Raw genomic sequence first — 144,179 nt, 5'->3', positions numbered from 1 at the left:
TTGTTTTCTGAACTCGGGCATGGACCTGGTTGATTGTCCTTCCTGGTCTTCAACGGATGAGTCCATGGCTCTTTTATATGGATATGTTGGTTGATCTTGCTGATCTTCAACGGAGAGTCCATCTAGATTTTTATAAGTGAATATATTTCCAGGAACTATGAGCTAGGAACTATTGAAAAGGCCCCTGAGTGGATAGGTGGTGAGCGTTCTGGTTGCCAATGATGCTATAGGTACACCGATGAAGGAATGATTGAAAATTAGAACTCAACCTAGATATTTTGGAGGATTATGATCAGTGATACTATGGTTTCATTAAAAGATTGTTTTAAAGACAGCTGAATCTGTGAAAAAACATACAATTTCATATTGGGTGTGTAAGTGGTGTGACTATCTTGAAGTTTGCTTGAAGTGCCGGCTAGGGGACCTGGGAACTCTTTTCCCTAGTACCCGGGGCAAAACATAACCAATTTCCTAAATGGATCCTATCACTATAGTGGTTGGGCGGTTGGCTAACCCATGGGATTGTAGGCTGGACTGATGGATCCCTAAAATGAGATTCAATTATGTTATGTTACGATAGATGAAGTAAATCCCTAATAGTCTTTGTTCTATGGAAAAGAATCAATGGCTATGCCTCTTGATGAGGAAAAAAGTGTTTGTCTCTATGATCCAAGTGCAAGTCTCTTCCTTGATCTGACCATGTGACTTACGAATTCAGTCGGATCAGTTTGGTTAGTTAAGCTCTTGACTATGTTAGAATAAAAATATCCTGGAGGAATCGCCCGTGCTTTCTGGGAGAGGGAAGTTTTTCCGGGTTCAGTTTTGGAAGAACCGAGGGATCAGTCTCTTATCTGGATATCCGTGGGGCGAGGCCCCGAGTGAGAGGCTCTGCCCTGTGCTCGCAAGAAGTGCTACTTTTGCTGCTAGCACCCTCGAATTTGTTGCACGGAGGGGGCACGGATCTTTCAGTACACATTCAACTTTTGGAATTTTGAACTATTATATGTCTAGATTCTTGAAAAACAGAATCTTGGAGTACATTCTAAACGGGAAAAGGATTTCCCATAAAAATGACCAAAAAATGCTTAGTTGGATAAATGTGAATACTTATGACTAACCTATCCCTAGATTCCCTGGGAAAGGAATTTGGAATCCTTGAGAGGATCAAGGATCCAAAAAGTGAACAGAAATTTAGATTTAACGTAATCGAAAAAAGTTACCTTTAACTAAGCCAAGTAATTGGCGGAGATTTAGAAAAGTTCTGTCAGTATTGAAAGTAGAGTAACTATACTTTGAACCTGAATGAATGGATGCGATATGATGTGAATGGATGTGATTGGATATGGAATGATGTGAATGGATGCGATATGATGTGAATGGATGTGATATGATGTGAATGGATGTGGAATGGATGTGATATGATGTGAATGGATGTGATATGATGTGAATGGATGTAAATGGATGTGATATGATGTGAATGGATGTGGAATGATGTGAATGGATGTAGGATGATGTGAATGGATGTGATTGGATATGGACGATGTGAATGGATGTGATTGGATATGGAATGATGTGAATGGATGTGGAATGATGCGATGTGAATTGATGTAGAAGAATGTGGAATAATAAGAAATGACGTGGAATAATGGGAGTTTGTTGGAAACTGTATTTGTATATTAAATCTATTTTTAAAGATTATTTTATGTCAAGAATGCTGGGGAAGCATTTTGACTATCTTGTCGAATAAGGTCGTAAGGATCTAAATGAAAAGGTTGCAGGAGAGTCAATGAAGGACGTCTCACGTAGCAAGGTTGGCCGAGGTCTTGACTAGCCTCGGTTCGATTACAATGGTGAGCTTCTGATACGGTGGATGAGGGACCAAGGAAGCGGCCTATGAGTGAAGCGCTAGGTGACCTGCGAAGGAACCTAGAGGGTGTTGACCATACAGTGCTCTGGGTCGCCCAGGATACTCATGCGTGCGTCGAGGAAGAAAATGAGTTGGAGTTTTTTTCTGAACACCGGCATGGATCTGGTTGATTGGCCTTGCTAGTCTTCAACGAAGGAGTTCATGGCTCTTTTACATGGATCTTGTTGTTTGATCTAGATGATCTTCAACGGAGAGTCCATATAGATTTTATGTGATTATATTCCTAGGTACTATGGGCTAGGGACTATTGAAAAGGCCCCCGTGTGAGCAGTGGGGTGAGCGTTCTAGTTGCCAATGATGCCATAGATACGCCGAGGAAGAAATGATTGGAAATTGGAGTGGAAAATGAAGTTCTAAGGATGCTGATGGGAAACACTATGGTTTCATTCCAACTCTGTTTTAAAGACAACTGAATCTGTGAAAAAGGCAATTTCATATTGGGTGCGTAAGTGGTGATGATCTAGAGCCCTCAACAAACAACAATGATGCCCTGCTGGTAGTGATTGTTGACTCCATGTCTGTTGATAGTGATGAACGATGGGATGACTATGCTCTTTAAAGCCCTTTTACTTTTTTTAAATTTTCTCAATAATTTGTGTGGGGTACGCATCCTGGATTCTGACTCCAAAATGATATGTATTTCTTCTTAGTTTTTATTATTATCATGGATGCTATTCAAGGGGCTAATGTAACGAGCTCCCATGGCCTCTGAGTTGAGTCTAAAGACCATGTTTTGGGTATGGATCTCTGAATCAAGTGCATTTGCCTTTGAGCCATGCCTACTATTGTGATGAGCCTCTGAGCCATGCAAATTGGACCTCTGATCATGCTTAGCTTTGAACCTCTAAGTCCGATGTAGAACATGCCATGTTCTGGCTTTATTTATTCTGCTATCCTCTCCATTCAACATTTTTTTCTCTGTACTCTAGAATCTTTTATATGAGACTAGTCACTGCCTCAATTGAGGTAAGACCTTCTCTCTGCATATTAGTTTTTGGGATTACACACTGTCTGTTTATAGGTAAGACATTCCCATAGCATTGTATCCATGTTTCATGTCATGGCTTCAGCCACCCATGACCTGAAGGGGGGGTATAATAGATATTAACATATTATTCCTCTTGGCGTATTTTGACTTTAGCTAGCTAAGTAGTGATGTTAGCCATGGTGCTATCTCCTATGATTTAGGCAGCCTTTAATACGGCTTAGTCAAGCTTATAAATGGCTCTTGTACTTTCCTGTTATATAATTGATCAATCACTTTTTCACCGTGCAATCACCGCCTCACTTTTGTTATCCTCTTCTTTTCTTCCTTTCTCTACACGCATAGTTGCCACGGATTCCTTTCATCCTCCATAGCTCAATCCTCCAAGTGTAGTGGTCTTGACTGATTCCAACACGGACAACACATAAGTGAGGGTGTATGTATATCCTTTAGTGACTCTGCACTACTTGTGCATGCTTTTGGTTCATTGTAGATGGTCGCGAGTAAAATAGGTAATTGACCTAGACTATCTAGAAAGATTCCCTTCCATATATTGAAAATATATATATCTTTTTTGAGTATTGGACATAAATTTACAATTCAATTCTCACAAAAGACTAAAATTCACTTAAATTTTAAATAACTAAAAGTAAATCAAAGCACTACCTTCAAAATATATCAAATTTTTTGTACTTGAATCATCTATAAAATAGCTATGTTTATATAATACTTAATTTTTTATTATTACGCAAATAGCAGCTTCTAAAGAAATAAAAGTTTGTGTGATGATGTGGCATGTTTAAGATTTAAAATACTTAAAAATACAAGGCAAGCTAGATTTGAAGGGAAGTACAGAGGGAAGTATAGCCCAGAGATGGTAAGCGAGGCTCATGTGATAGGGAAAAACGAAAGAGAAACAAAAGCACTCCAAGCACTAGTCTATTGGTACTTGTAGATGTGGATATTTTAGTTTATGACTTTACTCTTATAGAAGTAGGTTACTTATGAAAGTCTACAATATCAATTCTCAAGCGAAAAATTCCTTCTTTAAATGTTGGGGAGCATCCAAACACTTCATCACCAAATGTGCCACTTACACGCCAACGAAGTAGTGGAGTTCTTCCTTGAGGAGTTCACTTAGAGGAGGGAAATGTACTTGTGGATAGTGAGGAGGAGTACACATCATCAACTTCCTCAAGGGATGAGACTGCCACTAGTGATAGTGGAGGACTCAACACTAGTGAAAAATAAGTAGTGTGGGAGCTGCACTGAGCATAGTATTGTTTTTTATTGACATTCTAATCGTTAATGTAAGAATCTAAATTATGGCATGAATTTGTAATTTTATTTGAGAAGTCTACTTTTTAAGTAACATTTTGTAAAAAAATCTATTTTTTTGAGTTTATTTATCATTTTGTATCATGTAAAATTTCTACATAGTGCCCAAAATTTTGTCATTTTTTGGACATGCTTTACTCATGAGTACAACGTTTTCAAAAAAACCCTTAAAAAGAGCTTTTTTGGAAGGAATCTTTGAAAGATACCAAATGTTTCGTTTTTGAAAAAATATTACATATTTTACTCACAAACATGTTTTGTGAGACCAATGCACACTTTCGTAATTAAAGTGTAAGCTTGTTGAAGATGTAGGTGTGTGCATTATTGATGCATGTCGGTGGTTCTTGTTAACCTTGAGTTTACATATCCCCCTCTTGGTTCTAGGTCCGTCCTCCAACCTAGGTAATGGATGTTGGTTTGGCAAGGCTTGAGAGGTTTGTGATGGGGCAAAGGTACAAAACATGTGGATTGTTGAGGTAAGTCAGTGGTGGCAGTCGAAGTTGAGGGTACAAATGTCGGTCCAATGCATGTGATTAAGTCAAAACAAAAAGTTTTTGCATGCGAGGTTTGAAGTATGGTGCAAAGTGTTTGCATGTCAGTGTAAACTGCGTGGGTGGTGTAGAACTTTGAGAGAAATTTACATGATACGCTTCTCTTATGCTTGCCCATTTGGCACAAGTGACTTTAATTTGACTCTTATGCATGTCTCTCTAGCACACGTGACTTAGGCAATGACGTATAATTAGAAAACTTGAGTACAATGAGTAAAAGAGAAATGATAGCGTGCCATAATGTTTTGGGCTTTGCTTGACATGACAAGACAAATTTTTAACCCTTTTGCCATATTTTTTTATGTAAGGTAAGTCATTAGATTTTATCATGTGGTGCCACAACTTCTCTTTGGTAGAGTTATTATGTTCTTCATCATGTCTTCTTCCTAAAGTGACATTGGCAAAGTTGACTAGTTAGTCACCTACTATCCTCTTGGTTTGAGCATGAGTTTTTGTTTTCCCTCAAAATGAAGATGTCAATCCTTTTGTTTGATTTTTTGTGGATTTTATTTGCATTTAACTGTCCAAGATGGTGACAGGATGTGCATCTTATATTTGTGAGAGCTGTTGCTTTTGAGGTTGGATCAAATTGTATCCTTCCATCACCAACTTCAGTTACGTACTTCATTCTTGGGGAAAGCCCAAAACACACCGCTCAAACTAGAGAGAACTAGCCAAGAGGGAAGAGTGTTTTACCTTTCACTTGTTGTGGGGTTTACCCACCATCTCGTGAAGCAGAGGCAACCCACCATGTGTTGGCAGCTAGCAATTGTTGAAAGTTGAAACCCACTCTGCGTGTCACCTAGGAGTCACCCTTGTTGAGTTTCGGAGCCTCAAGAGCGGTGAGACCATGAAAATCTCTTAAGATATGAATCCTCCCTCACACTCTCTCTCTCTCTCACACACACTTATAGGCAAGCTAAATAAGGGAAAGAGGGAAAGTGGTTCACTCACACACACTCACACATATTAAGTAATAGCATGCACACAAGGAGGAAAGGGGGCAAGAGAGCTTGGGAGTTATAAGTTTGGGCATCCATACCTAATAACTAACTGGGTACCCACTTATTATCTAACCTTATTTAGGATAGTCTAAGCACACTGGGTGGATTTTTGGCTCTTTCACTTGGCTTGGTCATCCCTTGAGTACATAATTAAGCAAAATTATGTGGGAAATACAATGATTGGAATAAGTTATTAATTCTCACTTGGGCAGATAACACATAAATCAAGGATCTTTTAGGTAGTGCCCATCTGATTCATATACATACATACTTTAGTGACTCTGCACTGCTTGTGCGTTTTCCTACTCATGCAGAATGCATCATGTAAAGTAATGTCCTACTTTTATGAAAAATGAAAATGTATCATGAAGTGCAAGAAACTTAATGAGGGCCCATGTGCTGTTGGTAATAATGAGGTCTCTATATTAGGTGTTTGGTGTGTGAGTGAGGTATGTTTGCACAAGTTGGGATAGTCAAAAAGCAAAGGAAAGTTTTTTGCCCAAAGGTGAAGCAGCTTCACACCATTTTATTTCTTGATACAGAAGTACTCCTCTAGGATCTATTGTCTTAAAAGACCATGAAAGCTATTAGAAACCAAGCACAAAATGTTTATCATAGTTAATAACTAGTTGTTTCCTTTTGCTATTGGTGGATGAGGAAGGAGATGCTTTGCACGCACACACACACACACACACAAAGTCACACACTCATATCGATCTCAGAGAGTGAGAGAGATAAGATGTGATAGTTAGAAGTACTCAATATAATGGTTAAGAAATGAGTGGAGTACAAGGTATTTGTAGTCCTAAGACTGACGTGCCCAACACACCAAAGTCTGTTCACACGGGAAAAAACCCCTATTAGCATAGGATAAAAAGTTCTCGTGTGAGTAAGACTATTTACACCAATGAGTAAGACTATTCACACCAGGACTTCCTAGAGGTTAAAGGCTAACAAACCCCCTGAAGTGAATGGTGTGAATGTGTATAGGGTGTAGCATACTTTTAGTAAACCTATCCACCACATTGGCCTGTGTAGACACATAAGTCAATGATATCTCTCTTGTACGGAACCTTTCCCTGACATAATGATAATGCACCTCAATGTGCTATGTCCATGCATGAAAAACTAGATTCTACGTGACTGCTAATGCACTTTGATTTGTTAGTGAAAATGGTGGTAGCAGATGGCTGTCTAATACCAAGATTTGCCAATAGACGGTAGATCCGTACACACTCCACACTAACTATGAATGCTACCCAGTACTCAACCTCACACAACTAGAAGTGGTCATTGTTAGCTGCTTCTTGCTGAGTCATGAAATGCATGAACTGCGAAGAAGGAAACAGTTACCCAAGTGTCATAACATCCTACCCACTCACTATTAGTGTAGGCGATAACGCATAAAGAAGACACATTGCTATAAAACAATGCAAAGTCTAGAGTGCCTTGAAGGTAACGAAAGACACGCTTCATTGCTTGCCAATGCCAAGTGCTAGGCCAATACATAAATCTGCTCAACTGTGACACTGCATATTGAATATCAAGACAGGTAGAGCATAAATGTAGAAGGCATCCCACAACTTGCTGATAAGGGGCAACATCAAAAGATTCTCTAAGATATCATGATGCCTACCTCAATTGGTATATGTAGGATACCCAATAATAATGCAACAATCCCATATCTATAACATCAAATGCATTTTGTAAAAATTTGCTCCTCATCAGGCCTAGCCACAAGAAAATCAACCCAATTAACATCATCAGGCCTAGCCATTTGCTCCTCATCAGGCCTAGCCAACGAGAAAATCAACCCAATTAACATCCTCTAATGAATCAAAAGGAGAAAGTGGCTCCTCATTTAATGGGGAAGCAACAAGAGAAGTATCAATAAAATGAGATGCATGTTGAGAGGCGATGCATGTCTACCTTGACATAAGTGTAAGCAACTTGCTGTTGTCAGTGGGTGGAGAACTCTTTGTGAGTCATAATGAGGAATCACATTATAAAGATCCTTAATAATAGGAGATCTTGTGAAAGAGGGAAAAAACCGCCTACCAACTTAACCATTAAGGACTAGAACAAGGCAAAGAAGGAAGCAAGGGAGGGTACTCAACACCCTCAACAAAAGGTGGTGCTCGCGAATTTAGTGTTGAAGTCCGAATCGAAGAAAAGGCAGGCTGGCTCGCACAATTTGTAAGTTTTCTCTTTGCTATTTTTCACTAAGTTTACTTCATGCGTCGTCGTGATTTTCATATCTCATGTATGTTGAAATTTGTTGTAGGAAAGGGTAACAGGTGACCCCCCAACGTCTAGGGAGAATAGGTACCACAAGCACCACAACGAAGCGGACACTTGGGAGTGGCTCAAAAGCCATGGAGTCAAGGAAACAAATAGGGGCTAATCTTTGCCAATTGGCTAATTTTTGGGATTTTTTCACAAAAACATTCACCCAAATTTTGGCTGTTTGGAAGGGTTTTAGAACATATTCTCCCAAATTTGGACATTTTAAGGTGGTTTTGAAAACATTCCCCCCATTTTGTATAATTTAAGATTTATATAGGAGGAAAAATTGCTAACGCACTTGCACTTCTATATTCATGGAGGCATCTTATTTTTTACCCCTGCATGGAGTGGTCACTGAAACAAATATCCAACGAGCTTGGTAGGGTGGTTGTAGGATCAAGGTGTCGAGTTTTGTCCACTCAGGCATCCTCTAAACAATAAAAAAATAGGCATTTGTTCACCTTTAGTCGCCAATCTCTCCTACCTAACAAATGAATTTCCTTTCGAGTTATTTTGTTAGAACATCACATGCAAAGTTGGGAATATAGTTACATAATCTGATTAAGCATTAGATAGTCAAAAGCCCTCATTTCCTTAGGTACAAAGTCAACGTATACACCCTATCCCAAATTTGGAATGATTCCATAAAATGCTAATATCTTTTACATATAAACTCATATGATATTTCCACTTTGGACCTTAGATCATCACATAATATAGAACTTAACCTTATCTTTTGAAAAAAATTTGAGCTATTTGTATATTTTCTTTAAATATTTTAAGGTCTTTAAAATGTTATAATATATGCCACTTTTTGCACCCATAATAACTACCACTTAAAATGCTCTTAGAGCGAAAGGTTTAAAGAAAACGTTTGTGTGCTCGGAAAACCTTAGAGCAAGAGGTTTTTTTTTTTTGAAAAAAACCTTGTAGAAAGGTAGGTTTCCAAAACCTTAGTAAAGAGGGGTTTTTTTTCTTTTAAAAAAACTTTGGAAAAAAAACTAAGGTTTTTTTTAACCTTTGGAAGAAAATACGTTTTTTTCTTCTTCTCTGAAGAAAACGTTGAGCTGCGTCGCCGGCTTGCGTTTCGAAGCTCGCGTTGATGGGCGCCGCTATTTGCCGAGCTCTGTTGCTACAGAGATGGTGTTGCAGGCTTGCTGATGTTGGACGGTCCGCTACAGTCAGTAGAGCGACGGACGGCGACGGCAGCAACAACGGACGGACGTAGCGACAACTTGTTGCGTTTTTTTCAAGAAAAAAACACGATGCGTTGAACTACTCGTTGATGCGCCGGCTGCGATGCTGCTGGTTGATTGTTGTGTTGCGATGATGCGCTGCAAATGCTGCTTGCCAAACTGTCTAAGCAAAGACAAGCTTGTTGGCCTTGCTTGAAGTGTTTTAGCCGTCTGACGGACGGTAATAGAACCTAATGACGGAAGGCAACGAACGGAACGTCGACGAAACTACAGAATGGACGGACGGACGAAAAGAAACGCACGGCTGCGTTTTTTTTTAATGACTTGCTTCCTCCTCCTTTTGCTGTGGACACAGCTTAGAAGCTCACTCCCCTGCCTGCTCCCTATCTCTTCTTCACCGCTCCAACGCTTCAAAGAGAATCACCGATGAAAAACATAGACGGAAAAAAATGCATGGATGGAACTTACGACGTTTTTTCTTTTTCCTCTTCCTCCTCTTCTTCTCCTTCTTTCCAATGATGGTTGTCTTCCAAGCTTCAAGAACTTGTTGATGATAACAGAATCTCCTCTTTGATGATACTCTTTTGTTGCCTTCTTTCTTTACGCCTTTTTGCTTCTCACCTTCTTCTACCACCGTCCTTCTTGATGAGGATGTGAATGGCTTATGATAGTGAGAGAGAAAGAAAAGGGGATTGAAGGGGAACTTAGCCTTTGCAAGGCTCTAATACCATGTCAAAATAATGGGGAGTATGCACAACGAAAGCAAATTATAGTTGATGGCAAGATAGAGCAACATATATGAGAGAGAGCAAGAACACAAGATGTACAGAAAGCTTCTATATTACCTTCTATTTTAGCCACTCCAAAGTTGGCTTAACCTTCACCCTCATGTGTTGGTTGTGTTGTGTTACAAAAAGTGAAGCCTCCTGCCCTTTATATAGGGTTCACCAAGGGCTAGGGTTGGGCCAACCCTAGATCCCTTTTCCACCCACATGCCCACTTTATTTGGGGTGTGTTCACACCTACATGACCTCTTTCTCTCACCTTTTATATCATATATTTCAACATCTGTTCCGAGGGAAGTGTTCCATCTTTCCCCCACACAGGTCTTCAAAATGATCCACAAACCTGTCAAAAACATCAGATAAATTATGCTTTAAATTCTAAATCTCCTGCCATACAGCATCAGGGGATTCACTCTGCTTGTAATGCTGCACCAGAGCCACTTTATGGTGGCTAACCCTGGTTTGGCTAGGCTCTCCATGTCTGCAACCACCTTTTAGCATCTCCTTTTAACAGCATAGTCATTAAAGTCAATTTATCTTCATCTCTCTCCTTACCAAAGGTAAAGACTATCAATTCCATCCCTTCCAAGAACTCCTCTGGATCTTCACCTAGCATGACCATGGAACACAGGATAAGTCACCATGGTAACCATTTCCACTACTAAAAACTTTCAGACCTACAAACAGACTGAAGGGTGCTTTCAAAGTCCTCCTTTGTGGAGGCACCAAAACAATGATGTGTCAAGGGAGTCTTGCCTCTATAGCTCGTCTAAACACACCACCATCAGGAGGATACTAGCAACCAATACCACAAAACCAGCAAGAACACCAATTTAAACTAGGCATACCTATTTCAACCTTCAGTATTTTGGATCATCATCCAGGATAGAAAAAGTCCTTTTTAATCAACAAGCTCTATGGGTTCCTCACACTCTCAAGATGACAGTAGACTCTAGCACTTCTTTGTCTGATCATATGCCTCTGAAATAGGGTTAGCATATAATTGGTTGGGAAGAGGCTGAATTAAATAAGTTTCCCACAAGGAAACTAAGAGTAAACAACCTACTTCTCAAGGATGAACTGTTTGTTAGACAGATTGAAGAAGCAATAGAGAGACTTAAAATGAGAGGAATCTCCTAGGGCTCCTAGAGGCATTTTGCTAATGCAATGCAGGGCATAATTAGAAGGGTTGAGAAATTGAGAGCTAAGGAAAAAAGACAGGAAAGAAAGAGATGGAGTGAACTTTTGGAAAGCCTTCAGAAAAAGAGACAAATAGGGAAACTCGTAGATGAGGAAACTGCCTGTGGTATTTTAAGTGTCAAGCAGGCTTGAAGAGTGAAGATGAAAAATGTATTAGGAGAGAGGATAGTAGATATAAATGAAAAACTTTTAATAAGAAGAGGAAGCATGATAGATATCTTTTCATAATGGCTAAGGTGAAGAACTACAAAGAAGTAATGGGAAGGGCATTGGATGAGAATGGGCAAGGTGTAGAAGGAATTATCTTGATTTGCTAAAAAATGGGTAGAACTCTTGGGCTTCACTCTCAATATGAAAGAGGCTTACTCAGACGGAAGGTTCCAAGTTGAGAGAAAACTATTAGGACTAGTTAACAATCGAGTGGATCTTGACAAGGCCAAGTGACTTGAGAGAGATATTAAAGCTGAAGAATGCTGGTTTGGTCTTCAAAAGTTGGGGAGAGAGAAATCACCTGGGTGGGATGGATTGCCAGTGGAATTCTTCATTGCTTTTTGGCTATCACTAAAGGAATTAGTGTGGAAAATCTACAGAGAGGCCTTCACTTGAGGCAGCTTAGGTAAGGACTTGAAAGAGGGGTTGGTGAAACTCATTCCTAAACAAGCAGCCTATGACAGGTTTAATCATTGGAGACCCATTACCTTGATGGACTATTATATATAAAGTCATGGCCAAAATTATTGCTATAAGGACTACCCCTATCCTCCAAGAAGTCATCTCTAAGAGGAAATATGGCTTCATAAAAGATAGTTCAATCTATGATAACATTTATGCTGGTGTACTGGGGAGAGATTTAGCCTTGAGAACACATCAAAAGTGCATTTTATTACAACTTGATCTTGAGAAGGCTTAAAATAGGGCGCATTGGTCATTTGTGGGGCCATGGTGATGGAAAAATTGGGAATTGGTGTTAGGATGGCCACATGCATATATACCCTCACTTTGGGAGGACATTCCAAGTTGATGTTGAATGGGAGGGTGGTGGGAGGTTTTGAGGTGAACAAGCAATAAGATAGGGTTGTCCCCTTTCTCCCCTATTATTTTCTATTGCTTCGCATCCTTTGATAGTGGCATTGGAACATGCTTATGCTGAAGGGAGGGTAACTAGACTGAAGCTAAGCAATGGTAAGCAGCTGATTATACAATTCTTTGCAGATGACTCTCTACTCTTTTTGAAAGCTAATAATGGCAATGTGAGATATGCTTTATGCATTATTTAGGATTTTGCAGATGCCTCTAAGTCCAAATGCAATATACATAAGTCTAAATAATAAGTCTTTCTAAGGATAATGACTTTAATCTAGAAAGATGGGGTTGTGAAGTTATTAGGAGGGGATAGATTGTTAGACATCTTGGGGTTCCTTTTGGGGTTGAAGTAACTAACAAACAATGACTGACTAGGCCCTGGTTAGATTTTGCTTGAAGCTTAAAAAATGGGAACACATCAGAATCCCATTTCATGACAAGGTGGCCATATGTAATTGTTTTACAGGTATATATTTTATCATATTTTTTATGAATTAATAATTGAAAAAAAATATGCTTGACTTATTGTGTGCAGGAATCGGCTTAATGGAATGTGCAAATGTGCACAAGATTATTATATGTGAAAATGTGCACAAAGTTATTTTATGTAACAAGGCCCACTAGCAATTATATTTGGGCATAGAGTTATTTTATGTAACAAGGCCCACTAGCAATTATATTTGGCCAAAGGTTTTTATATATACAAACCTTAGGGATTTTGATATGATGCACATAAATTTCTACAACCTAACCTTGGGATTAGTCAAATTATATCCCTTTGCAGCTAGCTAGACTAGGTTCTATATAAGTGCTTATGTAAAGCAATACCCCAAAAGTGGGAAAAGTAAGCCCAATTTGTACGCTCATCTATTCATAACTTCTTGGACTATTTTTATGAATTAAAATTCTCTAAATACTGAAGTCGTGGAAGTGGAGCTACACACTTGAGGGGGGAGATTGCACCCAATATGGTTTATTGTGTGGTATTCTCTATCCATTACTTTTGATGGTGATGTTATTCTAAATCTTTTGCCTTGTGTTATGCTAAGTTATTTAATTATCAATTTCAATTCAAGTCTTTATTTCAATTATGATGTAATTTGTGAGATTTTTAATTAATTCTTCAAAAAGTACAAAAGGGTCCCGTAACAGTGGTATCAGAGCTTTGGTTTAATTTAATATTCTTGAAACAGTCAAGGACTTGTGGACAAAGAGGTGAAAGAGACAAAGGAACATGTGATTTTGGTAAATTTTTAATTTAATTTGAAGAAGAACACGTTTATGGATTTATGTTTATGTATGGTTGAAAGAAGGCTTGTCTTTAACCATTGGACAACAAATCCCCATCAATCTATTGCCCAAAGGGTAAATCTAGGTGAAAAACCATTAGTGGGTTTCCCAAAACCATAAAACCACCTTCCTCAACACTAATCCTCTTCATAATCCATCCATACGGATTGAATCAGCAAGGGAAGGAGCATAGAGGGCCATAGCAAGATTACTAAGCCAATGGAAGTCTGTGATTTCTATAATGGACGATCTGGAGAGTTTTTGGCTTTCAATTTTCTCTTCTTCAATTACAAATAAGTGAAGCTCATTATGGGAAATTAAAACCCAAATTTTATTTTAAATTTTTTATCTCCTCTCCCTCCTATTCATTAGTGGGTAATTCATCTCCCTCTCTCCCTTGCGCTAACCATCGACAAACGACGATCGCATAGCAACAGCGGGCGGCAGCGTTAATTCTCCTCCTTCCATAGTAGCGCTGCGCAGATTTTTCTAAGAGGGGAGTTATTTTTTTAAATTACAAAGCTTATTAAAGCTTTGTGAATAAAGCTTTATAACTTTTTTTAAAAAAAGCTTTATAATACAAAGAGAGAGAGAGAGAGAGAGAGAGATACACACACCTCTCCTCCTTGTGGCGTATCCCGATATTACCTTGAAGCAATAAAAAGAATTTATTTATAAGTTAAAAGCTTTAAAAGATTATAAAGCCTACCCTTAACATTCTAGGAGATTCAAAGAAGAAGAAGAGCCCTTATTTTTATTTTTGTTTAAAGAGAGAAAAATTTTAGAAGAAGCTTTCTTTTCTTTGGAAGCCTCTTGCCATAAAAATTTTTGGCATTAAGAAAATTTTGACTTTCTCAAAATTTTTAGGGGACGGAATCAAGCCAATCATTTCGGGACAACGAATTTAAAGGCTAAATTCTCCATTTTTATTTATTTGAAATGGCTACTTTACCCATACCACCCACGGTACAAGAACAAATATTAGCACTTCAAGAACAAATTGCTAGTGAACGAGAAGTGCGACGCAATTAGAGCGTCAACTCAAACATGCCAAACGCAAACGTGATTCTTCCAATTCTTTTGACTCAGATAAGGAAGAAAGTGATCATGTTAGACGCACTATTAAAGCTACCTTGTGTGCTCAAAATTCTCGAAAAGACTCACGAATCAGTCGAAAGGTGTCCACTTTTCAAACTTATGATGGTAAGAAGGATGCTCAAGTTCTTATTGCATGGATTAGCCAACTAGATGATTATTTCTCTCGCGACGAAAAGTTCTCAGGAAATGATAAAATTAAATGTGCTTGTAATCACTTGATCGAAAATGCTACCTTATGGTGGTGGAATGTGATCAAACAAGGTGAACATAAACCTTCAACATGGAAAAAGTTCCAAAAACTCTTAAAGAAACATTTCCTACCATCCTAAGACTCGACAACGATGGTCTACATTCAGACAACTTAACAAAGAAAATATATCAACTTATGTGGACAGGTTTTGGCAAACTTTATTACAAATACAGGTAATCGAGAAGGTTCACACCAAGGATCAAAGAAGAAAGTTCATAGCAGGTTTGAAACCTACAATTCAATCTGAGGTAAATATGTTCCGACCACATTCTCTTAGCTCAGCTATTTCTTTAGCTTTGAGGTATGAAAAGAAAAATGATTTTTCTAAGAAAATAATGACTCCCCAAACCTCGGCATCAACATCTTTGAACCCTAAAACCTCTCCAAAATTATTTGACACATCTCTTAATGACCATAACACAGGTATTAACACTAAGATAGATGATTCACAAAAGACTAATAAACATGATTCAAATAAGTGTTATAGGTGTAACGAGCTTGGACACATCACATCTGTAAGATCCCTGTTCCCACCAAGCAACAGATTCGGAATACTAGCAGCGAAAGTAGCACTTCTCGCGCGCGACAGGGGTCCCACATTCGGGGCCTCGCCCACGGATATCCGGACAAAAGACTAATCCGTCGGTTTTTCCAAAACCGAACCCGGAAAAACTTCCCTTGTTCAGAAAGCACAGGCAATTCCACCAGGATAACTTTTTACTCTAACGTAGTCAAGATCATTTCTGATCGAGCTGATCCAATTACATCTATAAGATACTTGGTCAGATCAAGGAAGAAACTTGCACTTGGATCATTGGGATCAACGCTTTTTTCCCCTTTCAAGAGGCACAGCCGTTGATTCCTATCCATAGAACAGTTACTGTCCGGTATTTATTTTATCTATCGTAAAAACAAAAGTTGAGTCTCGATTTACGGATCCATCAGTCCAGCCTAACCCCATCCGATCCCATGGGTTAGCCAACCGCCCAACCACTGTAGTGATGGGATCCAGTTAAGAATTTGGTTAGGTTTTGTCCCGGGTACCAAGGAAAAGAGTTCCAAGGCCCCCTAGCCGGGGATGTTCATGCAAAAATAAAATTAGTCACACCACTCACACACCCAATATGAAATTGCCTTTTCACAGATTCAACCAGTTTAAAACAATCCTTTAATAAAACCATAGTATCACTGATCACCATCTTCCAATTTATCCAGTTGATTCTTAATTTTTCCATCATTCCTTCATCAGAGTATCTATGGCATCATTGGCAACTAGGACGCTCACCACCTGTCCACTCAGGGGCCGTTTCCTAGCTCCTAGCCCATAATACTCGGCAATATAATCACTTATCAAGATGGACTCTCGTTGAAGATCAGCAAGATCAACCAACAGATCCATATAAAGAGCCATGGACTCATCCATTGAAGACCAGCAAGGTCAATCAACCAGATCCATGCCCGATTTCAGAAAACAACTCCTACTCTTGTTCCAATATCTTCCTCGATGCACGCGTGGGTATCCTAGGCGACCCAGAGCAGCCCGAGCACCGTAATATGATTTTGCATTAAAACGGGGTTTGGAAGTTCTCTATTCAAAATCTGAATATTCTCTCTCTAGAATATTTTCTCTCTCTAGGTTAAAACAGCCACAAACAAGATCTCTTATATTTCAGAAAAGGAATTGATTACAGGGGAATATGCTAGACATCAAAAAGGGTTGGGGGAGGAATCTTACATTCTACCCCACTTAAAAAATGCGAGATGTCCTCATCTCGCAAACTGGGATGATTTCGCAAGATGCACGAATATGAGACTTAGAGAAAAATTTTAATCAAGATTAACCACCAAGAAAAGTCTTAAAGAAAGCAAGATAAGAACAAGATTTAAACTTTATTCATTCTCGGAACTTATACAGTAAAGATAGAAGAACTCTTTACACTTCCATAAGCCCGTCCATCATATGGTCACAAAAGCAGCACTCACAAGCTGCACAAGTATAGGGTAACTCATCTATGGGAACGATTCTGCTGGTTATTGCCGCACCTATCTCAGTGGTATGAGGTGATCTAACAAAAGGACCTCTGAGAGGCAAGCCAAAAACGGGATAAAGGCATATCTTCTCATGAGGAAGAAAACACGCCAGTAAGAAGACCCGCTCAGAAAACCCAAGATGCCTTGATCTCATGATGCAGTAGTATCGTGGACCCAAATCCAAAGCTTCAATAACCATGGCCAAGCGGACATTGTTACGAAAGTGCTGCTTACCCCAGGGTGTTACCCTAGTTATGTTTTGATAGGTCCGCCATTTGGTCTGAGCTACAGAAGTTCCTAGGTGAGGAAAAAGTGAGCGCTCATACTGTTCTATAAAGTCTTTCTTCACAGACTCTCTTGCGTCTTGAAGGTGAGAAATCATCAGGGATAAAACTAATTCCTGTTGCCAAGCCATGAAGGAGATTAAGAAAGAAAGGAGATTGATGAGAGTAAGATTACTGTGAGCGACAAGTAAAAGTTACGACTTATATAGAGGAAGGAGCTAGCGTAACCTAGAAGCCAACGGTAACTTGCCACTGAAGTTTTACCGTCTTTCCATGATTTGTGTTTGACACATTTTTCTATAGAAGGTATTAAGAATTTTGAGATGAGGAGATAAAAGAAGCTTGTAGGCTAAGTCACCTACTTTCATTGAATTCAGATATAAGGGTCACAATATCTGGGGGATAACTTCTTATACTCCCCAAGAGATAAAGAACTTCTTTTGGACCGTACTCGAATGAAAACCAAAACCTTGGTATCCAAAACACCGATTCTCACTTTTGAACTCATTGTTCTAAATCTTTAAAACAGGTGGGCCTCCTGAGAAGTATTCTAGGGAAAGGGTCTTCCTTTTTTAAACAGAAACTTTCTTTTATTTTAGAGAGGAAATAATTATAAGATCAGAAAGGAAGATTCTTACTCCTGTATACCTCAAAGGTTGGGGAGGAATCTTACATTCTACCCCACTTAAAAAGTGCGAGATGTCCTCATCTCGCAAGGTAGAGGACAGCTCTTTTTCTTAAGATCCAATTTTATTCTGGGGTTCCTTATATTCTGGTCAACCCAACAGAACACTGGGATAAATATCCCTTATATAGATCTCATCATTAAATAACAATTCATTCAGATCATATCATTCATATCTTTAACATGATAATGGTCCATTAGACCAAAAAGTTTCCTTCGGAACATTCCTCCACAGAAATTTCAGTCAAGCAAGTTCTCAATTTGACATCCCTTAACTTGATCTACCGGTCAAGTATTAACAATAGTAGCAATCTGACAGCACAACCCACTAATCTCATAGTGATTTGCTGAATTCGTTATCATCATTCTAGTTATGAATATCATCACAGGGACTCGTCCCATTCCCCCTCATTGTGGTTTCATTATATTTCAACTAATTTTTAAAAATCATCATTTTTCAATCAGAATTTTCAATCAGAATCCAAATCAATTCATCAATTCTCAAACAGAATTAAAAATCATATCAATCACATTCGAAATCATCATCTGGATAGCATTAACGCTTATAATTTCAAGTCTTAGATTTACTCGTATATACTGTCAGTAAAGAGCTGCAGTATACTCTCGGTATATACGGGTAGTCACGGCCCTTGGAATTATAAGGTAAATACTATCATGTCTAGGCCTCAAGCAAGTCAGGGATTCTATATAATTGCGGTACTTCCATCTGAAGATCCAATTACCAAAATTACGAATTTCAGTTTGAATATCAAATTGTATGAATTATCTCACACAATTATAACCTTTTTGTGTTTCTTGATAAATTTTTGACATATTTGTCTTCTCAGTTGATCTTTATTAACCAAATGCTCTGATACCAACTGTAAGATCCCTGTTCCCACCGAGCAACAGATTCGGGATACTAGCAGCGGAAGTAGCACTTCTCGCGCGGGACAGGGGTCCCACATTCGGGGCCTCGCCCACGGATATCCGGACAAAAGACTAATCCGCCGGTTTTTCCAAAACCGAACCCGGAAAAACTTCCCTTGTCCGGAAAGCACAGGCGATTCCACCAGGATAACTTTTTACTCTAACGTAGTCAAGATCATTTCTGATCGAGCTGATCCAATTACATCTATAAGATACTTGGTCAGATCAAGGAAGAAACTTGCACTTGGATCATTGGGATCAACGCTTTTTTCCCCTTTCAAGAGGCACAGCCGTTGATTCCTATCCCTAGAACAGTTACTATCCGGGATTTATTTTATCTATCGTAAAAACAAAAGTTGAGTCTCGATTTACGGATCCATCAGTCCAGCCTACCCCATCCGATCCCATGGGTTAGCCAATCGCCCAACCACTGTAGTGATGGGATCTAGTTAAGAATTTGGTTAGGTTTTGTCCCGGGTACCAAGGAAAAGAGTTCCAAGGCCCCCTAGCCGGATGTTCATGCAAAAATAAAATTAGTCACACCACTCACACACCCAATATGAAATTGCCTTTTCACAGATTCAACCCGTTTAAAACAATCCTTTAATAAAACCATAGTATCACTGATCTCACCATCTTCCAATTTATCCAGTTGATTCTTAATTTTTCCATCATTCCTTCATCAGAGTATCTATGGCATCATTGGCAACTAGGACGCTCACCACCTGTCCACTCAGGGGCCGTTTCCTAGCTCCTAGCCCATAATACTCGGCAATATAATCACTTATCAAGATGGACTCTCGTTGAAGATCAGCAAGATCAACCAACAGATCCATATAAAGAGCCATGGACTCATCCATTGAAGACCAGCAAGGTCAATCAACCAGATCCATGCCCGATTTCAGAAAACAACTCCTACTCTTGTTCCAATATCTTCCTCGATGCACGCGTGGGTATCCTAGGCGACCCAGAGCAGCCCGAGCACCGTATGGTCAGCACCCTCTAGGATCCTTCGCAGGTGACCTAGCGCTTCACTCATAGGCCGCTTCCTTGGCCCCTCATCCACCGTACCGGAAGCTCACCATTTTAATCGCACCGAGGATGGTCAAGACCTCGGCCGACCTTGCTACGCGAGACGTCCTTCATTGACTCTCCGTCAGCAGTTGCAACCTTTTCAGTTAGGTCTCCACGACCTTAATCACAAGACGGTCAAAATGCTCCCCCAGCATTCTTGACATAAAACAGTCATTTACAAACAGCATTTACAAACAGTTTACAATACAATTTCTATTTTAACTTTCATTTTTCCACATTATCCCTCATCAATCTACATTACTTATTCCATATTCCATTTATATGTATACTCATCCCATCACATCATTTTCCATCTCATCACTTCAGATTCCTTCACATCACATCTCATATATTCACATCCATACATCCACATCTACATCCATACATCTATTTTCACATCCACATCTACATGCACATTCATGCATCCACATCCATACATCCGCATCTACATGCACATTCACATCCATACATCCACATCTATATGCGTACATTCACATCTACATGCATACATCTACATCTCTATGCATACATCCACATCCACATTCACATTCACCTCCATACATCTACATCTACATGCATACATCCACCTCCACATTCACACCCACATCTATACATCTACATCTACATGCATACATCCACCTCCACATCTACATCCACATCTACATCTACATGCGTACATCCACCTCCACATCCACATCTACATCTATACATCTACATCTACATGCATACATCCACATCTCCATTCACATCTACATCTACATGCATCCATCCACCTCCACATCCACATCTGCATCTATACATCTACATCTACATGCATACATCCACATCTCCATTCACATCCTCATCTATACATCTGCCTCTACATGCATACATCCACATCTCCATGCATACATCCACCTCCACATTCACACTCACATCCATACATCTACATCTACATGCAAATATCCACATCTCCATGCATAATAAAATTCTTTTAATTAATCTAGGATGATAGTTCCTAGAATATGGTAGGAAGTCCTCTTTTTATGTTTTGAATGAAATTATTTTATGCGTAATTTCTATAAAAATTTTGCCATAGCTCCGCTACTATGACTGATAAATCTCAATTTTTTCTAAGGGATAAGGCTTATCATTAAGGAAATAATTAGAATGGTCTCTAATTGGATCATCAATCTATAATGGATTGAATCATCGATATACATAAACTAAAAGCATAGAAAAAAGCCATTAATTTGACCTCAAGCATAGCTTAATCTTGGATTAAGGAAAAGCTTTATGAAAAGCTTCGTTTGGATTGAGAATGGGTCATAAGTATGACCATTTCTTAAGTGAGAGAGAGAAATAAAACCATTAGAATTAAACATAAATAGAAATTTATGTAATTCTTTACTATCATTAATTAATTAACTTCAATAGCATTTCAAAAACCATACCAATTAAGCTCTTCAAGCTTGAGAGGGGTTGAGAAGAGAGAAACATTGAGAAATTATAGAAAAGATCAAAATTCACCATACTTACCTTACAATTTGCTTGATTCTTTATTCACGGTAGAGGCCCCCAACCAATCAATTGGTTTAGTATATTGATGGAGCCACCAATGGGAATTGAAGAAAGAGAGAAGTGTCAAAAACTAGTGAATTATTAAAGAATTCACATTTCTTGCTTAGGTGAAGTAGAGTAACAAAGCATAAGACACTATATTTTTTTTCAACAAGGGAAGGCTTCTATTTTTTTCAACAAGGGAAGGCTTTTATTTATAGGAAAAATTGAGCTCCTAACCAAACAAACTGATTCTAGAATTTTCCAAGTCAGTTTGGTTAAATTTGGACTAGATTTGGATCTAGTTTGGTTACTTTTTGATTCGATTTGGTTCCATTTTGATTTGGTTAGGTTCAAGAGAGATGAGAGATAAAAATATCACATTACTTTTGAGTTTAAAACTCATTCAAGCATGTGAAATATGCACCTCCTTTAAAGAACTCCCCTTCCTTACATATGTGTCAAAATTTTATTGCTCATAGTTTTTTTACTAATAAACCTTCTACATTTTCAACTCTTCATCTTATGTGAAATATGCACCTTCTTTAAAGAACTCCCCTTCCTTACATATGTGTCAAAATTTTATTGCTCATAGTTTTTTACTAATAAACCTTGTACATTTTCAACTCTTCATCTTATGTGAAATATGCACCTTCTTTAAAGAACTTTCCTTCCTTACATATGTGTCAAAATTTTATTGCTCATAGTTTTTTTACTAATAAACCTTGTACATTTTCAACTCTTCATCTTATGTGAAATATGCACCTTCTTTAAAGAACTCTCCTTCCTTACATATGTGTCAAAATTTTATTGCTCATAGTTTTTTACTAATAAACCTTGTACATTTTCAACTCTTCATCTTATGTGAGCATTTACTCATTTTTGGGTATCTTATTTTACAAATTGGATTTATCTCCTCCCTACACATGGATTGATGCTATTGGCCCATAGGAACCTTAATTGGACCATAATCCAAAAATTTCTGAAAATCTAGACCCTTAGACTAAGGTTCTTTATACCTATTTCCAATTAATTCCAATTGCACATTGGAAAATTCTTTTTTAATTTCTGTTTCAGGGGAACTTATTTTAATAAGATGAGATATTTTTCTATCCAAAAATATTTAAAATCTAAATATTCTCTCTCTAGAATATTTTCTCTCTCTAGGTTAAAACAGCCACAAACAAGATCTCTTATATTTCAGAAAAGGAATTGATTACAGGGGAATATGCTAGACATCAAAAAGGGTTGGGGGAGGAATCTTACATTCTGCCCCACTTAAAAAATGCGAGATGTCCTCATCTCGCAAACTGGGATGATTTCGCAAGATGCACGAATATGAGACTTAGAGAAAAATTTTAATCAAGATTAACCACCAAGAAAAGTCTTAAAGAAAGCAAGATAAGAACAAGATTTAAACTTTATTCATTCTCGGAACTTATACAGTAAAGATAGAAGAACTCTTTACACTTCCATAAGCTCGTCCATCATATGGTCACAAAAGCAGCACTCACAAGCTGCACAAGTATAGGGTAACTCATCTATGGGAACGATTCTGCTGGTTATTGCCGCACCTATCTCAGTGGTATGAGGTGATCTAACAAAAGGACCTCTGAGAGGCAAGCCAAAAACGGGATAAAGGCATATCTTCTCATGAGGAAGAAAACACGCCAGTAAGAAGACCCGCTCAGAAAACCCAAGATGCCTTGATCTCATGATGTAGTAGTATCGTGGACCCAAACCCAAAGCTTCAATAACCATGGCCAAGCGGACATTGTTACGAAAGTGCTGCTTACCCCAGGGTGTTACCCTAGTTATGTTTTGATAGGTCCGCCATTTGGTCTGAGCTACAGAAGTTCCTAGGTGAGGAAAAAGTGAGCGCTCATACTGTTCTATAAAGTCTTTCTTCACAGACTCTCTTGCGTCTTGAAGGTGAGAAATCATCAGGGATAAAACTAATTCCTATTGCCAAGCCATGAAGGAGATTAAGAAAGAAAGGAGATTGATGAGAGTAAGATTACTGTGAGCGACAAGTAAAAGTTACGACTTATATAAAGGAAGGAGCTAGCGTAACCTAGAAGCCAACGGTAACTTGCCACTGAAGTTTTACCGTCTTTCCATGATTTGTGTTTGACACATTTTTCTATAGAAGGTATTAAGAATTTTGAGATGAGGAGATAAAAGAAGCTTGTAGGCTAAGTCACCTACTTTCATTGAATTCAGATATAAGGGTCACAATATCTGGGGGATAACTTCTTATACTCCCCAAGAGATAAAGAACTTCTTTTGGACCGTACTCGAATGAAAACCAAAACCTTAGTATCCAAAACACCGATTCTCACTTTTGAACTCATTGTTCTAAATCTTTAAAACAGGTGGGCCTTCTGAGAAGTATTCTAGGGAAAGGGTCTTCCTTTTTTAAACAGAAACTTTCTTTTATTTTAGAGAGGAAATAATTATAAGATCAGAAAGGAAGATTCTTACTCCTGTATAGCTCGAAGGTTGGGGAGGAATCTTACATTCTACCCCACTTAAAAAGTGCGAGATGTCCTCATCTCGCAAGGTAGAGGACAGCTCTTTTTCTTAAGATCCAATTTTATTCTGGGGTTCCTTATATTCTGGTCAACCCAACAGAACACTGGGATAAATATCCCTTATATAGATCTCATCATTAAATAACAATTCACTCAGATCATATCATTCATATCTTTAACATGATAATGGTCCATTAGACCGAAAAGTTTCCTTCGGAACATTCCTCCACAGAAATTTCAGTCAAGCAAGTTCTCAATTTGACATCCCTTAACTTGATCTACCGGTCAAGTATTAACAGTAGTAGCAATCTGACAGCACAACCCACTAATCTCATAGTGATTTGCTGAATTCGTTATCATCATTCTAGTTATGAATATCATCACAGGGACTCGTCCCATTCCCCCTCATTGTGGTTTCATTATATTTCAACTAATTTTTAAAAATCATCATTTTTCAATCAGAATTTTCAATCAGAATCCAAATCAATTCATCAATTCTCAAACAGAATTAAAAATCATATCAATCACATTCGAAATCATCATCTGGATAGCATTAACGCTTATAATTTCAAGTCTTAGATTTACTCGTATATACTGTCACTAAAGAGCTGCAGTATACTCTCGGTATATACGAGTAGTCACGGCCCTTGGAATTATAAGGTAAATACTATCATGTCTAGGCCTCAAGCAAGTCAGGGATTCTATATAATTGCGGTACTTCCATCTGAAGATCCAATTACCAAAATTACAAATTTCAGTTTGAATATCAAATTGTATGAATTATCTCACACAATTATAACCTTTTTGTGTTTCTTGATAAATTTTTGACATATTTGTCTTCTCAGTTGATCTTTATTAACCAAATGCTCTGATACCAACTGTAAGATCCCTGTTCCCACCGAGCAACAGATTCGGGATACTAGCAGCGGAAGTAGCACTTCTCGCGCGGGACAGGGGTCCCACATTCGGGGCCTCGCCCACGGATATCCGGACAAAAGACTAATCCGCCGGTTTTTCCAAAACCGAACCCGGAAAAACTTCCCTTGTCCGGAAAGCACAGGCGATTCCACTAGGATAACTTTTTACTCTAACGTAGTCAAGATCATTTCTGATCGAGCTGATCCAATTACATCTATAAGATACTTGGTCAGATCAAGGAAGAAACTTGCACTTGGATCATTGGGATCAACGCTTTTTTCCCCTTTCAAGAGGCACAGCCGTTGATTCCTATCCCTAGAACAGTTACTATCCGGGATTTATTTTATCTATCGTAAAAACAAAAGTTGAGTCTCGATTTACGGATCCATCAGTCCAGCCTACCCCATCCGATCCCATGGGTTAGCCAATCGCCCAACCACTGTAGTGATGGGATCTAGTTAAGAATTTGGTTAGGTTTTGTCCCGGGTACCAAGGAAAAGAGTTCCAAGGCCCCCTAGCCGGATGTTCATGCAAAAATAAAATTAGTCACACCACTCACACACCCAATATGAAATTGCCTTTTCACAGATTCAACCCGTTTAAAACAATCCTTTAATAAAACCATAGTATCACTGATCTCACCATCTTCCAATTTATCCAGTTGATTCTTAATTTTTCCATCATTCCTTCATCAGAGTATCTATGGCATCATTGGCAACTAGGACGCTCACCACCTGTCCACTCAGGGGCCGTTTCCTAGCTCCTAGCCCATAATACTCGGCAATATAATCACTTATCAAGATGGACTCTCGTTGAAGATCAGCAAGATCAACCAACAGATCCATATAAAGAGCCATGGACTCATCCATTGAAGACCAGCAAGGTCAATCAACCAGATCCATGCCCGATTTCAGAAAACAACTCCTACTCTTGTTCCAATATCTTCCTCGATGCACGCGTGGGTATCCTAGGCGACCCAGAGCAGCCCGAGCACCGTATGGTCAGCACCCTCTAGGATCCTTCGCAGGTGACCTAGCGCTTCACTCATAGGCCGCTTCCTTGGCCCCTCATCCACCGTACCGGAAGCTCACCATTTTAATCGCACCGAGGATGGTCAAGACCTCGGCCGACCTTGCTACGCGAGACGTCCTTCATTGACTCTCCGTCAGCAGTTGCAACTTTTTCAGTTAGGTCTCCACGACCTTAATCACAAGACGGTCAAAATGCTCCCCCAGCATTCTTGACATAAAACAGTCATTTACAAACAGCATTTACAAACAGTTTACAATACAATTTCTATTTTAACTTTCATTTTTCCACATTATCCCTCATCAATCTACATTACTTATTCCATATTCCATTTATATGTATACTCATCCCATCACATCATTTTCCATCTCATCACTTCAGATTCCTTCACATCACATCTCATATATTCACATCCATACATCCACATCTACATCCATACATCTATTTTCACATCCACATCTACATGCACATTCATGCATCCACATCCATACATCCGCATCTACATGCACATTCACATCCATACATCCACATCTATATGCGTACATTCACATCTACATGCATACATCTACATCTCTATGCATACATCCACATCCACATTCACATTCACCTCCATACATCTACATCTACATGCATACATCCACCTCCACATTCACACCCACATCTATACATCTACATCTACATGCATACATCCACCTCCACATCTACATCCACATCTACATCTACATGCGTACATCCACCTCCACATCCACATCTACATCTATACATCTACATCTACATGCATACATCCACATCTCCATTCACATCTACATCTACATGCATCCATCCACCTCCACATCCACATCTGCATCTATACATCTACATCTACATGCATACATCCACATCTCCATTCACATCCTCATCTATACATCTACCTCTACATGCATACATCCACATCTCCATGCATACATCCACCTCCACATTCACACTCACATCCATACATCTACATCTACATGCAAATATCCACATCTCCATGCATAATAAAATTCTTTTAATTAATCTAGGATGATAGTTCCTAAAATATGGTAGGAAGTCCTCTTTTTATGTTTTGAATGAAATTATTTTATGCGTAATTTCTATAAAAATTTTGCCATAGCTCCGCTACTATGACTGATAAATCTCAATTTTTTCTAAGGGATAAGGCTTATCATTAAGGAAATAATTAGAATGGTCTCTAATTGGATCATCAATCTATAATGGATTGAATCATCGATATACATAAACTAAAAGCATAGAAAAAAGCCATTAATTTGGCCTCAAGCATAGCTTAATCTTGGATTAAGGAAAAGCTTTATGAAAAGCTTCGTTTGGATTGAGAATGGGTCATAAGTATGACCATTTCTTAAGTGAGAGAGAGAAATAAAACCATTAGAATTAAACATAAATAGAAATTTATGTAATTCTTTACTATCATTAATTAATTAACTTCAATAGCATTTCAAAAACCATACCAATTAAGCTCTTCAAGCTTGAGAGGGGTTGAGAAGAGAGAAACATTGAGAAATTATAGAAAAGATCAAAATTCACCATACTTACCTTACAATTTGCTTGATTCTTTATTCACGGTAGAGGCCCCCAACCAATCAATTGGTTTAGTATATTGATGGAGCCACCAATGGGAATTGAAGAAAGAGAGAAGTGTCAAAAACTAGTGAATTATTAAAGAATTCACATTTCTTGCTTAGGTGAAGTAGAGTAACAAAGCATAAGACACTATATTTTTTTTCAACAAGGGAAGGCTTCTATTTTTTTCAACAAGGAAAGGCTTTTATTTATAGGAAAAATTGAGCTCCTAACCAAACAAACTGATTCTAGAATTTTCCAAGTCAGTTTGGTTAAATTTGGACTAGATTTGGATCTAGTTTGGTTACTTTTTGATTCGATTTGGTTCCATTTTGATTTGGTTTGGTTCAAGAGAGATGAGAGATAAAAATATCACATTATTTTTGAGTTTAAAACTCATTCAAGCATGTGAAATATGCACCTCCTTTAAAGAACTCCCCTTCCTTACATATGTGTCAAAATTTTATTGCTCATAGTTTTTTTACTAATAAACCTTGTACATTTTCAACTCTTCATCTTATGTGAAATATGCACCTTCTTTAAAGAACTCCCCTTCCTTACATATGTGTCAAAATTTTATTGCTCATAGTTTTTTACTAATAAACCTTATACATTTTCAACTCTTCATCTTATGTGAAATATGCACCTTCTTTAAAGAACTCTCCTTCCTTACATATGTGTCAAAATTTTATTGCTCATAGTTTTTTTACTAATAAACCTTGTACATTTTCAACTCTTCATCTTATGTGAAATATGCACCTTCTTTAAAGAACTCTCCTTCCTTACATATGTGTCAAAATTTTATTGCTCATAGTTTTTTACTAATAAACCTTGTACATTTTCAACTCTTCATCTTATGTGAGCATTTACTCATTTTTGGGTATCTTATTTTACAAATTGGATTTATCTCCTCCCTACACATGGATTGATGCTATTGGCCCATAGGAACCTTAATTGGACCATAATCCAAAAATTTCTGAAAATCTAGACCCTTAGACTAAGGTTCTTTATACCTATTTCCAATTAATTCCAATTGCACATTGGAAAATTCTTTTTGAATTTCTGTTTCAGGGAAACTTATTTTAATAAGATGAGATATTTTTCTATCCAAAAATATTCAAAATCTGAATATTCTCTCTCTAGAATATTTTCTCTCTCTAGGTTAAAACAGCCACAAACAAGATCTCTTATATTTCAGAAAAGGAATTGATTACAGGGGAATATGCTAGACATCAAAAAGGGTTGGGGGAGGAATCTTACATTCTGCCCCACTTAAAAAATGCGAGATGTCCTCATCTCGCAAACTGGGATGATTTCGCAAGATGCACGAATATGAGACTTAGAGAAAAATTTTAATCAAGATTAACCACCAAGAAAAGTCTTAAAGAAAGCAAGATAAGAACAAGATTTAAACTTTATTCATTCTCGGAACTTATACAGTAAAGATAGAAGAACTCTTTACACTTCCATAAGCCCGTCCATCATATGGTCACACAAAAGCAGCACTCACAAGGTGCACAAGTATAGGGTAACTCATCTATGGGAACGATTCTGCTGGTTATTGTCGCACCTATCTCAGTGGTATGAGGTGATCTAACAAAAGGACCTCTGAGAGGCAAGCCAAAAACGGGATAAAGGCATATCTTCTCATGAGAAAGAAAACACGCCAGTAAGAAGACCCGCTCAGAAAACCCAAGATGCCTTGATCTCATGATGCAGTAGTATCGTGGACCCAAACCCAAAGCTTCAATAACCATGGCCAAGCGGACATTGTTACGAAAGTGCTGCTTACCCCAGGGTGTTACCCTAGTTATGTTTTGATAGGTCCGCCATTTGGTCTGAGCTACAGAAGTTCCTAGGTGAGGAAAAAGTGAGCGCTCATACTGTTGTATAAAGTCTTTCTTCACAGACTCTCTTGCGTCTTGAAGGTGAGAAATCATCAGGGATAAAACTAATTCCTGTTGCCAAGCCATGAAGCCTCCTGAGAAGTATTCTAGGGAAAGGGTCTTCCTTTTTTAAACAGAAACTTTCTTTTATTTTAGAGAGGAAATAATTATAAGATCAGAAAGGAAGATTCTTACTCCTGTATACCTCGAAGGTTGGGGAGGAATCTTACATTCTACCCCACTTAAAAAGTGCGAGATGTCCTCATCTCGCAAGGTAGAGGACAGCTCTTTTTCTTAAGATCCAATTTTATTCTGGGGTTCCTTATATTCTGGTCAACCCAACAGAACACTGGGATAAATATCCCTTATATAGATCTCATCATTAAATAACAATTCATTCAGATCATATCATTCATATCTTTAACATGATAATGGTCCATTAGACCGAAAAGTTTCCTTCGGAACATTCCTCCACAGAAATTTCAGTCAAGCAAGTTCTCAATTTGACATCCCTTAACTTGATCTACCGGTCAAGTATTAACAGTAGTAGCAATCTGACAGCACAACCCACTAATCTCATAGTGATTTGCTGAATTCGTTATCATCATTCTAGTTATGAATATCATCACAGGGACTCGTCCCATTCCCCCTCATTGTGGTTTCATTATATTTCAACTAATTTTTAAAAATCATCATTTTTCAATCAAAATTTTCAATCAGAATCCAAATCAATTCATCAATTCTCAAACAGAATTAAAAATCATATCAATCACATTCGAAATCATCATCTGGATAGCATTAACGCTTATAATTTCAAGTCTTACATTTACTCGTATATACTGTCAGTAAAGAGCTGCAGTATACTCTCGATATATATGGGTAGTCACGGCCCTTGGAATTATAAGGTAAATACTATCATGTCTAGGCCTCAAGCAAGTCAGGGATTCTATATAATTGCGGTACTTCCATCTGAAGACCCAATTACCAAAATTACGAATTTCAGTTTGAATATCAAATTGTATGAATTATCTCACACAATTATAACCTTTTTGTGTTTCTTGATAAATTTTTGACATATTTGTCTTCTCAGTTAATCTTTATTAACCAAATGCTCTGATACCAACTGTAAGATCCATGTTCCCACCGAGCAACAGATTCGGGATACTAGCAGCGGAAGTAGCACTTCTCGCGCGGGACAGGGGTCCCACATTCGGGGCCTCGCCCACGGATATCCGGACAAAAGACTAATCCGCCGGTTTTTCCAAAACCAAACCCGGAAAAACTTCCCTTGTCCGGAAAGCACAGGCCATTCCACCAGGATAACTTTTTACTCTAACGTAGTCAAGATCATTTCTGATCGAGTTGATCCAATTACATCTATAAGATACTTGGTCAGATCAAGGAAGAAACTTGCACTTGGATCATTGGGATCAACGCTTTTTTTCCCTTTCAAGAGGCACAGCCGTTGATTCCTATCCATAGAACAGTTACTGTCCGAGATTTATTTTATCTATCGTAAAAACAAAAGTTGAGTCTCGATTTACGGATCCATCAGTCCAGCCTAACCCCATCCGATCCCATGGGTTAGCCAACCGCCCAACCACTGTAGTGATGGGATCTAGTTAAGAATTTGGTTAGGTTTTGTCCCGGGTACCAAGGAAAAGAGTTCCAAGGCCCCCTAGCCGGATGTTCATGCAAAAATAAAATTAGTCACACCACTCACACACCCAATATGAAATTGCCTTTTCACAGATTCAACCAGTTTAAAACAATCCTTTAATAAAACCATAGTATCACTAATCACCATCTTCCAATTTATCCAGTTAATTCTTAATTTTTCCATCATTCCTTCATCAGAGTATCTATGGCATCATTGGCAACTAGGACGCTCACCACCTGTCCACTCAGGGGTCGTTTCCTAGCTCCTAGCCCATAATACTCGGCAATATAATCACTTATCAAGATGGACTCTCGTTGAAGATCAGCAAGATCAACCAACAGATCCATATAAAGAGCCATGGACTCATCCATTGAAGACCAGCAAGGCCAATCAACCAGATCCATGCCCGATTTCAGAAAACAACTCCTACTCTTGTTCCAATATCTTCCTCGATGCACGCGTGGGTATCCTAGGCGACCTAGAGCAGCCCGAGCACCGTATGGTCAGCACCCTCTACTAGGATCCTTCGTCGCATGTGACCTAGCGCTTCACTCATAGGCCGCTTCCTTGGCCCCTCATCCACCGTACCGGAAGCTCACCATTTTAATCGCACCGAGGCTGGTCAAGACCTCGGCCGACCTTGCTACGCGAGACGTCCTTCATTGACTCTCCGTCAGCAGTTGTAACTTTTTCAGTTAGGTCTCCACGACCTTAATCACAAGACGGTCAAAATGCTCCCCCAGCATTCTTGACATAAAACAGTCATTTACAAACAGCATTTACAAACAGTTTACAATACAATTTCTATTTTAACTTTCATTTTTCCACATTATCCCTCATCAATCTACATTACTTATTCCATATTCCATTTATATGTATACTCATCCCATCACATCATTTTCCATCTCATCACTTCAGATTCCTTCACATCACATCTCATATATTCACATCCATACATCCACATCTACATCCACACACCTATTTTCACATCCACATCTACATGCACATTCATGCATCCACATCCATACATCCGCATGTACATGCACATTCACATCCATACATCCACATCTATATGCGTACATTCACATCTACATCTCTATGCATACATCCACATCCACATTCACATTCACCTCCATACATCTACATCTACATGCATACATCCACCTCCACATTCACACCCACATCTATATATCTACATCTACATGCATACATCCACCTCCACATCTACATCCACATCTACATCTACATGCATACATCCACCTCCACATCCACATCTACATCTATACATCTACATCTACATGCATACATCCACATCTCCATTCACATCTACATCTATACATCTACATCTACATGCATCCATCCACCTCCACATCCACATCTACATCTACATGCATACATCCACATCTCCATTCACATCCTCATCTATACATCTACCTCTACATGCATACATCCACATCTCCATGCATACATCCACCTCCACATTCACACTCACATCCATACATCTACATCTACATGCAAATATCCACATCTCCATGCATAATAAAATTCTTTTAATTAATCTAGGATGATAGTTCCTAAAATATGGTAGGAAGTCCTCTTTTTATGCTTTGAATGAAATTATTTTATGCGTAATTTCTATAAAAATTTTGCCATAGCTCCGCTACTATGACTGATAAATCTCAATTTTTTCTAAGGGATAAGGCTTATCATTAAGGAAATAATTAGAATGGTCTCTAATTGGATCATCAATCTATAATGGATTGAATCATCGATATACATAAACTAAAAGCATAGAAAAAAGCCATTAATTTGGCCTCAAGCATAGCTTAATCTTGGATTAAGGAAAAGCTTTATGAAAAGCTTCGTTTGGATTGAGAATGGGTCATGAGTATGACCATTTCTTAAGTGAGAGAGAGAAAAAAAACCATTAGAATTAAACATAAATGGAAATTTATGTAATTCTTTACTATCATTAATTAATTAACTTCAATAGCATTTCAAAAACCATACCAATTAAGCTTCTCAAGCTTGAGAGGGGTTGAGAAGAGAGAAACATTGAGAAATTATAGAAAAGATCAAAGTTCACCATACTTACCTTACAATTTGCTTGATTCTTTATTCACGGTAGAGGCCCCCAACCAATCAATTGGTTTAGTATATTGATGGAGCCACCAATGGGAATTGAAGAAAGAGAGGTGTCAAAAACTAGTGAATTATTAAAGAATTCACATTTCTTGGCTTAGGTGAACTAGAGTAACAAAGCATAAGACACTATATTTTTTTTCAACAAGGGAAGGCTTCTATTTTTTTCAACAAGGAAAGGCTTCTATTTATAGGAAAAATTGAGCTCCTAACCAAACAAACTGATTCTAGAATTTTCCAAGTCAATTTGGTTAAATTTGGACTAGATTTGGACCTAGTTTGGTTACTTTTTGATTCGATTTGGTTCCATTTTGATTTGGTTTGGTTCAAGAGAGATGAGAGATAAAAATATCACATTATTTTTGAGTTTAAAAGTCATTCGAGCATGTGAAATATGCACCTCCTTTAAAGAACTCCCCTTCCTTACATATGTGTCAAAATTTTATTGCTCATAGTTTTTTTACTAATAAACCTTGTACATTTTCAACTCTTCATCTTATGTGAAATATGCACCTTCTTTAAAGAACTCCCCTTCCTTACATATGTGTCAAAATTTTATTGCTCATAGTTTTTTACTAATAAACCTTGTACATTTTCAACTCTTCATCTTATGTGAAATATGCACCTTCTTTAAAGAACTCTCCTTCCTTACATATGTGTCAAAATTTTATTGCTCATAGTTTTTTTACTAATAAACCTTGTACATTTTCAACTCTTCATCTTATGTGAAATATGCACCTTCTTTAAAGAACTCTCCTTCCTTACATATGTGTCAAAATTTTATTGCTCATAGTTTTTTACTAATAAACCTTGTACATTTTCAACTCTTCATCTTATGTGAGCATTTACTCATTTTTGGGTATCTTCTTTTACAAATTGGATTTATCTCCTCCCTACACATGGATTGATGCTGTTGGCCCATAGGAACCTTAATTGGACCATAATCCAAAAATTTCTGAAAATCTAGACCCTTAGACTAAGGTTCTTTATACCTATTTCCAATTAATTCCAATTGCACATTGGAAAATTCTTTTTGAATTTCTGTTTCAGGGAAACTTATTTTAATAAGATGAGATATTTTTCTATCCAAAAATATTCAAAATCTGAATATTCTCTCTCTAGAATATTTTCTCTCTCTAGGTTAAAACAGCCACAAACAAGATCTCTTATATTTCAGAAAAGGAATTGATTACAGGGGAATATGCTAGACATCAAAAAGGGTTGGGGGAGGAATCTTACATTCTACCCCACTTAAAAAATGCGAGATGTCCTCATCTCGCAAACTGGGATGATTTCGCAAGATGCACGAATATGAGACTTAGAGAAAAATTTTAATCAAGATTAACCACCAAGAAAAGTCTTAAAGAAAGCAAGATAAGAACAAGATTTAAACTTTATTCATTCTCAGAACTTATACAGTAAAGATAGAAGAACTCTTTACACTTCCATAAGCCCGTCCATCATATGGTCACAAAAGCAGCACTCACAAGCTGCACAAGTATAGGGTAACTCATCTATGGGAACGATTCTGCTGGTTATTGCCGCACCTATCTCAGTGGTATGAGGTGATCTAACAAAAGGACCTCTGAGAGGCAAGCCAAAAACGGGATAAAGGCATATCTTCTCATGAGGAAGAAAACACGCCAGTAAGAAGACCCGCTCAGAAAACCCAAGATGCCTTGATCTCATGATGCAGTAGTATCGTGGACCCAAACCCAAAGCTTCAATAACCATGGCCAAGCGGACATTGTTACGAAAGTGCTGCTGACCCCAGGGTGTTACCCTAGTTATGTTTTGATAGGTCCGCCATTTGGTCTGAGCTACAGAAGTTCCTAGGTGAGGAAAAAGTGAGTGCTCATACTGTTCTATAAAGTCTTTCTTCACAGACTCTCTTGCGTCTTGAAGGTGAGAAATCATCAGGGATAAAACTAATTCCTGTTGCCAAGCCATGAAGGAGATTAAGAAAGAAAGGAGATTGATGGGAGTAAGATTACTGTGAGCGACAAGTAAAAGTTACGACTTATATAAAGGAAGGAGCTAGCGTAACCTAGAAGCCAACGGTATAAAAGAAGCTTGTAGGCTAAGTCACCTACTTTCATTGAATTCAGATATAAGGGTCACAATATCTGGGGGATAACTTCTTATACTCCCCAAGAGATAAAGAACTTCTTTTGGGCCGTACTCGAATGAAAACCAAAACCTTGGTATCCAAAACACCGATTCTCACTTCTGAACTCATTGTTCTAAATCTTTAAAACAGGTGGGCCTCCTGAGAAGTATTCTAGGGAAAGGGTCTTCCTTTTTTAAATAGAAACTTTCTTTTATTTTAGAGAGAAAATAATTATAAGATCAAAAAGGAAGATTCTTACTCCTGTATACCTCGAAGGTTGGGGAGGAATCTTACATTCTACCCCACTTAAATGCGAGATGTCCTCATCTCGCAAGGTAGAGGACAGCTCTTTTTCTTAAGATCCAATTTTATTCTGGGGTTCCTTATATTCTGGTCAACCCAACAGAATACTGGGATAAATATCCCTTATATAGATCTCATCATTAAATAACAATTCATTCAGATCATATCATTCATATCTTTAACATGATAATGGTCCATTAGACCGAAAAGTTTCCTTCGGAACATTCCTCCACAGAAATTTCAGTCAAGCAAGTTCTCAATTTGACATCCCTTAACTTGATCTACCGGTCAAGTATTAACAGTAGTAGCAATCTGACAGCACAACCCACTAATCTCATAGTGATTTGCTGAATTCGTTATCATCATTCTAGTTATGAATATCATCACAGGGACTCGTCCCATTCCCCCTCATTGTGGTTTCATTATATTTCAACTAATTTTTAAAAATCATCATTTTTCAATCAGAATTTTCAATCAGAATCCAAATCAATTCATCAATTCTCAAACAGAATTAAAAATCATATCAATCACATTCGAAATCATCATCTGGATAGCATTAACGCTTATAATTTCAAGTCTTAGATTTACTTGTATATACTGTCATTAAAGAGCTGCAGTATACTCTCGGTATATACGGGTAGTCACGGCCCTTGGAATTATAAGGTAAATACTATCATGTCTAGGCCTCAAGCAAGTCAGGGATTCTATATAATTGCGGTACTTCCATCTGAAGATCCAATTACCAAAATTACGAATTTCAGTTTGAATATCAAATTGTATGAATTATCTCACACAATTATAACCTTTTTGTGTTTCTTGATAAATTTTTGACATATTTGTCTTCTCAGTTGATCTTTATTAACCAAATGCTCTGATACCAACTGTAAGATCCCTGTTCCCACCGAGCGGGATACTAGCAACGGAAGTAGCACTTCTCGCGCGGGACAGGGGTCCCACATTCGGGGCCTCGCCCACCATGGATATCCGGACAAAAGACTAATCCGCCGGTTTTTCCAAAACCGAACCCGGAAAAACTTCCCTTGTCCGGAAAGCACAGGCGATTCCACCAGGATAACTTTTTACTCTAACGTAGTCAAGATCATTTCTGATCGAGCTGATCCAATTACATCTATAAGATACTTGGTCAGATCAAGGAAGAAACTTGCACTTGGATCATTGGGATCAACGCTTTTTTCCCCTTTCAAGAGGCACAGCCGTTGATTCCTATCCCTAGAACAGTTACTATCCGGGATTTATTTTATCTATCGTAAAAACAAAAGTTGAGTCTCGATTTACGGATCCATCAGTCCAGCCTACCCCATCCGATCCCATGGGTTAGCCAATCGCCCAACCACTGTAGTGATGGGATCTAGTTAAGAATTTGGTTAGGTTTTGTCCCGGGTACCAAGGAAAAGAGTTCCAAGGCCCCCTAGCCGGATGTTCATGCAAAAATAAAATTAGTCACACCACTCACACGCCCAATATGAAATTGCCTTTTCACAGATTCAACCAGTTTAAAACAATCCTTTAATAAAACCATAGTATCACTGATCTCACCATCTTCCAATTTATCCAGTTGATTCTTAATTTTTCCATCATTCCTTCATCAGAGTATCTATGGCATCATTGGCAACTAGGACGCTCACCACCTGTCCACTCAGGGGCCGTTTCCTAGCTCCTAGCCCATAATACTCGGCAATATAATCACTTATCAAGATGGACTCTCGTTGAAGATCAGCAAGATCAACCAACAGATCCATATAAAGAGCCATGGACTCATCCATTGAAGACCAGCAAGGTCAATCAACCAGATCCATGCCCGATTTCAGAAAACAACTCCTACTCTTGTTCCAATATCTTCCTCGATGCACGCGTGGGTATCCTAGGCGACCCAGAGCAGCCCGAGCACCGTATGGTCAGCACCCTCTAGGATCCTTCGCAGGTGACCTAGCGCTTCACTCATAGGCCGCTTCCTTGGCCCCTCATCCACCGTACCGGAAGCTCACCATTTTAATCGCACCGAGGATGGTCAAGACCTCGGCCGACCTTGCTACGCGAGACGTCCTTCATTGACTCTCCGTCAGCAGTTGCAACCTTTTCAGTTAGGTCTCCACGACCTTAATCACAAGACGGTCAAAATGCTCCCCCAGCATTCTTGACATAAAACAGTCATTTACAAACAGCATTTACAAACAGTTTACAATACAATTTCTATTTTAACTTTCATTTTTCCACATTATCCCTCATCAATCTACATTACTTATTCCATATTCCATTTATATGTATACTCATCCCATCACATCATTTTCCATCTCATCACTTCAGATTCCTTCACATCACATCTCATATATTCACATCCATACATCCACATCTACATCCATACATCTATTTTCACATCCACATCTACATGCACATTCATGCATCCACATCCATACATCCGCATCTACATGCACATTCACATCCATACATCCACATCTATATGCGTACATTCACATCTACATGCATACATCTACATCTCTATGCATACATCCACATCCACATTCACATTCACCTCCATACATCTACATCTACATGCATACATCCACCTCCACATTCACACCCACATCTATACATCTACATCTACATGCATACATCCACCTCCACATCTACATCCACATCTACATCTACATGCGTACATCCACCTCCACATCCACATCTACATCTATACATCTACATCTACATGCATACATCCACATCTCCATTCACATCTACATCTACATGCATCCATCCACCTCCACATCCACATCTGCATCTATACATCTACATCTACATGCATACATCCACATCTCCATTCACATCCTCATCTATACATCTGCCTCTACATGCATACATCCACATCTCCATGCATACATCCACCTCCACATTCACACTCACATCCATACATCTACATCTACATGCAAATATCCACATCTCCATGCATAATAAAATTCTTTTAATTAATCTAGGATGATAGTTCCTAGAATATGGTAGGAAGTCCTCTTTTTATGTTTTGAATGAAATTATTTTATGCGTAATTTCTATAAAAATTTTGCCATAGCTCCGCTACTATGACTGATAAATCTCAATTTTTTCTAAGGGATAAGGCTTATCATTAAGGAAATAATTAGAATGGTCTCTAATTGGATCATCAATCTATAATGGATTGAATCATCGATATACATAAACTAAAAGCATAGAAAAAAGCCATTAATTTGACCTCAAGCATAGCTTAATCTTGGATTAAGGAAAAGCTTTATGAAAAGCTTCGTTTGGATTGAGAATGGGTCATAAGTATGACCATTTCTTAAGTGAGAGAGAGAAATAAAACCATTAGAATTAAACATAAATAGAAATTTATGTAATTCTTTACTATCATTAATTAATTAACTTCAATAGCATTTCAAAAACCATACCAATTAAGCTCTTCAAGCTTGAGAGGGGTTGAGAAGAGAGAAACATTGAGAAATTATAGAAAAGATCAAAATTCACCATACTTACCTTACAATTTGCTTGATTCTTTATTCACGGTAGAGGCCCCCAACCAATCAATTGGTTTAGTATATTGATGGAGCCACCAATGGGAATTGAAGAAAGAGAGAAGTGTCAAAAACTAGTGAATTATTAAAGAATTCACATTTCTTGCTTAGGTGAAGTAGAGTAACAAAGCATAAGACACTATATTTTTTTTCAACAAGGGAAGGCTTCTATTTTTTTCAACAAGGGAAGGCTTTTATTTATAGGAAAAATTGAGCTCCTAACCAAACAAACTGATTCTAGAATTTTCCAAGTCAGTTTGGTTAAATTTGGACTAGATTTGGATCTAGTTTGGTTACTTTTTGATTCGATTTGGTTCCATTTTGATTTGGTTAGGTTCAAGAGAGATGAGAGATAAAAATATCACATTACTTTTGAGTTTAAAACTCATTCAAGCATGTGAAATATGCACCTCCTTTAAAGAACTCCCCTTCCTTACATATGTGTCAAAATTTTATTGCTCATAGTTTTTTTACTAATAAACCTTCTACATTTTCAACTCTTCATCTTATGTGAAATATGCACCTTCTTTAAAGAACTCCCCTTCCTTACATATGTGTCAAAATTTTATTGCTCATAGTTTTTTACTAATAAACCTTGTACATTTTCAACTCTTCATCTTATGTGAAATATGCACCTTCTTTAAAGAACTTTCCTTCCTTACATATGTGTCAAAATTTTATTGCTCATAGTTTTTTTACTAATAAACCTTGTACATTTTCAACTCTTCATCTTATGTGAAATATGCACCTTCTTTAAAGAACTCTCCTTCCTTACATATGTGTCAAAATTTTATTGCTCATAGTTTTTTACTAATAAACCTTGTACATTTTCAACTCTTCATCTTATGTGAGCATTTACTCATTTTTGGGTATCTTATTTTACAAATTGGATTTATCTCCTCCCTACACATGGATTGATGCTATTGGCCCATAGGAACCTTAATTGGACCATAATCCAAAAATTTCTGAAAATCTAGACCCTTAGACTAAGGTTCTTTATACCTATTTCCAATTAATTCCAATTGCACATTGGAAAATTCTTTTTTAATTTCTGTTTCAGGGGAACTTATTTTAATAAGATGAGATATTTTTCTATCCAAAAATATTTAAAATCTAAATATTCTCTCTCTAGAATATTTTCTCTCTCTAGGTTAAAACAGCCACAAACAAGATCTCTTATATTTCAGAAAAGGAATTGATTACAGGGGAATATGCTAGACATCAAAAAGGGTTGGGGGAGGAATCTTACATTCTGCCCCACTTAAAAAATGCGAGATGTCCTCATCTCGCAAAATGCTCCCCCAGCATTCTTGACCTAAAACAGTCATTTACAAACAGCATTTACAAACAGTTTACAATATAATTTCTATTTTAACTTTCATTTTTCCACATTATCCCTCATCAATCTACATTACTTATTCCATATTCCATTTATGTATACTCATCCCATCACATCATTTTCCATCTCATCACTTCAGATTCCTTCACATCACATCTCATATATTCACATCCATACATCCACATCTACATCCATACATCTATTTTCACATCCACATCTACATGCACATTCATGCATCCACATCCATACATCCGCATCTACATGCACATTCACATCCATACATCCACATCTATATGCGTACATTCACATCTACATCTCTATGCATACATCCACATCCACATTCACATTCACCTCCATACATCTACATCTACATGCATACATCCACCTCCACATTCACACCCACATCTATACATCTACATCTACATGCATACATCCACCTCCACATCTACATCCACATCTACATCTACATGCATACATCCACCTCCACATCCACATCTACATCTATACATCTACATCTACATGCATACATCCACATCTCCATTCACATCTACATCTATACATCTACATCTACATGCATCCATCCACCTCCACATCCACATCTACATCTACATGCATACATCCACATCTCCATTCACATCCTCATCTATACATCTATCTCTACATGCATACATCCACATCTCCATGCATACATCCACCTCCACATTCACACTCACATCCATACATCTACATCTACATGCAAATATCCACATCTCCATGCATAATAAAATTCTTTTAATTAATCTAGGATGATAGTTCCTAGAATATGGTAGGAAGTCCTCTTTTTATGCTTTGAATGAAATTATTTTATGCGTAATTTCTATAAAAATTTTGCCATAGCTCCGCTACTATGACTGATAAATCTCAATTTTTTCTAAGGGATAAGGCTTATCATTAAGGAAATAATTAGAATGGTCTCTAATTGGATCATCAATCTATAATGGATTGAATCATCGATATACATAAACTAAAAGCATAGAAAAAAGCCATTAATTTGGCCTCAAGCATAGCTTAATCTTGGATTAAGAAAAAGCTTTATGAAAAGCTTCGTTTGGATTGAGAATGGGTCATGAGTATGACCATTTCTTAAGTGAGAGAGAGAAATAAAACCATTAGAATTAAACATAAATGGAAATTTATGTAATTCTTTACTATCATTAATTAATTAACTTCGATAGCATTTCAAAAACCATACCAATTAAGCTTCTCAAGCTTGAGAGGGGTTGAGAAGGGAGAAACATTGAGAAATTATAGAAAAGATCAAAATTCACCATACTTACCTTACAATTTGCTTGATTCTTTATTCACGGTAGAGGCCCCCAACCAATCAATTGGTTTAGTATGTTGATGGAGCCACCAATGGGAATTGAAGAAAGAGAGAAGTGTCAAAAACTAGTGAATTATTAAAGAATTCACTATTCTTGGCTTAGGTGAAGTAGAGTAACAAAGCATAAGACACTATATTTTTTTCAACAAGGGAAGGCTTCTATTTATAGGAAAAATTGAGCTCCTAACCAAACAAACTGATTCTAGAATTTTCCAAGTCAGTTTGGTTGAATTTGGACTAGATTTGGACCTAGTTTGGTTACTTTTTGATTCGATTTGGTTCCATTTTGATTTGGTTTGGTTCAAGAGAGATGAGAGATAAAAATATCACATTACTTTTGAGTTTAAAACTCATTCAAGCATGTGAAATATGCACCTCCTTTAAAGAACTCCCCTTCCTTACATATGTGTCAAAATTTTATTGCTCATAGTTTTTTTACTAATAAACCTTGTACATTTTCAACTCTTCATCTTATGTGAAATATGCACCTTCTTTAAAGAACTCCCCTTCCTTACATATGTGTCAAAATTTTATTGCTCATAGTTTTTTACTAATAAACCTTGTACATTTTCAACTCTTCATCTTATGTGAAATATGCACCTTCTTTAAAGAACTCTCCTTCCTTACATATGTGTCAAAATTTTATTGCTCATAGTTTTTTTACTAATAAACCTTGTACATTTTCAACTCTTCATCTTATGTGAAATATGCACCTTCTTTAAAGAACTCTCCTTCCTTACATATGTGTCAAAATTTTATTGCTCATAGTTTTTTACTAATAAACCTTGTACATTTTCAACTCTTCATCTTATGTGAGCATTTACTCATTTTTGGGTATCTTCTTTTACAAATTGGATTTATCTCCTCTCTACACATGGATTGATGCTATTGGCCCATAGGAACCTTAATTGGACCATAATCCAAAAATTTCTGAAAATCTAGACCCTTAGACTAAGGTTCTTTATACCTATTTCTAATTAATTCCAATTGCACATTGGAAAATTCTTTTTGAATTTCTGTTTCAGGGGAACTTATTTTAATAAGATGAGATATTTTTCTATCCAAAAATATTCAAAATCTAAATATTCTCTCTCTAGAATATTTTCTCTCTCTAGGTTAAAACAGCCACAAACAAGATCTCTTATATTTCAGAAAAGGAATTGATTACAGGGGAATATGCTAGACATCAAAAAGGGTTGGGGGAGGAATCTTACAACATCAAATTGTCCACGGAAGTCAAAGTTTATTTCATTAGGACTCAATATGATCGATGAAGATGAAGAAGAAGAATACCACGACGACTACTTAGACTCTTGAGGTAACATATTTATTTTTTTTGATTATTTAACACTTTTTGGTAAACTCAAGGAGAGTTTTTATGCATCAATTTAAGTAGAACTTCTTGAAGGAACTGGCCTTCCATCTTGAGTTATACTCTATGAATTTTTCACTATGTATTAGACTTGAGGTATGGGACACACGATTAATCCTGTGTGAAGGATTCCGCTGCATACTTACCTCTACATCTATGTGGGATAATTTTTGGTGGTATGAGACACTAGAATTTATTACACATAGAAGTCCTTGATATAATGTATTTTGTTAGGGAGCATACTTGAATTTATATAGTATATGACAATTGATCTCCTTTGCTCACATAAACAAACAAGCATCTGAGGTCAGTTGCTTATCCAAGCAGGAGGGATATTACATAATGTCCATCCTTTAGTTGTATACGGGGACACCCGGACACTAGTGTGCCATCCTAGTAAATTGGTATCGTGGGTAATACTTATTACCTAGTGGTATTAGCATAGCTTGAGACCATGCTTGACGGGGGTATGTTGTTAAAGTGTAACAAGTAGTGCCATGCTTGACAACTGTACTATGGTCAAGTGAAACAAGTGGACTATGCTTGACAACTGCACAACACGGTCGAAGTGAAACAAGTGGTTTATGCAGCTGATATGCCATGCTCATTGGAATGTAACAAGTGGTAACTCACACCATGCTAGATGATGTGTACATAATGATAGTCTCATTATAATGAAACATGTGGTGTATATATGCTGTGTTTGTGCCTATCAATGTATCATATTGGGATTAATTGTACACTAGGCAATTAATTGGGATATGTTTATAGAAATAGGTGATGAGCAATGTGTGTGTCGCACATAAGAAATCTTGTCTATATCATATTATTTTATACTATTATTTATGATTTGATGATCGGTGCAAGGATCACTAATTTAGGTGTCGCATGAGATTTTTGTTGTTGTAGCATTTTCTTTTACACAATTGAGGACAATTGCTTCCTCAAACAGGAGGATTGTTATAGGTATATATTTTATCATATTTTTTATGAATTAATAATCGAAGAAAAATATGCTTGATTTATTGTGTGCAGGAATTGGCTTAATGGAATGTGCAAATGTGCACAAGATTATTCTATGTGAAAATGTGCATAAAGTTATTTTATGTAACAAGACCCACTAGCAATTATATTTGGACAAAGGTTTTTATATGTACAAACCTTAGGGATTTTGATATGATTAAAAATATGTAAAGTAATACCCCAAAAGTGGGAAAAGCAAGCCCAATTTGTACACTCATCTATTCTTAGCAACTTGGGATATTTTTATGAATAAAAATTCTCTAAATACTCAAGTCGTGGAAGTGGAGCTACACACCTAAGGGGGGAGATTGCACCCAATCTGGTTTACTGTGTGGTATACTTTTGATGGTGATGTTATTCTAATTCTTTTGCCTTGTGTTATGCTAAGTTGTTTAATTATCAATTTCAATTCAAGTCTTTTGTCTCAATTATGATGTAATTTATGAGATTTTTAATTAATTCTTCAAGAAGTACAAAAGGGTCTTGTGACAGTAATACTGTGCTGAATGCTTACATTATGTTTTTATGTGCTGTGTTGGAATTTGGGAAGTGTTACTAGTAGAAAATTGTGAAGCCCATAAGAGACTTTCTATGGAGAAATGGAAGTTCTAGTAAAAAGGTTTCAGCCTGGCTTACATGAGACAGATTAAGCTTACCAAAGGCTGAAGGAGGCATTAGTATTTTGCATCTTCCTTCTCAGATTATAGCAAGGATGGCTTTACTTCTCCCCAAGTGTCTTCAACAAAAGGAGGTATGGACTAAGATGTTGAAGGAGCTAGTCGATGACTCCTATATTTACTTTGAGGGTAGATGGCAAGGACTAGGATGGAAGCATAAACTCTTTTCTTATGCCCCTCTTAAGATTACAGGCTCCCCCTTTTGTAGGATGCTTTGTAGCAAATGGAAAGAGACTTTGGGGCTGATGGCTTGGGATGGATGTTATAGAAACTCTCTCTTAAGCCTAAGGATTTGGTGGACCCATAAATTCAACCCTCCCTTAGCTCTTCAAGATCCCAGAATAGCTAAGAACCTAAATAACAAAGGGCTAAGGTGGCTGTCTAGCTGCTGGGATGTGACCTCAGTGGGGTGGAAGCATCCTGAACAGCTACTACAAGAAGAATTTGGAGTGTCTCCTAGGAAAGGGTAGTTCATTAGATAGGTGATGGAGGAGGTACAAAAGGGTTGGGCTTCCACAGATTTTGATGAACCCTGTTGGATAAAAGATTGGGTCTGATATATAATGGTATAAAGCTAAACAAAGGGACAACAAAGGACTTGTATAAGGAATTAAGAAAAAGCAGAGTGTGGTTATAGTGTTTATTGAGACTGGTTCTTGTGAAATTGAAAAAATGACTTGAAGAGCTTTGTTGGGATAATCTTGTTGAGGATCCCTTTGTTATCTCTTTGTTTCTTGGTGTTCTCTCTTTCTGTTTGAACCCTATATCTCAGGGTTGTTGAGACTGGCTCAATTATCATCTATATGTATGCTGAAGGTTTCCTATAGTTTTGATTGAAGAGTTGTTTATGCTCTAGTATATGCTGGTTGATTTGAGATTGTCAAGAGAATTCATGTGTGAGTGAGGATCTGAGGTTTGCTAAATCATGTCTGAGTTATAAAGCTCTATTATGAGTCAGCAGTATCTGCCTAAGTCAGCCAGAGTTAGCTATGTATTTGGGGTAGTCAGCTTTCTGTTGATGCTATGAAAGAAGAGATTTTGTCTGGTTTGAAGTCTGTGAAGTCTGGGCTGACAATCAGAGAATAGTTAGATATTAGTAGGATAGGTTGTGGGCTGACAATCAGAGAATAGTTAGATATAAGTAGGATAGGTTGTGGGCTGGATAGTGGTCTAGGTTAACTAGGTGTCAGATGAGGATCAATAGGAGTCAGTTGAGGGTATACAAGGGTAGATATGATTTTTGTGGGTTGAAGGGAAAAGTTTTGGGTTTTGGTCTGACTGTCAGATTTTCAGTCATTTAGTAGTAGCAGTAGCCAAGGAAGGAGTTCCAGACAGTCACCTATTTGTCAGCCTTAAGTTTGTGGAGTTAAGTGCTGGTGGGATTTGAGATTTTTAAGGGATTGGAGGTGTCAGCAAACATTGGGGTGGTGAGATCTGACTCAAGGATGAGTCAACTAAGGTAGCTAAGTCAGATTTAAGTCAGCATAAAGTCAGGAGGGGGGAGTTGATAGGTTCAGTGAAGTTCTGAGGCAAGTATTTGAAGTTTGCTGATACTGAAGGATCTTTTTTTGGAGCTTGGCAGACATATATCTGACTGGGGTCAGCCAGTCATCCGATTCAGTTTATAACTGGCTGACTGGGGTCAGCCAGTTATCCGATTCAGTTTATAGTCCAAAGTTGATCAGCTGAGTGTGCTGGAGTGTTTTTGGTCAGCTGGTGGTTAGAAAAGGTCAATTGAGGAAGTAGGAGTAAAGATCATAGGTTGGATTTGACATGGGAGGACAAATGGAGGAGTCAGTTGGTGGTTAGAAAAGGTCAATTGAGGAAGTAGGAGTAAAGATCATAGGTTGGATCTGACATGGGAGGACAAATGGAGGAGTCAGCTGAATTAGTTTGAGCGATTTTGAGAGATTTTTTTCTCAGCTAAAGGATAGGGGACATCAGCTAAGTGGATTGCGGGTCCTCACCTTCAAACACAGCCAAGAATGGTTGAGCAAAACATTGGATCTACCCAAGTTCTAACATAATTGCAACACCTAGAGGTCCTAGGGCACCACAACTTCCTACAAGACCCTCTATCTCCTGCACCCTCTGCTCTGGATAGATCCAAGCTTCCTCAATCGATTCTCACCTCATGTTCTTCCCAAACAAAACAACCACAAACAAGCTTCCATAGAGCTCTCTCTCAACCAATTCTCCCTCTTCTCTATTCTCCTTGGCTTTTTTGCTCTCTTCATTCAACCTCGCTATCTCTCGAGATGTTATGATTTTCAATAACTGCTCTCCTCGTCCACTCACGCTTGAAAGAGCTCTTTGTTCATTTAGCTAGGGCTGAAAACAGCTAGTTCTATTTCTAAAGGTTCTAACCATACTCTACGGGCTTATTCTTATTCCTAGGGTTTAGGCGAGCATATATATTGGGTGCAATGGTCTTGACACAAAAAAACATATCAACGACCTCCAACATCGCCTTTAGGCAAGTATAGTACCGGACCAATAACATTAGCTATCGCACTCAACGCAAGCCTTAACCAAGGACTATCTCCACCCAAACAAGGCAAAAACTCTCACAATATATTTAATGAAATGCAAAACAACATTTTGGTGCCCGATATATATTTTAGATATGCTACGTTTCCTCCGCTCAAAAATTATCAAGCGGCAGATGATAACAGCCTTGCGAGCACAAGCTGACTCGGGCGAGGAGGAGGAGGAAGAAGAACTAGACGATGCTTTAGAGCGGGAATTCCAGCGCGCGCAATCCCCGCCCTCGCCAACGCCGCTTCCTCTTCCGCCCCCCCGCCCCTTTCCTCATCCTGATGCTCTCCCTCTTCCTCAACCGTCGTCGGCTTCACTCACGTTCTCCTTTCCCGGTTGGGGAGTGGAGATCTATCGAGACTCCAAGCGGCGGAAGCCTTCCGTCATCAGGCATGGGTTGCAGGACTGTCATCATCATCAGCAGCAGGAGGAGGAGAAGGAGGAGGAAGGGCGAAAGCTTGCATGGCGCCACGCCGACGATCCTGGAATCGGCAATTCGATTTACAAAATGCCCGATGAAATCATCACCAACGTGCTGAAGAGGCTTGGGATTAGAGATCTTTGCTCTGCTGTACGAACGTGCAATTGGTGGCAACACATAGGCTCGCAAGACGAAATATGGCAACGGTTTGATTCGAAAGATAACAGCAAGGAAGCTGCCGTCTCATTGCCCAAGTTGCCTAAGTATGTTGCAATGTTCTTTCTTTTTCTCTAGCCAAGGGTTCATTTGGCTGTGGATGTCCAAGTTCTATCACGTGTCCTGTCTGTAGGATATCTCATTCACCCATCTCCCCTGTGTGTGCGTTGCACGCGCTTGTGTTTGTTTGTGTGTGTTATGCCTGCTTTCTTTAAAGACCCTTAGATTTTCTAGTTAAAGTGCCCAATTCTTCCCTATCATTGACTGCCTCCCTTCCTCATAGTTATGCCTCTTCCTCCTTGTAGGCTCACAAGCTCAGGCCTTTGCATTCCTGATTGCTAGCCTTTGAGAATATATCAGTGAGCATGTTGGGAAATTTATTTTGTTCTTATTTGTATGGTATATCGTATCTCATCTTAGATGTCAATGGCCACAGGTGGGGAATTGTTAAGAATGATGCTTTATCAGCTCGAGTGCAAAGGAGGGCTTTAGCTAGTCATGGATATCTTTGGAAAGGATTTGCGCACTTAAGATCTGCTTTGCGTGCGTGGTGGGATAATGGAAGACCTGATGAGCCATATAGCTCTAGATCAATCGGTGGCCTTATACATAAGATGACTATGCACGATTGGACTGTTCTGTATGAATTTTTGGGAGTGGCTTTTGCTGAAAGGGCAGATTGTTTAGCAGTCTTGTTGTTGAGGGAGGTTGAGAAACAAGCTGACAAGAACGATCAGCAATTATGCCCTTTCCGTTGCAATCATCAGGCTCGTACAAATGAAGAAGAGCTGGTTTCTAGCAGTAGTGATTTCATAGATTTTTCAAACAAAGTACCACCAAGCTTTCTAACATCTGAAGAAGATCAAGAATCGGATGAAAGCTTGGTTGGAAGAAGTTTGTGGGGGATTGTCTACTTGTTGTGGAAGCGTTACAAGCATTGGCTTATGCTTGTTTTTGAACATTGCCCAGGGCTCAATCATGAGGTTATGGTAGAAAAAGCTCGGTGAGTGACCAGACCTCAAGCAACAAGATTTTAATTTCAACAGTAATTTGTTTTTCCTCTGTTTTACCCTTTATTGCCTTTTGAGTGAAGTTGACGTAAATTCTATGTGACAGAACAACAGCTTGGACCACAACTCCAACCTTGTATGAGAAAGGGGTTATCTGCTTCAGGTGTTTTTTTGCCCCATCAAAAGTTTCAGCTTAATTGTCCTGTGCTGAAGCCTAACTTTGTGGTAGTTTTCATTGACACCTTAGCCTTTTATGTTCTCTACATGTTCAGAGAGGCTACTTGCTAGGTTATTTGGCAGCTGTGCCAGCTGTCTTGGGTCCCAATGTAACATGTCTAGGCATGAGATCATGGTCACCATGAAACTTGTTTCGGTGGCTTTGCAACTCATTTCACGTTTCAGTGTTGAAACGTTTCATTTGCACATTGAAACCATATCGTTTCATGTGGGGAAAAAGGTTGTGATTTTGTGTGCTTTTTGGCTTTTATAATTCTTTCTCTTTCCTTCTTTCATCCTATTTGTTCTTTTCTCTTCTCTTTTGTATGTCTTCTTTGTTTACTGATGATAAATGCTAATATCATCTTATAATTATTGGCCAGTACCTTCACATTTTATGTATATGATCATTTCAGTCCAACATTTCATTGTCCATCTTCTTGGTGTTGAAACATTTTGTTCCAAAATAAATCGTTTCAGCATCGTTCGTTTCGATAGTGAAACGTTTCACGGTGACCTTGCATGAGATCTCTCTTCCATATGCATTACCTGTGTAAGATCTGACTCGCAATTTTGACCTTGACAGCCCACAAGCCCAACGAATAGCACTGTGAGAATCTCATTGACAATCACCATAACACTAAGAAGATGAACATCGAAGTTCAAAGCAAGCTACTAGTCCCTGTATGCACAAGCCTAAAGGGTCAAAGAGGGCTGCCCATATGGGTTGCATCTGCGGGAGGGTTTGTCTTTGGTGCATAAGTGTAAAGTCCTTCCCAAGATCTATCCTAATCACAGTTGAAATCATGGTTAGTACCAAATCATATCATGAGGTAGTAGGCTAGCTCACCTTTGAACCACGACTGGTATCCACCAATCTCCCCGCCGGAGCCAAGGCTAGGACTCCTGCACAATCTCATAGACCCATGTCTAACTCCGGCGTCCCATACCACTGAATCGTGCTCAAAGGCCTTCGATACGCCAACCTATGTACTCACCATGGGCATGTCATGAGCATGTTTGCTCTCTTGGTCCAAGCCAAACCTTCAATGGTGCATCTTCACAATTGTGCTCATAATAACCAAGGCTCTCACTTATATAGTGATGACTACATAAATAGCTAATATGCTATAAAAACCCATTAAGCTTGTTTTATCAATCTATAAATCCTAGCCAAGTATGTGCCTCCTAATGCCTAATCTTAGGCCCCCCAACCCATTAGGTCTCTTGTCCAAGTACATAACATACTTCCCCTCTTCAAGCATTAACTCTTAAACGAAATTAGGGAAGTGCTTACTTAAACTTAGTTGCTGACTCCCAAGTTGAGTCTTCCTCTGCCTTATATCATTTTATATTTAGGGATCCTAAGTTCTTTTTCTGTCATGTGCTAGACATGTGCAGGATTGATCCCAAGGACTAATCCTAAAGGACAACAAGATAAAGAATTAGGCTAGAACCAGATTAGGAGCATGGGTTGCTATTTTTGGCAAGGGAATGACTGGTGGTGGACAAGGGGTGTGTTGGCTAGGGCATGAAGGAGTAGAAGACCTGTCGGTTGCAGCAAGAATAGATGGTTTTGTCCAAGACCTGGTCGACCAGCAATCAGCCAGTCCACTAGCTTATTCCAAGGCCTATAAAAGACAAAGTTGCTCATCGTTTTGAGGCATTTTGTGATCGTTCCCTACAGGAGGCCTACATATCGGAAGACAATATACACATATTTAGAACACTTAACTAAAGTTAACAATGGAAACAACATTAGCAATATAAATACTGGAAATACCAAAATACACATGACACTAGTACTAGGGCCGGAAAGGGCCGGTCCCCCCCTCGATACATTTGTATTTCTTGTACAAGTGTCACGGGCCAAAATAGGCAAGATTTCTCCACACAGGAAGTGAATACAACTCAAACAAATTGGTTCAAGTCAATGAAGATGTGTTGGTCGGAGAAGTCTCGAATCACATGCACATTTCCACCTTCACTGGGTGCACACCTGCCTTTCACTGGTCTTCCGGGACCGTGCACCAGCAGGCATGCCCGTACTAACATAGGCCAAGGGGTACACCGCGGAGGGAATATGTATGGCCCGGTTCTCCTCAATAAGCTTTGCTCCCAAATTCCCTAGTGTGTCTAACCTTCACTGGCTCTCAGAAGCTTTGAGGGCGCGGTTAGTACCACCACACAGGGAAATACTAACCACACCAGGAAAACTTCCTGAGCATGGTCAGCATAAACATGCTTTGTTCCTGGTACAACAAGTACAATCTGGTACAGCAGGTACACTTTGGTACAGCTAGTACAATTCAAGCATTGCAGGTACAATTTAGGTAATGTAGAAAGTACTATTCAGTAAGTACAGGGTACAGTAGGTACTATTCAATAAGTACAGCAGGTACTATTTAGCAAGTACAGCCCAGTTCAACAAGTACAGTCTAGATTCAGCACACGTGTGAAATTCAACAGCCAATTCAGGGCCAAGCGATAGAGAAAATGTAGAAATTCAGCCCATGGAGAGCAGGCGATGGAGAGAATGCAAAAATTTTGCCCAAGGAGAAGCAGGCGATGAAAAGAATGTAGCCAGTCTTCTCACACGTGGAAAAATTAGTAATTTTTCTTGTGCAAAAGTTATCCAAAGGTTTTAAGGGTTACACAATATTAAAGATTATTTAAAATGCTCATGGGCATCCTACAAAGATAATGTCTAGTCGCTAATTTAAATGTGTGTGAACACATTGTCTTATAAATATTAAAGTTAGCCATAACTTATAAATTTTACATTTAAAAAAGAGAAAAATGGTAATACTTACCACCTGTTCACACGCCACACCAACGAGTCAGCAAACAGCACTCCACGGTACAGTGGGGGCATCTCCGTCTAGTGTACTGGCACGGCATAACAGGCAAACAAGTCATGCAAAAACAAATTTATGCATGCAAACATAAATGCATGTGCACATGTAATGGACGAAATCTCCCTTTCATGAAACTTGTACAAAAAGTTCCTGTCGGGCACAAAAGTGACGTGATAGAAATATAAATATATGTCTTGGTCTTCTTATGGAGTGACAATCCCATACGTAAGACGCCATCCTGGCCATACACGGGTGGCACCAAGAGGCTCTCGTCCATACAACACGAAGCAGGTCACATACGGTGGGCACGAAACTGGTTCCCATCCATGTGATGCAGTACTGGTCACACACGGGTGGCACTAATCTGGCTTCCGTCCATGTGACACGAAAAGACTGGCCCTTTTACATGGGACACTAGCTTGGTTCTGTCACCAGCCTGGACATTTCCCAATACGAAAGGGGTCTGGTGGACTCCAGGATGTTTAAATATTTGGAAAGGACAAGCTTTGGGAATGGGGGATCATCCTAGAATACAAAGGACCATACTCCTAAAATTTAGGAGAGTTGCTATTTTTGGCCTAACTCCGATGGAACTTCTGTTCACGTCATTATATCTGGAATTGAGCAAAAACCAAGAGTTGGCAAAGTGCCTATGACAGAATGTCTACTAGTTGGGATATTTTTAGAGGTAAAGATTATGGGAGAACCCATCTCTTAGATTGGGACATGTGGCAAGAAAATGGATCAAAGTGAGACAAGTGGCCTCACACTTGTCACTTCAGCTTTTGTGTGGCTCTCCACTTGTCATCATAGCCTTCTCTTTCCATTTTCACTCATGGGAGCCCCAAATCTATAAATTGGAGCCCCCTCTCTCTCTTCATTAATAGAGGCTCTCTTGCTGCACACTAGCCTCTACCACCGTTACAGGCTGCCCTAATGATGGCTACTCTCTCTCTCTTGAAGGCTGCCCATGAAGAATACTGGTTGTTGGGGACTGTTTTGGAGGCTTCCATCGCGAAGAAATATTGAAGGCAAGGATATTTAATCATTTATTATGATTTCTAGCCATTGTACTTGTTGTACCAGTCCTTGTACCTATTGTACCAGCCACTGTACTAGCTGTATTAATCCTTGTACTTATTGTACTTGTTGTACCAGCCATTGTACTTAGTGTACCAGCATTTGTACTTATTGTACCTGTTGCACTAGCCATTGTACCGACTGTACCAACCACTGTACCTGCTGTACTGGTTGAATGGAGCGTCGTACTTGTTGTACCAGCTCGATTGCATGAAGACTCATGGTTTTTGGGGAAGAATCAGTACCCACACGGAGGTATATAGATTGTATTATTGGCTCGGCATTTCTACAGCCTATGTTCCGGCTTGGTTGCCTCGTGTTGGGCTGTGTTATGGCATTTGTATATGGATAATCTAGCATCTCCCGTGGGGAAAGTAAGGCCCTCAAAGCATCAGTCCTCTTAGTGGTGCTGGCCGACTGTATGTGGACAAGTCGTGGACCTTCTTGGTGTGGGCCGACACCCCTATGAGCTGGCCGACTGGTGATTACAGTTGTGGGCACTTCTGGAGTCGTGTCGGCTGCCTACAGCAGCAAGCCGATTGCTGTTTGGGGGCCATATCAAATGGCCCCACAACCCCTTGTCATCTTGTATCATATTCGAGATCTTCTTTGTGTATATAGAGCAGAGTTACACGCCTCTATCTCTCTCTCTCTCTCTCTCTTGTGCTGTTTTTTTGCATTGTGTTTGCTGTCGTGTTCCCAGATTTGGTCATCATCTCCGCTGCGTATTCTGACATGGTATCAGAGCCATAGGCTCTTGATAGTTCTTGGGATTTGTGTGAGCAAGAGGGGGATTGTTGTGTTGCTGATTGGTGGACTGTTAGGGACTGTTCGGGAAGAGGAGAAGCAAGAGAACGGCAGGGCCCAGGCTGATTTGCTGGACAGCCACTTGCAGGTGTAAGTTCTTCTTTGTTCCCACCCACCCACCCTTTTTCAGAGTACATCCCCGCAATGGCAGATCTGTTAGAGATGGCCGAGAGGCATGTGAAGATCCCTACACTCCCCACGTTCCCGGTGGACCATCAGTTGGACAGGAACAACTACGGCATATGGAAGGTTATAATGGAATCTGTTCTGGAGTCTTATGACCTTGTTGATTTCATCGTTGTTGGGATTCCACGGCCGGAAGTAGAGGAAGGGGAGTTACCGTCGATCCGAAAGGACCGAGAGGCACAGGCACAGTTGTGGGATCGTGTCAATGCCAGGGTCCGTTCATTTATCTTCCTCAACTGCACACCGCAGGTAATCAATCATGTAAAGCATATGACGCTGGCCAGAGGTATATGGCAGCATTTGGCTTCTCTTTACAACAGGGTATCGCTCATGAAGAGGATTTCCTTGGAAGTACAGATGCGGGTTATGAGCCCTGCAAAGTCGTTGATGATGCGGGAGCATATTAACAAGCTACAGGCACTTCAACAGGAAGTTCTCCAAGCTGGGAAGGAGATATCGTTAGAGGACATGGCCATAATGTTGCTGTCGTATTTGCTCTCTCTGTACTCGGCATTTGTAACTCGCGGCGGCGGGTGCCCGGGGGACTAGGGCCTTTGACACACTTGTTGATACCATCAATGCATATTAAAACATTTAAACATGGCCACAGCCTTAACACATATCCATCATCACTTTGCATAAAACATAAAGCTGGACAAAACATCCACAAATGCTGCAAATGGAGCTTGCACAAGTGACACTGCATAGAGGCCGGAATGGGCCGACCCCCCCCCCTTGGAGTATTTTATTACCCAAGGAGAATAATATCATGTACAAGCTTTGAGGGCCTTACTCTCCCCACGGGAGATGCCGGATTATCCATATACAAATGCCATAACACAGCCCAACACAAGGCAACCAAGCCGGAACATAGGCTGTAGAAATGCCGAGTCAACAATATAATCCATATACATCCGTGTGGGTACTGATTCTTCCCCAAAAACCACGGGTCTTCATGCAATAGAGCTAGTACAGCAAGTACAACTCTCCATTCAGCCGGTACAACAGGTACAATGGCTGGTACAGCAAGTACAATGGCTGGTACAGCCGGTACGGTGGCTGGTACAGCAGGTACAGCAAGTACAGAAGCACAGCAAGTACAGTGGCTGGTACAGCCGGTACAGTGGCTGGTACAGCAGGTACAGCAAGTACAGTGGCTGGTACAGCCGGTATGGTGGCTGGTACAGCAAGTACAGCAAGTACAAAAGCTGGTACAGCAAGTACAGTGGCTGGTACAGCCGGTACGGTGGTTGGTACAAGTACAGCAAGTACAAATGCTGGTACAACACATACAATGGCTAGAAATCATAATAAATGATTGAATACCCTTGCCTTCAGTATTTCTTCGCGATGGTAGCCTTCAAAACAGTCCCCAACAGCCGGTATTCTTCATGGGCAGCCTTCAAGAGAGAGAGAAAGAGAGTAGCCATCATTAGGGAAACCTTCAACGGTGGTAGAGGCTAGTGTGCAGCAAGAGAGCCTCTATTAATGAAGAGAGAGGGCTCCAATTTATAGATTTGGGCCTCCCATGAGCTAAAATGGCAAGAGAAGGCTACGATGACAAGTGGAGAGCCACACAATAGCTGAAGTGACAAGTGTGAGGCCACTTGTCTCACTTTGATCCATTTTCTAACAAGTGTCAGGCCACTTGTCTCACTTTGGTCCACCTCCTTGCCACATGTCCCAATCTAAGAGATGGGTCCTTCCATAAACTTTATCTCTAAAAATATCCCAATTGGTAGACATTCTGTCATAGACACTTTGCCAACTCTTGGTATCTGCTCAATTCCAGATGTAATAACGCGAACAGAATTTCCATCGGAGTCGGGCCAAAAATAGCAACTCTCCTAAATTTTAGGAGTGTGGTCCCTTGTATTCTAGGATAATCCCCCATTCCCAAAGCTTGTACTTTCCAAATATTTAAACATCCTAGAGTCCACCAGGCCCCTTTCAGACTGGGAAATGTCCAGGCTGGTGACAGCATTCTACTCGTCTTTGATTACCAGTGGCAGGCTCAGCACCATTACATGGGAGGGGCTTGTGCCCATGGTCTTGGACGAGGAGGAAAGATTCTCGATCCCTCCTCAGGGTGGAGGTTCGGAGGCCTTAACGGTCGAAAGGCTGTAACACAGGCAAAGGGAAGGCTTCATCGGAGAAGTCTTCTGAGAAGAAGTCCAATGTTGACCGCGAGAAACTAAAGGCAGAGAGGACCTGTAATGATTGTGGCGAGAAAGGCCACTATTGGAGGCAGTGTCCCAAGCAGAAGACTGAGAAGGGTGAAGATTCCTCAGCAGTAATCATGAAGACTTCGGCTTTTGTGCACTTGGAGGTGATGGACACCGATGTTTCATTTTCTTCAGGTAGGGAGGAGGTTGGAGGACTCGCCACTACGGATACTCGGGAGTGGATTCTAGACAGTGGTGCTTCCAGAAACATGACTCCTCCTCGTTCAGATTTACAGGATCTCTGCAGGTATTCTGGTCACATTCTTACTGGGGATACATCCACTATCCGAGTTCACAATGAGGGCAGGTTGGAGATAGCTCCCGAGAGGGGGGAAGCATTCCTCCGAGGTGTTGTATGTTCCGTCACTTGGTTTTCATCTATTGTCAGTGCATCAGGTTTGCAAGACTGGCGTACGGGTGGAGTTTGATGAGCATTTTGTTGCTCTCCGGGACAAAGCAACAGGCCCGGTGGTTTGGGAAGGCGTAGTGGAGAATGGAGTTTACAAGCTTTCAGCACTCTTTCTCCCAAGTCCTCAGGTTTGTGATGAGTGGCAGTCTGGTAATGGCCACTTAAGAGTGGATACGCTGCAGGTGCAGGCTTTCTGGGACCAGATGGTGGATAGCTTGCCAGTTGATGGCAGCAGTTGGCAGGAACTTTCCAGTACTGATGTTGGTGGTTCTTGTGTTCGTCAGTTAGAGGAAATTGAAAAGGTAACTTATGCTCTGATGTCTCGTAGTATTCGTGACAAAGAAATTCTTGTAGATGAGGATGTTCTTTCCACGGGAACCTCTCGAAAAGCCAGGCAGGTGGCAGTTGATTACTTGTAGAAGGAGGTGGATTCTCAAGGCTTTGTGGTTCCGGATTCAGAGGGGGTGGTTGGCAGGTTTTAGAAGGCCTTACGTGGTCTTCAGTAGGTTTCTAGGACTTGGCTTTGCACCATAACAGGTGTTGATCCTTGTGAGCAGTGTGATGCCTCTTTGACTTGGAAAGCAGAATGGTTCATTGATTTGGTTGATGGATACCAGATTGGACGAGAGCTTCCTGATGAGGCAGTTGAGCTCATGGTTGCAGATGACTCTTTGGGAGGCAGGATTGCATATCTTGTGGTTTCTGCAGCATGCGAAGGATCATGGACTCTTTTACACAGGAGGGGGATTGATTGATAGAGTCCAACTCCACGGTTGGAGTGACTTAGTTTGGGGAGGAGATCCGGACACGAGGAGATCTACTTCAGGCCCAGGAGCAGTTTTACGGAGCGGTAAGAGGCAGTCATCTTTTGCCTTGTCGTCGACAGAGGCAGAGTATCGGGTTGCTTGTGAGGTGGTCAGATTGTAGAGGTTGCATGGCAAGATTGGGATTCCATTGGAGGAACGCACGGTCATCCAGTGAACAGCTTGTTGCTGATGACATCTTGCTAGAGTTCTGTTCGACGGAGGACAGTACGGTGGACCTCTTCACGAAGTCGCTATCTCAAGATTTGCTTACGCGGCACCCCAGCTCCCTGTGGTTGGTTTCACAGCCAGGAGCTGAGAGGGGGTGTTAGAAGTCATCTCCTGTCTTTCTGTAGACACCAGGGCCTTTGTTGTGGGTGTGCTTGCCCTCGTAGGTGTTGTTCTCATTTTTCCTCGCTCGTATTTTTCCCATTTTTTTTGGGCTTGGGAGGCAGCCCTGAGGTGGCTGGATGTCCTTGTTTGTAGCCGACTGCATCAGTCCTCTTAGTGGTGCTGGCCGACTGTATGTGGACAAGTCGTGGACCTTCTTGGTGCTGGCCGCTGACACCCCTATGAGCTGGCCGACTGTATGTGGACCTTCTTGGTGCTGGCCGCTGACACCCCTATGAGCTGGCCGACTGGTGATTACAGTCGTGGGCACTTCTGGAGTCGTGTCGGCTACCTAGCAGGCTGACTGCTGTTTGGGGGGGCCATATAAAATGGCCCCACAACCCCTTGTCATCTTGTATCATATTCGAGATCTTCTTTGTGTATATAGAGCAGAGTTACACGCCTCTATCTCTCTCTCTCTCGTGCTGTTTTTCTGCATTGCGGTTGCTCTTGTGTTCCCAGATTTGGTCATCATCTCCGCTGCGTATTTAGACAGAAAGGTGGTGTTGTTTGCCTTGAGATGGTTTCAGGGAAACATTGTTTATGGCTCCCTTTATTGGGATGGATTATATCTATGGAGATTTCTTTCTTGGACGAGATTTATATAGATATTGGACTTCACAAGCAATTTCTATGGACGAATCTGTCCCAGTTTATAGAGAAGAAATATTTGGATATCTCATGGATATGATGCTTTTATGGATAAAAAGTCCACCTCTACTCCAAGGTGTGTGGTCAGCACGGAGCATGTGGTAAGAATTATGGTATGCAGGTCCATGGATTCTTGGACTTCTTTTCTAGGGATTTGGATCCATCCTCAGGTTTATGGATTGTTTTTATGACTCCCTTTTATTGGGATGGATTATTCTTTTTGGTTCCCTTTATTTGGGATGCATTGGACTTATGAAACTCATGGTTCACTTACCCTGTGTAGTGTTCTCTTGTCCTACGTGCTCTCTTGAAGATTGTTTCTATCATGTGTGGGTGGAACAATAGAGAGCAGATGGAAGGGAACATGGGCACTTTAGAGGGTGGTGTCGAGCACAACATACCGTGTGTAGTGTTCTCTTGTCCTATGTGCTCTCTTGAAGATTGTTTCTATATTTTTAGAGGTAAAGATTATGGGAGAACCTATCTCTTAGATTGGGACATGTGGCAAGAAAGTGGATCAAAGTGAGACAAGTGGCCTCACACTTGTCACTTCAGCTTTTGTGTGGCTCTACACTTGTCATCATAGCCTTCTCTTTCCATTTTCACTCATGAGAGCCCCAAATCTATAAATTGGAGTCCTCTCTCTTCATTTTAATAGAGGCTCTCGTGCTGCACACTAGCCTCTACCACCGTTACAGGCTGCCCTAATGATGGCTACTCTCTTTCTCTCTCTCTTGAAGGCTGCCCATGAAGAATACTGGCTGTTGGGGACTGTTTTGGAGGCTTCCATCACAAAGAAATACTGAAGGCAAGGGTATTTAATCATTTATTATGATTTCTAGCCATTGTACTTGTTGTACCAGTCCTTGTACTTGTTGTACTAGCCATTGTATTGGTTGTACCAGTCCTTGTACTTATTGTACTTGTTGTACCAACCATTGTACTTGTACCAATCACTGTACTTGCTGTACCAGCCACTGTACCTATTTTATGTCACTGTACTTGTTGTACCAACCACTGTACCGGTTGTACCAGCCAATGTTCCTATTGTACCGGTTGAATGGAGCGTTGTACTTTGTAACGCGCGGAAGCTGTGGGTAGTCTTCTTTCAGCCCTAAACACTCTTGGAAACCTTCTGATGCAAAAAACGCACCATCTGATGCAAAAACGCAGGTAGAGAGAGAGTAGAGAGAGAGAGTAAGAAGTGCTGGAAATTCAGTATATACTATGGTACAAAAAGGTACATATCTTTGCAGCCCTTGGCTGCCCTCTTGAAAAGGTGATAACACACCTAAAATCTGCCCTAGACTAGGATCCTATTGACTCAAACCCCTAGTGGGTTGAATGAATAAAACAAGGAGCAAGGAGCCCTTTTTATATGGGATTTTTGACACTTTATGTTGGCCGACTGCTGGTCGGCCAGTTCCATGTCCAAACAATCCCCTTTTTGCCCTGCCCGATTGCTGCTGGTCCTTGTCTTTGATGCGCATGCTGCCCACCCCTCTGCTGACGTAAACCGACAGCTCCTCTGGCAGCCAGCATCCACTGCCCTGCAGCCGACAGCCATCTGATCATGCTTTGCTCCATGTCCACCTCAGATGAGTCACCTGAAGCTCCTACCTTCTGGTTCTACTGGTTCATAATCTTTATCTGTTTGCCTCTTCTGGATCTAGCCCTGAGAAGGTTCATGGCATTGCTGATGCACATGACATCCCCCTCTGCTAAACTTGATGACGGGAATCCAACCTGCTCTTGGATGACTGTCATCATCCCAATCCTGTCTCGAAGTCCCTCTGTCACCTTCCATCCCTGGCAAACCTTTTTCTCTGAAAATCCGATCTGTTCTCCAAACCACTCTGTCTCTGATGAAGATCTATGCATCTGGTCTTCCTCTAGTCCACAATCCTTTCCTGCCCTGGCTCTGAACACCGTCTTGGTCTTCGTTCCTGGAACTGAGTCTGGCACTCTCACATCACCCTTGGAGGATCAACCTCCCTTGGGACCGTTCCCTTAGAACCCATCTGGCTCACGGAACTGCCATCCCCATCTGGCACTGTGGAACACCACCAACAAACCTCCTGGGAGTTCTTCCCGATCTGTGTTCCCGCCTTGGGCTTCGAATCCGTGTACTTTCCTGTACCTTGGACCTGTACACCATCATCTGGGACTGAATCAGTGTTTATATCAAATCCCCACGGATCTTCCCTCGTGATCGATCTTGGTTCGAAACTCGAATCCTGCAAACAAACGAACAACAAACAACAAAGGGGGTGCAGGCCTGACTCACCTCCCAACCATGACAGCCGTGGGCAAGCCCACAATCTTGGCTGTCCCCACCGAGCCACGAGCTGAGCTAACTAGGATGACATACCGACCAATCTCCTCCTCGTGACGTCCCATACCGCCACGAAGCTGCCCTCGCGGGCCTCGAGATTGCTGTCGGCCTCGGCTGCATAAAGCAGGTGCACGTCTGCACTAGATCCAGGCTCCAAGACCATAGAGCTCTCACAAACTCGCGAGACTCTCTATGCCCAATAACTAACCTTGGCCACCCTTTTATAGGCTCTTGGCCGGTCATCGGGCGTCCACACTTGGCCGCCCGCCCGTCCATACTTGGGTGCCCGCCCGTTAGTATATCCCTAACTCAGCTCGTCAATCAGCCTGCCTAGTTCCAAGCTTCCCCAAGCCTCGAAACTAGTCTTGCATGTGTATAGCACACGGTAGATACCCACTGTGCACATGACATACTTCCCTTCCTCTAAGAGCTCACTCCTGAGCTCACTAAAAAGCCAGGGTAATCTCTCTGAAGAGAAGTCAATGTCTCCCATGTAGCGTCCTCCTCAACACGATCCTTCCACTTGATCTTGTATTCCGTGATAAGCGTATGACGCAATCTTCGTTCACGAAAGCCAAGAATCTTTTCAGGTTCGTGCGGAACAAATGTCATATCCTGGACATCTATAATTTCTTGAGGAGTAACTAACTGATCTGCTCCACCCAGTACTTCCTTAAGTCTACTGACATGAAATACAGGATGAACTTTCACATGAGAAGGCAAATCCAATTCATATGCAACTGAACCAATCCGTCGTGTGACACGAAATGGTCCACAGTATCTAGGGGATAATTTCGGAGATCTACCTGTCCGTAAAGTGTCGGAATCTTTCGGAACTCGCAAATACACCATCGTTCCTTCAGAGAACTCTCTAGGTGAACGATGTCTATTAGAATAAAACCTGTCTCGGTCTTGAGCACTTCTAATAGATTCCTTCGCAACTTGTAACATTTCCTGCATATCTTGCAAAAAATTACGTGCTGCATCATGCTGAAGTCCTGAGAATCCTACTGTAACAGGTGATCTAGGTTGAAACCCATACATAAGCATGAAAGGACTAAACCCTGTACTCGTATGCTTAGTACTGTTATATGCAAATTCTAACATAGGAAGATAATCCTCCCATGAACTTTGTCTTTTGGATATATATGCTCGAAGCATATCCTCCAAAATCTGTTTCACTCTTTCAGTCTGGCCATCAGATTGAGGATGATCTGAGGAACTCAAATTTAAAGTTGTTTCCAACTTCTCGAAAACAAGTTTCCAAAAGTCACTCGTAAACTTAGAGTCCCTATCACTGACTATGTCCTGCGGTAACCCGTACAGTCTAAACAATTGCTCGATAAACTGCCGAGCTAATTGCGTAGCTGTAATATTCTTCCGGGTCGGTAAAAATCTAGCCATCTTTGTCAAGCGATCTACCACAACCCAAATAGAATCGTGGCCTTGATGTGTTCTTGGCAATCCGGTAATAAAATCCATGGAAATACTTTCCCATTTATTACCTGGGATTTGCAAAGGATGCAACAACCCAGCCTGTCTAAAGCGTTCAGCTTTATTTCCCTGACAAATCTGACACTTGAGAACATAATCTTCTACATACCCTTTCATCTTCGGCCAATAAAAAGTGTGTTTCACTAATGATAGTGTCCTGTGTACCCCAGGGTGTCCAGCAGAAGGGGCGTCGTGACACTCCCTCAGAATCTTGGACCTAATGTCCGGGATCTGTGGTACACAAATTTTGTCATCACGGAATAGCAAACCATTCCGAATCATCCACTGGCCTCCTGCAGCCTGAATAGTAGACTGCTCAGTCATCGAGTCTTGGTCAATCAATGAGCTCCCGTCCTGGATCTTCTGCCAAAATGGACCAAAATAACTATCAGTCCTGCAAAGCCCTCTCAATGACTGAAATAAGTCAGTAGAAATCTCGATGAACGACAAAGTATTCACCTCTCTAATCCGACTAAGCGCATCTGCAATATTATTCATGGACCCTTTCCGATAACAGATCTCAAAATCAAAATCTTGCATTAGCTCTGCCCAACGAGCTTTCCTTCCTCTCAAATCATCCGCATCACACACATACTTGATTGACTGATGATCAGTCAATACCACAAACTCGGAGCCATATAAATAATGTCTCCAAACCTTGAGAGCATGAATCACAGCATAAAGCTCCTTCTCAAGGGTTGGCCAACAAGATTGAGTGTCGTCTAGCTTTTTACTTTCAAAAGCAACCGGTCTACCATCTTGAAATAAAGCAGTCCCGATAGCATAGTCACTGGCATCAGTTTCAAGAACATAAGGCCGACTAGGATCAGGTAATGCTAAGATAGGTGCTTCCTTGACTTTATCTTTCAAAAGTCTGAAGGCCATATCCAAATCGTTATTCCAAGTGATAGGCTGATTGGACTTACGTCCACGACCTTTCAATAAGTCGGTCATCGGTAGTGTGAGCTGAGAGTACTCCCGTACAGATTTCCGAAGAAAAACAACAAAACCGAGAAAAGAACGAAGTTGTTTCACTGTTCGCGGTATAGGCCAGTCCAAAACCTTCTGAACTCGGTCATAGTCAATGCTCAATCCATCTCTAGTGATCTTGTGTCCCAAGTAAATGATGTCGGTCATAAAGAAATCACATTTACTGAATTTAGCATATAGTCGATTCTGTCTTAAAATAGATAAGACAATCGTGAGGTGTCTGACATGATCCTCAAGAGTACGACTATAAATCAAAATATCATCCAGGAACACCACCACAAATTTTCCCAAATGTTCACGAAAAAGATCGTTCTGGAAAGTGGCTGGAGCATTGGTTAACCCAAAAGGTAATACGAGAAACTCGTAATGGCCATACCTAGTCCGAAAGGCGGTTCTTTCGACATGCCTTTCATGAATACGTATCTGGTGGTAGCCAGTACGCAAATCTATCTTTGTGAAATATTTCGCTCCTGCTAACCGGTCGATCAGGTCATCGGATCTAGGGAGAGGATAACGGTTCTTAATTGTCAGCTTGTTCAATCTTTTGTAATCTATACACATTCTCCTAGTATTGTCCTTCTTTCTCCTAAGCAACACAGGTGCACCCCAAGGTGATTTACTTGGACGGATCTGGCCCATCCTTAAATAATCTTCGAGTTGTTTAGCCAACTCATCTTCCTCAGCTTGGCTCATCCTATAAGGTGGAATACTCACAGGATGAGCACCAGGGATCAAGTCAATACGATGATCTACTGCCCGTTCAGGTGGTAAACCCGATGGCAATTCCTTAGGAAATACATCTTGAAACGAATCAAGTATCTTCTGTAATTCTTTGCTTTCAAACACACTTAATTAATTCACATCCATGGAAGGGATGAGAAAAGAAGAAAGTGGAATCAATACACAATGGAAAGCGGTATACAAAGAAGAATCCATTATATTTCCAAAATCAATTGTATTTACAAGAGGTCCCTGAGAGGGATGAATACAATCACCTAAAATACTATACTTGGTGTCTCTATGCTGAAAAGAAAAAATATGACTAGACCAATCTATCTGGACGTCAAGAGTCTTAAACCACTTAATCCCTAGTAACAAGTCTACATTTTCCAGATGCATAACATAGCATTCCAGAGTGTCTTTGTAGTCCTGAATCTGGATTGGAAGCATCTCCACCTTGCGATCCCAAACTTGTCTTCCCGTAGGTAGACGTACCTCATAGGTATGGTCGTTGAGTGTCGTATCAAGACTCAATTTCTGCACAAGTTTGTAGTTAACAAAGTTATGCGAACTGCCAGGGTCTAACAGAATGTGAATTTTATGGCCATTCACTTCTCCATAAACTCGGAGAAGATCGTGCAAGCCAAAGACTTTAGAATTGAACAGACAATCAGAACAAGTACTAGGGCGAGAAAGTACAGTAATTGACGTACCTGTCAAAGACAACTGGTTAGCTGCCTTTGGCTTGGGTCTTGCGTTTGTCTTGGTACCCTTTTGCTTTGGGCACTCATTACGCATGTGTCCTTTTTCTTTGCAGATAAAACAACGTCCTTCCTTCTTGAGCTTCAAAGCCCTAAGGAGTCGTTACTTCTTCGCTGGTGTCGAACTTGTATTCTTCGAAGGTTGGTCCGAAGACTTGCCTTCAGTCGTGTTAGCCATAGGTGCGGAGAACTTTCTTTTATGCTTGTTCCCCTGCTCGATAACGGGTTTTGATTTGGAAGAGACCATCGTATCATCATAGATACGAGCTGAATGAATGGCCTCGTCCAATGTTTTACATTTGTTATTTTTAACCTGTAATCAGTACGAGTCTGGTAAACCAGCTACGAAAAACCCCAACAGAGTAGTGGGATCCATCTTTGTAGCTTTCATCTGCAAGTCACGAAACTTCTGGAGGTAGACCTCATAAGTGAGGTGCTGCGAGGTCATGGTCAAAGCTGAAAACCGGGTAACAACATCATAATCATCCTCTTTCTTGAGGAATTCTTTCTTGAAAATATCTTCAAATTGTGCCCAAGTCGTTGGCTTTGGGTTCAGTTCCTTCCACCAAAGCAAAGCTTTGCCGGACAGGAAACCTGCTGCTAACTGTATCTTCTTTCCATCATCATATGGATGAAACTGAAAGTGAACTTGCCACTTGTGTAGCCAAGTGTCCACGATCTCCTTGGTTCTCTGCTTTTGCTCGCCCTCGAACGGTTCCGGAGTAATATTGGGGCCTAAAGCAGAAGCCAAGGTATCCATTCCCGATAAAGTAGAGAGGGTAGTGGTCAATAGAGCGATGGAGTTCTGCAAAGCCTGCATCTGGGCTGCGATTTGTGCCTGACGTTCCGTCGAAGAAGCTTCGAGAGCTACTTTGAACTCTTGGAAATCTGATTTTGACACAAACTCGTCAAAAAGATCGGCATCAGTGCCTTCCGTAGCCGGCAAGCCTTTGCGTTCCACGAGGGGCTCCAACTCTGATTCTTGGGTCGACATCGTGAAGAGGGTACGTGGAGAGAAAATTTGGTCTTTGCACAACAAAAGTGCGAGCGAAACTCGAGAGCTTGAGAGCTTGAAAACTGGAGAACTCGAGAACTTGAGAACTCGAGAAGTCGAGAGATGTGTGGCAAGAAGCCCACTAGAGGGGTTTATAAAGGTTTCCCAAAAGCCAAAAAAACTCGAAAAGCTAGGCTTAGCTTTTGCTTTAGCTTTTGTGTTTTTTTTTTCTTTTTTTTTTTTTTGTGGAATATATATATATATATATATATATATATATATATTAATATGTATATATATATGGATATGTATATTCTCTAGTCTTTAAAAAAAATTTAAAACCTTGGAAACCTTAAAGATGGGAAGACTTTTAAACCTTAAAAAAAAAAAAAAAAATTTAAACTCCCCTAAAAAAAAACGAAAGCATTAAAAAAACGTAATGCTTTACTTGCGTTTTTTTTTTTCGCTTCCCTCCTGGCGCCTGGATACGAGGTATGCTCTGATACCACTATCAAATCCCCACGGATCTTCCCTCGTGATCGATCTTGGTTCGAAACTCGAATCCTGCAAACAAACGAACAACAAACAACAAAGGGGGTGCAGGCCTGACTCACCTCCCAACCATGACAGCCGTGGGCAAGCCCACAATCTTGGCTGTCCCCACCGAGCCACGAGCTGAGCTAACTAGGATGACATACCGACCAATCTCCTCCTCGTGACGTCCCATACCGCCACGAAGCTGCCCTCGCGGGCCTCGAGATTGCTGTCGGCCTCGGCTGCATAAAGCAGGTGCACGTCTGCACTAGATCCAGGCTCCAAGACCATAGAGCTCTCACAAACTCGCGAGACTCTCTATACCCAATAACTAACCTTGGCCACCCTTTTATAGGCTCTTGGCCGGTCATCGGGCGTCCACACTTGGCCGCCCGCCCGTCCATACTTGGGTGCCCGCCCGTTAGTATATCCCTAACTCAGCTCGTCAATCAGCCTGCCTAGTTCCAAGCTTCCCCAAGCCTCGAAACTAGTCTTGCATGCGTATAGCACACGGTAGATACCCACTGTGCACATGACAGTTTAGCTTGGCTGAGCCTGATGCTCTGATACCAATGTAACGCGCGGAAGCTCTGGATAGTCTTCTTTCAACCCTAAACACTCTTGGAAACCTTCTGATGCAAAAAACGCACCATCTGATGCAAAAACGCAGGTAGAGAGAGACTAGAGAGAGAGAGTAAGAAGTGCTGGAAATTCAGTATATACTATGGTACAAAAAGGTACATATCTTTGCAGCCCTTGGCTGCCCTCTTGAAAAGGTGATAACACACCTAAAATCTGCCCTAGACTAGGATCCTACTGACTCAAACCCCTAGTGGGTTGAATGAATAAAACAAGGAGCAAGGAGCCCTTTTTATATGGGATTTTTGACACTTTATGCTGGCCGACTGCTGGTCGGCCAGTTCCATGTCCAAACAATCCCCTTTTTGCCCTGCCCGACTGCTGCTGGTCCTTGTCTTTGATGCGCATGCTGCCCACCCCTCTGCTGACGTAAACCGACAGCTCCTCTGGCAGCCAGCATCCACTGCCCTGCAGCCGACAGCCATCTGATCATGCTTTGCTCCATGTCCACCTCAGATGAGTCACCTGAAGCTCCTACCTTCTGGTTCTACTGGTTCATAATCTTTATCTGTTTGCCTCTTCTGGATCTAGCCCTGAGAAGGTCCATGGCATTGCTGATGCACATGACATCCCCCTCTGCTAAACTTGATGACGGGAATCCAACCTGCTCTTGGATGACTGTCATCATCCCAATCCTGTCCCGAAGTCCCTCTGTCACCTTCCATCCCTGGCAAACCTTTTTCTCTGAAAATCCGATCTGTTCTCCAAACCACTCTGTCTCTGATGAAGATCTATGCATCTGGTCTTCCTCTAGTCCACAATCCTTTAGCTTGGCTGAGCCTGATGCTCTGATACCAATGTAACGCGCGGAAGCTCTGGGTAGTCTTCTTTCAGCCCTAAACACTCTTGGAAACCTTCTGATGCAAAAAACGCACCATCTGATGCAAAAACGCAGTTAGAGAGAGACTAGAGAGAGAGAGTAAGAAGTGCTGGAAATTCAGTATATACTATGGTACAAAAAGGTACATATCTTTGCAGCCCTTGGCTGCCCTCTTGAAAAGGTGATAACACACCTAAAATCTGCCCTAGACTAGGATCCTACTGACTCAAACCCCTAGTGGGTTGAATGAATAAAACAAGGAGCAAGGAGCCCTTTTTATATGGGATTTTTGACACTTTATGCTGGCCGACTGCTGGTCGGCCAGTTCCATGTCCAAACAATCCCCTTTTTGCCCTGCCCGACTGCTGCTGGTCCTTGTCTTTGATGCGCATGCTGCCCACCCCTCTGCTGACGTAAACCGACAGCTCCTCTGGCAGCCAGCATCCACCGCCCTGCAGCCGACAGCCATCTGATCATGCTTTGCTCCATGTCCACCTCAGATAAGTCACCTGAAGCTCCTACCTTCTGGTTCTACTGGTTCATAATCTTTATCTGTTTGCCTCTTCTGGATCTAGCCCTGAGAAGGTCCATGGCATTGCTGATGCACATGACATACTTGCTGTACCAGCTCTATTGCATGAAGACCCGTGGTTTTTGGGGAAGAATCAATACCCACACGAAGGTATATGGATTATATTATTGGCTCGGCATTTCTACAACCTATGTTTCGGCTTGGTTGCCTCGTGTTGGGCTGTGTTATGGCATTTGTATGGATAATCCGGCATCTCCCGTGGGGAAAGTAAGGCCCTCAAAGCTTGTACATGATATTATTCTCCTTGGGTAATAAAATACTCCAAGGGGGGGGGGGGGGGGGGGGTCGGCCCATTCCGGCCTCTATGCGGTGTCACATGTGCAAGTTCCATTTTCAGCATTTGTGGATGTTTTGTCCAGCTTTTATGTTTCATGCAAAGTGATGATGGATATGTGTTAAGGATGTGGACACGTTCAAATGTTTTAATATGCATTGAAGGTATCAACAAGTGTGACAAAGGCCCTAGCTCCTCGGGCATCCGCGAGTTACAGGTCCCATGTGAACATGGCACAAATCTGGCCGCTCTATGGAGTGACAGTCCCATAGAAGTGGCTCTAGAAATGGAGATGGACCAAATGTTGACATCCCCCTGGGCTTCTAAACAGTTGTCCTCAACTGAAAAGCCTCAAGATATGCCTGTAAAAGCTGAGGGTAGTCAACAAAATAATCCTCGTCTACCCACTTTGCATCAATCGGCAAATAATTTTTAAATTTCACGAGGTATCTCGTGGAAAGCTTCCCATGTGGTAACTTTCTCTCCTTGTGAAATATAATTTGCTCTGGTTGGAGAATCTCCTCTAGCTCATCAACCTCTGGCGGATCTTCTGTGACAAGCTCCTCTCATTCTTGGAGAAAACCAAGATGTCATCAAAGAATACACGCGTGAATTTTCGATGGGGTCGGAATATCCTATCCATCATACGATTGAATGTGGCTGGGGCATTGGTGAGACCAAAAGGCATCACCAAAAACTCACACAATCCAAAAGTTGTCCTGAATGCAGTTTTGTGTACATCCTCTGACACCACTCGTATGTGGTAATAACCACTCTTCAAATCGATACTGATGCAAAATGCAGACATGAAGAGAGAGTAGAGAGAGAGAAGAATGCTGGAAATTCAGTATATTTTTGATGGTACAAAAAGGGTACCTAAATCTGCAGCCCTAGGTTGCCTTCATACAAAAGGTGTAACACACCCAAAAGTCTAGTCCTAATATGGATCTAACTCCTAAAGAGTTGAATGCCTAGAATGAGGAACCTTTATGCCTATTTATAGGCCTTCAACAAGACTTGGTAAACTGGCCGACTGCCGGTCGGCGGCGGCAGTCGGCCAGTCAACAATTCATTAAATGCCAAACGTATGGCCCGACTGGGCTTCTTCTGGTGCCATGATGCGCCTGCAGCCGTCGCCTCCTGAAGTGCAGCCGCCGCCTCAGATCAGGTACAACCGACAACCATCTCCAGCCGACTGTCCTCCCTTGAATCTAACTAGTTGACAGGACATCCTTCCACCTATCTCCAAGTCCATACTGCCAAAAATGCTCTGTGCTCCATTATCTTGGTTCTACCTGATTCTCCTACTCTTTATCTGGCTACCTCTTCTGGACCAGCATCTAAGAATGTCCATGGCATCTTTCATGCACATGACAAAATGGAAAAGTATTTCCATGGATTTTATTACCGGATTGCCACAAGTCAAGGCCACGATTCTATTTGGGTTGTGGTAGATCGCTTGACAAAAATGGCTAGATTTTTACCGACACGGAAAACCATTATAGCTACGCAATTAGCATGGCAGTTTATCGAGCAATTGTTTAGACTGTATGGGTTACCGTAGGACATAGTCAGTGATAGGGACTCTAAGTTTACCAGTGATTTTTGGAGACTTGTTTTTGAGAAGTTAGAAACAACTTTGAATTTGAGTTTCTCAGATCATCCTCAATCTGATGGCCAGACTGAAAGAGTGAATCAGATTTTGGAGGATATGCTCCGAGCATATGTATTCAAAAGACAGAGTTCATGGGAGGATTATCTTCCTATGTTAGAATTTGCATATAACAGTACTAAGCATACGAGTACAGGTTTCAGTCCTTTCATGCTTATGTATGGTTTTCAACCTAGATCACCTGTTACAGTGGGATTCTCAGGACTTCAGCATGCGAGTTCCGAAAGATTGCGAGACTTTACGGACAGGTCGATCTCCGAAATTATCCCCTAGATATTGTGGACCATTTCGTATTACACAACGGATTGGTTCAGTTGCTGAATTGGATTTGCCTTCTCATGTGAGAGTTCATCGTGTATTTCATGTCAGTAGACTTAAGAAAGTACTGGGTGGAACTGACCAGTTAGTTACTCCTCAAGAAATCATAGATGTGAAGGATATGACATTTGTTCCACATGAATCTGAAAAGATTCTTGGATTTCGTAAAAGACGATTGCGTAATACACTTATCGCGGAATACAAGATCAAGTGGAAGGATCGTGTTGAGGACGACGCTACATGGGAGATATTGACTACTCTCCAGAGAGATTACCTTGGCTTTTTAGTGAGCTTAGGAATGAGCTCTTAGAGGAAGGGGAGTATGTCATGTGCACAGTGTGTATCTACTGTGTGCTACACTCCTTTGTCCACACTCTTCAGAAGTACAGCTAATGCTTCATCATCTTCTACCTTTTTGCCAATAGCTGTCAGCTGATGCGCCATGCTCTATGCGCCACCCTTTGCCCTTTTTAAAAAGAGGTGATTCGCTTTTTTTTTTTCAAAAACGCCAAAAGCAAACAACAAAACGCATGCTTCCAAATATTATTATAATATTATATTATTATTTTTTTAAGCCTTCAAAGGTTAATAAACCTTATAACCTTTAAAATCCCTTTTTGTCCCCTTTCACACTTGGACTGGCCACCATATAAGGGTTTCCTTTTCATATCCAACTTGATGCCTGTTCACACTGTCCATCCCGTGCCCGTGCTCGTGCCTACCTGCTTGTTGTCCAGAGGGAAAAACACAGGGTCGTAACGGGTACTTAAGCTTATCTTCAAGAAAACAACAATTTCACACGTAAAACCTTGAGAATATCTGAAAATAAACAAGAGAGAGAGAGAGTAGAGAGAGGACATGACACTAGGGATCGAAATAGCCTTGGGCCGACCCCTCCCTTCCCCCTCTGGGTTATATTAGATAAAACTCCTTGGAGGAGTCTTGAGCACAAGTTCTTAGAGCTAGAGGGCTCTCTTGTCTTTTTATATGTCTCAACAATGAGAAAATAGCTGAATTTATAGTTCTTGCCCAAAAGCACTTCAGAAAAAAGCTTTAAAAGCTGCATAAAGCAGGTGCACGTCTACACTAGATCCAGGCCCCTAACCATAGAGCTCTCACAAAGACACGCGAGACTCTATGAACTAATGACTAACCTTGGCCACTCTTTTATAGGCTCTTGGTCGGTCATCGGACGTCCACACTTGGGCGCCCGTCCGTCTATACTAGGGTGCCCTCCCCAAGACCTTTTCAAGCAGGGAGGTATCGTATAGGTGTGCCTTCTCTATGGAATGCTTTGCTGTATTAGCGAGAGTTCTTATTTGGAAGTTCTGGGTGAAAGCTATAAAGGATCCTATTGATGGAGGACTCGACAAATTGTACTTTGTACTCAAATTTTGTTCAAGTAAAGAAATACCGCAAGGGGTGCCACTGCGTTTTGGGGCCAATCGGTGTCCTTGTACTATTTGCAGGAGCACTCTAGCTCCCCTGTTTGTTTTACTTTTCCAGGTTCCCATGGGTGATGAAGTGTTTTGTGTGTGAGTGTTTGTTTCACCGCTCGTCAGATTTCTGAAGGCCAGTTACATGGTTCCATCGTCGGGATATCGTCGACTTTCTCAAGGACGCGAGCCCGTGGTTGTCACATTAAAAGCTTCAACATGTGGAAGTTGAAAAGGAAGTACAGGAGGCAGTGCAGGATTGTGTCTTTGCCTATATTAGGTGAAGAGCAAAAGTTGAGGATGAAGCTCAGGAGAAAAGACACCAAGGACAGGAATTAGTCAGCCAAGAACAAGAAAGCAGTTGAAGTGTTATGGTGCAAGAAATGGGTTGAAAGCTATGGCTTTCGACACTGTCACTAGTGGTATCTTCACGGAGGCTTCATGGGTTCGAAAGGCAGCTTCTTTCTATGTTCAGCAGTGGTGATCTACTATGCTTCATTGGGACTTGTGCTTACCACTTGGGTGGAGTGCAAGCAGGTTTTGGGTGCCTGTGGATGTATCAGATGACGCGCAGATGGAAGCAGAGGAACTTGATGAGGGTCTTATTCCGAGCAGATACTGGCACATAAGGAAAGAAAGGTACAAGGTAAAGTTTCCCCCGCCGCTATAAGGTTTATTAACCTTTGAAGGCTTAAAAAAATAATAATATAATATTATAATAATATTTGGAAGCATGCGTTTTGCTGTTTGCTTTTGGCGTTTTTGAAAAAAAAAGCGAATCACCTCTCTTTAAAAAGGGCGGAGGGTGGCGCATAGAGCATGGCGCATCCCCTTGAGGTGGTTGCCGTGTGATCAGCAGCGAGTGCCGGGTGGTGGTGATCGTTGGGCAGGTCACCGTATGGAGTGGAGGCTGCTGCGCGTACATGTGGAAGACCCGGGTGCTGCTGCGCATGGGCTACTGCTGGGTGCTGCTTCGCATGGGTTACAATTGGGCGTTGCTGCGCAAGTGCTGCTGTGCATGGGCTACTACAGGCTGCTGTGCGCATGGGCTACAGGCTGCTGCGCATAGGCTACAGGCACTGCTGCGCATGGGCTAGAGGCAGGGTGTGGCTGCGCACGCATAAGGACTGCAGCCAGTTGGGCAGCCAGGCAGGCGACCAGGTAGCTGCGCATGGGCTACTGCCAGCAAAAGGGGACCAGGTGGCTGTGCGTAGGGGCTGCTGCGCTTATGTTGGCTACTGTTGTGCGCACCTCCGTGTTGCTCCCCCTGCAGGTTCACTCTCTCTCATGTGGGTGCACGCTCGCATACGTACGCATGGGTTGTTGGAGGAGGCACTGTTGATCTCGGCTACTGTCGTGGTGGCTTTGTATGGGTTGTATGGCCGTGCATGGCTAATGTTGTACGACAGTGCTACTGTTTCAAACCATGGCGGGGGCCAGTGGTGGTGGCCTTATTCCCCCAAACCTTTTTGGTACAGGAGAATAGAGATAGGCTTTCTCTCTCTCTCTCTCTCTCTCTCTCTCTCTCTCTCATCGTGGATTGCAGGCCTTGTTTACGAGATTGGGATCCTGACGGGCGGTGAAACAAACACTCGCACATAAAACACTTCAACGCCATTGAGGACCTAGAAAAGGAAAACAAATACGGGGAGCTAGAGTGCTCCTGCAAACAGTACACAGACACCGATTGGCCCCAAAACGCAGTGGCGCCCCTTGCGGTATTTATTTAATTGATTATAAGAGCTTTGATTACAATAAGGCTGGGAACTCAGCCGTCACAGTAGAACCCCTGAAGCCTGCAAAGAACCTGCATCATGGCTTCTTGTCCACTCGGCAAGTCCAGCCATTGTTCACATCGAAAGACTCTCTCACATTGAGTCTGCGTACAGAAGCTTTCTCCCATGATCAGGGCTGCCACAACCATCCATAGCCTCTCACACTATGAACAGCATCACACACATCCAGTGCTTCTGCATCACAACACAGACTCCCAAACTGTCTCTCAAAAGAGAACTCGCATCACAGCATAGCATACCATACAGTTGACACACCTGTACCAACCTTCTCTACCTTCCAGGGGTACTATCCATCTCTGTCATGGATTCCCTGTCCCCTATCCAATCAATAGCAAGGCTGTACCATACATGTGTCCATTCTTGTACCTTATGCCTGCATGTGACCTATCTCCTGGAGAAACCCAAAAAAAACATGTTTCCTCGAGAAACCTACGACCTGTTTCCACATGAAACCCTTAGGCTTGTTTCCCTTTGAAACTTCTGTCCTGTTTCCATACAGAACCATTCATGGCACCATTCAACAACAGTGCCAACAACAGCATACATCTAGTTACCTGTTCCCTCATGAAACATCTGGCAACATAGAGATGCCCATAACTGTAGGTCCCTCTGTTCCTTTCTAGCAGGAAGAAAACAATCTGCTCCATGAGCACGCAGCCATGCGAGCTTGCATCACTTCCATGCCAAGAAACATGACCAAGTGACTTGTACTTGCAGCCAGAAACCCAAGTACATTGCTGAATTTGCTATCAAACAAAAACAGCCCATAAACAGTCCTCAAACTGATCTCAAAACAATCCCAAACCCAAAGCAAAGAGAAGCTGAAAGTTCCATCAGTTGAACACCATCGACATGATGTCTATGTTCATGAAAAACCAGCCCCTCCTTTCTGTAAAAACACTGGCGTCCTCCAAAAAGCACACACCTGGCTGCCTGTGAGATGCACTGCCGACGATGCGCTGCCCGCACAGTAATCAACCTGCAGCCACTTGTATCAGCTGTCGTACAGCAGCCGCTGCCTGTACGAGCTGTACGGGACTGCACCGTACTTGACTGTACCTGCTGTCCGTACAGGCCTACAGTTACTGCCTGTACCAGCTGCCAGCCAACCTGCACAGAAGGCGTCTGAACCTGCAGCACCCATACCCTGGTCGCCAACTCGGCCTGTACTTCCAGCCGCCAGTAAACATGCAGCCGCCTGTTCCGTACAGTACCCAGCCGCCTGTTCTGTACGACCAGCAGTTCTATAGGGGTACTCTCCACGCAGGTGTGGTTCTCTTCTCCTCCACGCAGCCAACATGCACGCCTCCTCCCCAAAAACAAGAGAGAGAAAAGGAGAGTCGTGGGCCTCCAAAAGTGGAGTAGCCTCTATAAATTGCTTAGGGGCCTCCCAAGGTTTTAAAACCTTTAAAACTTTAATTTTTTGCCCACCAAAGGTTATAAAACCTTTTTAAATTAAAGTATCTTTGCCCCCTTCACACTTGGGGTTGTCCACACATTGGCTTCCTTTTTTAACTCAAATCTGATGCCATTCACACTGTCCACCATGTCCCCGTGCACACCTGCATACTGTCCAGAGAAAAACACAGGGTCGTGACATACCCCCCTCTTGAAAAATGGCAAGCGTCCTCGATTGCACTCAATGGCACAGTAAAGCATCTTATGAGCAAAGACACCCCATATGGCAAAAACAATGGCCCTCCAATGCATCTGAATGATAAAACAATCATCCTGCACAATAAGCCACACTGTCACACCAAAGTGACAAACACCTCTTGCTTGTTCCTTCAGAACCTATAGCAAAAGTCTAAAATCAAATGGAAACACGTTAACTATGTTAGCCAAAAACAAAACCATGCATCATTCTACATATGACACACACATATGTATGACACACATGCATTCGCAAACAATATGCTCATCAAAATGTTCTACCTACTCTAAAGTAACAGTCTAAGGGCTGCTCGCAAGCCTTACGCCTCCCACAGGACCCACGACTGATGGTACAACATGAGCATATGAAAGCACTCAATGCATCCAAACACTACATCCACTAAGTACTTCCCACATATGTCTCATGGCCATCCCGCAGGAGTCACACCCAGTGGTGCATCCATGAACATAATAAAGCACTTGATGTATCATACCAATATACATGCAGCACACGACACAATCCAGAGTATTACCCAATGTATTCTCAATGGTACCATGATCCAATGGCACCAGAATACAATAATACCTCATGCATACATGCACAAATAGAGTTCAATCCATATATGAACCAAACCAACTCTAGGACTCCTCGCAAGACTTATGCCCTCCATAGAGTTATCCATAGTTGCAGTTATAGTTCAAGGGACGGCCGACTGTGAACCATACCCAACTTTACCATCTCATGTGACTAGTACACAATATCATAGAAGTCCCATAAGCAGATGTACTGTCAGCCTCAGTACCTTTGGGTGAATACAAAGATGTCACCAAGCAACTCCTAGATGACAATTGAGCCTGTCTGTAACAAGGGAGCGGAGGTGCTACCCCCCTCTTGAGCATCAGGCAATGCTCCAGGCCTATGTTGTGCTGAACCTGAATGAGCCGTAACAAGAGTCGACTCCAACTCAAAGGCATCAAGATAAAGCTGCAAATCCTGAGGTGAATCTGCTAAGTCACCCTCCTCCATCCACTTCGCATCCATCAGTGAACCTCCTCCATCCACTTCACATCCATCAATGAACATCTCTTGAACTTCACAGGATAGCGACGGGAAACTTTACCCTGTACCTTTCTTTCCTTATGTGCCAGTATCTGCTCGGGAATAAGAACCTCGTCAAGTTCCTCTGCTTCCGTCTGAGTCTCATCTGATAGATCCTCAGGCACCCAAAACCTGCTTGCACTCCACCCAAGTGGTAAGCACAAGTCCTCGATGAAGCATAGTAGATCACCACTGCTAAACATAGAAAGAAACTGTCTTCCGAACCCATGAAGCCTCTATGAAGATACAACCGGTGACAAACTGTCGATAACACTTCAACTGCTTCTTGTTCCTGGCCGACTACTTCTTGTCCTTGGTGTCTTTTCTCCTGAGCTTCATCTTCAGCTCTTGCTCTTCACCTCATATAGGCAAAGACACACAACCCTGCACTGTCTCCTGCACTTCCTTTTCACTTTCCTCATGTTGAAGCTTTTGATGTGACAACCACGGGCTCGCCTCCTTGAGAAAATCGACGATGTGTCCCGGCAACGGAACCTTGTAAACCGGCCTGACGGGCGGTGAAACAAACACTCGCACATAAAACACTTCAACGCCATTGAGGACCTAGAAAAGGAAAACAAATAGGGGGAGCTAGAGTGCTCCTGCAAACAGTACACAGACACCGATTGGCCCCAAAACGCAGTGGCGCCCCTTGCGGTATTTCTTTAATTGATTATAAGAGCTTTGATTACAATAAGGCTGGGAACTCAGCCGTCACAGTAGAACCCCTGAAGCCTGCAAAGAACCTGCATCATGGCTTCTTGTCCACTCGGCATCCACAAACAAGTCCAGCCATTGTTCACATCGAAAGACCCTCTCACATTGAGTCTGCATACAGAAGCTTTCTCCCATGATCAGGGCTGCCACAACCATCCATAGCCTCTCACACTATGAACAACATCACACCCTGACACATCCAGTGCTTCTGCATCACAACATAGACTCCCAAACTGTCTCTCAAAAGAGAACTCGCATCACAGCATAGCATACCATACAATCGCCACACCTGTACCAACCTTCTCTACCTTCCAGGGGTACTATCCATCTCTGTCATGGATTCCCTGTCCCCTATCCAATCAATAGCAAGGCTGTACCATACATGTGTCCATTCCTGTAGCTTATGCCTGCATGTGACCTATCTCCTCGAGAAACCCAAAAAAAACATGTTTCCTCGAGAAACCTACGACCTGTTTCCACATGAAACCCTTAGGCCTGTTTCCCTTTGAAACTTCTGTCTTGTTTCCATACAGAACCATTCATGGCACCATTCAACAACAGTGCCAACAACAGCATACATCTAGTTACCTGTTCCCTCATGAAACATCTGGCAACATAGAGATGCCCATAACTGTAGGTCCCTCTGTTCCTTTCTAGCAGGAAGAAAACAATCTGATCCATGAGCATGCAGCCATGCGAGCTTGCATCACTCCCATGCCAAGAAACATGACCAAGTGACTTGTACTTGCAGCCAGAAACCCAAGTACATTGCTGAATTTGCTATCGAACAAAAACAGCCCATAAACAGTCCTCAAACTGATCTCAAAACAATCCCGAACCCAAAGCAAAGAGAAGCTGAAAGTTCCATCAGTTGAACACCAAAAACCAGCCCCTCCTTTTTGTAAAAACACGGCGTCCTCCAGAAAGCACACACCTGGCTGCCTGTGAGATGCACTGCCGCCTATACGATGCGCTGCCCGCACAGTAATCAACCTGCAGCCACCTGTATCAGCTGTCGTACAGCAGCCGCTGCCTGCACCAGTTGTACGGGACTGCACCGTACTTGACTGTACCTGCTATCCGTACAGGCCTACAGTTACTGCCTGTACCAGTTGCCAGACAACCTGCACAGAAGGCGTCTGAACCTGCAGCACCCATACCCTGGTTGCCAGCTCCGCGTGTACTTCCAGCCGCCAGTAAACATGCAGCCGCCTGTTCCGTACAGTACCCAGCCGCCTGTTCTGTACAACCAGCAGTTCTATAGGGGTACTCTCCACGTAGGTGTGGTTCTCTTCTCCTCCACGCAGCCAACATGCACGCCTCCTCCCCAAAAACAAGAGAGAGAGAAAAGAAGAGAGTCGTGGGCTGCTTAGGGGCCTCCCAAGGTTTTAAAACCTTTAAAACTTTAATTTTTTGCCCACCGAAGGTTATAAAACCTTTTTAAATTAAAGTATCTTTGCCCCCTTCACACTTGGGGTTGTCCACACATGGGCTTCCTTTTTTAACTCAAATCTGTTATGGGATACAGGTCTATGGTTTACCCTCATATGCTTCTCATAAAGTTTAGTTTGGGTCAAAAAATATCTCAATCTTTGATGATCAGTCTTCACCATGAAATCAGTCCCAAGCAAATAATGCTTCCATGAAGTAAGAGTATGAATCATAGCAAGAAGTTCTTTCTCATAAACCAGCAAGTGTTTCTTGACATGTTGTAGCCTTCGGCTCTCAAAGGCAGCCACATGCCCTTCTTGTTGCAAAACTACATCCCCACTTGAATCACATTCCACTACAAAAGGTTTCACCAAGTTTTGAATGACCAATACCGGTCTAGTAGTAAGCTTCTCCTTCAATAAGTTGAAGTCATGTCTTTGACGCTCACCGCATCGGAACACTACTTTCTTCTTGGTTAGATCATGCAATGGAGCGACAATGGTGGCAAATTTTCTAATGAACCTCCTATATAACCCCAAGAAATTGCGCACCTCATGTACGGATTTCAATTCTAGCCAATTCTTGATGGCCTCAAGCTTTGCTTGATTCATCCGCACTCCTTCCTTAGACACTATATGTCCAAGGTAATATATCTCTTCTAAGAAAAACTCACCCTTCTTTCCATTGATGAACAACTTGTGCTACAACTCCTGAAATACCTTAGCTAAATGCTTTCTATGTTCCTCGTCGGTCTTGGAAAACACAACGATGTCATCAAAGAAAGTGCGTGCATACTTCCGATGCGGTTGAAGGTAGCTGGAGCATTTGTGAGTCCAAAAGGCATCACCAAATACTCACACTTTGAAAGTGGTACGGATGGCAGTCTTCTGAATACTGTGGCTAGATCCGAATCTGATGATAGCCACTGTTCAAGTCAGTCCAACTAAAGAATGCCGCGCCTTCTTGCTGATCCAATATATCATCAACCCTCAGTATAGGAAACCAATTCTTGATTGTAATCTTGTTCATTGGTCAAGTTGTGCTTTCCTTTGTAGGAGTTTGGAATATCCCTCAGCTTCATAGGCTGAAGCCTATTCTTGGAGTTCACGCTTCTCAAGTACCAATTTTGATCTCCAATACTTGTCTTTTTCTTTGGTTCGTCTACCATGTAGACCCTAGCAGCAATTAAAGCTAAATGCATCAAATCTTGGATGATATCATTGGGGCATACATTCACAAATCTCGAACGTTGTCATACAAACCAGCCCGATACTTTCTTAACTTAGACTTCTCAAAAATCTCTTTAAAAGGAGTAATCTTGAGATATGCATCCCAAAATTTCTTATCGTAATGATCAACCGTCTCGCATGTTTCCATCCGCAATCTTTCCCATGCAAGATGCACATCATCTTCAAACTTCTTTGGTAAAAACTGATCATAAAACTTCTTTTTGAAGTCTTTCCATTTCTTGGGAGATGTTCCCTCAACCATGAGTGCACCCCACCATGCATTGGTTGTCTCAGTAAGATGTAAACTAGCCATGTGAATCTTGGATGACTCCGAATAGTTTTCAAAACCAAAAGCAATATCAAATTGGCAGGTGTATGTGAGGGCTTTGTCTGTGTAACCATAAGCTTCATCATATGGTGTAAACCGCACTATCTTTCGTCCTTCTTTGACACTCCTTAGCTTTGTGCTTGCCTTTCTTCCCTTTCTTTCCATGCCATGGAGAGGGTGACCTAGAAGGTCCTGGACCTTTTCCAACCATGTCAACTTTTCTCATGATGAGAGTGGGCTGGAATGGCTCCTCGTCCTTCCACGAGAAGGTGGAGGACTTGGTGATCTCTTTGAGGGAGATCTCTTTAATGAAGACTTTTGATTTTGAGCCACATCCTCCTTTGTTGGTTGCTCATCCCCTTTCTTCATTTGCTCGATCTTCTTAGATAGTTGCTCAAAAATTCTCATCAAGTCGGGATCTTAGAGAATAGTGTCCAAATTGATCATAGTTTCTTTGATCATGTGGATTCTTGGATCTTCTTGTGTTTGCTTTCCACTTTTGGTGGCTTGGTCCTATGTGCTTCCCATTGCTTGAAGAAAAACCACGTGTAAAGATCGTTATCCCTCGTAGGAGAGAGATATAACCTTCACTCTGATACCATTGAAATAGACCTTTGTATAGACTGTTATCTTCAAGAAAACAACAATTTCATGCGTAAAATCTTGAGAAAATCTGAAAATAAACAAAGCAGAGGGAGTAGAGGTAGGACACCACATTAGGGGTCGAAATAGCCTTGGGCCAATTCTCCCTTCCCCCCCCCCCCCCTCCTCCATGTTATATTAGATAAAACTCTTTGGAGAAGTCTTGAGCACAAGTTCTTAGAGCTAGAGAGTTCTCGTCTTTTTACATGTCTCAAGAATGAGAGAATAGCTGAATTTATAGTTCTTGTCCAAAAGCACTTGAAAAAAGTACTTTAAAACTCACTTATAGTCCAAAAAGCATCTTTCTAATAATAAAAGCTCTTCTCTTTTTAGTATTTAAAAAGCTTTTAATCTTTTGCTTTCCAAAAGCTAATCGCAGTAGTGCCACATCATCAATGCCATGCCATTAAAAAAAAAAAAATTCAGAACACTTTTTTTACGGAGACTATCATCCGAGTTGGCTGGGAGTTTTTTCGAGGATAGGCATACCTCTGCAGGTCATTGCTCTGCAGGCCAGGAGGATACAGATCTTTCACGGAGACTATCATCCGAGTTGGCTGGGAGTTTTTTTGAGGATAGGCATACCTCTGTAGGTTATTGCTCTGCCAGGCTAGGAGGATACAGATTTCCTCATGTATTCTATCATGCTTGGTGGGAGATTGAGGAGATGTAGTATGGAGGAGATCATACCAAACACTAGGCTTAGTCCAGTGAAGATTGTTGGTCGCTCGGGGAAGCACTGGTTCATTGACCCTTCTCCTCAGATAGTGACTCATGGCTCTTGGTGTTTGTGGCTATATGGTGGCAGTCCTATCAGATATCTTCAGTGGGATCTAGGAGAGTGGGAGTGGATTGATGCCTTTGATCCTTTGAAAAGCCTTACTTTTTTCAGTTTCACTGTTCGGAGTGCCAGGCTTCTCCTCACTTGACAGATGCATAGGATCCCTACTCTCAGGCCTCATTGGGAGAGCTATGATATTTCTCCAACAGTGATACAGCGCAGATATTGGCATAGACTTTGGCACTCATACAGAAGGAGCCAGATCTCTCATTTCTTTTGGTTATTCTTACATGGTGGTCTCCCCACCAATCAGTGGAGATCAGTTTTCGGTGTAGCACCTTCCTGTCCCAGATGTGCGGCAGATTCTGAGTCCGTACAACATTGTCTATGGGGGTGCAGCATTGCACAGTAGATTTGGGGTCCTGTAGCCCAACTTATGGTCAAATTGAGTGGTCGAGCCATGCATGTGACTTGGGGGCCAGTTGCTTGGCTCTCCCAGTTCGGTCTGTAACTTTTTTATGAGGGCAGTGGTACAGATTCTGTTTTTTTCATTTGTAGAGGTATTGCCCAGCATGGTCTATTGCAGGATGTTCCTCACTCTGATTATACACTCCCTAGACAGAGGATTGACACCAGTTGGGAGATTATTGCCAGTATTACAGCATGGCAGATCTGGAGAGCTAGATGCACGGAGGCTATTGAGGGTGTCCAGATTTTTGGGTCTCAGTGCATTAGTACTTTATGGGGTGATATCATCCACACTCTTATGGCTACTTGGGCTCGCATTCAAGGGCCCTCTCGTTCTGCGCAGGCGAAGCATGTGATATTTATGCGGGAATGGGACCATGGCATCTTCTTTTCCTCTAGTACCACAAGTCTTACATGGCATCATGATGCTCCTCCTGTGTGTAACGGTCCAAGGCAGCCCAAAGCTATCTTTAGCATTCAGCCTTAAGTATTGCATCTCCCTCAATCAGGCTCTTTGAAGTGGCTTCACTATTGTCTTTAACCTGTTTGATGGTTCAACAGCCATTTGGTCTACATCGTCCTTGCATTTGGCAATCCTTCAATCATCTACAATAAGTTTTCTGCATTGTAAATAAGTTCTGCAAAGCAATAAAAGAAAATACTCCTGCTTGCAGGAGGAGGCCCTTAAATGGGTGGATTGGGACCCAATCTAGTGTCGTCTTTGCGTTCTCTCTCTCTTCACCTCTATCTCCTATGAATAAAGACTAAAGTGGATTGCTTCATGCTCACTAACATGATCTTCTTATGCATTACACAGTCATACTAGCTGCATGTTACAATGATAAACAACATTCACCTAGGTAGTTTACCAAGAGAATGCTAGTTTATTTGAGAGTGCCCAAGAGTTCTACGATGTTACGTACAAGGAAGATTGGTAAGTTATCCCCTAGGTATTGTGGACCTTACAGGATCTTCAAAAAGATTGGTGAGGTTGCTTATAGACTAGAGTTGCCTCCGAATGTGTGAGTTCATCTAGTCTTTCATTTTAGTCGACTGAAAGAAACACTCAGAGATGAGGATAGCCTTGTCACCCCTCGGGAACTTGTCAAGGTTGAGGACTTGTCCTATGTTCCACATGACCCGAGAGGGTGATAAATTTCAGGGAAAATGTCACATGCGGAAGCTCTTGGAGGCTTCTTTCAGACCTAAACATCATCTTGGAGCATGCCCATGCAAAACGCATACAGAAGAGAGAGAGAGAGAGAGAGAGAGAGAGAGAGAGAGAGAGAGAGAGAGAGCTGCGTATTCAATATATTCATAATGTACAAAAAGGAAGTACAAGTCTTACAGCCATAAGCTGTCCTGGAAAAGGTAGGCACCCTAATCTAATTCCTAAATCTGTGACCCAACCTATGAGAGGCTGAATTCCTCAAAACAATGAGCAACTTTGCCTTTTATAGTCCTTGGAATAAACTAGTGGACTGGCCGACGATTGGTCGGCTAGGTCTTGGACAAAACAATCTATTCTTGCTGCAACCGACAGGTCTTCTACTCCTCCATGCGTTGGCTGACAGCACCCCTTGTCCACCACCAACCATTCCCTTGCCAAAAAGGGCAACCCATGCTCCTAATCTCATTCTCACCTAATTCTCACCTTCAGGATCAGCCCTGCACATGTCGTACACATGACATCCCCCTCTACTAAACTTGATGATGGGATTCCAATCTCTATTCTTGGATGACTGTCGTCATCCCATTGTCTATTTCACGGAGTCCCAACCTGTCATCCTTCCCTTCCTGGCAACCTTTGCACTAAAAATCTCGTCCGGCCTCCAAATCCACTCCAATTCTGATGAAGAACTATACATCTATTCCATCTTGTCTCCTATCCATTCTTGCCCTATCCCTGAGCACTTTCTTTGGTCTTCTTTTCTTGAGTATTGTGTCTGGCACTCTCACTCCACCCCTTGGAGGATCATCCTCCCTTGGAACTGTTGCATGAAAGCCTTTCCTGCTATGCCCGTGGTGGCACCCGATTCATAGGACTGCCATTCCCCTTGGGTCTTGTGGAACACCACCAACCAACCACCTACGAATTTCTTCCATGTCTTGTGTTCCTTTCCTTGGACCTTGTACCTGTGCACTTTCTTATACCTTGGACTTGGGCACCTTCATTTGGGACTAAATCAGTGTTTAGCCTTGTTGAGCCCAATGCACAGATACCAATGTCGCTCTAGGAGTCTTCTTTCTGCCTAAACACCATCTTGGAACATGCTGATGCAGAACGCATACAGAAGAGAGAGAGAGAGAGAGAGAGAGAGAGAGAGAGAGAGAGAGAGAATATATTCATAATGCACAAAAAGGAAGTACAAGTCTTACAACCATAGGCTATCTTGGAAAAGGTAGAACCCCTAATCTAATTCCAAAATTTGTGACCCAACCTATGAGAGGCTGAATGTGTCACCATTTGGTCCATCTCCATTTCTGGAGCCACTTCTATGGGATTGTCACTCCATAGAACGACCAGATTTGTGCCATGTTCACATGGGACCAGGCCAGTGTTCCATGTGAAAGGGCCAATCTTTTGGTGTCACATGGACGGGAGCCAGATTAGTGCCACCCGTGTGTGACCACTACTGCGTCACATGGACGGGAACCAGTTTCATGCCACCCGTGTGTGACCTGCTTCGTGCTGTATGGACGGGAGCTTGTTGGTGCCACCCGTGTATGGCCAGGCTGGTGTCTTACCTATGGGATTGTCACTCCATAAGAAGACCAGGACATATATTTATATTTTTGTCACGTGCCCGACAGGAACTTTTTATACAAGTTTCATGAAAGGGAGATTTTGTTCATTACATGTGCACATGCATTTATGTCTGCGTGCATAAATTTGTTTTTGCATGACTTGTTTGCGTGTGTTGGCTTGTTATGCCATACCAGTACACTAGACGAGGACGCCCCCAAGGTACCGTGAGTGCTGTTTGCTGACTCGTTGGTGTGGCGTGTGAACAAGTAGTAAGTATTACCATTTTTCCCTTTTTAAAATGTAAAATTTATAAGTTATGGCCAACTTTAATATTTATAAGCCAATGTGTTGACACACATTTAAATTAGGGACTGGACATTATCTTTGTAGGGTGTCTATGAGCATTTCAAATAACCTTTAATATTGTGTAACCCTTAAAACCTTTGGATAACTTTTGCATGAGAAAAATTAGTAATTTTTCCATGTGTGAGAAGGCTGGTTGCATTCTTTCCATCGCCTGCTTCTCCTTGGGCAAAATTTCTGTATTCTCTCCATCACCTGCTCTTCATGGGCTGAATTTCTGTATTTTCTCCATTGCCTAGTCCTGAATTGGCTGCTGAATTTCACACGTGTGCTGGATCTAGACTGTACTTGCTGAATCTGGGCTGTACTTGTTGAATAGTACCTGCTGTACTTGCTGAATAGTACCTGCTTTATCCTATACTTATTGAATAGTACCTACTGTACTTGTTGAATTGTACCTACTGTACTTGCCTTGTACCTAAATTGTACCTGCAGTGCTTGAATTGTACCGACTGTACCAGAGTGTATCTGCTGTACCAGATTGTACTTGTTGTACCAAGAACAAAGCATGTTTATGCTGACCATGCTCAGCAAGTTTTCCTGGTGTGGTTAGTATTTCCTTATGTGGTGGTGCTAACCGCGTCCTCAGAGCTTCTGAGAGCTAGTGAAGGTTAGATACACTAGGGAATTTGGGAGCAAAGCTTATTGAGGAGAACCAGGCCATGTTCTCTCCACGGTGTATCCCTTGGCCTGTGTTAGTACGGGCATGCCTGCTGGTGCACAGTGCCGGAAGACTAGTGAAAGGCAGGTGTGCACCTAGTAAAGGTGGTAATGTGTCTGTGATTTGAGACTTCTCCGACCAACACATCTTCATCGACTTGAACCAATTTGTTTGAGTTGTATTCACTTCCTGTGTGGAGAAATCTGGCCTATTTTGGCCTGTGACACTCATAGTCCAAAAGCATCTTTTTAATAATAAAAGCTCTTCTCTTTTTAGTATTTTAAAATCTTTTAATCTTTTGCTTTTCAAAAGCAAAAGATTAAAAGCATAGTCCAAAAAGCATCTTTTTAATAATAAAAGCTCTCTTTTTAGTATTTAAAAATCTTTTAATCTTTTGCTTTCCAAACGCTAATCGCATCATTCTAAGCTTGTAAGGTGACCTTGCGTTGCTATCCTGTCACGTGTCAGTGCCACGTCACCATCGCCACGTTATCAGTGCCACGTAATTTTAATTTTTTTTTCAACACTCTTTTTGGGAGATTTCTTGCGCGTGTTGCGTTTTTGCATATCAGCAATCTGTATTTTGATGCTTCGGTGGCATTCCCCAACGTATTAAACGATTGTCCTTAATTATTAGGTCTTGCTTTTCTTTGCTTTTTTTTTTTCCGTGGACTTGGCTCTTCTCTTTGTGGCTCTTGAGACATGGTTCTTCATGCAGAATGTCCTCTTCTTCTCTTGTGCTTGGCTTTGGGGAGCATCTTTTCCTCACGGTTTTCACCCTTCACACAGAGTGACCTTGGGTTTGACGTCTCTGGCAGATACTTCTCGCACCTCTCGAGTTGCCCTTAGGCGAGAGTTTCCCAATATGATTCTCTTTCTGTGAAGATCAACATGCACCCATTATTTGTCAGAAGACAAACATGTGCACACATGCTCATCCTTGGGTTTTACCAAGCATCCCCGATCCTTGGGACACACACAAATATGCTCACAAGCATAAATCAAATAAACAAATGAATGCACAAACAGTTCCTTGTTTTTGACACCAATTTCTTGGTTTTCACACCAGTTCCTATCGTAGTCCGACTACCCATGCCAGTGTCTGACTATGATAGACTAATAGTATTCATATCCATGTACTCAGTTCTGATTTTCTTCACTGATAAATAGTGCCTCGTGAGATGGCTAGTCCCATGACTCTTGTACAAAAGATTTAGTGTTGTTCAATCTCAAAGTTGCTCCTTTTGGATACAACTTGGACAACAACCCTTGAGTTCTAGAATACTCAATTCCTTGTAGTGGAATATATACCTTGAGCATTCTCCTTTGTTCTTGGTATGTCAAAATACAAAAGCCAGAGACTACTTATGTGCCTTAGGTTTGGCTCTTGGCTTGCTAGCCCCAATTTATGGTATCGTTGGCAGTAGCATCAACACCATCAACAGTAGAATCATCAGCATAAGAGGGCATGGGAACCCAGTTGGCAGCCATCAGGAGCTTTCAACCAGCAGTCGGCTATCATCTGTGTGAAGGCGAGCACATGGGACAACATGGAAGTAAGAGCATCATGTAAAGGAGCAATTAATGCCCATTATTTGTCTAGAAGTAGGCCGAGAGCCACAACAACAAGCCGACTAGCAACCTTAGCATAATATATAAGCAAAGGCATCGTTTGTAGCATTCACATTTAGCAATTCAGTCATTCATCATTATAGACATCAGTAGAAGCATGTAGAAGTGGCAAGAGGTCACCCCGAGGGGCTGACCAAGAACCTACATCATGTATAAGCATTACAGTCACCTTTTTGTACCATATTAAATACAAGAAAACCTTGACATCAACTATCTATCTCTTCTTCTCTCCTCTGTCTTCATGTTTAAATCAACATCTTGTTCTTAATCAAGCTTGGGGCTATGGATCAATACAACAAGGCTTCCGCGCATGCAACGCATGGCATCCCCTTCTGCTAAACTTGATGATGGGATTCCAACCTTTGATCCTAGATGATTGTCATCATCCCCTATCTCCACATGTGGTCTCCCATACTTGTCGCCCTTCCCTTCCTGGCAACCTTTTCATTGAAACCCTTGCTCTCTCTGATTCCACTCCAAATCTGATGTAGAGATATGTGCATCTATTTCACTTTGTCTCCTTGCTTTCTTGCCCTGTCTCTGAACACAACATGAATCCTTCTTCTTGAAACTGATCTTGGCGCCCTTGGCTCCACCCCAATTTCATCCCTTGGAGTGCTTCATAAAAGCTTCTTGGGTAGTCCCAATTGGCTACCGACTCTCATGAAAACCTCCCCTTGGGTTTTGCTTGACACCCAACTTTTGGGAGTCTTGACACATGCTGAGTTTCTCTACTTGGACTTGACACCAGCAGCCCTATTGTTGGCCAGTTTCATGGGCACTAATAAATCTCCATGCTGTCGATTGGAAGTACAAGCCCTCCTAAGATTGGCTGATAGGATTCTGGTCCACCTTCAGCCCTCCTCAAGCTTGTGACAGAATATACTGCTGAAATCTTGATGTTTAGTTGCTGCAAGTTAGGGATTAGCTTGGGATTAAGCATGTGCATGTGTGTCATGTGCACAGTGTGTATCTACCGTGTGCTATACGCATGCAAGACTAGTTTCGAGGCTTGGGGAAGCTTGGAACTAGGCAGGCTGATTGACGAGCTGAGTTAGGGAAATACTAACGGGCAGGCACCCAAGTATGGACGGGTGGGCGGCCAAGTGTGGACGTCCGATGACCGGCCAAGAGCCTATAAAAGGGTGACCAAGGTTAGTTATTGTAATATAGAGAGTCCGCGAGTTTGTGAGAGCTCTATGGTCTTGGAGCCTGGTTCTAGTGCAGACGTGCACCTGCTTTATGCAGCCGAGGTCGACAGCAGTCTCGAGGCCCGCGAGGGCAGCTTCGTGGCGGTATGGGACGTCGCGAGGAGGAGATTGGTTGGTACGTCATCCTAGTTAGCTCAGCTCGTGGCTCGGTGGGGACAGCCAAGACTGTGGACTTGCCCACGGTTGTCATGGTTGGGAGGTGAGTCAGGCCTGCACCCCCTTGCTCGTTTGTTTGCAGGATTCGAGTTTCGAACCAAGATCGATCACGAGGGGATCCGTGGGGATTTGATAGTGGTATCAGAGCATACCTCGTGAACGAGCAAGTCGGTAGGTAGAGAAGAAGAGGTCGAAGAACGGTATGTGTTAAAAAGCTTGCTGTTTTTTCTGTGCATACTGCAGTTTTCAGATTTTGTATGTATTTTTTCTTCATCAAAGACACCCATGTTGATGGGAGATGGTAGTGTAGTAAGGGTTGATTGCTTTGCAAAGAAGAGGAGTTGTGTTGGTGCAGTCGCATGAGAGAACAGGAAAAAAAGAGAAAAAGCACGTTTGCTTTTCTGCTTCGAACGAGAGAGAGAGAGTGAGAGAGAGAGCGTTTGTGCGCTACTGGCGTTGTCTATCGGGTCTCTGTTGGCGGTCCTGCAGGCGGGCGCATGGGCCTACGTGGCCAGGCAGCCAGGCCCATGTAGGCGTCTAGGTCAGGCGGGCAGGCGCCCAGGCCAGCCCAGGCCTACGCAGGCGCTCTAGCCAGCCAGGCAGCGCCCAGGCCAGGCCTGCGTAGCCAACCCAGGCAGCGCCCAGGCGCACGTGGACGGGTGACCACACCTATGCAGGGTTGTCGCAGGCGATGGTTGGTGAAAGCACGCTGGCGAGAAGCGCAGGGCCGGTAGGAAACCCAGTGGTTGACGTCAGCAGCTCACCGACCGGCTAATCCAAGAGAGGAAAAGAAAAAAAAAACACAAGTAAAGCTTACGTTTTTTTTACAAGCTTTCGTTTTTTTTTAGTTTAAATTTTTTTATAAAAATTTAAAAGTCATCTCCTCTCCAAGGTTTAAAAGTGTTTAATTTTTTTTTAAGACTTTAGAATATATATATCCATATATATATATATATATATATATTTATTCAAGAAAAAAAAACACACAAAAGCTAAAGCAAAAGCGAAGCCTAGCTTTTGAAGATTTTTTGGCTTTTGGGAAACCTTTATAAACCCCCTGAAGTGGGCTTCTTGCCACACATCTCTCAAGTTCTCAAGTTCTCAAGTTTTCAAGCTCTCAAGCTCTCAAGTTTGCTCGCACTTTTGTTGTGCAAAGATCGAATTTTCTCTCCACGTACCCTCTTCACGATGTCGACCCAAGAATCAGAGTTGGAGCCCCTTGTGGAACGCGAAGGCTTACCGGCTACGGAAGGTACCGATGCCGATCTTTTTGACGATTTTGTGTCAAAATCAGATTTTCAAGAGTTCAAAGTAGCTCTCGAAGCTTCTTCGACGGAACGTCAGGCACAAATCGCAGCCCAGATGCAGGCTTTGCAGAACTCCATCGCTCTATTGACCACTACCCTCTCTACTTTCTCGGGTATGGATACCTTGGCTTCAGCTTTAGGCCCCAACATTACTCCAGAACCGTTCAGGGGCGAGCAAAAGCAACGCACCAAGGAGATCGTGGACACGTGGCTACACAAGTGGCAAGTTCACTTTCAGTTTCATCCATATGATGATGGAAAGAAGATACAGTTAGCAGCAGGTTTCCTGTCCGGCAAAGCTTTGCTTTGGTGGAAGGAACTCAACCCTAAGCCAACGACTTGGGCACAATTTGAAGATATCTTCAAGAAAGAATTCCTCAAGAAAGAGGATGATTACGATGTTGTTGCCCGGTTTTCAGCTTTGACCATGACCTCGCAGCACCTCACTTATGAGGTCTACCTCCAGAAGTTTCGTGACTTACATATGAAAGCTACAAAGATGGATCCCACTACTCTTTTGGGGTTTTTCGTAGCTGGTTTACCAGACTCGTACCGATTACAGGTTAAAAATAACAAATGTAAAACTTTGGACGAGGCCATTCATTCAGCTCGTATCTATGATGATACGATGGTCTCTTCCAAGTCGAAACCCGTTACCGAGCAGGGGAACAAGCATAAAAGAAAGTTCTCCGTACCTATGGCTAACACGTTAGAGGGAAAGTCTTCGGACCAACCTTCGAAAAGTTCAAGTTCGACACCAGCCAAGAAGAAACGACTCCTTAGGGCTTTGAAGCTCAAGAAGGAAGGACGTCGTTTTATCTGCGAAGAAAAAGGACACATGCGTAACGAGTGCCCGAAGCAAAAGGGTACCAAGTCAAACGCAGGACCCAAGCCAAAGGCAGCTAACCAGTTGTCTTTGACAGGTACGTCAATTACTGTACTTTCTCGCCCTAGTACTTGTTCTGATTGTCTGTTCAATTCTAAGGTATTTGGCATGCATGATCTTCTCCGAGTTTATGGAGAAGTGAAGGGCCATAAAATTCACATTCTTTTAGACCCTGGCAGTTCGCATAACTTTGTTAACTACAAACTTGTGCAGAAATTGAGTCTTGATACGACACTCAGCGACCATACCTATGAGGTACGCCTACCTGCGGGAAGGCAAGTTTGGGATCGCAAGGTGGAGATGCTTCCAATCCAGATTCAGGACTACAAAGACACTCTGGAATGCTATGTTATGCATCTGGAAAATGTAGACTTGTTATTAGGGATTGAGTGGTTTAAGACTCTTGACGTCCAGATAGATTAGTCTAGTCATATTTTTTCTTTTCAGCATAGGGACACCAAGTATAGTATTTTAGGTGATTGTATTCATCCCTCTCAGGGACCTCTTGTAAATACAATTGATTTTGAAAATATAATGGATTCTTCTTTGTATACCGCTTTCCATTGTGTATTGATTCCACTTTCTTCTTTTCTCATCCCTTCCATGGATGTGAATGAATTAAAGTGTGTTTGAAAGCACAGAATTACAGAAGATACTTGATTCATTTCAAGGTGTATTTCTTAAGAAACTGCCATCGGGTTTACCACCTGAACGGGCAGTAGATCATCGTATTGACTTGATCCCTGGTGCTCATCCTGTGAGTATTCCACCTTATAGGATGAGCCAAGCCGAGGAAGATGAGTTGGCTAAACAACTCGAAGATTATTTGAGGATGGGCCAGATCCGTCCAAGTAAATCACCTTGGGGTGCACCTGTGTTGCTTAGGAGAAAGAAAGACAATACTTGGAGAATGTGTATAGATTACGAGAGATTGAACAAGCTGACCATTAAGAACCGTTATCCTCTCCCTAGGTCAGATGACCTGATTGACCGGTTAGCAGGAGGGAAATATTTCACGAAGATAGATTTACGTACTGGCTATCACCAGATACGTATTCATGAAAGGCATGTCGAAAGAACCGCCTTTCGAACTAGGTATGGCCATTACGAGTTTCTCGTATTACCTTTTGGGTTAACCAATGCTCCAGCCACTTTCCAGAAAATGATGAACGATCTTTTTCGTGAACATTTGGGAAAATTTGTGGTGGTGTTCCTGGATGGTATTTTGATTTATAGTCGTACTCTTGAGGATCATGTCAGACACGTCACGATTGTCTTAGCTATTTTAAGACAGAATCGACTATATGCTAAATTGAGTAAATGTGAGTTCTTTATGACCGACATCATTTACTTGGGACACAAGATCACTAGAGATGGATTGTGCATTGACTATGACCGAGTTCAGAAGGTTTTGGACTGGCCTATACCACGAAGAGTGAAACAACTTCGTTCTTTTCTCGGTTTTGTTGTTTTTGAGAGGCAGGAAAGCTCGTTGGGCGGAGTTAATGAAAGATTTTGATTTTGAGATCCGTTATCGAAAGGGTCCATGAATAGTATTGCAGATGCGCTTAGTCGGATTAGAGAGGTGAATACTTTGTCGTTCACCGAGATTTCTATGGACTTATTTCAGTCATTGAGAGGGCTCTGCAGGACTGATAGTTATTTTGGTCCATTTTGGCAGAAGATCTAGGACGGGAGCTCATTGATTGACCAAGACTCGGTGACCGAGCAGTCTACTATTTAGGCTGTAGGAGGTCAGTGGATGATTCGGAATGGTTTGCTATTCCGTAATGACAAAATTTATGTACCACAGATCCCGGACATTAGGTCCAAGATTCTGAGGGAGTGTCACGACGCCCCTTCTGCTGGACACCCTGGGGTACACAGGACGCTATCATTAGTGAAACACACTTTTTATTGGCCGAAGATGAAAGGGTATGTAGAAGATTATGTTCTCAAGTGTCAGATTTGTTAGGCAAATAAAACTGAACGCTTTAGACAGGCTGGGTTGTTGCATCCTTTGCAAATCCCAGGTAATAAATGGGAAAGTATTTCCATGGATTTTATTACCGGATTGCCAAGAACACATCAAGGCCATGATTCTATTTGGGTTGTGGTAGATCGCTTGACAAAAATGGCTAGATTTTTACTGACCCGGAACACTATTACAGCTACGCAATTAGCTCGGCAGTTTATCGAGCAATTGTTTAGACTGTACGGGTTACCGCAAGACATAGTCAGTGATAGGGACGCTAAGTTTACGAGTGATTTTTGGAAACTTGTTTTTGAGAAGTTGGAAACAACTTTGAATTTGAGTTCCTCATATCATCCTCAATCTGATGGCCAGACTGAAAGAGTGAATCAGATTTTGAAGGATATGCTTCGAGCATATGTATCCAAAGGACAGAGTTCATTGGGGGATTATCTTCCTATGTTAGAATTTGCATATAACAGTACTAAGCATACGAGTACAGGGTTTAGTCCTTTCATGCTTATGTACGGTTTTCAACCTAGATCACCTATTACAATAGGATTCTCAGGACTTCAGCATGATGTAGCACGTAATTTTTTGCAAGATATGCAGGAAATGTTACTAGTTGCAAAGGAATCTATTAGAAGTGCTCAAGACCGAGACAGGTTTTATTCTAATAGACATCGTTCACCTAGAGAGTTCTCTGAAGGAATGATGGTGTATTTGCGAGTTCCGAAAAATTCCGAGACTTTACCGACAGGTAGATCTCCGAAATTATCCCCTAGATACTGTGGACCATTTCGTGTTACACGACGGATTGGTTCAGTTGCATATGAATTGGATTTGCCTTCTCATGTGAAAGTTCATCCTGTATTTCATGTCACTAGACTTAAGGAAGTACTGGGTGGAGCAGATCAGTCAGTTACTCATCAAGAAATTATAGATGTCCAGGACATGACATTTGTTCCGCACGAACCTGAAAAGATTCTTGGATTTCGTGAACGAAGATTGCGTCCTACGCTTATCACGGAATACAAGATCAAGTGGAAGGATCGTGTTGAGGAGGACGCTACATGGGAGACATTGACTACTCTTCAGAGAGATTACCCTGGCTTTTTAGTGAGCTCAGGAGTGAGCTCTTAGAGGAAGGGGAGTATGTCATGTGCACAGTGTGTATCTACCGTGTGCTATACGCATGCAAGACTAGTTTCGAGGCTTGGGGAAGCTTGGAACTAGGCAGGCTGATTGACGAGCTGAGTTAGGGAAATACTAACGGGCGGGCACCCAAGTATGGACGGGCGAGCGGCCAAGTGTGGACGCCCGATGACCGGCCAAGAGCCTATAAAAGGGTGACCAAGGTTAGTTATTGTAATATAGAGAGTCTCGCGAGTTTGTGAGAGCTCTATGGTCTTGGAGCCTGGATCTAGTGCAGACGTGCACCTGCTTTATGCAGCCGAGGCCGACAGCAGTCTCGAGGCCCGCGAGGGCAGCTTCGTGGCGGTATGGGCCGTCGCGAGGAGGAGATTGGTCGGTACGTCATCCTAGTTAGCTCAGCTCGTGGCTCGGTGGGGACAGCCAAGACTGTGGGCTTGCCCACAGCTGTCATGGTTGGGAGGTGAGCCAGGCCTGCACCCCCTTGCTTGTTTGTTTGTTCGTTTGTTTGCAGGATTCGAGTTTCGAACCAAGATCGATCACGAGGGGATCCGTGGGGATTTGACAATGTGCATTGCACGTGACATATGGCATGCTTGCATTGGTTACTTGAAATTTGGTAGTTTGTTCCACCTTAAGAGGCAAGAGATGGTGTCAAAATTGCTACAGCTTGAGGCCCCAGTCAAAACATGTTTGTGAGAGGTGCTTTTTGGGCAAAATGCAACATGCATCATTCGTGAAAGATGGATCCCGAAAGATGGATCAGTAGGGCTATCGAGAAATTACAGCTCAGACAAAGCGATGTATGTGGTCCTATGTGGATATCATTTATTGAGAGATACCTCTATTTTGTGACATTCCTTGATGACTACTCTAGGCATGCTTGGGTGTATTCATCGAAGCAAAAGTCAGAGGTTTTTACATGCTTTAGACACTTTCTTTCCATGGCTGAAAATGTGTTTGCTTTAGCTTGGAATCGCAGGAAGCCCTGAGTGGCTCATATGCATGTCTTTGCGTGTTTTGGGTTTGTAACAATCAAAACAGGCCAATTTTGGTGACACTAATTGGGCCCTCTAAGTGCTCATATGGATCCTACAATGACTAGAGAGAATTTGTTGGTCATTGTTTATACGTTGATGACATGCTACTAATAGGTCCCACTGATGAGAAGATTTCAAGCTTCTTTTGAGTTGTTAGATTTGGGCCCGTTGCGTTACAATTTGGGCATTTAGTTTTTACAGTGCGATGATGGGATTGTCATGATGTTGTCAAAGTATATACAAAGGCTGTTGGAAATGTTAATCTTGAGGATTGTAAGCGTGTGACTACACTAGTTGAGACAGGTGCCATGCTTAGCATTCAAGATTATGGAGAGCCTTTTGATTAGATATTATATCCATAGGTTGTTGGATGCTTGGTCTATCTATGCAATATGAGGCCAATATTTTGTATGGGGTATACCTCAAATTGAGTAAATTTGTGCACAGCGCAGGAATGAGGCATTCACAGGCTGTCAAGCGGGTTTTCTGCTACTTTTACAGGGCACTTAGTACCTTGGATTGTCCTATCCCAGGAGGTGAGTCATAACTTGTCACGTGCATCCCGCACTTGGATGCCATGTGGACATTTCTATACAGAAGGTGCAGGACCTGGGATGGTGAACTGGTCCCATGTGAGCCCAGTTCGGGACGAGTCAGCCAGGGATCCATCTCAGTTGTCCGAGGTCAGGTGTGCATTGTCCTGCACAGGAGTCTAAGGTCAGGTGTGCACTGTCCTGCACATGAAACAGTGCCAGTCCGCGCTGTGAGTCTCCCTCTAGAATGATGTCAGTGATTCTGTGTATCTGGTATGGTACCAGATGCTAGATCACTGAGTAGTTAGTGTTTAGGACAAGGGGCCAGCCCATAGGGCTACCCCGGATCTTAGTGTGGGCATGGGAATGGTGTGGAACCACCCCCATGAGGGCCAGGAAGGCCCAGGCTGAACCCACCAACCATGGAGGGGCTGTAGGACAACCCTAGGGCAAGAATAAGGCAGATTCCAAGAGTTTACAGCCTTTACATGGCTGTAGGGCAAGTATGGGGCAGCCCGTATCCCATACAGGCTGCCCAGCCCTTGGAATGTGTGCAAAGGCCTTGCCCAGCCCTTCAAAATCAGGCGCTTCACTTTTCAGCCTGTTAGGGAAAAACGCAACATTTTACGGGATTTAATTCAGCATTTATTGCTGTATTTTCACAGTCGTGGGACATTCTGGCCGACTGCTCCTGTGTGGGTAGTATAAATAGAAGTGTCCATAATCCCATTCATTCATCTCATTATTCACCAAGAGCTCAAGCAAACAAGGGCTAGACAAGCCAAGGAAGTTGCTAAGCAAAGGGGTGGAGTACTGCAGGTCAAGGGCAGGGAATTACCAGCCAAGAAAGGTCCAAGATTGTTGTATTTTCATTCAGATTCACATCATTCTAATAAAGCATATACACCATATGTGGTGGGGGCCCTACAGAGGGTAATTGGGACCCAATACTATGTCCTCTCCATATCTCCCTCTCTCTCTCTCTATTTTCTGCACATCTCCCTTCAGTTTGTGCGTTAATTTCCATTGCGAAAAGAGTGCTGAATTCTGAGTATTGAAGTTACCGATTCTTCTCCGAAGCTTCCGCATGTTACAGTGGTATCAGAGCCTACTTCAAGTGCAAAGATTAAGCAAAGAAACCAGAATTTTTTCTCGCTCGTGTGGTTGGTTTTCAGACGCCGGTGGACTACCCTTTTCGGAGTGACTCCTGTCCCTCGAAGGACGGTTGGTTTTCAGCCTCCGGAAGCCTCCGGACGTCTCCCACACAGATAGTGGATGGTCAAATTGCGTTCCGGAAAGGAAGTGCATTTTTCTGCTATGGCGAGCTTCGACGACGAGAGAGACCAAGCACCATGGGACCAGAGTGCACCAGGCAGCCCAGCTAGGGCACCAGGCTTGAGTGTCACAGACATGCTCCAGCAGATGATGCGAGCAATCGTAGAACAGACAGCCAAGTTGGATGAGCAGAAGGCACAGATCTTGGCTCTGGAGGAGCGTACCTGCTCTCCAGCGTCGCGTTTTCCATCTCCTCCTCCCTCTCCTTCTGTATCCCAGATACTAGATCCTCAACACGAGAACCCTCTCACAGGGTCACAGGGTCACAGCCGCAACCAAGCTCTTTGCTTGAGTTGCAGATGCGTGCATTGGAGATCCGACAACGAGAAGATGAAGCCATGCGACGCGTGGAACACGAGCGTTACCTCAAAGTATTGGACGCCAGATTGACACCGGCGGCGCCCTCGAATCATTTTCCTGAGAAAATGAACTTTAGTAAGTATAATGGTAAACTCGATCCCACAACTCTCTATTCATGGTTACATCAATTTGAAGCTTACTTTGCCGCAATTAGGAAAACAGATACTGACATAGTGATCTTAGCCAGTTGGTACTTGGAAGGTGAGGCCATTCCTTGGTGGACTCAGTGGGCTCATGCCCACACCAGAGTAGGTATGGCAGCTTATGTGTGGGACGAGTTTGTCCGCGACCTTAAGCAGCGGTTTCTACCGCCCCACTACCTTGAGCGACTCGAAGACGAGTTCAGGGGAGCGCGTCAAAACGTGCAACCAGTCCTTGAGTTTACTAATAGAATTTCGACTTTATGTCTGCAATTAGGCTTATCTGATACGGACAAGAAAGGGCAGTTTTTGTATGGCCTGGACACGCAAATCCAATGGGAGGTGCGTATGTTTAGGCCAGCCACCTTTGAAGACACACTCTCGCTTGCGCAAAGTGCAAAAATGAAACATAATGGTGGCAAGCCCAAGACTTCCCAGCTGGCTTCTCCCTGGGCTAACGCCTCGGGGGGTAAAAGCCAGAACCAGACGGGGTCTTAACCAAGACAGAGCCTGGGAGCCTCTGGCTCCAAGAACTCGAACAATGCGTCTAAGCTTACTCCAGACGAGAAAGCGGAGGCAGGCAAGACAGGTGGCAAGTTGAGTGCTGAGGAGCTTTCTCAGTACAAGGAGGGTAGATGTTTTTTTTGTCATACAAAAGGACATACTTCTCGGGACTGTCCGAAGAAGCCTCCAAAGCCGGTCGTCGCCGCCTCCACAGCTTCCGTGGTGAGCTCAGCTCCCACACAGACCCCAGCGGCTACCCCTAGTTCTTCAAACCCCGGTGCTTCAATTGGAGCTATTATTAGCCGGGAGCTCGAAGATAAGCAGAAGGGCATCCATGACCAGGAGTATGAGCGCAATGAATTGCTCAAGTCCTTTGGCTACATAGGTGGCCAGAGAGTCGTTGTCTTGTTTGACAGCGGTAGCACGGAGGATGTGGTGACGGAACAGGCCGCTAGGCGTGCCCGTTTTGAGCTGACTTCGGTGGACAAACAGGTTGAGGGTTTTAGCATAGGCATGACAACGAGCGTCAAGTATGAAGCTCTAGGTGCTAAGTTAGTGATTCAGGGCATAGAGTTTGTGCGTGATTTTATGGTTGCCCCTCTTGTAGGAGCAGACATAATTTTGGGCATTCAGTGGTTTCACAAGTTTCTTCCTGATGTTAAGTGGGACAAGCACACGTTCCAGATCAATCGGAATGTGTCAAACGCCCTGGTGACCATTAAGTGTGAACCAGGAATTCTGAACTTTTCGCTCATAAGCCACTTGCAGGCTAAGCGAGCAGTTAGGAAAGGCGCACAGTGTGCGATGATTTACATCCAGACAGCCCAGATGATAGCCAGTGCTTCCGAGAAGTACTCGGTTCTCCATGAAAATTTCTAGAAGATTTTTCTTCGGGACAGTCTCCCTTCCGAGCTCCCTCTGTCCAGACCGGAGGACCACAAGATTGACCTCCTCCCAAGCTCGGAACCCCCGAGCAAGTTTCCGTATCGCCTTTCTAAGGCAATGAAATCGGAGTTGGACCGCCAACTCCAAGAATTGTTGCAATCTGGCTTCATCCGCCCCAGTGTGTCGCCATTTGCAGCACCGATCTTATTTGTCAAGAAGAAAGATGGGTCTTCCCGTTTGTGTGTCGATTATCGTGCACTCAACAAGCTGACTATCAAGAGCAAATTCCCGATGCCTCGAATTGATTATATTCTCGAGAGGTTGAATGGAGCAAAGTTGTTCTCAAAACTGGATTTAAAGAGTGGGTACCACCAGGTACGGATTGTGGAGGGGGACATCCCCAAGACAGCCTTCCGTACGGAACGGGCCCACTATGAATTTGTGGTCATGTCATTTGGCTTGACAAACGCCCCAGCTACATTTAACCGCATGATGATGCGTGTTTTCCGGGATTTGATTGGAAAGTGTGTGCTCATATTTCTGGATGACATACTGGTTTTTTCAGCTACGGTTGAGTAGCATGACATTGATGTGGAGAAAGTCCTTAAGTTGCTGGAAAGCAAGGAGCTCTACGTCAATGAAAAGAAGTCAGAATTTTATCCGTTCTAGGTGCATTACTTGGGATATATAATTAGTGCTGAAGGCATTCGACTTGATCTGGCTAAAGTGGCCGAGATTGTCAACTGGGAAGTACCTCAGACAGCCTATGCATAGTTGCCAGGCGTTTCAGAAACGGCAGGTATGAAACGGGTTTCATACGTTTTGAAACGTTTCATAAAAGGTAAGAAACGGGTACAAAAAGGTTTCATACAAAATAGAAAAAACATGTATATTTTTTACTTGAAATATAGAAAAGAAAAAACAGTTGACATAACTTATAAGAGACCACATTGAATTCATTTCAATAAAAACAAAATACATGTAAGATATGATGATATCACAAATCACGTGGGTGATCACTGATGACTAAACAGAAATCAAAAGGATCACCACGTGGGTGATGAGTCATGACTCAAAATCCAAGATCAAAATAAATAGCATGTCCAAAGTTCAAACCAAATAACATGTCCAAATAAAATGATACTGGCAGCACCTGCTAGCTACTATCTGCAATGTGCATCCTCATCTGCATCCTCATGCTCATCCTCATCTGCATCTTCTGCCTTTGCAGCCTCACTCTCAAGGTCACTGCTGGTAGCCGAGTCCTCAAATGCCTCATCCTCTAGAGGTGCAGGTGCACCACTAGTACTAGCCTCTCGAGAAGATCGTGTAGTGCGAGCCGGAGCCATGATCTCCTCATAGAGCATAGAATAGATGTCTTTCTCCTCCTGAGGAATGTCGGGAATCTCCTTGCACTTCATGATATCAATCTTATCTGGATTCACTTGGCGAGGCTCAATGGGATGACCCTTTTGTTCTAGCAATCAGAGATTGCAATGACAAAAGACAAGCCTCTCCAATTGTGCTGAGGAGAGTCTATTTCTCTTTTTCGTGTGAAAAAGAGCCCATGTACTCCAGTTTCTCTCACAAGGCCCTGAACTGCAATCCTGGGCGAGAACTCTCAATGCAATCCGTCTCTACATTGTACCAAAAAAAAAAAAAGGATGATGAAAAAAACGTGTTTCATACAAGACGAAACGTTTCGAAACGTTTCGTACGTTTCGAAACGTTATGAAACGCGTTTCTATGCAACTGTGAGCCTATGACTTTAGATCCTTTGTGGGTATATGCCAGGCATACTCCACCCACATCGACAAGTTTTTTGACCCCTCGGCAGATCTCACCGATCTGCTAAAGAGAGTGAAGACAAGAAGGCAAAAGATTCGAATGACTCCACGAGCATTGGAGGCATTCCAGAACCTCAAGGTGGCTCAGAAGCGCCTTGTTTAGCACTTGCCTCGTGGGATGACCCATTTCAGGTGATCACCGATGCGAGTAACATCGTAATTGGAGGTGTTTTATAACAGAATGGTCATCTAGTAGCTTACATGTCTCGTAAGTTACTGCCTGCCGAGAAGAACTATTCAGTCTATGATCATTGGAAACATTTTCTGTATGGCCGTGACTTCGAGGTTCGCACTGACCATCAGGCATTACGCTGGATTCAGACAATGCCAAGTGCACAGTGGAGTGATCGACAACACCGCTGGAGTCGGATATTCCAGCAGTTTGGTGGTATGATTGAGTACCTTCCAGGAAAGGCCAATCCAGTGGCCGATGCTTTGAGCAGGAAGGGACACGTGTCTACGATTCTAACCACTAGACTTGATCTTGTTGGTACAGGACTAGAGGACATGAAGCACACGTACGCAAATTCCGAGGAATTCGGTACACAGTGGGAACAGGCATTGGATGCCACAGGACCATGCCATTTTCTGATACGTGATGGTTGGCTTTTCTACAAAGGCCGACTATGTGTCATGAAGTCGTTCAGGGCAGCTCTTCTCCATGATGCCCATGACGCCATTACAGGTGGTCACAGGGGCATGAATTCGACTCTGGAGAAATTAGAACGGCAATACTATTGGCCAAAGATGAGGCGTGATGTGTTTACATATGTACAACGCTGTGACATTTGTCAGAAGGTGAAAGCTCCTCGTGGAAAGAAGATAAAGTTGTTACAGCCCTTGCCAATTCCTGAGGGTCCTTTCCAAGACATTTCGATGGACTTTCTCACAAATTTGCCTCCGAGTCCGAGTAAGCGTAATACGCAGTGCTTAACTATTGTTGATAGGTTTAGCAAATTTGTTATGCTTATTCCTTGCAGGGCCACTGTGACTGCCGAGGATGTTGCCCAGTTGTTCATTCGGCATTGGTGCCCGATTGGCGGGATTCCTAGGACCATAGTGTCAGACCGAGATGCCAAGTTTACCAGTCATTTTTGGAGGGCATTGTTTGATAATTTTGGTACTAAGTTAAATTTTTTCAGTGCATTCCACCCACAGACGTACGGCCAGACAGAGATATACAACCAGTTGGCCTTTGATGTGCTGAAGTGTTATGTCCACGATCAGCAAGGTAAGTGGGAATCGTATTTGCCTTTAGTTCAAGTTGTTTTGAATGATTCTTTTTCTTTAGCTATTGGCAGGACTCCATATGAGGCAGCGTTTGGAAGACCTTTCCAGTCATTGTTAACAAGGACTTCGTCTTCAGTACCTGAAGCGAATAGAGTGACGGAGTCTTACTAGGAGATTTTAGAGTCGGTAAAAGACAGATTGGCTAAAGCGCAAGAGGCCTACACTCGACAGGCCGATAAAGACCGAAGGGATATGAAGTTTTCGGAAGGGGATTGGGTTTATCTTCGGATTATGAACCAAAGATTGAAACAGGTGGGCAAGCGATGCCCAAAGTTGTCTTTCGGGAGCTTCGGACCTTTTTCCATCAGGAAAAAGATTAATGAGGTGTCTATGTAGTTAAAGCTACCTCCGAGTTGGACTATGCACGATGTATTTCATGTCAGTTGGTTAAAGCCATATGCAGGTCCAACCCCTTCAGAGGTTAAAGACGAAGCGGAACCAGACATTGTTGATGAAGTAAAAGTCATGGTTCCAAAAAAAATCCTTCTGCACCGTTTCAAGCATGGCTCAAGCCGAAGACTACGACAGTTCCTCACAAAGTTTCAGGACCGAGGAACCCATGAAGTGGTATGGCTCGACAAAGAGTTTTTCGAAGACTATCCGGCGTTATTGACGGATTATTTGGAGGCTATGCAGCTTCCGTCAAGTTAAGCAGAAGGGGATGTCACGTGCATTCCGCACTTGGATGCCACGTGGACATTCCTGTATAGAAGGTGCAGGACCTGGGATGGTGAACTGGTCCCATCTGAGCCCAGTCTGGGACGAGTCAGCGAGGGATCCATCTTAGTTGTCCGAGGTCAGGTGTGCATTTTCTTGCACAGGAGTCTAAGGTCAGGTATGCACTGTGCTGCACATGAAACAGTGCCAGTCCGCGCTGTTAGTCTCCCTCTAGAATGATGTCAGTGATTCTGTGTATCTGGTATGGTACCGGATGCTAGATCACTGAGTAGTTAGTGTTTAGGACAAGGGGCCAGCCCATAGGGCTACCCCGGATCTTAGTGTGGGCATGGGAATGGTGTGGAACCACCCCCATGAGGGCCAGGAAGGCCCAGGCTGAACCCACCAGCCATGGAGGGGCTGTAGGACAGCCCTAGGGCAAGAATAAGGCAGATTCCAGGAGTTTACAGCCTTTACATGGCTGTAGGGCAAGTATGGGGCAGCCCATACAGGCTGCCCAGCCCTTGGAATGTGTGCAAAGGCCTTGCCCAGCCCTTTAGAATGAGGCGCTTCACTTTTCAGCCTGTTAGGGAAAAATGCAGCATTTTATGGGATTTAATTCAGCATTTATTGCGGTATTTTCACAATCGTGGGACATTTATGGGCTGGCCGACTGCTGTAGCACTGGCCGACTGCTCCTGTGTGGGTAGTATAAATAGAAGTGTCCATAATCCCATTCATTCATCTCATTATTCACCAAGAGCTCAAGCAAACAAGGGCTAGACAAGCCAAGGAAGTTGCTAAGCAAAGGGGTGGAGTACTGCAGAACAAGGGCAAGGAATTCCCAGCCAAGAAAGGTCCAAGATTGCTGTATTTTCATTCAGATTCACATCATTCTAATAAAGCAAATACACCATCCGTGGTGGGGCCCCTACGGAGGGTAATTGGGACCCAATACTGTGTCCTCTCCATCTCTCCCTCTCTCTCTCTCTCTCTCTCTCTCTCTCTATTTTCTGCACATCTCCCTTCAGTTTGTGCGTTAATTTCCGTCGCGAAAAGAGTGCTGAATTCTGAGTATTGAAGTTACCGATTCTTCTCCGAAGCTTCCGCATGTTACAGTAATGTAACACGCGGAAGCTCTGGGAGTCTTCTTTCAGCCCTAAACACTCCTGGCAACATGCTGATGCAAAACGCAGCTATAGAGAGATAGTAGAGAGAGAGAGAGAGAGATGCTGGAAATTCAGTATATTGCTATAGTCCCAAAAGGTACTCTTACTCACAGCCCTAGGCTGCCTTGAATAAAAGGTGAGTAACACCCAAAACTGTCCCCCTAAGGGACTCCTACTGACCCAAACCCAGAATGAAAGTAGAAAGGTCTGGCTTTAAATTGCAAGATTTACCTCAATTGTGCTCTCAATGCATTAACAAACTGGGAATGTGAAAAACTCATGCATCTCTTGCAATACCCGCACCATGTTGGATGAATCTGTTGATAAGGGATGTTGACCTACTTTGCTGCTTCTCTGGGCTACTCTAGGGCATTTGTGGGCACGTGTTTGCTGCTTTTAGGGAAGTTAGGGGCCTATTCATATGAAAAACCCCCTCCAAGTAACACGAGTTATCTAGGCCCTTTGCATGCTTAGGCTACCCAAAACTGCCCCAAACTCGTCCATTTCTGCTCCATGCTGATTTGCTAGTGATTCTGCCCTGCCGTAAGCTTCACACATTTCTAACACTTACCAATGATCCAACACCAGTCTAAGTTGCTCTTCAATTCTCGGCTTGTTCATTTTCATTGGCCATGTGGCTCCAATGACTCTCACCTAGGGCCTAAGCATGACATTGTGACGTCTTGTATGAATACAATGTGTTGTAACTTTCCATGTTTTGTTAAGTATTACTTGTCTTCAATACAATTAATTATCTTGTTTCTTTTGTGAAGGAGTCAAGTACTTCTTAAGTATGGGCTTCGGAGGGTTCTCCAATCAGGGTTTTCTTGGTTATCTCTAAATGATGCTGGTGGCTTGACGTCAGAGGTTGAAGTGGAACTCCTGCGGTCTATTCACCATCTACTACAGGTAGGTCTGCTTGGTGAGGTTTCGAGCATACATGCATCTTGTGGTATGACGTGTCTCTGTTATAACGTACCTTTATCTTAAGAATTTTGTTTTACCTTCAAAATTTGTGGTATGGACACTAGTAATTTTTGAACTTCCTTGTTATGGGCCTTATTTGGTTTAGTGCTATGTAATATTTGCATAGGGACAACCAGAAATCAGCGAGAAAATGGAGAAACCCGATTTTGTATCTTCATGTCCCTCTTCCTATCTCTTTCTCTCTCATCTCTCTTCTTCTCCTGCCAATAACTAACTTATATAGCCCCTCCTATAACTTGGACCTAATATTAGCTGATTGTCTCGTTTAACATCTAGGCTCCCTCTAGATGCTGTCCCCGATGCTGAAGTTAACCTAACCTAAAGTTAGACTTGTTAACCCGTCTTTGACCTTGGCATGATGTCCTCAGCAATGAATCTGGGGAGCTATTCTTTAGACTCCACACACTTTTCCAAGTGGCCTAAAATTGAGACCGACCCTTCCACTGGATCAGATACTAGCAATAAACGTTTTTTCGAGTCCGTCTAGAATGTTGACCAAGAACCTGTAACTGCTCCTCACTGGTGGAAAAGGTAGGTTGTCATGACCAGCAGTTTATGCTTCTTTAAAACACAACCTTCACTCAAATAGGTACATGCAGAGCCGGTTCACAGCAAGTACATCTGGTGCAGCAGATAATACTGTAAGCACAGTAGAGTTTATCCAGCAAGAGCAGCCCGTACAGTAGACTTTTCAGCAGAGTTTGCAGCAAGTACAGCAGGTACAGAGGGCTGTATGATAAAGCTTCCAGCAAGTACAGCAGGTACATAAGGATTTCCAACAGGTCTTAAGCACATCGTATCCAAGCCAGAGGGAGAAAAAGATAGTGCAGTCGGGTACTTTCTGTAATCACCTTCAAAGAGAGAAAAAAAGAGTTTTTGGTACTTCTGTTTCAGCATGCCAAGTAGATGGAGTCGGGGGGCTGTTTTCCATACGCCGATGAGAAAAAGAAAAAGAGTCGGGTTTTGCTACTTCAGGCCGACAGAATGGAAAAAGAGAGAGAGAGAGCGGGCAGTCGGGCCCCTTCGAAGAGAGAAAAAAAGAAAGAAAGATATATTGAGAGTCTACTAAAGACCCAATGGGCCTATGAGACCAAAGTGATACAATAATGTCCATGGCATATCTCATCATGGAATGGAAAATAAAACATAAACATAGCTATCTCACTGGGGTGATACAAAACTGTCCATGGAAACTCATCATGGAATACAAAGAACATAGAAACATGAGAGCAACATCAACTCTGAGTAGATAGTATACCACTCTCCAAAATATGAAGCATGGGGCTAATGAGTATGGCCGAGAGAGAGAGAGAGCATCGGGTTGGCAACATTTCTCCCCTCCACGTACTCCATCCCACAATACGTAACTTCAAATGGGTTTTGGGCACCCACACTTATTGTTGCCCAAGGCCAATAACTTTAATAAGTGTGAATACATAACTTTATAAATATAAAGGTTAGAATAGCAACATTTAAAATAAATGAATATGCCAAACTTACCACATGTTCACATGCAATAAAACATGTCAGAAGACAGGGCAAGCTTCATAGCTCACTGGCAGGCGTCCTTGCTCAATTAAGTGGCACATCATGGTAGGCAGCTACACAAATACAAGTCACGCGAAAACAATTTCAGACATGCAAAAATGGATGCATGTGCACATGTATTGAACAAAATCTCTCTTTCATGAATTTTGTACAAAACATTCTTGTTGGGCACAAAATTGGCGCAACAGAATGTGAAAACCCTGGCCTTCCTATGGAGTGACAGTCCCATAGGCAAGACGCTATACAAACACGGGTCCTTCCATGGACTGACAATCCCATGGACAAGACACCGTCTTGGCCATACACGGGTGGCACGATACAGCTCCCGTCCATATGACATGTTCTTGGTCACACATGGGTGGCACAAGATTGGCTCCCGTCCATGTGACACAAAGTAACTGGCCCCTTTCACATGAGACACCGGCCTGGCCTCATGTGAACATGGCACAAATCTGGCCGCTCTATGGAGTGACAATCCCATAGGAGTGGCACCAAAAATGAAGATGGACCAAACGGTGATAGAACCACCTCGGGTTCCATAGGAATACGTTGTGGAGATTAGGAATCTTTTTTTTTTCCGAGAAAAGGATCCTTCTATTAGTTATTGAAAGAACAACCACAAAGGGCTAAAAACAGCCACGAAGGGCTAGATACAAACTCGCCTCATGTACAGGGCGGGAATCAAGTAATCAAAGGAGGGGAAGAGAAGCTTCTCCTCTGGCTGGCCGCTCTCTAAGGAGAAGGCTATCTCATACAGGGGGAGGGGAGGGGGGAATAGCCACATGGGTGATTTGTAATGCCAAGTGGGGTCACCACCTTTATTAGTGAGAAAAGGGCGAGGCCGCCAGAGCCTTTCCGCCACTTCCGTATGCGGTCAGATCCAGACTGCAACTTCCCCCACTGGCTGCGGAGAGCATGTATGATATCGAGCCAAATGCTCCCGATAGACTCAGCTAGCGGAGTGTGGGTACCCTCAATGGCTTCGTTGCATCTAGCTCGCCATATGTGCCAGGCTGCAATGCTACTGCAAATCTCCCATCTTTGGCATGAGCTTGGTCACCAATGATCTGTAGGTGGGGCTATGATTGGTACTATCGAAATGCGGTGGTGAGAGACCTGAAGGGCTAGCCCTCCCCCATCCTCCTCGTAAGCCCTGACCACCTCAGTCTCTGTGGCCCAAGCGACGGTGCCCCATGTAATGATCTCGGTCAATTCCCTATCCATAGTGAAGATGCGGAGAATCCGCTACCAAACCTACTGAGCCTTCGGGCAATCCCAAAGACAATGTCGTTGAGACTCCTGGGGGTGGCTGCACCTCGGGCAAGCTGCTGGCCTACCTCCAATTGCCAACCGCCAAGCTCCTGTGTGCCATCAGCCAAAGAAAGAGGGTAATCTTTCTAGGACGAAAACTATCCCAAAGCCTCTTCCAAAGATTTGAGAGGAAACACTGTGAGAGGCCCTGTGACTACCAGTGTGTTGTTGTTTGCCGGGGTGCCATCAATCTTTGGCATCTGGATCCTTTGCCCTAGACGCGCTGTATATGCAAAGAAGGGGGCATCCAGAGTCTCCTCCCGATCAGCGGGGTCATGTCAAGTCCACTTGCCCGGGTCCCACTGAAGGTGTGTGAGAAGTCGGCACTCCCATATCCATAGCCGCCAGAATCTCTCCCGTCCGGTGGTTCTTGAATTCCAATCACGCTCACCCTCTGTAAGGTGCAGCCCGTTGAAATCCTCTAAGGGGAGCTCGAATCTCTCTAATCCACCATGGTATCCAATAGAAAAGGTGAGCAGACCACTGCCCTCATCCGCACCATGGACTACCACAAGAATATCATGCCTGGTAAACACGCCTAGCCACACTGGGGAGTCGGGTTTGGGATAGGAGTCAGCCACTCCTGTGGAATAGCTGAGTTGATGTTGATGCTGAGCTTGTCTCTACCTCGCATCCCTGTCAGGTCTCTCTCCTGTAGCTCTGGGGATAATTGTCTGTGTGCGATCCACTCCTGTGGAATAGCTGAGTTGATGTTGATGCTGAGCTTGTCTCTACCTCGCATCCCTGTCAGGTCTCTCTCCTGTAGCTCTGGGGATAATTGTCTGTGTGCGATCCATTCTCCAAGGGACTTGGAAAGTCCTATGCTCAACGCTCCCCATGATACATGAGGTTGGGTCCCCAACAGGTGGCCACTGGGTAAACGGATCAGGGGATTCTAAACCAATGGCTGCTGAAGGCGCTTCTCTGAGGCTACTAGAGCTATTTGCCTAAGGGCCGGCTTGAGGTGATCCCAAGCTCGAAGTAAACTGGCTGCAAACTGTGCTCAAAAGCTGGACTAAAACCGATGGTCTGCATCTTTGTGAGGATCCATCTGGTACTCTGCGGCTAAGGGCCCCATAGACTTGGGGTGCAGGCTGAAATCCGGGCCAAGGCTCACCACCGGGAAGGAGTCCTTGAACAATCAACTTGCCCAACGGGGCACGGCTTTGAGTAGCAGGGTCAATGAGGCCTAGGCCCCCTCTACGTCGTGGTTGAATGATCACTCTCCATGCCACCTTGGCCCCTGATAGGCCTCCCGTCACTGCCGGCCCATAAGAAGTTCCTGATCAACCGTTGTACCTGGCCAATACAAGCTTGAGAGAAGGCCCAACACGAAGTGGCAAGAAGAACTTGGTTCGCCACCACCACTCTACCTGCAAGGGAGAGTCTCATAGAACTCCAGTATAAAAGCTTATTCCGAATACTCAAAAGAAGAGGGCCGAGCTGCTGCTGCGTAGGAGAGATATCAATGCCCACCTGGCATCCAAGATAGCGAATTGGAGTGTCCCTCGAGATCCACTGGAAAGCCTCAACTGGGCACCAAGTCAGGGCGCGTGCAGAACCTACCCAAAAACCACACGACTTGTGCGAGTTGATCAGTGCTCTCCAGAGAGGCTCTCAGAGGGTTTGATACATTTGATTCCTAAGGAGGGTGGTGACAGATTGGAGATCTGACAGTGGAGACCCATCACTCTTCTAGGGACTGCCTATAAGATACTGGCCAAGGTCATCAGAAAGAGACTTCAGCCTTTCCCCCCAGACTTGATTCATGACACTCAAACTGGCTTTGTTCAGGATCTGAGCATCCTGGACAACATCTTCACCTTTTGGGAGGCGACATCGTCAGCCAGGATGTGGGAGCAGGACCTCATAGTGCTACTGCTAGATTTTGAGAAAGCTTAAGATAGGGTGGATTGGAGCTTTCTGAGGGCACGATGAGCCGGATGGGATTCCCCATGGAGTGGATTCGTGGGGTTCTAGGACTCTACTCAGCCTTGCACAGCCAGGTTCTCATTCAGTGGCAACAGATTCCCCCTTTCCCGCTCGGTACGGCAGGGTTGTCCTTTGGCACCTTACCTATTCCTATTCATTGCCGAGACCATGAGTAGTTTTCTCTTAGCCCAGGAGACCGGCTTTTAGGGGTTGCGTCTCCCCCTCCACCCTCAAGAGGAGCTACTTGACTCAGAGTTTGCAAATGGCATAGCAGCTTACCTTTCAGGAGATGTGGGGAATCTCCAGAGATTCGTGGATGCGATCGAGATCTTTTGTTGCACATCACATGGCACTTGTGAGCATAATCTCATTGAAGGTAGCTTGAAGGCCGCCTTCCATGAGGTCCGAGCGACGAAGAAAGAAAGAGACTAGAAGCCCGTCCGCCCCCGGGCATTGTGACAAAGAAAGAAAGAGACTGGAAGCCCGTTCGCCCCCATGCATTTTCCCTTGGGTAGTGCCGTCAACGCCTCCGCCAACTCCTCTGCAATGATTGGAGCCAATAAGGAGGACCGACGAGAGGGGGGATGAAACCGGCCTTCAGTAAAACCAAAGTGCGGTAGACCAACTGTCGCACTAACACGGCTGTAAATCAGCAAAGAAAGCAAACAAAGCGGGAGCTAGAGTGCTCCTACAAATAGTACACGAACACCAATTGGCCCCAAACCTTGGCGCCCCTTCCGGTATTTCTTTAATTGCATTCAAAAAGAGTTCAGCTGAATACAACAGCCATACATGGCTGAAACATATGCATGTCCAAACTGCCAGTCCTCTGATCCTCTCTGCATAGAGGTTTCACACAGCCCTATGCTCAAAACACCACACTGTCATATGATTGGTTTGATGCGCATGGCCTCCAAATGGTCCATCTCCGCGCTGCTGAAGTGACGACGTGCTGAAGTGACGTGAACCTGCGCTGCTGCCCCCGCCTGCCCTCTGTTGCCTCTGCCTGCTTCTTTGCTGCTCCCGCCTGCCTCTGCTGCCTTCGCCTGCCCAACTGCTACCTTCGCCTGCCCAACTTCTGCCCTTCGCTAGCCTTTCAGTCCCTGCCTGCCCTTCAGCTGCCCCCGCTAGCCGTTCTGCTGCCCCCCGCCTACCTTCGCCTGCCCCTTTTGCTGCCCCTTCCAGCCCCCCTTTTGTTGCCCTGCCTGCCCTTCAGCTGCCCCCGTCAGCCCCTCTGCTGCCCCCCCCGCCTGCCTTTGCCTGCCCCCTTTTGCTGCCCCCGCCAGCCCCCCTTTTGCTGCCCCGCCTCCCCCTTTGCTGCCTGCCCCCTGCCTTCTTCAGTCCCCGCCTGCCTCTCTGCTGCCCCCGCCTGCCCCTTTGCCCTTGCTTCCCCAGCAGCTCACCGCCTTTGCCCCCCTTCCTCTGCTCCCGTTTTCCCAGCAGCTATTTTATCTGGATTGAAGTCGGCCACCCACTTTTCTTGATTGGTCTTATGGCTTTTTCTGCCGCAGCCAATCTCTCATCACCTCCACTGGCCAGGAGAATCATCAATTTTTCACAAGACGAGCTCACCTCTCTTCAGCACGACATTGACCTTGAGGTCCAGACTATGCTTGTTGCGAGAGTTTATGGTTCCCACCCCTCTCGTTCACAGGCCCGTGAATGGCTTCTAGAAGCTCTCCCTTAGGAGCTGATTGTGCACTTTCAGGATACTCGTTTACTTGGTCGAGGCTTCTTCCAGGTGGACTTTCATTCTTCAGAAGCTACTTCTCAGGCTTTGGCTAGCAGCCCCTTTCCTCTTGGTCCTAGGAAGATTTTCTTCTTTTAGTACCAGGTGGGCTTTGATCCAGTGGTGGAGGATCAGCCTCTTACCCCGGTCTCACTACGGTTCCCTGCTCTTCCTCGGTCCTATTGGAAGCTTTTAGCTTCCATAGGGGCATCCTTTGGCCAGGTTCTAGAGGTACCAATAATCCCGAGCTCTCCCGCCTCAGCTTCTGCGGCCGTTACCCCGGGTCCTTGTGCTTGTTCCTGATCCATCGATTACTGATGATCATGTTATGCTTCAGAGACCTGACGGATCTCATTTCCGCCAGAGGATGGAGATTGCAGGCAGACTTGACTAGTGTTAGATTTGTCGTCGACAGGGTCACATTGCTAGAGATTGTCCCAGATCGAGGGCGCATGCTAGGAGGCGGCATGGTCCTGCCCATCAGAGGCCTTCTGCAGATGCCAAGACTCCAGTTGCTCCTTTGCCACAGTAGACCACACAACGTTGGGTTGTGGTTAGGGATGGCAGGCACCCTTGGACCCCCGTACCTGCCCCTTCACCCACACCCCCTGTGTAGCACCCTAACTAACCCCTATGCAGCTTTTGCCTCACAGGATGTTGATCCTTTTTTGGAGGATGAGGCCTTGCAGGCACATGATTTGAATCCCTCACAGGAGGATGCTGCATAACAGTTACAGGATGATTGCATCCTTGAGGATGATGTTGCACATTCGCATTGTCATGGTACCTCTCCAGTTCTGAGGACTAGCCCTGCTTTTCCCCGGAGTGGGAGAGAGAGGTAAGGTTTACATCGTCAGATTTTCCCTCCCTTACCTATGCGAGACGTACTTCCGCCTCTAAAGGGGGTCCTTCGTCGACCACGAGATCTGGTCGTTCCTACTCTGAGTCTTTATGAGGATTGTCTCTTGGAACATTCAGGGTCTTGGGGGTTTTTTTCCGCGTCGACGGAAACAAATTGTAAAAACCCAGCTTCATTGTGCAGTCACAGGTGGACCTATGGATATATTGCTCTTGCAAGAGCATAAACTAGATGCTAGTCAGTGTGGGAGATCAGGCAAGCTTCTCTCGGGACACACCTTTTGGTCACCGGCTGTTGGTACCAAGGGTGGTGTTTGTATCTCTGTTTCAGCTTTGATCTTGCCTTGCATCATTGGACATGGTGTCATTTTGCTTGCGAGAGCGCAGTGGATCCTTCTTATGCAGGGTACTACACGCATTGGTATTCTCAACCTCTATGCTCCTAACCATAGAGGTTAGAGGATTGCCTTTTGGAAATCTCTCACTACATTGATGCCTCTTGCCGACCATTGGATTATTGGTGGGGATTTTAACATGGTTGAGATGCCAAACGGATAAAAGAGGTGGACATGAGGGCTTGGTGCATCCTCTTGAAAGAGCGTCTTGGGAGAGGTTTATACTCTCCATTCATGGTAGAGATGTTGGCATGAGGATGACATTTTGAGGAGTCCATCCACTCTTCTTTATTCATGGTCTAACAGTAGAAGAGATGTAGGATGTATCTATGCACGGTTAGACAGATTTTATGTGGATGATTGGGTGCTTGACAGAGGTGGACATACTTTGATTGCTACAGGTACCTCCAAATCGGATCATTGCCTAGTGGTTTTATGTATTAGAGATCCGAATTGCCATGGATCAGCACCCCATGTACGCATCCCTGATCATTTGTTTTTAGATGCAGAACTATCACGTCGTATGCTTGATATTTGGAGATCTCATGACTTCTTACAGGCCTCTCAAAGCCTGGCCTCTGCTCTCTATGATATTAGTGACTTTTATCACACACGTGCCCTGTCTAAGAGGCAAGAGGCCTTGGACTTAGAAAGGGCTATTAGACGTAGATTGCGCGCGGGAATCCTTTTGGACACAGATGGGTGGCAGATGTAACAAACATTTCTTTGCTTCTCACGGCCCATCTCATGCCAGAGATAGTGTCAGGCAGTTGCAGGATTCACATGGCACTCTTCACTCAGATCCTCTTATGGTTAGACAGATTGCCATCGATTTCTATTGCCAGCTTCATAGTGCTGAGCCGCATTTTGATCTGAGACATAGGGCACAGAGGAAGGTTTGGAATGCATTGCCACATTTGATTACCGAGGAGATGTGTTCCGCTCTGGATGCCCCTTGTTCTATGCAGGAGTTCAGTCATGCTCTTCATGCCTTACCTCATGGTAAGTGTCCAGGGGAGGATGGCCTCTCCCCTGTTTTTTTCACTACTTTTTGGGATGAGATTGGGGCTGAGATAACATCGGCTTTGCAGGAGATGTGGGACACAGGTTCTATGCCTTCTTCTCTCACTGAGGGGCTTAGTTATCTTATTCCTAAGAGCGGGGATAAGACATTGATTGGCCAATGGAGACCTATCACCTTACTTGGGAATGCCTATAAGATTCTTGCTAAGGCAGTGAGCATCAAGTTGCAGCCAATTTTGCAGGATGCTATTCATGATACCTAGAATGGATTTTGACACGACAGGAGCATCTTTGATAACATTTTCTCGTTTTGGGAGGCCGTCGAATGGGCTAAAGCGAGCAATCAGCCCTTAGCCATTCTGCTCTTGGATTTTGAGAAGGCCTATGATAGAGTGGATTGGGACTTCCTTGAGGGCTTCCCTCAGAGATGGATCAAGGGAGTTTCATGCATGTATCGTGATGCCCATAGTAGAGTTCTTGCTTGCGGTGATAGAGGAGAGCTGTTTCAGATTTCTCACTCAGTATGACAGGGTTGCCCATTAGTCCCTTTATTATATATCATAGTTGCAGAGGCCATGAGCATCTTTCTCCGCTCCACTGCTGGTATTTCAGGATTGAGGTTGCCTCTTCGTAGTCATGAGGAGTTGGTTGACTCTGTAAGTTAGCTGATGGCACAGCCCTGTTTTTGGAGGCTTCACATATATGCTTATGTTCCTTCCGGGTAGCACTAGAGGAGTTCTGTTTGGTAGCAGGGGCACTCATTAATAGGCACAAATTTGTTGGTTTTTGGGTTAGTGATTCATCGAGAGTTGATTGGGGTGCAGAGCTTGGTTTTACTTGGATCAGCAGAGGATGCACTGCTAGATATTTGGGATGCCAAGTTGGGATTGATATTTCTCCTGCACATCAGTTTGCTCCGGTACTTATGAGTATCCGGAAGAAGCTCTTCCATTGGAGCTCCAGGAGATTAGATTTCGCCTCCAGAGCTTTGGTGGCTAATCAGGTTTTGCTTGCCTCAGCTTGGTTTATTGCCTCTTGTTGGTGCTTCTCTCGTGCGTGCATTGGCCAATTGCGGAGATTGATCCGCAATTTTCTCTGGTCGGGCTTGGATGGCACCTCAGACACTCGTGCCAGGATAGCTTGGCTCACAGTTATTCAGCCCAAAAGAGAGGGATTGATCCGGATGTTCAGTGCAGGGCGTTGCTTTGTAAACTTGTGGTCAAAGGTTTCCTACCAGGCACTGAGCCTTGGAAGGATTTTTTCTTGTCTCAAATTTCCAGATGTACACCCAGGGTCGGGAGAGACTGGATCCCCAACACACGTTTTTTGTTCACAGAGGCTGATATTAGGACACCATCTTCTCCTCTTATTGCAGCCATTGTCAGAGCATGGAGAAGCAGGAGATATTTTTTGCGACAAAGGCTTCCTAGGTCTTTGGACGAGGCTGACCGACAACCTATTATGTGGAACGAGTTCATTAGGGATGAGGCTGGTCGGGCACTTGGTGCATCTCATTATATGCAATGGTAAGGATGTGAGATGCGCATACACAGTTCTTGCTTGGAAGACCTTTAAGAGTTTTCCGGAGGATCGGAGAGTTACATCCACTCAGCATCTTAGGGGCTCTCGCATTCGTATTGATCAGATTAATGCAGCTATTCCGGGACCTTTCACGGAGACTATCATCCGAGTTGCTTGGGAGTTTTTTCAAGGATAAGCATACCTTTGCAGGTCATTGCTCTGCCAGGCCAGCAGGATACAGATTTCTTCATTTAATCTATCATGCCTGGTGGGAGATTGAGGAGATGTAGTATGGAGGAGATTATACCAAATACTAGGCTTAGTCCAGTGAGGATTGTTGGTCGCTCGGGGAAGCACTGGTTCATTGACCCTTCTCCTCAGCCTTCGATCCTTTAAAAAGCCTTCCTTTTTGCAATTTCACTGTTCGGAATGCCAGGCTTCTCCTCACTCGACAGATGCATAGGATCCCTACTCTCAGGCCTCATTGGGAGAGCTATGATATTTCTCCAGTGATACAGCGCAGATATTGGTATAGACTTTGGCACTTATACAAAAGGAGCCAGATCTCTCATTTCTTTTGGTTATTCTTACATGGTGGTCTCCCCACCAATCAGTGGAGATCAGTTTTCGGTGTAGCACCTTCCTGTCCTAGATGTGCGGCAGATTCTGAGTCTGTACAACATTGTCTATGGGGATGCAGCATTGCACAACAGATTTGGGGTCGTGTAGCCCAACTTATGGGCAAATTGAGTAGCCGAGCCATGCATGTGACTTGGGGGGAAGTTGCTTGGCTCTCCCAGTCCGGTCTGCAACTTTTTTATGAGGGTAGTGGTACAGATTCTGCTTTTTTCATTCGTAGAGATATTGCCCAGCATGGTTTATTGCAGGATGTTCCTCACTCTGATTATACACCCCCTAGACAGAGGATTGACACCAATTGGGAGATTATTGCCAGTATTACAGCATGGCAGATCTGGAGAGCTAGATGCACGGAGGCTATTGAGGGCGTCCAGATTTTTGGGTCTCAGTGCATTAGTACTATATGGGGTGATATCATCCACACTCTTATGGAACTTGGGCTCGCATTCAGGGGCCCTCTCGTTCTGCGCAGGCGAAGCGTGTGATATTTATGCGGGAATGGGACCATGGCATCTTCTTTTCCTCTAGTACCACAGGTCTTACATGGCATCATGATGCTCCTCAGTGGTTGAAATCACTTTACATATTGGGGTGATTCTATTCTCTTCTGGCGTATAGCTGTGATTGTTGTATGTTTTTCTCATACTTAATAGAAGTCTCTTTCTGAAAAAAAAAAACACCACACTGTTCTGCACCTCTAATCTACCAAGAAGGTACATCCACGATGGTGACGCACAGGGGCGGCAATGACGGTGTGGTGCAGCTGAGGGCGGCGGCAGGGCAGTGTAACTCGCGGCGGGTGCCCGGGGGACTAGGGCCTTTGACACACTTGTTGATACCATCAATGCATATTAAAACATTTAAACATGGCCACAGCCTTAACACATATCCATCATCACTTTGCATAAAACATAAAGCTGGACAAAACATCCACAAATGCTGAAAATGGAGCTTGCACGTGTGACACCGCGTAGAGGCCGGAATGGGCCCCCCCCCCCTTGGAGTATTTTATTACCCAAGGAGAATAATATCATGTACAAGTTTTGAGGGCCTTACTCTCCCCACGGGAGATGCCAGATTATCCATATACAAATGCCATAACACAGCCCAGCACGAGGCAACCAAGCCGGAAAATAGGCTGTAGAAATGCCGAGCCAACAACATAATCCATATACCTCCGTGTGGGTACTGATTCTTCCCCAAAAACCATGGGTCTTCATGCAATAGAGAGGGTACAGCAAGTACAACTCTTCATTCAGCCGGTACAGCAGGTACAATGGTTGGTACTACCGGTACAGTGGCTGGAACAATAGGTACAGTGGAAGTATAGAAGCTGGTATAGCCGGTACAATGGGTGGTACAGCAAGTACAAAAGCTGGTACAACCAGTACAAGGGCTGGTACAACAGGTACAGTGGTTGGTATAGTCGGTACGGTGGTTGGTACAGCAAGTACATCAAGTACAGAAGCTGGTACAGCCGAGTACAAAAGTTGGTACAGCCAATACAAGGGCTGGTACAGCAAGTACAGCAAGTACAAATGTTGGTACAACAAGTACAATGGCTAGAAATCATAATAAATGATTAAATACCCTTGCCTTCATGTATTTCTTCGCGATGGAAGCCTCCAAAACAGTCCCCAACAGCCGGTATTCTTCATGGGCAGCCTTCAAGTGAGAGAGAAAGAGAGTAGCCATCATTAGGGCAACCTGTTAACGGTGGTAGAGGCTAGTGTGGAGCAAGAGAGCCTCCATTAATAAAGAGAGAGGGCTCCAATTTATAGATTTGGACCTCCCATGAGCTAAAATGGCAAGAGAAGGTTACGATGACAAGTGGAGAGCCACACAATAGCTGAAGTGACAAGTGTGAGGCCACTTGTCTCACTTTGATCCTTTTTCTAACAAGTGTCAGGCCACTTGTCTCACTTTGGTCCACTTTCTTGCCACATGTCCCAATCTAAGAGATGGGTCCTTCCATAATTGTTACCTCTAAAAATATCCCAACTGGTAGACATTCTGTCATAGGCACTTTGCCAACTCTTGGTATCTGCTCAATTTCAAATGTAATGACGCGAACAGAATTTCCATCGGAGTCGGGCCAAAAATAACAACTCTCCTAAATTTTAGGAGTGTGGTCCTTTGTATTCTAGGATAATCCCCAATTCCCAAAGCTTGTACTTTCCAAATATTTAAGCATCCTGGAGTCCACTAGACCCCCTTCAGACTGGGAAATGTCCAGGCTGGTGACATCCTCCCCAGCTTCTTAAAAGTTGTCCGTAACTTTAAGCTTCAAGCCATATATTCAAAATATAATCATGTCCCATCGATTGGGCGAGACGAGACAATCTCAAAAATCCAATATAACTGAAGAATCCATGTCCCAAAGAAATGGGCGAGACTAAATAAGTCTCCATAATACCAATATCAAAATCATGTCCCAAGATAAATGGGCGAGACAAAAACAATCCCATAAGTCCAGATATCATAATCATGTCCCAAGATAAATGGGCGAGACAAATCAGTCCCATAAGTCCAGATATCATAATCCATGTCCCAAGTAAATGGGCGAGACAAAACAATCCCATAAGTCCAGATATCATAATCCATGTCCCAAATAAATGGGCGAGACAAAATAAGTCTCCTGCCAACAAGACATCGGTCCACATGACCCTTGGCATAGACATAAGTCCCGTCATGTCCACTTTACCACTTGCACTCCGTGTTGGTACTCTGACCACACACCTTGGATGAGAGGTGGGCTCAAGTAACAAGATAAAACAATCACTCGCAGGCATAGATAACCTGGTGTTCCATAAGCATTTCTGCTACACATAGTTTTTAGGCATTTCGGCCACCAATAGTTTGTAGGCATTTCGGCCACCAACTCACACTACCCTCTCGAGTGCCCATGTTCCCTTCCATCTGCTCTCTATTGTTCCACCCACTCATGGTAGAAACAATCTTCAAGAGAGCACGTAGGACAAGAGAACACTACACACGGTATGTTGTGCTTGTCACTACCCTTTGAAGTGCCCATATTCCCTTCCATCTGCTCTCTATTGTTCCACCCTCACATGGTAGAAACAATCTTCAAGAGAGCACGTAGGACAAGAGAACACTACACAGGGTATGTTATGCTTGTCACTACCCTTTGAAGTGCCCATGTTCCCTTCCATTTGCTCTCTATTGTTCCACCCTCACATGGTAGAAACAATCTTCAAGAGAGCACGTAAGACAAGAGAACACTACACAGGGTATGTGAATCATGAGTTTCATAAGTCCAATGCATCCCAAATAAAGGGAGCCAAAAGGAATAATCCATCCCAGTAAAAGGGAGTCATAAACATAGTCCATAAACCTGAGGATGGATCCAAATCCCTAGAAAAGAAGTCGAAGAATCCATAGATCTGTATACCATAATCCTTGTATACCATAACTCTTACCACATACTCTGTGCTAACCACACACCTTGGAGTAGAGGTGGACTTATCCATAAAAGCATCATATCCATGAGATATCCAAAGATTTCTTCTCTATAAACTCGGACAGATTCGTCCATAGAAATTGCTTGTGAAGTCCAATATCTATATAAATCTCGTCCAAGAAAGAAATCTCTATAGATATAATCCATCCCAATAAAGGGAGCCATAAACAATGTTTCCTTGAAACCATCTTAAGGCAAACAACACCTTTCTCCTTGCATAGCTATATAAGGGTTAGTGAACATCAAGAACGCTTCATAGTAAATAGCAAAAGCACCAACTTTGCAAACTCAAAGTATACTTAGCTGTTCTTTGCCAGGTTGGTCAGGAAGCCAAAAGAAATATCTTGTCACCATATCCTTAAGATATCTTGAGATATATCTCCATATAGCTTGCCTGTAAGCTTGATAATATAATCCACAATATCCATATGGAAAGAGTGCTAAACGTGTGCACATAAAGCCAACTTCACACTTCCACGATAAAATTCTGTGAATTCATAAATCCTTAGATCAAGCAGCTGTCTACTGCTCATGCTCTTGCTTCATAAGCTATGAAGCGGCTGGCCATGCTTAACAGCAATGATGGTAAGTGTGGTCCCCACTTGAGATCTTTTCTCTTCCTTATTGATAGAAGGAAGCCTTCGCTTCTTCCAAGAAAGCCTATGCTCTGATACCAATGTAACTCGTGGCGGGTGCCCGGGGGACTAGGGCCTTTGACACACTTGTTGATACCATCAATGCATATTAAAACATTTAAACATGGCCACAGCCTTAACACATATCCATCATCACTTTGCATAAAACATAAAGCTGGACAAAACATCCACAAATGCTGAAAATGGAGCTTGCACGTGTGACACCGCGTAGAGGTCGGAATGGGCCGACCCCCCCCCTTGGAGTATTTTATTACCCAAGGAGAATAATATCATGTACAAGCTTTGAGGGCCTTACTCTCCCCACGGGAGATGCCGGCTTATCCATATACAAATGCCATAACACAGCCCAACACGAGGCAACCAAGCCGGAACATAGGCTGTAGAAATGCCGAGCCAACAATATAATCCATATACCTCCGTGTGGGTACTAATTCTTCCCCAAAAACCACGGGTCTTCATGCAATAGAGAGGGTACAGCAAGTACAACTCTCCACTCAGCCGGTACAGCAGGTACAATGGCTGGTACAGTCGGTAAGGTGGCTGGTACAGCAGGTACAACAAGTACAGAAGCTGGTATAGCTGGTACAATGGGTGGTACAGCAAGTACAAAAGCTGGTACAGCCAGTACAAGGCTAGTACAATAGGTACAGTGGCTGGTACAGCAGGTACGGTGGCTGGTACAGCAGGTACAGCAAGTACAAAAGCTGGTACAGCCGATACAATGGGTGGTATAGCAAGTACAGAAGCTGGTACAGCCAGTACAAGGGCTGGTACAGCAGGTATAGCAAGTACAAATGCTGGTACAACAAGTACAATGGCTAGAAATCATAATAAATGATTAAATACCCTTGTCTTCATGTATTTCTTCGCGATGGAAAGCCTCCAAAACTGTCCCCAACAGCAGGTATTCTTCATGGGCAGCCTTCAAGTGAGAGAGAAAGAGAGTAGCCATCATTAGGGCAATCTGTAACGGTGGTAGAGGCTAGTGTGGAGCAAGAGAGCCTCCATTAATGAAGAGAGAGGGCTCCAATTTATAGATTTGGGCCTCCCATGAGCTAAAATGGCAAGAGAAGGTTACGATGACAAGTGGAGAGCCACACAATAGCTGAAGTGACAAGTGTGAGGCCACTTGTGTCACTTTGATCCTTTTTCTAACAAGTGTCAGGCCACTTGTCTCTCTTTGGTTCACTTTCTTGCCACATGTCCCAATCTAAGAGATGGGTCCTTCCATAATCTTTACCTCTAAAAATATCCCAACTGGTAGACATTCTGTCATAGGCACTTTGCCAACTCTTGGTATCTGCTCAATTCCAGATGTAATGACGCGAACAGAATTTCCATCGGAGTCGGGCCAAAAATAGCAACTCTCCTAAATTTTAGGAGTGTGGTCCTTTGTATTCTAGGATAATCCCCAATTCCCAAAGCTTGTACTTTCCAAATATTTAAGCATCCTGGAGTCCACCAGACCCCTTTCAGACTGGGAAATGTCCAGGCTGGTGACAGGCAGTACAATACGGCATACGCACAGAGCGGCGGTGGCGTGCAGAGGCGGCTGAAAGCGGCGGCAGGGTGGCTGAACGCAAAACCCTAACCCTAACGCTAATGCAGCAAAACCCTAATCCCTTGATGTGTGCAATAGGCTCAAGCTCTGACGGGCAGCAGGGGGCAAACCCTAATGCTAACCCTAACCAAGCTCTGATATCAATGTTGGGTAGGAGGGAAGCTAGCCTGCACACACACACACACACATACAACCTCAAGCACAGAGAAACGTGAGTGCTGGAAAAGATGTACTCAATAATGATATCAAATGAAAGTACAAGTGAGTACTAAAAGGCCTAGGGCAAAGTGCCCAACACACATAAGTGTGTTCACACGGGAAAAAACCTGTGTCCATTCACAGGGAAAAAGTGCTCGTGAGTAAGTTGGTTCACACCTGAACTAGCCGGGAGTGGACATGACCAACATAATCTACCAAGAAGGTACATCCACGAGTCCTGAAAACACAGCTAATTGGCCCATGCGCACAGCCAAAAACACAGCCATAAAACAGCACATGGACTCTTCCCGAAACATTCCAGAGTTGCTCCTGTTTTTGCCCTCTTGGGCTGCAAATCCCTCCTCTCACAAGGGACCGAGTGAAGAACCCCCAGACAGCCCACAATTTGGAAGAAAGAAGAGCTTCGAGCCCTTCAGCTTGCTTGCCCACGAAGGGACACTCGAATACATGAATTCAAAGTCTCCATAGCCATCAACATCATCCTCCACCTGTTAGTGATGAGAGAGAGAGAAGAAGGCCTATAGTCTGTGTGTGTCTGACACCGCCCACCAGCCTGCGGAGAGAGAAAGAAAGAAAGAAGCGTCTACTAAAGACCCAATGGGCCTATGAGACCAAAGTGGTACAATAATGTCCATGGCATATCTCATCATGGAATTGAAAATAAAACAGAATGAAAACATAAATATAGCTATTTCACTAGGGCGATACAAAACTGTCCATGGAAACTCGTGATGGAATACTAAGAACATAAAAACATGGGAGCAACATCAGCTCCGAGTAGATGGTATACCACTCTCCAAAATGTCAAGCATGGGGTTGACGAGTATGGCCGAGAGAAAACAGTGGCTGGCTGCCTCCACTTGTGCGCCTCTGCACTTTCCTGCAATCCACCTCCTTCCAAGGAGAGAGAGGGTGTGAGAAAAACCCTGTTTAGTTCTGCGCCTCCTGTAGCCACCTGCAGTCCTGCGCCTCCTTCCGAGAGAGAGAGAGAGAGAGAGAGAGAGAGAGAGAGAGAGAGGGTGCGTGAGAAAACCTACTCCTCTATCCAATGCCGCCTGCAGTCCAGCCCGCCAGTTTTGCAAAGAGAGAGAGAAAGCGTGTGCGCTGTAGCCCGACTCCTCCGCCAAAAAAAGAGTAACCCCTCCCCCAAGGGCCACGATCCATCCCAAAAAGGGACTTTCTCATTTTATTGGTTTTAGACCTTTGTCCCCCCACATGGGATTATGAAAAGGAGCCTTATTAATACCTAGAGTCACCTTTGACCCCAAGTATGAACATTTAGCAAATGTCCTGCACACTGACCACCATGCCCAATGTTCACTCGCTCTTCCCACACCCTCGAGGTCCCCTAGGGCTAGGGTTAGGGTTTACAAGCACAGAGCTAGATACATTGTACGTGACGAATCGCCAAAAATACACAGGGCCGTGACAGGAGAACCACCTCTCTCGTGTGTCGCCAGACCCTTTCGCGTGCGTCCATCACCTATGGGGATAATGAGGCACCAGTGAGAAGAGATTAGAAGAAGTCAATGGCAATGGCTCTCACATGGGGGGGATTAGAAACAATAGCTCCATTTTGGCCATGCAACCTACGAATACCATCTCTCCTCTTATGGGGGCCGGCTATCTCAAAGAAATCCCATGTGACTCGGTCATCGGCCTGGGTCCAGAATGAAACTTTGGCATGGTACCTATACTCCACCTGCCTCTCCTCAATGGATCTAATCCATAGTTTACCAGGGGACGGGGACGGGGACGGGGACGGGGACGGGGTACGGGAACGGGGACGGGGACGGCTAAAGGTAGGGAACGGGGACGGGGGGTGGGGACGGCACTCAGAATTGTTAATTTTAGAGGAGTAAAGAATGATGATTAATCAATCAATAACAACAAGCTTTCTAACTCCAAAAGTTATGAATCATGATACACATTACATTTAAAATTAAATTACGCTACGAGGTGCAAGAGTCAAGAGTCAAGACTTGCAAAGTCGGAAAAGAAAGACTTTAAAGTTGATAACATTAAATAGATATACTCAAAAGATGTTGGGGCCTAGGCGATACAAAATATAAGTCACTCGCTCTCATACTCTGCGCTCCCAATAAGAGAGGTGCTAGCCTCATGATCATGAGTGCGTGAAGTGTGGATGGGGGTTGTGTCATCCGATGAAGGCTCATGATGAGAACCATCTGTCCCACCCTCCTGTGCAATAGTTGTAGCTGCCTCCTCTTGTTCCATCTCCCACTGTATAAAAGTATCGGCATTGCATCTTGCACTCTTGCCAAGCATGCGCAAGTTTGCGCTAATGAAGACAAGATCATTAGCTCTTTCCACCCCAAGCCGATTTCTTTTCTTTGATGAAATGTGACTATAGGAGGACCATAATTGCTCTAGGCAAGAAGAGCTAACGGATTGGCTCAAGATCCGGATCGCCAACTGTTGTAGCTCTGGTCCATCTGATCCGAAGTCCTCCCACCATAATGCTGCACCAACCTTGAATTTGTCCTGCTGCGCATTTGCACATTCATATGAGCCTTGAAATGCCCTGTAATTAGAGAGCTGGTCTCTAATTTTGCGCCTGATTTCTGCATCCGGCGTGAGGCGATCCAAGATGAGTCTCCAACCGTTGCTCACCTCTTTATCACCCTCCTGCCCTTTTCTCTGAAATTCTGGGTCCACCATAAAAGTAGCTGCATGTAAAGGAGAGGAATATGAGCTCCATCTTGCCACACAAAGCGAGTGGATCTCCTCATATCTATCTACGTCTGGCTCAAGCTTCTCAAGACTCTCTATCATCCGGTCCATGGCTTCATATACTTTGCCGATGCATGGCTGCATAGCATCAACAATCTTGAGCAAGTGGACAATGGGATGCACCATGGCGTCAGTGCGCTTGAGGTCCTCCCAAAAATCAGCATCGTCGACCTTTTTCTTGCATGAAATCCCTACCTGTGTACGTGCAAAAGATGAGGAGCAAAACTCATCACTGATGAATAGTTGCCGCACGGCACCCTGACAATCCTTCAAGCGATGCAACATAAGAAAGTTGTATGCAAAGCGAGTGTCCGAGTACTTGAGAAGGACCTTTGTGGACCTCTTCCCAAACTCGGATCGAAGGTATGTGTGATTGTTGATGAAGGTCACAATAGCACATGCATCATCAATCACCGATTCAATCCATGATAATTTTTCAATATCTTTCAAAAGATTATTGAGACAATGTGTCATGCAAAAAGAGACGGTGATTTGAGGATACATACTCTCAAGAATAGCTCCCGCTGCCCTATTTGTCGCCTCACCATCCGTGACGAAACCGATCACACATTCGGGGCCGATAATCTCGACAGCACTACTCCACTCAGCAGCAAGTACATCCGCACTCTTTCCCGTCCCTGAAGCATCATGTGAGGAGACAAAGTACATCTCCCCCCGTGAGTATGCCACAAGGCCATGGATAGACCTTTTCCGCGTGTCACTCCATCCGTCTGCAATCAAAGAGACTCCATTGTGAGCCCATTGTCACTTTGTGTTTGCCGCCGCTTGCTCAACAAGGCGTTTCTCCTTGTCAAGCATAGTGGTCCGCAAGGTTTCGGAGGATAGAGGTGTGTAGTGAGGACCGTACTCGCCAATCTTCTTCACCATCGTTTTGAAGTAGTCGGACCTATTTATCATTTCAAAAAAAAAGAGGGTAAGTAATTAGAATGGCAAAATGGTGACCCGTGAATCGTGACTCGTGAGACATGATGATGAAATCATGTGAGTGAAATACGTACCGTGCCACACGAAAAGCAATGTGGTCATGAAAAAAGAAGCGGCCCACCGCGGCATCAACCTCCTCCTTCTTTTTGGGATCCCAACTCCCCTCAAGAGTACTTTGCCGACGAGAGAGAGAGGGTGGACTAGGTTGCGGCATTGAGAAGGCGGCTTGTGTGAAGCCTCGAGTAGTGCCACGAGGAGGACGTGATGGAGGGGTAGATGAAGATGCACCACCACCCGATGTAGAACCTGATGTTTGGGTTGGAGTGACATAAGTGTTGGGATCCACCCCACGCATCCTTTGGCTTGCACTCAAAGCTTGATGGGCGGCAAGCTTTGCAAGAAGCTCCTTTCTTATCTCCGGTGTGACCTACTCACAAAATTTCACCTCATGACCGGGCTCATGCAACAAATGGGCCCTCACCCTATTGGCCCCACCCACACGCTTATATGGGCAAAGCTTGCATGTCCATGGACGTGCACCCCCCGCATGAGTAGGAGGCTCGAAGTTGACCTCATCCCACCATGACCACCCATCCGTTCTACTCCTACCGCCCGCACGAGAAGAGGATGCCATGAATAGTTAGTAACTTAGTAGTAGTCTAGTAGAAGAGGGTGGAGAGAGCTTAGAGGGTAGAGTAGGAGAAGAAGTAGAGGGAAGATTGAAGTAGTCTAGTAGGAGAGGGTGGAGAGGAAGGTGGTGGAGTAGGAGAGGGAGATAGTGGAGAGGAAAGCTTGAGTAGGAGAGGGAGATGGTGGAGAGGAACTCAAGTCTTGGAAGGCTTGAGTAGAAGAGGAGTAGCTTGTAGCCCATTATATAGAATATGGCAGCTGGCTCTCTCTCTCTCTCTCTCTCTCTCTCTCTCTCTCTCTCAAACTCTCAAACGGCCAGTCGCCACTGAAAAAAAATGGCTGGAATTGTAGCCGTTGCAGACGTCCCCCCGTCCCCGACTGACAACGTCCCCCGTCCCCCCGAGCGGGACGCCCGTCCCCTGGTCACGTTCTGTCCGTTCCGTCCCCCAGGCCGTCCCGCCGCCGTTACGCAAATGTCGTTGTTCGGGACGGCGTTCCCACGTCCCACGTGGGCGTCCCGCCGTCCCCCTGTCACTATGATCTAATCTCCGTGCGGGCGGCAACAAGCTAACTATCAACACACGGGCTGTCTGGGGAACTCTCTTGAAGCCGTGTAAAGAGGCCAAACCCCTCCTCAGACTCCTCTCTTGCTCCCAAAATCCCTCCAATCTGCTATGAGCTACCTCTTGCAAGAAACCAGTGATCTCCCCTGGGCCCACATCCAATGTGCATGAGCAGAGCCTGAGATAAAGTCCAGTCCCGCCCATATTTGCTCTATCCTGTTTTGCAGATCTCGGGGTCCTGAATGAGGCTATCCGGAATCCTAGAGCTCGCATGCCTGTCATGCTTGCAGGGGTCCTCTAGGGACAACATGATCTGAAAAAGTAGTGCCTGCCAAGATACTGATTGTACCCCCATGACCGCAAGCCCACACATCAACATAAAACCTGTCAAGTCTAGAGAGGTTGGGGCTAGTGCTCCTAACCGATCGCGAGAAGCTAAGGCTCCCAGGGCTACGCCCAAACTCTGGAAGATGCCAAGGGTCCTATCCCCTAAGTACCAGTGTCATCTCCTCCCAGGCAAAGTACTCTACTCCTGAGACTATGACCGTGCCTCCAAGTCTGTCCTCTTCTACCTCTATCATGTTAAAGTCACCACCTATTCACCAAAAGTCAGCCTGGGGAAGGGCCTGTCGGATTATACTCCAAAAGAGGGCTCTACCTTCAGCGGCGTTCAGAGCTTAAACATTGAGGAAGCCAATGCTATCCTCTCCCATCAAAATGGTAACCTACTGTGCTCGCCCCGGAACCATGACTCCTAAGCCTATCACTGCCGGCCGGCAAAAGCTGCTCACTGACAGAAATACAAACTCCTTTGCGTCCCTGAAAGGCCGAAGGATGGAGACCAGAAAGTGTGACTCTTGCTTGGTAAAATCTTCCCGCATCAGCAGGTGTGCCCATTAGAAAGGTGATGTTCCTCGAGGAAAAGAATGTCGATAGGTCCCCCAAATGTGGCTCTTTGAAGCTCTCCTCTGAGGACGCCTCGTCTCTGAAAGCAGTGAGGCCCCCCTAAACCCTGTATGCTCCATGAGACTATCCACATATCAATCTTTGTGTGAGGTGGAACTAGTGGAACTGCCCTCCACTCAAAGAGTCTTGGCCGAGGGTTTATTGTATGGCTGAATGTGTAAGGGACTCGCATTATTGAGGGGCTGAAATGGGGGAAATGCTTCATCACCAAAGGAGATGAATGCTAAATGAAGGAGAAGGAAGGCATAGAGACACACACGATGGAGGTTAAATGAATGAACTTGTGTAGTGTAGCTGATGGGGTCCTTGGTACGGACCCATGCCGTGTATGGCCAGCAGCCATATGGAAGATCCATGTATGTGTTGGTGGACAGCTTCTTATGAATGGGCTGTGGTAATTGGGACCCTAATTTATAAGTAATCTTTGATTCAAGTTACTTCTTTCTAAATGGATGCATATATTTTATGAATTGATGGGGATGGGGGTGTGGGGGGGTGTATGCCACATGGCACACTTATCTTATCCACTCATAAGAGTGTGTTCACACACTACTAGCACAATAACCCTTTTAGGGGCTGTTCACACAGGAGTTCACACACATGAGGTGGACACACAAGGCTCCGAATCCAGGTTCACACACAGGAAGGGACACTCGAGACTCCGAATCCCAACAGGACAGGAGAGAGTACACCGCATTGGGTCCCAAATAACCTTGTGAAGCCCCCCCACCGTGAGCTTGTATTGCTCAATGTGTGAAGGACTGGCATTATTGAGGGGCGGAAATGGGGGAAATGCTTCATCACCAAAGGAGATGAATGCTAAATGAAGGAGAGGGAAGGGATAGAGACACACATGGAGGAGGGTAAATGAATGGGACTCGTGCAGTGGTCCTTGGTACGGATTCATGCCATGTATGGCCAGCAACCATATGGAAGATCCATGTATGTGTTGGTGGACAGCTTCCTATGAATGGGCTGTGGTAATTGGGACCCTAATTTATAAGTAAGCTTTGATTCAAGTTACTTCTTTCTAAAAGGATGTACATGTTTTATGAATTGATCATGTTTACTTGTTTCTTTTTGGCTTTTGGCTGTACACTGGTTGTAAAGGTGCAAGGTCTTTTGGGTGCAGGAGGTGGATGTGCGCGACGACTCACTCTCCCCGAAGGCTTTTACACAAACTAAAATGTGGCGGTGCTTTCCCATCAAAAGATCATCTAGTGGCCCACTTTTTGGATGAGAAATTAAAATCAAAAGAAATATTATCCGGAGTGATGAATTCCCTTTTTTTTCTCTTTTTGAGCAGCAATTATTGTAACACAACCACCACTTTTCTTCAGTGCAGCTTCTAGGTGTGTGATTCCTTTGTCATTGGGCTTGATTGACATGATGATCTCTGTTGCATGCACGGAAGCCTTTGCTGTATTGATCCACCGCCCTAAGCTTGATTAACAACATTGATGCTGATTAAACTTGATTTAAGACCGAGGAGAGAGAAGAAGAGAGATTTGGTGTTAGGGTTTTTTGTATTTTAATATGGTACAAAAAGGCTGGATAGAAGCTTGCACATGTGTGGGCCTTGGTCAGCCCCAAGGGGTTGCTAGACTTATGAAATGCTGAATGAACGGAATTATGCGCTTATGCTTATATATATGCGATGGATGCAGTCAACCAGCCACCAGGGCTTGTCAGCCTGCTGTGGACCTGAACCACTAATAAAATACTGAATAAATAGTGCGCTTTTCTGTATGCTGGTCCTGCCACACCTGCTGCCACTCCATAGCACCTGGCTGCCTGCTACCAGCCACCGACAGGCTCTTATGCTCTCCCATGCTGATGCTGCTAGTGTTGATGATGATGCTGATCCTGTTGAAGAAGCTGAGGCTTCTGCTGAGGATGATGGTGCTACTGATGATGCTGCTGATGCTACTGATGATGATATCCTACTGATGCTTAATCAGGGATCAAGACTGTTCATGCACAGGATTAGCCATGGGACAAGCATGCGACATTCCCTTCTGCTAAACTTGATGTCGTGGTGGACACTCTATCATCCTTCTTCTCGGGACTTCTAACTTTAAACAGCCTACTGACTTTGACCTTCTACTTTTAATTGACTTTGACTTTGATTGATATTTTTGTCTGAGCACCTTCACTCCTGATCTCCACTTCCAAGTCTTGCTGAAGGCTGAGCATCTGTTCAATTGCTGTCCCCATGCGTGCTTTCCCTTACCCTTAACATAGCATCGAGTCACCTGTTGGGGTCATTGGTGATTGGCAGGCTCGCAGCACTCTGACCTTGAGCTTGTGGGTGGTTTGAGGTGTTGAACCCATGGTCGGGTGATGAGTTGCTAGCCACAATCTATTGCAGTCATGTGACGTGTTCGACGTTGAGGTCTATGGAAACCGTGCTATGGTTTCTCAGGTATGTTCTCTACCTTGATCCATAGTGGTTCTATGTCAGATTATCCATGGGCATGGTCTAGTGTGGACCTTACATCAGTCTCAGAGCTTGGATTCGACAAAGCAGGCATGGGGATGTACAAGATAGTACTCTCATGCGGGTGTGCAAGGAAAGCCCGCGGAAGGAAGGGGATTTGTACTCATGGCTGTTGTGTAGAAAAGAACATGACAGTGATACACGAGAGAGGTTACGGTATATGTGCATGAGAGTGCAAGCCCAGAGGGCTGGACAAAAGCATGTACTTTTTAGCCGCTTTGTGTCCAGATGTAGGGCGGCCTAGAGCAACCTTGTGTGCGGGTTTATGCACGACTAGGGAGCAGCCTTGCATGCAACAAGAGCTAGCCTTAATGGTTACCAAGTTGGAGGCCCCAGCCAGGCCTTGGCTGCGAGTTAAAGGCCAGCCATGGGCAAGGCAAGGAAACCCTAGCCACAACAGTACAGAACAGGCCGTGTGCAGCTGAGTGTAGCATGAACAGCTTGCAGGGCAGTGTACGGTAGGCAGTCCTCAGTGGCGCACACGAGCTTGGGCAGAGGAGCAAGGCTGGAGGTGCCACAGGTACCTCAGCCAGCGAACGTAGGCAGCACTAATGCGCAGGCAACCACCATCGCCAGCTGGGCTGCGCAGGGGTGGTGGCACTGGCAGCCAAGATGGGCGGTGCTGGTGCCCAGGGGTTCCGCCATCGGCCGGGCTGGGTGGTGGCGGCTTTGGGGTGGCCGAGTGGATATGGACAGCAGGGAGAGGGAAAACTGTGGACGGAGAGAGATGGTAGATGGAGAATTTAAAAAGCAAGGTGTTTCTAAGAACGCACGGGGCCACACTTTTCACACTTTTAAAAGAAAAAGCAAAGATTTGTTTTAAAGCTAAGGATAAAGCTTTATTATTCAAAGGGCTAAACTTTTTATAAAAGCTAGGAGCCATGCTTTATAAAGCAAAGTATTAAAAGATTTAAAAAAGCAAGAGTTTGACCGTTTAAAAAAATAATCAGGGCCAGCATTTGGAAAAAGCACAAAGCTTTTTTTGTACCCTGTAAAAAAGGTCTCAAAGTCTTTCAAGCATCTCTCAAAAGCCTCTCCAGGTGCATGAAGCACAATATTGGTGCTGATCTTTCTTAACCTCCCATTCATGTGAGATTTGTTTGCTGCCTCTCAATCCTTCCCGTAAGACCTCACCTTTTACTATTCCTTTTTTCAAAAAAGTATGGAAGTTTGGCGATACTTTATGGATTCAAAGGGAAGTGTTTATGTGGAATCAATGGGTAGTAACTCAATGAAGTCCATCGATAGTAATGACATAGAGTCAGTCGACGATGGTGACTTTGAGCACGTGAAGCCACCAAGTTGATGGGTGCTCCATACCTTCACTCGCAGATAACCACAAAGTTGTCTAGTAGTATAAGGAGGCTATTGCTATGTGGAATTCATGTCAAAATTCACACATGCATTGGTGGGTCCAAGAGTGGCTCAACAAGCTGAGATATTTGTATTTATCATCAAATACCACTAGTGGCACTGAATTCAAAAGGGTAAGAGCTGAACGGCATTCGAGGTTGATGGCGGAGGTGTGGATGAGGATGCTACGGTTGCTACTGTGGAAGTGGATGCCTTAGCAGACTTTTCAGCGTGGAACTTTATGCAATCTTTCTTCTCGTGTCCCACAGTGTGATTGAAGAAACAACAGTTCTCTATCTTGTACCGCATCTGTCCATTCGGCCGGAGATAACCTCCAATGATGCCCTCCTCGGCTTTTTCCTTAGGAGGCTTCTTGGGGGTAGAATCTTTTCTATTGCTTGATTGACCCAGAGAATTTTTCTTTTGGTCCTTTTGGTCTTTGCTGTTCTAAAATGTTGCCACCAAGTAACAGCTTTCCCAGTGAGTTGGGGTGTTGCTACATGGACTTTGTCTTGTGAATTTGTAATTTTAGTTAAATGTACTTCAAATTGATGAATAAATTGAGTAACAATAGCATGATCACACTTACCATCATGCTTACTAAAATTTGGAGATGTATGACGGTGGTGGTAGGGGCGGTGGAGGACGAGAAATTCGGAGCTTGTTGAGGGAGGGTTGCCAGAATCTGTGCCATCGTTTGCTAATGCTAGATTTGCAGAGCCTCCTAGTCGAGTCTTCGTTGGAACTCTCAATTGGCTTTTTCTCGGCGTTGGTCTTCCTCATATTTGCGGGTGGCTTCCTTATCCCTTTGTTCCTCCGGACGTCTCAACTCTCTCTTTTTCTTTTTGCTTCTTCATCTTTTCTTCTTTGTTCTTCACGTCGATCTTTGTCTTTTCTTCTTTGTTCCTCCATAGTGAGAAGGACCTATGCCAGATCTGAGATGCTTTCCTTGGGCTTCTCTTTTTGGGCAGCAAGTTGCATCTTCAGAGAATTTATTTGCTCCATCATTATTCTCAGGAGCTCTCTTGTGCTTGGCGGAGCATTCTTTCTGTTTGGAAGCTTTGTGCCTCCATCACTTCTTATTGGCTTTCTTCTTGATGTGATTTCTCTACCGATATGGTGGAGGCTTGGGTGTCTTTTTCAGACTGCAGTTTTACCATCCATCGGATGCTCTCACTTCTTTAGGTAGCCGAGTTGGGTCACTAGCCTGATGCTCTGATACCAATGTGACATGCACTGAGCTTGTTCGTGAAAACACACAACATGACCTTCTTTATACCTTTATGTGGTGAGAATCTTTAGCATCCAATTTAGAGAGTAGAGGGAGAGGAGAGAATAAGAATGTAGAAGATGACACAATATTGGGTCCCAACTACTCGTTGAAGGACCAAAATATTTGCTTATATTATTCTTTGGAGAATGTTGTACAATGCTCGAGTAAACAAGCGATATGAATGCCCAACGCAAGGACGAGGAAGACCGTACATCAGTTGAGTATCCACCTCTAATTAGAGGCCTTGTTGTTGAAGACTCTTTTGGCCACTGATGCAAGTCGAGATAGCTGTAAGATTGCACATATGCTGGCTGAGCTCCCTTGTTGCTTGGAGTCAATTGGATGTTGTATGCTTCTGCACTTTGTTGAATTACTTGAATGTTTTTGTGTGGGATTGAGGCACATGGATTTATGTCTCCAAGGATGCAGTCGGCCTCCTGAGGAGGCTGTAATTGGCATTAAATGCCCAGTCAACTGTTAATTATGCTCTATCGACTGTTGGAATTTTCCACGACCGTTGGTCGAGCTATAGGGTTGGTCCGCTATTGGCCGACTGGTTGTCTAGCCTGGCCGACCCAGTTTGGCTTAGCCGACTTGTGGTCAAGCCTGATCGACTAACACCTAAGCTCTCCAAAGGGGTTGGTGAAGGGTTGGTTGACTGCCCAGTTGTACGGCAAGGGTTTGGATACCCTTTGCAAGGCTAGCCCATATTGGGGTTGCCTTCGGGTTGGCCTTAGGGCTGGCCCCATGTATATGCAATGATCCTAAAATGCCTATTCATGCATCTATGTCTATGGCTGACATCTACATGCACGTGTATGATGAATTCTTCAAGTGGGTTAAGAGGGCTGACACTTGACTGATTGACCTCTAAGACTCGGAGACTGACCTACGTAGTTCGTGCATGACTATCCTTGGACCAAGGGCTCACAATGGGGTCACGACGTATGACAAATATTCCTAAAAAAAGGTGCTAGTTCTGGAGGATGGCCATTTCACGAGCGAGAGCGTGTTCCAAGCGGTGGGGCAATGATTTGTAATGAACATGAAGATACGTATTTTTTTGTGAATATATCATTGTTGGATCGTCCAACCACAAACTTAATTTTTATACAAGAAGAAAAGTTTGACCACAACAAGAAACCTCAAACAGTGAATCTTAACTTCTATTGAAGAAAAAAGTTTGATGACAATAAGAAACCTTAAACTAGGAAACCTAAAAATTGAACTCCAACAGTAAATGCTACGCATATTCTCCTTCCAAGACCAAAAAACGAGCGAATAACATTTGCCATGCGTTTGTAGTTAACACCCCAAAATTTGTCAATGCATATTCGGACATCCAACAATGCCCTATGGCTCTGCAACATTTGTATGGTAGCAACAACTAGACAATGCTTGAAACAGCTTCACTTTTGTCAAAGCTTATTGGTGCATAAACTCATGCACAACCGTAAGATTCAGCAATTGCAAAAAAAACATAATACATATACATCTCATGCTTTGCTTCTCTCTTTTGGAAATCTGGGCAAGGGCAGCTTGGGTACTGAGACACATTCACCGCATAATTAACTCTAGCAACACGCGATCCCTCTATGCTCACATAAAACATGTGTAATTCATTACAGACGACAGTGTGAGCTGAAATTGAACGACCTTTCTAAACATTCGCTTGGAAATCGTTAGTGAGCCTCTTGCGCCAACGTACAACCTTACCAGCTCGGTACTTGACCTGCATGAGCGTTGCATATATTGGTGGTAGGCTTGACCCTACTATCGAATTTGGATTTTGTGGAATGGTGTTGCTTGTCTCCAATAGAAACCTTGCTCTCTCTAGATCAGCCACCTCCTCCACTATAAGGTTTGTACCTTTTGCAATTGGCCAAACACCTAGAGCGGGTCTAGGTGGTGCAATCACCCACTTGGTGTCCACGTGCCAGCAATGTGTATTCACATTAGCACAGAACCATACAAATCTTTCTTGAATGCCACTTGAGATACCATCATGTCTCGGGTAAGTACGTCGTCCCCAAAAACAAGGCGCAGGCACACCACCTTGATATGGTCCACCCTGTGGATGAATTAGGGCATTGCAATGCTGCTTTATGTCTTGCAGAAATCCAAAGCATGTAACTTTAGACTTAGGTTCTGTCCATCTTATCCCCCATAGTAGTTTCTTCTCTTGAATGTTGGACAACATGGATTTTGGAGGTGTCGAAACAATTGGTTCTCTTTTGTTAACTGTCACAGTCACATACTCTGGCCTATGGCTATCATTCTCTAGCACAACACCTGGAGATACTAAGATACATCTTTTACGTCACGCAAATTTTTATTCCTGGTCCACTTTTGGGCAATCCAGATTAACCTCTACCATTGCACTATGGGTTAAGTCAATTAGTCTTTTGCTCGACGTATTCCTTGAAAGGAAGCGCTCCTTGATTTCTTGCAGTCCTGGTCCAATCCTAGTATAATCACCCACCAAGTATGCATTACTGTGTGCACTTTGCATCACAGCCATTGAAAGGTCAACTGCAGTAGCCTCATACAAAGACAATTGCTTCTTATAACTAACAGTTGCTCTCATGCTAGGGTGCTTGTTTTCATATAGGTTTGTGGTCGAGAAGAAAGGACCATCTTTGTCTTGTCACAAAAACCAAGAACTCCAATGCATTGCACACACTTCTCACCATGCAAGCCATGTTTCCATCAACGACAACTCACCCTCCACAACATGTCCATTTCTCCACCACTGCTGCAAAGCTTGTTTGCAATTTTTCACCATAACATCCAAGCTTGCATTCTTCCAGCTTCTACACAAGACCTTGTGCTCCTCATGAAAAGGTGGTCTAATACGCTTTTTTGTATGATTCACCATGCTCTTCTCCCAATGAAAAGCACATGATCGTTCTTTTTTGGGTTACCCTTTCCACAAAAATAAATAGAGCGCACTGCAATCCAATTTGCACCGGCCTCATTAGCCATAAAATCCTTGAACTCAGGTTTAGCATAACCATATTCTTGCATAACAGAATTTAACATTTTTCAAACTTCTTTCTAAGCACATCTATCCTTAACCTTAAATTCACATGTAGCAATGGTTAGAAGTTCCTTACCCCCATTGTAGACCAAACATGAATACAATGCACGAATCAAAATGCACCCACATCTCTTGTAAGTTATCACCCGGTCTCATTCTATTTACCAAGTCTACTCCACTCCCAAGATCGAGAGTTGACATTTTCAAAACATGTGGTTGCATGTTCGAATCCAACTGTCCTGTCCTGGGAAAGAAATGCTATGCAAAAACGGATAACCAATCTTGCTTTTCAAATCCAGAATGGCTTCGAGCCCTTTCGAACCACACACACTGCTCTCTTTAGCTTCTTAAGTACATTTTCGAATTCTCTTCTTATCCGACAGCGGAGTGACAGTTTTAAGAAGGTCATTCAGCTCCTTGTCACCAAAATCGCCTTCTTTCCCCTCATGTTCTTTAATCAAAATGTCTAGGACCAGCTCTTGGGCCACACGCACTTCGACTTCTTTAGGTGTTGCATGCGGACTCCCCTTTGTATGCGAGTACAATTTATCTTCAATTATTCTCTTTTTCTCCCTACTAATATCCTCTACACATGGATGATCATGGTAATCCAAATGCATTGCACATCTAGTATAATTTTCGTGATCTTTTGGAACACAATAATATGACAACAGGACACTGCTTCACATACTTAGGTGGAAGTCTACAATGACTACACACAATAGTTCCACTCTCTTCTCCCAGTCTCCTAACTTGAGGCACCTTCCACACTCTCCCAATCCAGTGAGTCTCATTCACAACTGAAGCGGCCACAATGTGCAGGTACTCTAGATTGTAGTAACGTAGGTGACCTGTATACTTGCTCAGTTGCATTGTACATGCAAAGCAATCACTACTACAAGTTACATAGTATGCTCATACATGACCATCATGTTTATGATTCATTCCTTGCATTGAAGAATTATGCCTAGAAGGAGGGAGCTCAAGAGCAATATATCCATCATATGAAACATGACGTTCATCTCAATAGACACTATTTGATACACTCTTAAAGGCAACATGTATACTGTTTCCTCTAGACCGAACATGAATAAGATAAAAAACACTCGAGCAATGCAAAGAGAATGTCTGATCCACCACATTATATTTTTGCATAGTTTTCTCATCATCAAGCACTACCTACCAAGTTGACAGTATGTAACCTAATCTTACAAAATGCTTGAACATCTGCATCCAATACATATCCCTTGGTCCCATCAACAAGTGTCTGAGCTTCAATCTTAATACTTTTTACGCCCAAAGTTATTGTGTGTAGAGTGAATCTCTTGCTAGAGAGCACAAAGTGTTCTTGTATTTCCGAGAGAGATCTCATTGTATCTTTGGCTTGAACGTATAACAAGTTTTGTTCCCACCTTAGGACCATAGATGGTCACACATCATTGCAGGAAAGAAAATGACCAGATGATGTGTATACATGAGCAAGAAAATGCATGTACACCAATATGCAACAGTGTGTATATCTGACCTCACAAGATACACTATTTTAGTGTAATCAATTCTTGATTTTCAAGGCATGCGACAATAAAGAATTTATTATGACAATTGTCTATAAAGATAATATTATATATTAGATAACTGTCTCTTTTAGATATTAAAAAATCTAATATTAATGTATTATTTATTTATATATTCAATTAAAAGGTATTAAGTTTATTCAATATATAAACCTTAAAAATATATATTTACATAATTACATTAAATTAATATACTAAATATATATATGTAATTATATTAATACATTTATGCTTTCACATTATTTATGTATAATTAAATTATAACAACACAATCAAAAAATATTCTAATCTAAAATATAATCATATTCAAAGAAAAAATATTTAAATAGCTTTATCAAGCTAGCTTTTTTTGTAGTATCTCGAGAATGATTCAATTACTATAAAGAGAATGCGGTTCCAATATACAGAATCTGGCAAGCAATAATGCACTAAAACTCCCAAGAATGAGTGCGATGGCTTCGTATCTGGCTTGCTTAAAAGTTATGTAGACACTATCAGCCATAGTTATGATGATACTAACTGATAGTTATGTAGACACTACCCGGCTGCCCAAGAGTTATAATGACCCTACTTTCTTATCTCTTTCTCACTTCATCTTCCTCTTAGTACTATTGTGTTCCCTTCTCAAGCAACTCTGTCTTCCATAGACCGAAATGCATTGACACTCTCCTCCAAAGAAGACATCATCCAAGCTCTTCCAAAAGGTATTTTTTGAAAATCCTTTTTTATTTGAATCGCCTATTGCTTTGAATGGCTCAGAAGCCATTGGCATGTGCCGAATCGCACCTGGTCCTCGTTTGTTTGATTTGTCGTGGCTTAGACCAGTGGATGGTTGTTTGTTGAGTTGCCATGGTCTTGGGATTTGTTGACCTTCAATTCTTAAAAAAAGGGGCTGGAAGCGGTCCGTGCCGACGTGGGCCGCTTCCAATCTCCTTTTTTTGTAATGTTTGTTAGGTTTCGGCGCGGGTCGCTTCCAGTTCCCTTTTTTTGTAATGTTTGCTAGTTTTTGTCTACTAAACTCTCTTGTGTGGTGTCTGCATAACATGTCTTTTTTTCTTTTTCTTTTTTTGCTATGGCTACGTGTTGTTGGATATGGAAATCATGGTGTCTACACAACATGGTTGCATCTTGTGTTTGGCTTCTCTTGTGGCTCCATAGGGGAACAAGAGCTCTCCCTCCAAGTACTAAAGGAACCACCTCCTCAAGTAGATCTAGATCAGTAGAAACCATCTAATCTTTTATAAAGGCCCTCAAATTTCCTCAAGCAAGAATCTCATTGAAGAAGCTTTGGACAACTTAATCCTCTAGGAAGTTGGCTAGTGGTGCATGGCCCATCATCTACAAGAAAGGTAGTAAGATAGCCATACAATATAGTCCTTAGCATGGAAAGAGACACCATACAATTTACTCCCTATAAACCCATTACCTGTTTAGGTTGTCTAAGGTAGCTACTATCAGTGTAGTTTTTGTACACCTATCCCTTTGTACCTTTTTTGCACACCCACTAATTTAGCATTTTTTTAGCTCCTCCCATTTATGCTAACCAGCTAGCTGGCTCAATCCTTGAAGAACCAAAGGATTGTGGGTAGCTAAGCCTAAAGAATCATATGTGATTGAGTTGTGTTTTTGTTTTGTGTTCATAGGATGGAGAGCAAAACTGATAGGAAACAAAACAAACGGCAATAAGAAAGAACAATCGAGTGTTGCTCAAGGAAAGCAACAAAGAAATAATGGAGAAAGTTAGTCCTCTGACTATTGATGAGTTGAAAGAGGCTTTTGGAGATGGTAGTGGGATGGATGAAGTGGGGGGGCGAGAGGAGAGCAAGTTGATGACACTCAAATTGCAATGGAGGCTTTCCTTCAAATCGTGCCATATGTATCCACCTTTGGAGAAGAAAGAAATTGAAAACCTTACTCGAAAGTATTTAGACACAATAGGCAAGGTGGTGCATTCATTGGATTCTACCTTTGCAATGTATGTCTTGAAATTCATTACTACCATGGAGTTGAAGATTGTTTTGGCCTTGGCAAATCTTGAATATTTTGGATCCAAAGTTAGGTGATAAATGGAAGAAGGTAGTACTCTCTTTGAAATGGAGTGAAGATAGTTTTGTTTCGTTGGAGAACCTTAATTTACTTGCTTTGTGTGATGTGAGCACGGATGTGAGGTTGCGATGGCTTTCACTTTTTGAAGCAAACAAGACTATAAAAGTTATGTTTTCTCTTCTCAAAGGCGACCACACGAGTACAGAATGTGATCTTCCAACTTCAATGGCTCTCTGGATGGTTTCTTTTTATGATTTGTTGTGTTTCATGTGTTTTGGTGTGGTGTCCTCAGGTGGCTCCCAAGGGAACTTGTTTTGGACAAAATCTAGAAATGTGCTCTTAAGATTTTGGCAGACTACGTGTCCATCTCGGAGTACATTGTGTTGCCATCCAATTATACACTACATGATTACTATATGAGGAAGTGAAGATAGATGCAAGGAGATACATGTTTCCATTGGTGAGAAATACTGAGGTCTGTTTAAGAGACAAAGAGATACAGGCTCTGAAGAAAGTGAATATGGTGCAGATGGCTGCGCAGTAGCTAGTGTTTAGGTACATATAACCTAGCCTCTTCACTTTGGAACCTTCTTTCCACGGCTTTTTATATTGCTTGTGTTTTGGTCGAGTTTTGCAAGCAACCTAGTTGTGCATTGTTTTTTCAACAGATATTTACTCTATTTGAAGGAGAGCCAGCTTTTAGGTGGTTTGCCTGTCTAGGCAAGGCAGTGGATATCTATGGCTAGTGTGAAAACCACCATGTATCCCCAAAATTTTCATTCCCTCAACCGTTTGGGAGTTGGATAATTGTCCATGGTGGCTGGACATGGAGAAAGGCCACATCTTGGAACGAGAGAAAGAGCCATTCAAGACACATTATATGATGAGAAAGGACCCCATTGTCAACACAAGGCAAGTTGGGTAATTTGTGAAAACTTAATGTAAAGTATGATATTTGTTCTTTCTAAGCTTGTTTGTGGGCTTGTAGGTAAAACAAGAAAGCGGGGAGCCAATGTTGTTGAGCCGCATGTGGAGAATATTGATGATGACTTGCTCGCCAAAGAGAATGAGTTGGCTTGTACTAGTGAGTGGGTGGCATGTGGAGCATATTGATGATGACTTGCCTGCCAAAGAGGATGAGTTGGCTTGTACTAGTGAGTGGGTGGCTTCCTCCTTTAGTAAATCTAGTGAACATTGCATTGTGGTGTTTTGTGATGGTTTTTCTTTGTTTTGTGCTCTTGTGCAAAGACATTATCGTCATTTGCATCTACTTTGAAGCTTCCCATTTCGTTTGTTTTTTTGAAGGAGCACACTATACGCTTTGATGGTGTCCCTCCGTGCATGGCTATTCATGGGGGGACTATATTGTGATTGGCAAGGCTTTTACTAGTGGTTAGAGAGATCCCGTGTACACCCGCATCCACGAGTTCTTCACATTGAAGAAGAACCCCATGAGTTGTATGCACACAAGGAAAGGTAAACAGATCGCATGGGCAGCTGACTTTATTTTGTTGGAACTTCCATTTGGAGAGAGTCTCCACGGGAGTGTATAGAGGCCTCCATGGGATGTGTTTACAGAGGACCATGTCCATTATAGCCTATCTTTGGTGGTTGCTACTCTTTTTGATAGTGGTTGGTTAGTGGTGGTGTTCTACATGCAAGTTTGAGTTTTCTTTGAAATCAATTTTTTGTTCGCCGATTACTTGTAAGATCCAACTTAGTCAAGATTTTTGTGTAGGAGATAGCTTGGGGTGGATTGAGCGCTATTCACGAGTATATGACTTGGAGATTTGGCGACGGATTTTTGTCTTGCATCACTTGGCATATGGTTACATTGAACAAGAGGGCAGCATGACAAAGGTAATGTGACTTGTCCTTTTAATGCCCTGTGTCAATTGTGTCGTTGTTTCTATGGTGTTATGTAATTGGATTGTGTTGCATGGTTGAGTTTATACGTGTTTCTTGATTGAAAATGCAGTTTTGGACTTCTATGATGTATGTAGTTCGCAAAAGAGGATGTTTGCACCCACTTTCACTCCAACAAGTAGGCCATTGTTTGAGGCTTTGCGAATGGGAGCCATGGATTCATGTGTTATGTATTACTTGCTAGTGAGTGAGCGCACTATCAGTAGTGGAGGATTGGATCTTCAAGGTGGGTGAGAGATGAGCCATACATTTTTGTCATGCTTCTTGGAGCTACTATGTCATCCACGGGGTATTGTCTTGGAGTTAGAATGTGGCACAACACCCGCTCTAAAGGCATGCCTCTATTCAGGGAGATCGTGTGTTTCATTAGACGTTGATGATTCCATCATCTCTAGCTATGTAGATCCATACTTGTGCAGCTATACAGGTGCAGGATCTTCTTCGAGGATGATAAGTGGATGGGCACTTGGAGGATGAGATCGATGCTCAATGTGGCAGTGAACCCCTATGATGAATAGTGAGCTTTGTGACAGTCCCTTTCTAACTTCTTTTACTCCTTTTTGCTACATTTGGTGTGGAGCTTTTCTACTAGACTGACAATCCCATTGTTCCTCTTTTTGTCTTTATCTCTATCATATAGAGTGTTCCTTGTTCACTGTATGTGGCAATGGATGACTATTTTTATCTAGATGTTTTGTGTATTTGACTTGTCCTTTGGTACAAGTAGTTTGGACATTGACACTTAATTTCATATTTGAATTCATCATGTCCTTTCTATCACTCTCTTTTTGGTTGATGAGCTGAAATGGAATTAACAAATATATCCTTAACCTTTTTGGATTTAATGTAGGCTTTGTATTATTGACACGTGTGCTTTTGTCATTGTAGTGCGTTGCCCTCTTATGCAAAGGGTGCAGCTCAAAGAATGGCTGACAAGAAGTATGAAAGGATGTCACGAGCACGTCATCAACAATCGTGCTTTTATGTGGATGATGAGTGTGAGGAGGGTTAGATAGTGTGCTAACAACCATCCTCTCCATCCTCTCGAATGATGTGTTTGTTGTCTTTGATGTCATGACATGTACACTTTGAATTCCATTTGGTTTTTATTTGGTTCATGGAAATTATAAGTGTGAGGAGGGTTAGATAGTGTGCTAATAACCATCCTCTCAAATGATGCAGAATTGCATTGATTTTCACCTATAATCCCATAAACAAGCTTAGGAAGACTTAAATGAGTGTGAGGAATCATACACTATCTAACCCTCCTCTGTAGAGAAGACTTAAATGAGGTGGAGTATAATAGGGTTTTTGTCATCGCTCAAGTTTGGGGCTTGCTCGATTTTTCTCGCTTGGTGTATTGTATACCTCCTACTTCTGTACAAATGCTGCACTGATCATGCCAGTGTGTCATTGTGTACCCCAGTGCAGAATGCATGTGACAAAGAGTAGCTCAATAAGCCAAGATATTTGTAATTATAGTATTTTTGTAAAATCCCTCATTAATAAGGTTTAATTTTTAGAGGTCTTTGTCACACTGTGATGGAATTCATTGTCTTGGATGCTTTCTACATTAGTAGATAGATTATTTTGTAGGAGTGTGGAAAGATAGCAAGACATACCATGAACCCTTGGTGCTATCCGGATAGTCAGTAGGGTGGCTGGCAGGTAGTCTTGTCAAAAGTCAACCATGGTTTCTGGAGGGTTTATAGACAGCAACCAATGGAGTTGACTATAGAAGCCAAGGACACGGATTTGGGGTCTGAACATGGTAGTATCTTTAACCCTTGATTTTGCATGAATTAGATTGATTCTCTAAGTTGAACCTTGGTGTTCAAAGGAAAATCAGTTGATTCAAGACTACCATATAAATATTGTACTAATGTAAGACACAATGTGGTATAACAAATGTGTTGTGCTATATGGATATATGCTTGGGTTGTTTTGGTGAAACTATCACGCTTGCAATTGGATGTTCCTCATGGTGTACTATGAAGTGAGCAGGGTGGATCTTTTTATAGCTAAAGTCTTTACTTTGGCAAATGTATGTGCCATTGGACTTGAGTACATGCTATGGACATATATCCAGATCCAAGATTGTGCTTATGGGTGTTTGTTCTCCTTATGCATTTGACGACGAGGATGAAAATTAAATTAAGCTCGCCGACCGGCCAAGGGGGCAGGGAACACGTGGAATAACCCAAAGTTAGGGTTAGGGTTAATCCAAAATTAGGGTTAAGGCTTAGCCAAGGATGTGGAGACTTGGAGGGTTCACACATAGGCTAAGAGTGCCAACAACAAGAGAAATTCAAGAGAGGTCCG

At 43.0% G+C, this 144,179-nt stretch overlaps 1 protein-coding gene across 3 annotated transcripts; it reads left to right on the top strand.

Moving 5' to 3' along the window:
* Positions 1-47,645: 47,645 nt before the first annotated feature.
* LOC147638935 (uncharacterized) lies at positions 47,646-129,714 on the top strand. 3 transcript variants are annotated; one of them, XM_086785782.1, is made up of 5 exons: positions 47,646-48,267; positions 48,657-49,223; positions 49,337-49,393; positions 105,201-105,336; positions 129,278-129,714. In XM_086785782.1, exons 1-5 carry the CDS (start codon positions 47,672-47,674, stop codon positions 129,383-129,385), a joined length of 1,464 nt encoding a protein of 487 aa, XP_086641908.1. In that variant the 5' UTR covers positions 47,646-47,671; the 3' UTR covers positions 129,386-129,714. The 3 variants fall into 3 exon arrangements, with proteins under 3 accessions (XP_086641908.1, XP_086641916.1, XP_086641924.1); XM_086785790.1 differs by lacking the exon at positions 49,337-49,393; XM_086785798.1 differs by lacking the exons at positions 105,201-105,336; positions 129,278-129,714 and adding an exon at positions 85,522-85,570.
* The last annotated feature ends 14,465 nt before the right edge of the window (positions 129,715-144,179 follow it).

This window comes from Cibotium barometz, chromosome 4 (assembly GCF_041138505.1).
Source record: "Cibotium barometz isolate CiBa-2024 chromosome 4, ASM4113850v1, whole genome shotgun sequence".
Classification (NCBI taxonomy): domain Eukaryota; kingdom Viridiplantae; phylum Streptophyta; class Polypodiopsida; order Cyatheales; family Cibotiaceae; genus Cibotium; species Cibotium barometz.
The sequence above is the reverse complement of the archived record's forward strand: the minus strand, read 5'-3'. Positions and strand labels throughout refer to the sequence as shown.

Excerpts from the sequence above, each read along its gene's own strand:
- LOC147638935 (XM_086785782.1), top strand. The coding sequence starts at position 47,672 with ATGCTACGTTTCCTCCGCTCAAAAATTATCAAGCGGCAGATGATAACA. Across the intron at positions 49,224-49,336 it reads GTTATGGTAGAAAAAGCTCG|AACAACAGCTTGGACCACAA; the intron begins GTGAGTGACCAG and ends TCTATGTGACAG. Across the intron at positions 105,337-129,277 it reads CTATTCACCATCTACTACAG|GAGGTGGATGTGCGCGACGA; the intron begins GTAGGTCTGCTT and ends TTTTGGGTGCAG.